Consider the following 144,179-nt stretch of genomic DNA (forward strand, 5'->3'; position numbering starts at 1 on the left):
CCATTTGAACCAGTGTTTGATAAAAAAAAAAAAAAATTAAAGCGGTAGTCACATATGTTACGCTATAGTTCGTTACACGACCACAGTGGCGCATCGTGTAGTGCCCTGTTCGATATGCCGGAGGAATACAACGTTGCGAATGGGGTTTCCGATTAAAAGTTATGAAATACAGGTCTGTCCTACCCTCGCAGCAAGGAGGTGGGGTCCAACGAGGCACTGCATATTCAAGGGCCATTGTGTAGCATGTCATAAATTACGATTGTGTACCCATTTCTATTCCTCCGATTACAGCGCCATCTGTGGCGAAACGAAGAAAATGTTTCAGATAAAGCGTATGTAGATTTTGCGGTAGAATCGTAATATGCAACAAAAAAAAAAAAAAAAACAACGGCGGTTCCCATTGAAGATTTCAAAGCTGCCCTCCACCACCCAGGTATGGGGTGGGGTGGCGGGTCGAGTGTGGTATCGTTGGATGTCCCCCTATGAGACAAACAAATTGCAATTATAACTTTTTTTCTCCGATGTGTAGTTTTCGAGACATTTCAGTATCTTCATTTAAAACAGACATTATGTATATTCTGTTGCATCTTTAATTTTGATACAGATATCATTGAGCTAAGATTTCGAGCTGTAGTCTTCATTTTTCGATAATTAGTAGTTTTTTGGAGAGTTACTGGACAATTTTTGTGTAATTTTCTCTTTAAAGAGATTCTGCACTTGTGAAGATTTGAGCTAAGTTGATCCCCCAAGATATAATCTTAAAATTGTTACTTAGTTATTAGTAGTATTACTACTCAGTGTATAATGGAGAAGCTGGAAGCTAATCAGAGAGCAGTTTTTGGGAAAAGTAAGGAGAGGTCTGAAGAATTTGAAGTTATGGAGCGTTTTGATTCAGATATTTTGTCAACTACTGCTACTCAATAAAGTGAAAGTGTATTTAATGGTGACTGAGTTATACCTGGCAGTCAAAGAGAGTGTGTTGCAACCATTGACGTTAATACAGAAATTCAGGAAACCAGTAGTGTTCTCATGATTAAGAGTGAAATTGTTACTGATACCGATCAGCCACCAGGGTCTGTTAGTAATTTTTGTGTGTCAGCAGATCTTTCTTCCGTTTCTACTGCTTGTCCAGGTCAGACTGAACATCAGAATAGCAATTCATTCCTACTTCTACTTTTGACCACAGTTTTGTCACTGCGCTGGTGGCATCTATGAGTGCAAAGATTGAGGCTAGTAACAGAACTCAACTCGAAAAGTTAGGGGCCAGTATGCCATGGGAAATTGGAGAATAGTATCGAGTAAGGATTTTTCTGAGAAAATAGGAATTCATGAAATGTATTCACACTTGTGTTTATGGACAACCATCAGCTGTATAAGGGAATGGGAGCAATGAAAATTTGTGCTGGGCCGGGACTCGAACCAGAATTTACCACCTTACTGAGTGGTCATCTTAACTGCTTTGGCTTTCAGTGCACGACTCACAGTCAGACCCAAAATTCCATACGTCGCAATTCCTGTGTCACAACCTGTACTCGTACACATATTATGTAATTCACGTACAGTGGAGAACAGTTTAATTGAAAGTCGCTCCCTGGTATCGGCGGATAAATATGGTATTACAGTGCCTGTGTTGCTATGAAAACTGTACAGGATGGGCGATTGGGAAGGCGATGGGCGTTATGGAATGAATAGGATAATATTTAGACAAATACCATTTATTGGCGAAAGCATGTTATAAAGGGGTCACATAGCCAGGCCTAGGGAGGCGAGGGTGAGCCAGAGTGTAGAGTTTGGCAAAACATACACTCCTGGAAATTGAAATAAGAACACCGTGAATTCATTGTCCCAGGAAGGGGAAACTTTATTGACACATTCCTGGGGTCAGATACATCACATGATCACACTGACAGAACCACAGGCACATAGACACAGACAACAGAGCATGCACAATGTCGGCACTAGTACAGTGTATATCCACCTTTCGCAGCAATGCAGGCTGCTATTCTCCCATGGAGACGATCGTAGAGATGCTGGATGTAGTCCTGTGGAACGGCTTGCCATGCCATTTGCACCTGGCGCCTCAGTTGGACCAGCGTTCGTGCTGGACGTGCAGACCGCGTGAGACGACGCTTCATCCAGTCCCAAACATGCTCAATGGGGGACAGATCCGGAGATCGTGCTGGCCAGGGTAGTTGACTTACACCTTCTAGAGCACGTTGGGTGGCACGGGATACATGCGGACGTGCATTGTCCTGTTGGAACAGCAAGTTCCCTTGCCGGTCTAGGAATGGTAGAACGATGGGTTCGATGACGGTTTGGATGTACCGTGCACTATTCAGTGTCCCCTCGACGATCACCAGTGGTGTACGGCCAGTGTAGGAGATCGCTCCCCACACCATGATGCCGGGTGTTGGCCCTGTGTGCCTCGGTCGTATGCAGTCCTGATTGTGGCGCTCACCTGCACGGCGCCAAACACGCATACGACCATCATTGGCACCAAGGCAGAAGCGACTCTCATCGCTGAAGACGACACGTCTCCATTCGTCCCTCCATTCACGCCTGTCGCGACACCACTGGAGGCGGGCTGCACGATGTTGGGGCGTGAGCGGAAGACGGCCTAACGGTGTGCGGGACCGTAGCCCAGCTTCATGGAGACGGTTGCGAATGGTCCTCGCCGATACCCCAGGATCAACAGTGTCCCTAATTTGCTGGGAAGTGGCGGTGCGGTCCCCTACGGCACTGCGTAGGATCCTACGGTCTTGGCGTGCATCCGTGCGTCGCTGCGGTCCGGTCCCAGGTCGACGGGCACGTGCACCTTCCGCCGACCACTGGCGACAACATCGATGTACTGTGGAGACCTCACGCCCCACGTGTTGAGCAATTCGGCGGTACGTCCACCCGGCCTCCCACATGCCCACTCTCCGCCCTCGCTCAAAGTCCGTCAGCTGCACATACGGTTCACGTCCACGCTGTCGCGGCATGCTACCAGTGTTAAAGACTGCGATGGAGCTCCGTATGCCACGGCAAACTGGCTGACACTGACGGCGGCGGTGCACAAATGCTGCGCAGCTAGCGCCATTCGACGGCCAACACCGCGGGTCCTGGTGTGTCCGCTGTGCCGTGCGTGTGATCATTGCTTGTACAGCCCTCTCGCAGTGTCCGGAGCAAGTATGGTGGGTCTGACACACCGGTGTCAATGTGTTCTTTTTTCCATTTCCAGGAGTGTAGTTCGCGAAGCTAACGAAAGTTGGCATCGGCCAGTCGGGCCTGTCCGAGCGGCATGCCGGCTGCAAAAGCTATGTCCCCTGCTCTTCAGCACTGGGGGAAGCGAGATGTTCACTGCTCCAGGGCTGCCATCCAAGAGAGCGAGCCCGGCGACGGGCGGCTGAGTATCTTCGACGCACCACACGGCTTCCTCCGCCCTGATTGGTCAGGACCGAGGAACCCGTGGGGGCGGCAATGAAACTTTCCAGAGCGTCACCTGCTCTGCATAGCGTACCCTCATCAGCACATGAGGTAGGCGCATGGTCAAAGTGCCCTTCCTCGGTGCTGACTTTCTGTTACTAGACCATGGGATGCAAGAATTTACAGGCAGCAACACTGCCGGCCGTGGCTTGGACATAATGGAAAAATGAAGTTCCCTCTGGGAGCTAATAAAATAAATTAAAATTTTCCCACCGACTGGCTCATCCTTTACAGAATGATGCAATTTTCCATCGGACATGCATCCATGCCCAAAGGAACAGTCATTGCGGTGACTACAGCTGTTGTGGATTTCATTAAATGTATCCGCAGTAGCGAATACAAGCAACCATCAACTGTATAAGGCAATGACGACAGTGAACATTTGTACCGCACCAGATACCCACTTCACGCGGTCGGTCGCCATGGCTATCCATGCGTGACTCACAGTCACACCCATACTACCATCCATCATCGTTCCTACGTCATAACCTGTATTTGTACACACATTACGTAATTCCTATGAGGGGAGGATATTTTAGGCAACGATTTCCAATTTAATGCAGTACTCCATGTTAGGTTTTGACAGTATTGGTATTCAACTTTATTATATGCTGTCACGGAATTATTATGTAATTCTGCTTTGAATGGTATTGCTTCTTGCCTCTGACTGCCATGCATTTCACAGTGGCTCGCAGAGCATGGATGTAAATGTAGATGAGTGTGCTTGGTCCCTCGCAAAAACTAGAACTGCGACAGAAGCTACGCAAATGTTTTCATACGTTACTACACTGAAGCGCCACAGAAACTGGCATAGGTATGTGTATTCAAATACATAGGTATGTAAACAGGCAGAATACGGCAACACCTGTATAAGGCAACAAGTGTCTGGCGCGGTTACTGCTGCTACAATGGTAGGTTATCAAGATTTAATTGGGTTTGAACGTAATGTTATAATCGGTGCACGAGCGATGGAACACAGCGTCTCCAAGGCAGCAAAGAAGTGGGGATTTTCCCGTACGACCATTTCACGAGTGTACCGTGATTTTCAGGACTCTGGTAAAATATCAAATCACCAACATCGTTGTGGCAGGGAAGACATCCTGCAAGAACGGGAACAACGACGACGGGAGAGAATCGTTCAACGTGACAGAAGTGCAATCCTTCCGCAAATTGCCGCAGATTTCAATACTGAGCCGTCGACAAGTGACAGCGTGAGAATCATTCAACGAAACATCATCGATATGAGCTTTCGGAGCCGAAGGTCGACTCATATACCCTTGACGACACAAAGCTTTACACCTCGCCTGGACCCGTCAACACCGACATTGGACTATTTATGACTGGAAACATGTTGCCTGGTCAGACGAGTCTCATTTCAAATTGTATCGAGTGGATGGACGTATACGGGTATGGAGACAACCTCATGAACCTATGGACCCTGCATGTCAACAGGGGACTGTTCAAGCTGGCGCAGGCTCTGTAATGGTATGGGGAGTGTGCAGTTGGAGTGATATGGAACCCACGATACGTCTAGATACGACTCTGACATGTGACACGTACGTAAGCATCTTGCCTGATCACCTGCATCCATTCATGTCCATTGTGTATTCCGAAGGACTTAGGCAATTCCAGCAGGGCAATGCGACTACCCACAAGTCCATAATTGCTATAGAGTAGCTCCAGGAACACTCTTCTGCGTTTAAACACTTCCGCTGGCCACCAAACTCCCAAGAAATGAAAATTATTGAGCATATCTGAGATGCCTTACAACGTGCTGTTGAGAAGAGATCTCCACCCCCTCGTATTCTTACGGATTTGTGTACATCCCTGCAAGATTCATGGTATCAGTTCTCTCCAGCACTACTTCAGACATTAGTCAAGTCCATGCCACGTCGTGTTGCGGCACTTGTGCGTAAGGCGTACCAATCTCTTTGGCTCTTCAGTGTAAAAAGTACTACAAACAATGCACTTTGCAGTTATATATATAAAGTCCTCATACTCTTCGTTCAGTTCCATTTAAAACAATTGGAACTTACAGTGAAATAATTCATGTGACATCAGAAATTTTACTGTTCATACCAACAATATTTTGACGTACTGCATACTTCCAAATTTAGCACAAAGTGTTTCTTTATGTACTGAAAAATGAATTCCACCTGTCGATCGTTGTAATTATTTGCTCTTTTGTTGTTAATTAAATCTTTAAATTATTTCTGTAATATCGTTTTCTAGCAAATTTGCAGTACCTGTCACTTAAGCGACTGTATAACATATATTCAGAATTCTCATCCTTTCTTCTCACATTCCTGTTAATTTTGGAGGGCTTGTGACGATAGATCGCTTGACTGCCTCTTTTCGTGCAAACATCATGTGGACCCGTTAGCGTCCTTCATGCCACCGACAAATAGCGAGGGGTAAACAGTGCTGACGGCACGACTGTGCCGAACTGAAGAACGTTGTGGCGACCGAAAAATGCCGCACCGCAATGCTAAATGAAATGTCGCATATCGCGCTGTTCCGAGGGAGGAACGAGCAAAAGCGATACAGGCGGAACCTTGGACCGTCCGTGGCGCGCACACATGGCCCGCGTGAAGTTCGGCACGCCGTGCATTTTGCCACGGTTCGCGCGGCTCCTCCCCCGCCCCCCTCCCCCCGTCGGAGGTCGGAGGCTCGAGTCCTCCCTCGGGCATGGGATGTGTGTTGTCCTTAGCGTTAGTTAGTTGAAGTTAGATTCAGTAGTGTGTAAGTCTAGGGACTAGGGACTGATGACCTGAGCAGTTTGGCCCCATAGGAACTTAGCACCACCACCACCATTGGCACGCCGTGGCCGGCCCTGCTGTACAGTGTCTGCAGGCAGTCGCTCGATTTTGTATACAACTGGGTACTTACCAAGGGGCCTGCTCAGGTTCAATATTTATTGTCAATACTAGTTTGTCAAATGTTCAATAACTTGAAGCAATCTCACGCCATCAATAATATTGACAAAAATTGTCAGTTAACAATGCGGTTTTATGAAGTTAAGAAGTCAAACACCCAAAAGAAAGGAACAGAAAACAATGGAAAGAAAGAAATGGTTCCAATAGTAGTTGAAAAAAAAAAGGACGCATCTACATCCATACTCTGCAAATCACCTTAATTGCATGGCAGTGGCTATATCCCATTGTACCATTTACTAGGATTTCTTCCTTTTCGATTCACATATGGAGTGCGGGAAGAATGATTGTTTGGATGCCTCCGTGCTTGCAGTAATTATTCTAATCATATCCCCACGATCCTTTGAGAGCAATACGTAGGGAGTTGTAGTATAATCATTTAAAGCCGGTTCTTGAAAATTTGTGAATAGACTTTGTCCAGATAGTATATATATGTCTTCAAGAGTCTGCTAGTTCAATTCCTTCAGCACCTCCGTGACACTCTCCTATGCATTTAACAAACCTGTCATCCACCATTCATGCTGCCCTTCTCTGTATACATTCAATATCCCCTCTTAGTTCTATCTGATAGCGTCCCACACACTTGAGCAATATTCTGCAACCGGTCACATGAGTGACCAATAAACTTATGTCTACCACCTGCTTCACCCACGACTGAACCTATGTGATCATTCCATTCCATATCCCTACAAAATGTTAGACACAGGTATTCGTATAAGTTGGCCGATTCTGTAAGATGGCAAGAACTATGCCCCTTACATGAAGTCATTAAAGATCACCTAACTCACGATGAGCAAACAGTAGGGCTGAACAAAAATGACTGACAAGGCACAATGCATCTTGTAGAGGGTATAGTATGGACGTATTGGAATAATTAATGTTGGGTGATGGTTTTAAAGTAATTCACACGACATGAAAACTTTGTGGAAATGCGTCGATTTACTGGAGGCTAGTTTACCCCAGGGAAGTACTCAGAATTGACCGTGGCCGCTGGGGGAGCGGCTAAGGGAAGTGACAATAGGCAGCTTAGGGCAGCTCAAGCTCTGAGAAAGCGGTAACGGTGCACGGCCTCCAGCCACCTTAAGATGAGTGACAGTGAGTGGGTGGTTGACCCCGACTCCATGCTGGTGTACCAGGAAACAGACGGAGAACTTGTACACCTGTTGATAAATGTCCGTCGTCTGTGAAACATGCGAGAAAGCCGCGCAAAGCTACGGTGGAGCGGTCAACAGAGGTCAAAATATGCATGTTCGTGACTATAGCAACTTCACGCTGAATTCACGGTCCGCAGAGTCTGAAGCAAATCAGGTGAAGAGCGACAGAATGAAATACGCTGGCCTCCGATGGGAACGTAGGACCAAGGAATTTGAAGTATTCTCCTGGGAGTCAGAATTCCGGAAAACTTGGTGTTGTGCAGACGCTAACATTGATGGGTGGCCTGGGAGGAGCTAAATAACAGAAGTTGAGAGGAAGGGAAACTTTGTGGGAATTGGTTCACTTCCCAGAGCAGGCATTGGTCGGTGTTGGGAAGTGACGCATAGTTAACGCGACTTGCACTGCAATTGGCGTAAGTGATTTTGCTGGAGGGGAAACCTAGGCGAAGAGCGGACTGTGAGAAGTCTCCGTAGAGTTTTTCCGCTCCCAGCTTGCCTAGAGTGCGGATGTGGCGTTCTTGACTCAACTTTCCTGAGAAAGAGTGAGCATATCTGCAGTTTAGGACTTAGCAAAGGGAACGATTGAGCTTGGAGATAGGAAGTTTTGGTTCAGCTACGTACTGAGCAAGATAGCTAGGAGTGAATAGACGAGCGCAGCCTTGCAGCACCACGAGGTCGGCCAACATCCACACAACGCCGCCACTCCGCCACGCTGTATTCGGTGATACTGCGCCCGCTCCGGCCACTGATTAATTTGTTGGATCACGTCGGCAAAGTTTCCAGGGGGGTTTCATGGGCCGTGTATTGTAGAATTCTTCTCGCACTTCGTATTACGCCTGGGTCAGTCGACAGGAATTACTTTTGAGTTATCACGCTTTACTCCACGCAAACGCAATTTATTACCACTGCCTGATAGGAGAGTCTTGTAATGTGATGATTGAAGGTCGGAAGTTAAAATAAATTTGTGCTAATCGACTGCATCTGTTTTCAATCAAGTAGTTGAAATCCCAAGTCACTTTCTTAATTAATTTTATGTTCAACATTTGCATCTGGTGTTCAATAGCTGAATATAACATCAATGTGCACCCCTTTTTAATTAAAAGTGATCAATTCTGAATAAATTAATGTCAACACTGCCACCGCAGTTCAATCAGGAGTCACAAGGCCATATTACTTTTTTGCGTTATCCGATATTGCGGCAGTTTTGCGCTCTCTGTTGATCTGTTAGTCAATTATTTGGGGTGAACACACGCCAAAACCAGCTAAGTGACGGGTGGGGTGTTACAATTCCAACAGTGACTCAGCGATATTATCGTCATACAATACAACATTTTTCCGTTTTGGAAAGTGCACAATTTTACATTTCTGAACATTTAGAGCAAGTTGCCAATCTCTGCACCACACTGTAGTCATTTCAAGAGCTGACCGAATATTTATGCATCTTCTCTCAGATAGTACTGTAAAGATTTTGATGGAGAACAAACAATGTATTTACCTTAATAGTGTTCAAAAGTCATTATATATATGACATCCAGTCTTACGAATTTCCTTTTTCTGATGGACACATGTCCAGATCGTCCGCTCTCACAACTCTGCCATCTCTCTCCCCACATCCACCACTGCTGGCGACTCACCTCCAACTGCACAACACTACGCACTGTTCACATCCAACTGCCCAGCACTACAATAGCGAATATTCCAACAATGCCAACCAGCCACTGACTGCACACAGCACGGTCAGTGATTTGCATACAGAGTGCTACATGGTGTTACCAACATAAAAACCTAAACAACCTACTTACAGTACTTCATTATAAATAACTGCGACCTCTGCAAAAGCCTGATTTTACTGTTAGGTCATTAATACACAACATGAACAGCAAGGGTCCCAACACACTTCCCCGGGACACACCCAAAGTTACTTCTACACCTGACGATGACCCTCCATCCAAGATAATATGTTGTGTCCTCCATACCAAAAGGTCCAGTCGTAAGTTTCACCTGATTCCCATGTAATCACACTTTTGGCAACAAGCATAGGTGCGGTACTGAGTTCAAATGCTTTTCGCAATTCGAGAAATACTGCATCTGCCCAGTGCCTTGATCCAAAACTTCCAGTATGACATGAGAGAAAAGTGCAAGTAGGGTTTCGCATGATCAATGTTTCCGAAATCTGTGATGGTTGGCATTGAGAAGGTCATTCTGTTCGAGATACCTCACTATGTTTGAGCTCAGAATGTGGTCTAAGATTCTACAACGAACTGATGTAAAGGATATTGGACGATAGTTTTGTTGATCACGTCTACTACCCTTCTTCTAGTCAGGTGTGACCTGTGCCTTTTTCCAAGAAATGGGCACGGTTTTTCGTCCTAGGAAGCTACAATAGATTAACGTTAGAAGAGGGGCTAACTCAGCCACAAATTCACCATGGAATCTGACAGGACCTTTGTTCAGTTTTAACGATTTCATCTGTTTCTCAACACCACTGACACTAATTCTTATTTCATCCATCTTTCCAGTGGTACAAGGATTAAACTGGGGCAGTTCTCCATGGTTTTCCTTTGTAAAGGAACATTTGAAAATGGAGTTAAGCATTTCACCTTTTGCTTTGCTATCCTCAATTTCAGTTCCTGTCTCATTCGCTAGGGACTGTACACTAACTCTGATGCCACTAACACTCTTTACATATGACCAGAATTTCTTTGGATTTTGTGAAATATCATTTGACAATATTCTGCTGCGGTAGTCATTGAAGACACCATGCATTGTTGTCTTGATGGCCGAACACGTTTCATTCAGCATCTCTCTATCTATAGCCCTACGTTTTGTTTTACATCTGTTATGCAGTAATCTCTGTTTCTTTAGAGTTCCTGTATACCACAGTGGTTCCTACCCATTATGGACTGTTCTACTGGGGACATATCTATCCAGTGCATGGTCAACTGTTCTTTTTAACTTGAGCCATAGTTCCTCTACATGCTCCCACCCAGTGCTGAAAGTTTCATGTTCCTTGTTGAGATATGACACTACTCACTTTTTATCTAGTTTATTGAACATATACATCTTTCTGCTTGGTTTAGATGTTCTTTGTACTTGTTAATCATTGTTGCATTAACGGCGTCATGGTCACTGATACCAGTTTTGATGTGGACATCCTCACAGAGGTCAGGTCTATTTGTTGCTATTAGATCCAATATCTTTCCATCAGAAGTGGGGTTCGTAACTATCTGCGCTAGGTAGTTTCCAGAGATGTCATTTAATACTGTTTCACAGGATGTCTTATCACAATCACTACTAACAAAACTGTAATTTACTCTATTCATTATTGGATGATTAAAGTCTCCACTAATGATTACAGTATGATTGGAGAATCTACGTACAAGTGAAAGCTCTCTGCAGTTTTTGGTTACATCAGAAGATGAGTCTGGTGGGCAATAGAAGAGTCCAATTATCATTTTACACACACCCCTGGTACTAAGTCTTGCCCAAATAGTCTCACAAGCAGCTTTACTTTCTATCTCGGTGGATTTGAGTTCCTTGTCTATTGTGACAAATACACCACGTCCATCATCTATTTGCCTATCTTTGGGATACACACTTAAATTTTCCCCAAAAATCTCACTGCTATCAATCTCAGGTTTCAACCAGCTTTCTGTATCGAGTATTATGTGAGCTTCACATCTTTTCATGAGTCCTTCAAAATCTGGCACTTTGTTGCAAATGCTTCATAAGTTCACCATTAGGATTTTAATACTTTCGCCTGTGGGAGGCATTTCTTTAGATCTTACTCAGATACCTCTGGGTTTCCTACAGCTGTCGTTATCTGGACTGGGTGGAGAGTCATCTAATCTAAAAAGAACCCTTGTGTGCACTGTGCCCACAGTCAGCTACCTGAGTAGCAGCCTCTGAGGTGTAGTGCACATCTGACCCATTTAAGGGGACCCTAAAATTCCCAACCCTATGGCGCAAGTCCAGGAAGTCACAATTTAGCCTGTCACAGACTCTTCGAAGTCTCTGGTTCAGTCCTTCCACTCGACTCAGAACCAAAGGGTCGCGATCAGTTCCAGGGACAATGCTGAAAATTGTGAGCTTTGTTGAAACTCCATGCGCAAGGTTGGTCTTCTCAACCTTCTCTGCCAGTCGCTGGAATGACGCAAGAGTGACCTCAGAGCCCAGGCGACAGGCATCATTTGTTCCACTGTGAGCCACAATCTGCAGTTGGTTGCATCCTGTTCCCTCAATGGCTGTCAAAATAGCATCTTCAACATGTTTAATCAAGCCCCCTGGCATACACTCTGAGTGCACCTGGCATCCTTTCCTGACCCTTGCTGCCATTTCCCCAAGGGGTACCATCATTCGCCGTACGTTTGAACTGTCAGCAAGTAACAGACCCCTACCATTTTGCGTTTGTCTCCTCCTGACACCAGACAAAACATGTTTCCCCAAAAAATATGAGTGAATCCCACTGGCTCTGTCTCAGTTAAAGACAGCTCCTCAAACTTGGTGGTTAGGGGGATCGGTACACCATCCTGAGTCCTCCCTGATCCCTGTCCAAGCTGTACAGGACACCTAGATCTACCATTGACATGGCCACAGTCAAATGGGTAATGACAGATCCTGTACTTTCTGAAGAGGAGACAGCATCCGCAGGTACACAACTTTCGTGAACTCTACCAACACACCGGTTTGCAGCAGCAGCCAGTCGTTTGACAGTAGTCAGGGCGATTTCCAGCTGCTTACAAACGTCAACCAACTCATCCCGTGTTTGAGAATAGATTTCACTGTGGGCCTGCAGTTTGGCTGGTGCAATGTATTACAAAACAGTGAACAAATAACTTTAAATTAAATCTACTGACTATCTTTTAATCTGTTGAGCTAAAAAGTTGCTAGTTCCCTATAAGAATTGAAGCAGATACACAAAACGATATTTCTATTAAGTCAACACAAAAGCCTCGAACGTTTTGATGTTAATTATAGTTATCAGCAAACTCGAAAACAGAATTAATTTACGATGAATGCAGATAATATACTGAAGAGCCTAAGAAACTTGTACGCCTGCCTAATATCGTGTAGGGCCCCCGTGAGCTCTCAGAAGTGCTGCAGCACGGCGTGCATGGACTCGACTAATATCTGAAGTAGTGCTGAAGGGAACTGACACCATGAATCCTGCAGGACTATCCATAAATCCGTTGTAGCAATAGTAATCGATCTAACAACTGCGCCAGACACTTGTGTAGGCGTTGCCGACCACAGCGCCATTTTCTGCCTGTTTACATATCTCTGTATTTGAAATACGCATACTTAAGGCCCGTCCACACGCAACGATCTGTCTGCGCAAATGTCTGCGCACATCACATCTGCGCAGACAGATCGTTGCGTGTGGACGGAAGATTTGCACCAACCTGAGGTGTGTGCAAACCTGGAAGTTGGAGTTGGAGGTTTGAGCGAAACCTCTCAAATCTGTGGGTTCAAACCACATCTGCGCAGACAAGTTGGAGCGTGTGGACAGGAGATCGCCGCAAATCTGGCGCGAAACAGCTGTTTGCTCAGTCTAATGTTTGTATTTGTGCGCATAGGGCATTAAAATGGCTGATACTCGTCAGTGTTCTCGAGAGTTTGTAAGTGAATTCATTGGATTATATATAGAAACCATCCATGTTTGTGGAAGATTAAAAGTAAAGAATATAGTGACCGAGACAAAAAGACAGCAGCATACAATGCTCTAATTGAAAAATTGCGGGCAGTTGACGCCTCGTCAAACAGAGAAACGATAAAAAAAAAAAAATCGTTGCGAACTGGCGAAATTATTTGCGGATGGATGTCGAAACTTATAATTATCTCTTAAAGCTTGTAACCCCTCATATTATGAGAAAAAATACTTGTATGAGAAGGGCAATTTCTCCTCATGAACGGATGGCGGTAACATTAAGATTCCTAGCAACAGGAAGGAGCTACAAGGATTTGGAATTTTCAACTGCAATATCGAAACAAGCGTTGAGTAAAATAATACCCAACACATGTGAAACTATTTACGCTGTCCTGAAGGATGAGTTCATGAAGGCAAGTCAAGTAAATTAAGTCTGTCAGCGAACTGTTTACCGAAAAGAGTAATCCAAAGTTCAGAAATCTAGAAGATCTGGTGTAAGAGTAGATCAAGTATACCAGCCAACGTTATGGTATTTTGATCTGCTTGGCTTTCTTAGTGATCAAGAAACGCCAAGACCAAAGAGGAGTACAATTGAAGATGAAATTGGAGTGTCAATGTGCCAGGAAATGGAACACGAGGTAATGTAAAACAAAACAGGTTCGCCCTGCAACTCTCGCAGTAAATGTACGTGAGAAAACTGCTTTCGCTTTAGCAACCACTGTCTACACCATTTTGACCGCCTTCTCTGTCTCTTGCGGTTGGTCTGAATGTTTTTTGCAACACAAGTTGCGAACACAGACCACAACAGAACTTCCTCCATTTCTATATTTCAAAATAACTGAATTAAATTTTTGACGTTTACGGGGAGCGTAGTCGCTTGCCACGGATATTTCTTATCTACACCGACAGATGGCGGGCGAGTAGTAGATTGGGGTTTGTGTCGTGTGAACACACCACATTTGCAGCGATCTTTTGCATGTACAGACATCTGCGCCAATGTCTGCGCAGACAGATCGTTGCGTGTGGACCGGGCTTTATACTAGTTCCTTTGGCGCTTCAGTGTATATACTATATATGGTTACTCCTCTTTACGGGAAAACTGGATGTGACACAATATGTTATAAAATCTGCTGCAGTAACTAAATCACAAAACACGAATTGTTACAGATTGTTCATAGATTATGGAAAGGACAACGGTAGATTCTGAGAATTCTCAAAAACGCACGTTTATTTGCGCTGATATACAATGAAATTCAAGGGTGATGTATGCTTTTGGCAGAACACTGGAACCGCTAACTTACGAAAATATAGTTTTGTAAGCATCCAAAAATTCTGAAACTAACCTATTTCTCATGTAATTGTCCAAAGTAATTAGAGAAAGAATGTTTAGAACGAAGATAGGTTTACTGTCCTCAAAAATTTTGAAAGAGCACAATTTAGTTTAAGCTTACAATTCACATTAATAGTACTAGATTGGCGCGGCACTCGCGAGTGTTCAAAATTTCACAATAATTCAGTACAAGCGGGTATTAATACAATCAATGAGAGATTATGCAGAAGAAGCGACGGGAACAGTAAAATATGCGAATCTAGAACTTGAAATCGGCGGCCTCACACAAGGTAAAATTCGCGAATTAGCTTTTATATATAAATAATCGTGCGTATTGCACGGATTTTTCACTTGGTTGATTCTGTGCACACTTCTACACTGGCATGCCCAAGAAGAACACTGCAGCGTAAGTTAATCTCGATCAAAATCGTTAAAATGTGCAGCACCAATAAAGCACGTCTTCTACCTTTACAGCTAACTGATCACACGCTAATTTACTGAGTGAAATCAAAACTACGGACCCGAAAGTTTTGATAAATTTGATTCCGATAAGTCCTGCAGCATATGATAAGAATAAAGAAGAGAAAGACGTTTACGAGAGAGGCAATCGCAGTCGACGAGGGATTAGGAGTACCGTAAATTTATTTCTGGCGGCAGACAGGTCATCCGAATGCTCGAAGTTTAGATCCGTAATATCAGTAAACACGATTAGTAAAATTCTATGGAACTGCCTGTTAAGAATACGTAAGGCAATTAACGTAAACATCTTTTACGATGTGTGATAATTTGGTGAAACTGACATGCATTTCGCAGATCTCTAACTACTCATTGCAGGTATATGATGTATATTTTTCGACGTGGAAGGATTTTTCTCGAACTGCTATGTAATTCACTAAGCTATACTTTCAAATTAATAAAGTAAGCAGTGTCATAGAAAATCCTCTGTAGACCATTTTAAAGTGACATAATACATTGCTTACCCCTGTATAGATTATTAAAATTGTTTTGTGTTAAAAGACTATTTTGAAAAATTCAATGTATGGTACGAAACGCCCCAAGGCGAATTTCGTTTACTTTCCCTGGGCGAGTTGAAAACGTAGACAAAGCACACTAACGCCGTTTGGCTGACTGTTGAATTTCTGTCAGCATATTGATGAATGATATTGACAAACCGTCAATGCTTCATGTCACACTTTCAGTATGTATTGACGATAATGAGCATATTAAACGGCCATCAATATTTTTGGTATTGACAATACGACCCCTCAGACGGTGAATATATTGACGGTTTGACAATTGTTATTGAACGTGTGAGGGCCTCTTAAATTGGGCCGTGCGTTTGTGGTATTCACGATGTTGTGTGGCTATTCGTCTGACGCCTGTTCTGATTGGCTGCTCAGTAGAAGCCAAGCAGTTGTTATTGTAGCTTGTAAGCTTTTAAATTTCATCCTCTAGGTAATAAATATGCGAGAAAAAGTAACAAACATGCATGAAGGGAATACGGACATAAATTCTGTGACAAAATAAATGGCATGCTTTCATTATTGTAATTGGTTGGGACTTACGAAGCAGTTCACCAACATCTTGTTATGATGATGTTCTTGTAACTTGTTTATGGCAGTGTTGCATTAATTTAATGTCATTTGCTGATACTTTAAAATGATTTAATTCTTTAGCGGAACGATTGAATCACAGTTGGCGGCTTTAATAATAATTTAGGATAACGGTGAATTATGTACGTAATGGTGTTAAGGTTAGTTTTCGAATTGCGAGGGGGAAGTAAGTAAGTAAGTTTTCCGTCTGTGTTTTGGTCTACTTTATGTGCGTATATTGTACATCAGTTACCGGTATGAAAAATACCATGTCCACCTGTATGTATATTATAAAGTGCTTACTAATTTCGCCCCGCCCGAGCGAATTTGTATTATATCTTCCGTGACACCGTGAAGGAAAAGGCTTGGTGGTGATGTATTACCTGTAGTTGATGCAGCAGTTTACGCTTTTATCCCCAGTGAGACTAGGGGCGATTGTTTAATGCTTTGTAATGACGATAAAAGGAGGACAGTGAAGTGCAAAGTGTCACTATTTGGTTATGTTGATTTGCTTACCCGTTGTGAAGCGGTAACTTTTCTAAAGGACGATAAGGGACAAGAAGAACGTTTGCTGTGATCTAAAGTATCGCTGCTCCAGATCGTATTCCTTAATACTCCCGATTCATGTTACCACATTTTAGGGAATGTTTATGTGGGCATGAAATAAAAGGCGGTAGAAAGTATTCACTCAGCTATGTGTATTCAGAATCGTGTGAGTATTCGTATACAGTAGTTCACTCAGCTGCGTAGACCTGCAAATTGTGTGTAAACAAATTTCTATGTAGTTTTGTGGCACAGCAGTGGGTGTGGATGTTATTAAATTCTTTTTTTAAAAAAGGTAATTTGCCCAGGATGTACTGCTAGGGTGAGTGTAATGACCACTGAAAACGAGTATTACATGACATTATGCATGCATTTAAGAAGGAGGCATTTCACTAAATTAGTTTTGTATGAAAGAAACGTGTAACAATTGTTTTTATGGCATTGCTGAGAGTGTGGGCTGTTGTGTTTCTGTGACATTGCAATGTGTGTGGACGGTTATATCTGTGTTTTGTTTTTGTTTTTTTTTTTTTAGTGAAAAGATTAAGATTCCAGTATGGCAGTGGCGTCTTGACACTGAATGTAGAACTATAAATGTGGTCAAGGAATGTCTCCACGAAATGGCTGCTAGTTGATCTTATAGCTTGTATGATTGTGTCCCATGAAACATTTCCATTCCTTGTCTTAGTTGCTGGCAAATGCGGCGAAAGCCTTTATTATATAATCTCAGAGAAACAGCTGTATGAACAACACATATTAAATTGTCTGATATAAATGTTCTTCACAAACTGTTGAACAGTCCACAGGGTTAAATGTTCATTTTGTTTTTAAAGTGCTGCATGTGTGGTTAGGAAGTTCAAATTCTTTTCTGTTATTATGTAAATTAATAAGAACATGATTGTAAACCTCTGTAGCATAATCCAAGATTCAGATTCAGATGTGAGCCTCTCAGTTTATAGTTTACACCAAGATATTCCCAAATTAAATCTATAAACACTAAACTTGCAAAAGATTGAAAGATCCTTTTTTATCCTTTTCCTCATCTGTAAAGTTGGGGTTGTCTGTGGTAAGTGGTTTTAATTGGCAAATTCACTTTACACATGTCAGTTGCATAGAAGTGGTGAAGTTAAGTTCTTGTAGAAAAATGAATATACAATTCTCATAATGGTCACAGTTGGATAGTGTAACATAAGCGTTTGCTAAAAAGAAACAGCAGTCTCTAATCATTTGTTTCCATTGCATCCAGTTTTGATTTTCTATAATTTTGAGATCACATGTTCTTTGTAACGTGGGAATTGTAAAACAGTTCATCATTGCTATGTGTGTTCCTCTGCTGGAGTTAGATTTATTTCTTGTGTTGGCATATATGCTGCAATCAGTAGTGTACTGAAAATACTACCTTTGAACTCTCTCACAGTAACAATGAAAATTGAATAAGACTGTTTTTATATGGTCACATGTTTTTCAGGGGCTTAGAACTGCAAAGATGGAGAGCAAAAAACGTGTTTGGATAAAAAAAGAGGAAACAAATGACATATCGAGTGTGGCAGCATCCGTGGTATGTAGTTTCCTTTTATTTATTACCATTTTTTTCAAAGAATGGGAAGTCCAGGATGGAATAACAATATGGAAAGGGTTAAGTGCTACTCTCACCATAGAGGAAGCATTGAGTCACAGTGAAAGAGTACTAGAAATATTTAAGCTCTTGGTTGGACAATGTCCTTCATAAGAAGTAGAAAATACACATGCCCCCCCCCCCCCCCCCCACACACACACACACTTCTCTCCATAGGACGACCACAACACATACCAGTAAAGAACAACTTTACTATCTGTGTATACATTTCATAAATGTTTTTATTTTGATAAATGTTTATGGACTGAAGATAAGGTTTATATCTCGAAACATGATGCTTCATTAAATCATTTAAGTCAACATAATTTTGTGACTGGTAGCAGTCTCTGAAAAACCAATTCATATTTTTGAAACAGTCATGATCGTTTCCTTCAGTATGGCTTTAAACTGAATTGGGGAGATGATACTGAGGTTCTGTAGGAATGTGGATAGGATGTCATTACCCTTAGTGCAGATTTAAAAGAAGGAATCTGAATGAGGTGATTTTTTAGGTTGGCTAGGAAGGTTTCGTCTCGATGGCCCGTGAATAGGCTGGCATAGTATGGTGCCTTGCAAGTGCCTATTCCCTCTGTGGGAGCGTGGTAACCACCCACAATGGGACATCCAGGGTGGTTGGTTTTATCAACTTTAGGAAACGTGGAGAAGGTGGGAGTGCTTGCAATGGTGAGTGTGAGGAGAGAGGTCATGTTGTATTTTTGGAAAGGTATCACTGTGGCAGGACTTGTAGGTGGATGCTTCTGCCAACTGGTGGAAGCCTTCCGCCAGGTACTCCCTGCGATTCATAGCACAGTGGTGGAACCTTTGTTGGGAGCTAGGATTATAAGGTCGGAATCAGTTTTTGGCTAGTGGGTTGTGATTCTTTCTGCAGATGTAAGGCTGGTTCCATGTTGAGGAATTAGGGGAATGATGGTGAGGCAAGGTTTGTGGTTAGGGGATTCTGGAAAGTTCACAGGGAATGATCAGGGATTGATACTTCTGTGGGACTTAGGTTTGTGGAGGACAGGTTCAGGATGTGTTGCAGGCGTGTTGATGTTTTGAATTCTGTAGAGTGGCGGGAAGGAGTATCAGAGGGCGTTGCAAAAACAGTATGGATATCTGATGAAGACTGTTGGGAGTGAGTAGTGGTCAAGGTGGCAGTATGAGGCGAATAGATTGGACAGTTTTTTGAAGTGGCATTATGTGTGTTGCTCTAGTTCCTGGAGGGCAAGTGTTTCCATCTGGGAGATGAGATGCAGGAATTTGGGATTGGAGAGCAGGAATGTTTTATAGATGGAGAAGAGAGAGTGTAAGGTGGCTTGGATCTGATGAATATGGTTTTGCGAGGCTAGGTTGTTGAGGGCTATGGACTGATAGGCTTTTAACACACAGATGTCACTATGGGAGGCGGGTTGTAGCCAAAGGTGGGTAATTGATAATCAGGCCATTTGGAGGGATTCCATGAGCTAGGCATTAACACAGAAACAGTATGTGGAACTAGGTACTGGCTAGGGGTAAGGCAGCTTTTCTGTATCGTTGCAGGTGAAAGAAGCAAGGGTCCCTAGTGGAGGATAAAGAAATACATGGCAGTATCTCTGAACTCTCAAAAAAGATTAAACCGGATGAAGTATAGTGGAAAAAGAGATTAAACCACAGGTAGTATAGTGGAGAATGAGATGGAAATGAAGTAATATTGATGTGAAAACAAGATGATATCAAATTGAAAATAAATATGAAAGTAAATAAAAGGATGATAATTGGGAGAGGTGCAGGCTTGTGAGTAGGATATGGATGCACAGAAGAGGCAGTAGGTGTAAACTGATTGGACTGTCAGCGAGGTATTTGCTTGAATGAGAAAGTTAAGGAGGGGTATTAAGTGTAATATGCGAGAACATGTGTGTGATACCAGTAGGACCACAGGGAAATACATGTGGATGAAGAGAGATTGTGGGATCTATTTGCAGGTCCGGGAATAAGTATATTGGTGGGGAGGATGTGGTTCACAGGGTGCTGCAAATAGCGTCTTTCGCAAGCATGTAGCCCTGTGTTGTGTGCAGACGAGACCAGTGGTATAACATTGCTTGGAAATCCGAGCTTCACTGGGGAGTGTGGTAAGTGGGTAGAAAGCATGTGTGTTTTGTAAGGCAACAAGGAAATGCAGGAAAATAGAGAAAGATAAGGATGGAAACTGAATAATGTAAGCAGTATAGAACAGTAACAAAGGGAAGCAGCACTGGGTTGTAGGATGGAAGAGAAGCCACTAGGCAAAATCAAGCAATGCAAAATTCAGGATGAAATAACAATAATATAAAAAAGATGTTTCGCTAATCACCACATAGAGGGGGTTTTGAGTGACAGACAGGAACATTGAGAAAAGACTGCTATATATTATTTAGCAGCCAGACTAAGTCAGTCCATACAAGTATACAAATGATTGTAAACACACAACTCAATCATATCTGAGTGTAAACTACTGACTGCTAAACGCAGATTGACTGCATGAACAGTACCGTACTTGATAATTACTTAGCACTAATGCATTTGGAATAGTGCTGACTGACAAAGAGCTTTACATGCTGAATATTGAGTACTGAGTGACTGACATCGCATTTTTTTCAGTGCTAGCCCCAGTCTGACTGACATCATGCAGAAAATGCATGGCAGTCATCTACACTGACCACTCAGCTACTAAGCTTTTTTGTCATCAGCCTACTGACTGGTTTGATGCGGCCCGCCACGAATTCCTTTCCTGTGCTAACCTCTTCATCTCAGAGTAGCACTTGCAACCTACGTCCTCAGTTATTTGCTTGACATATACCAATCTCTGTCTTCCTCTACGGTTTTTGCCTTCTACAGCTCCCTCTAGTACCATGGAAGTCATTCCCTCATGTCTTAGCAGATGTCCTATCATCCTGTCCCTTCTCCTTATCAGTGTTTTCCACATATTCCTTTCCTCTCCGATTCTGCGTAGAACCTTCTCATTCCTTACCTTATCAGTCTACCTAATTTTCAACATTCGTCTATAGCACCAGATCTCAAATGCTTCGATTCTCTTCTGTTCTGGTTTTCCCACAGTCCACGTTTCACTACCATACAATGCTGTACTCCAGACGTACATCCTCAGAAATTTCTTCCTCAAATTAAGGCCGGTATTTGATATTAGTAGACTTCTCTTGGCCAGAAATGCCTTTTTTGCCATAGCGAGTCTGCTTTTGATGTCCTCCTTGCTCCGTCCGTCATTGGTTATTTTACTGCGTAGGTAGCAGAATTCCTTAACTTCATTGACTTTGTGACCATCAATCCTGATGTTAACTTTCTCGCTGTTCTCATTTCTACTACTTCTCATTACCTTCGTCTTTCTCCGATTTACTCTCAAACCATACTGTGTACTCATTAGACTGTTCATTCCGTTCAGCAGATCATTTAATTCTTCTTCACTTCCACTCAGGATAGCAATGTCATCAGCGAATCGTATCATTGATATCGTTTCACCTTGTATTTTAATTCCACTCCTGAACCTTTCTTTTATTTCCATCATTGCTTCCTCGATGTACAGATTGAAGAGTAGGGGCGAAAGGCTACAGCCTTGTCTTACACCCTTCTTAATACGAGCACTTCGTTCTTGATCGTCCACTCTTATTATTCCCTCTTGGTTGTTGTACATATTGTATATGAGCCGTCTCTCCCTATAGCTTACCCCTACTTTTTTCATAATCTCGAACAGCTTGCACCATTTTATATTGTCGAACGCTTTTTCCGGGTCGACAAATCCTATGAAAGTGTCTTGATTTTTCTTTAGCCTTGCTTCCATTATTAGGCGTAATGTCAGAATTGCCTCTCTCGTCCCTTTACTTTTCCTAAAGCCAAACTGATCGTCACCTAGCGCATTCTCAATTTTCTTTTCCATTCTTCTGTATATTATTCTTGTAAGCAGCTTCGATGCATGAGTTGTTAAGCTGATTGTGCGATAATTCTCGCACTTGTCAGCTCTTGCCGTCTTCGGAATTGTGTGGATGATGCTTTTCCAAAAGTCAGATGGCATATCGCCAGACTCATATATTCTACACACCAACGTGAATAGTCGTTTTGTTGCCACTTCCCCCAATGATTTTAGAAATTCTGATGGAATGTTATCTATCCCTTCTGCCTTATTTGACCGTAAGTCCTCCAAAGCTCTTTTAAATTCCGATTCTAATACTGGATCCCCTATCTCTTCTAAATTGACTCCTGTTTCTTCTTCTATCACATCAGACAAATCTTCACCCTAATAGAGGCTTTCAATGTATTCTTTCCACCTATCTGCTCTCTCCTCTGCATTTAACAGTGGAATTCCCGTTGCACTCTTAATGTTACCACCATTGCTTTTAATGTCACCAAAGGTTGTTTTGACTTTCCTGTATGCTGAGTCTGTCCTTCCGACAATCATATCTTTTTTGATGTCTTCACATTTTTCCTGCAGCCATTTCGTCTTAGCTTCCCTGCAATTCCTATTTATTTCATTCCTCAGCGACTTGTATTTCTGTATTCCTGATTTTCCCGGAACATGTTTGTACTTTCTCCTTTCATCAATCAACTGAAGTATTTCTTCTGTTACCCATGGTTTCTTCGCGGCTACCGTCTTTGTACCTATGTTTTCCTTCCCAACTTCTGTGATGGCCTTTTTTTCGTCATTCCTTAGTACTTCCGTATCCCACTTCTTTGCGTATTGATTCTTCCTGACTAATGTCTTGAACTTCAGCCTACTCTTCATCACAACTATATTGTGATCTGAGTCTATATCTGCTCCTGGGTACACCTTACAATCCAGTATCTGATTTCGGAATCTCTGTCTGACCATGATGTAATCTAATTGAAATCTTCCCGTGTCTCCCGGCCTTTTCCAAGTATACCTCCTCCTCTTGTGATTCTTGAACAGGGTATTCGCTATTACTAGCTGAAACTTGTTACAGAACTCAATTAGTCTTTCTCCTCTTTCATTCCTTGTCCCAAGCCCATATTCTCCTGTAACCTTTTCTCCTTCTCCTTCTCCTACAACTGCATTCCAGTCGCCCATGACTATTAGATTTTCGTCCCCCTTTACATACTGCATTACCCTTTCAATATCCTCATACACTTTCTCTATCTGTTCATCTTCAGCTTGCGACGTCGGCATGTATACCTGAACTATCGTTGTCGGTGTTGGTCTGCTGTCGATTCTGATTAGAACAACCCGGTCACTGAACTGTTGACAGTAACACACCCTCTGCCCTACATTCCTATTCATAACGAATCCTACACCTGTTATACCATTTTCTGCTGCTGTTGATATTACCCGATACTCATCTGACCAGAAATCCTTGTCTTCCTTCCACTTCACTTCACTGACCCCTACTATATCTAGATTGAGCCTTTGCATTTCCCTTTTCAGATTTTCTAGTTTCCCTACCACGTTCAAGCTTCTGACATTCCACACCCCGACTCGTAGAACATTATCCTTCCGTTGATTATTCAATCTTTTTCTCATGGTAACCTCCCCCTTGGCAGTCCCCTCCCAGAGATCCGAATGGGGGACTATTCCGGAATCTTTTGCCAATGGAGAGATCATCATGGCACTTCTTCAATTACAGGCCACATGTCCTGTGGATACACGTTACGTGTCTTTAATACAGTGGTTTCCATTGCCTTCTGCATCCTCATGTCGTTGATCATTGCTGATTCTTCCGCCTTTAGGGGCAATTTCCCACCCCTGGGACAAGAGAGTGCCCTGAACCTCTATCCGCTCCTCCGCCCTCTTTAACAAGGCCATTGGCAGAATGAGGCTGACTTCTTATGCCGGAAGTCTTCGGCCGCCAATGCTGATTATTTATCAAAATTTAAGCAGTGGCGGGGATCGAACCCGGGACCGAAGATGTTTTGATTATGAATCAAAGACGCTACCCCTAGACCACAGGTTAGAACTGCTACTAAGCTAGCAACATAAAAGACAGAAAAAGTACATAATACAGATACACTTTAGCCAGAGACACTGTTTTGATTAAGAACTGGTTAAATATCCTCAAAAAGGTATAAATGGCAAATTATGTTTTGTATCGTGGAATTATGATTGTGCACTGAGATTTAAACAGCCTGTTAAAAATTTTCTAGATAGCAAAATTTTCAAAATCGAATATTTTATAGACTAACGTGTCATTCTAGTAAAATTATACATTTTTAGAATCGGTAGAAATAGATCTAGAAAACTGACACTGGATTTTTGAAAGGAATGCCTTTTAAGATATGAGCATTCCGGAAGTCAACAGGTTGCACAAGAGATAACTCTAAATCAACAATTCTCAGGAAAGACAAGATGTTCTTTAGAAATAAGAACATGGGGTCTTTCAAATGAGGTATGCCAATCCAAAAACAAATAATTATTAGGTGGGTTAAATTTTGAAGTGCATGTGGTTTTCACAAATCGCAAATTATTAATATTTCTTTAAATAAAATGTTTCTACATGAATTATTTACACTGTTGTTGTAAGCAGGGTGTAAACTGTACAGTGAATACCGGTAATACAGTTTGAAAAATATAGCTCAAGTAAGAATTGGTAGATTTTACTTATGCAGCATATGTGTAAACCACATGTACAAAGGAAAAAAAGTGTTATTAAAGCAATTTAGAACTACTGACAGCCTTGGGAGAGAGCCAGCCCTGACAAAACTCTACCATCTGGTGAGCAAGATGTATGAGACAGGCGAAATACCCCCAGATTTCAAGAGGAATATAATAATTCCAATCCCAAGCATGTGTTGACAGATGTGAAAATTACCGAACTATCAGTTTAATAAGTCACGGCTGCAAAATACTAACGCGGATTCTTTACAGACGAATGGAAAAACTGGTAGAAGCCGACCTCTGGGAAGATCAGTTTGGATTCTGTAGAAATGTTGGAGCACATGAGGCAATGCTGACCCTATGACTTAGATTAAGGAAAGGCAAACCTAAGTTTCTACCATTTGACAATGTTGACTGAAATACTCTCTTTCAAATTCTGAAGGCGGGACGGGTAAACTACAGGGAGCAAATGGCTATTTACAATTTGTACAGAAACCAGATGGCAGTTATAAGAATTGAGGGGCATGAAAGGGAAGCAGTTGTTGGGAAAGGAGTGAGACAGGGTTGTAGCCTATCCCCGGTGTTATTCAATCTGTATATTGAGCATGCAATAAAGGAAACAAAAGAAAAATTCGGAGTAGGTATTAAAATCCATGGAGAAGGAATAAAAACTTTGAGGTTTGTCGATGACATTGTAATTCTGTCAGAGACAACAAAGGACCTAGAAGAGCAGTTGAACGGATTGGACAGTGTCTTGAAAGGAGGATATAAGATGAACATCAACAAAAGCAAAATGAAGATAATGGAATGTAGTAAAATTAAATCGGGTGATGCTGAAGGAATTAGATTAGGAAATGAGACACTTAAAGTAATAGATGAGTTTTGCTATTTGAGGAGCAAAGTAACTGATGATGGTCAGTTATGGATGATATAAAATGTATACTGGCAATAACAAGGAAAGCGTTTCTGAAGAAGAGAAATTTGTCAACATCGAGTATAGATTTAAGCGTCAGGAAGTCGTTTCTGAAAGTGTTTGTATGGAGTGTGGCCATGTTTGGAAGTGAAACGTGGACGATAAATAGTTTTGACAAGAAGAGAATAGAAGCTTTCGAAACGTGGTGCTACAGAAGAATGCTGAAGATTGGATGGGTAGATCACATAACTAATGAGGAGGCATTGAATAGAATTGGGGAGAAGAGAAATTTGTGGCACAACTTGACTAGAAGAAGGGATCGGTTGGTAGGACATCTTGTGAGGCATCAAGGGATCACCAGTTTAGTATTGGAGGGCAGCGTGGAGGGAGACCAAGAATGAATACACTAAGCAGATTCAGAATGATGTAGGTTGTAGTAGGTACTGGGAGTTGAAGAAGGATGCGCAGGATAGAGTAGCATGGAGGGCTGCATCAAACCAGTCTCAGGAGTGAAGACAACAACAACAACAACAACAACACATGTTCTCCAGCTTGACAGAAACGTTCTTTTCAAAAAGCAAAAGAAGTGTTTGTCTTAGGAGTGGGGTTATAGCAAGTGCAGCTGTTACACCTTGCTTTGTTTCATCAGCTGCTCCTTATGCAGATTGGGTTATAGTAATCAATATTGAAAGTAGTTTGCTGGGTAATCCAGTCACTTGTCTGGCAGCATTCAGTGAATTAGTGCCAGTGACAGTCTCTGTAGTATCTTGCATCTGTGATTTTAAGCAGCTCAGTATTACAAATGGGTGTCCAAGAGACAATAGGGCTAATTTTTATTTATGGTTTTCATTCACATTTTAGTATTAAGAAGAATGGGATTTGTGCTTGTAGTGCGTGGCTGCAGGAGGAGTTGGAAATAGTTGACAAAAAGATGAAGACACTTCGGGCATGGTGTCTGCAAGTTGCTGCCTCAGGGTGTAGCAGCCATAGAAGAACTGTATTGTTGCATAGGTAACCTAAAGTGTTGCTTGTTTCACCAGTGAGCTTTTCTCCCAAGCCACATTCAATTGTAACAGACGATGGATGGGGACGGGGGAGAAGCTGAGCTCACCAGAGGCTGAGTGGCTGTCACCTCAGGGTGAGCAGCAAGTTGTAACCTGTTTGTGTTTCTCAAGGCACAGGGTGAATGTGGGGATAGGCCACCTCCGACTTTACCCGTGCACCCTATGAGTGGACAAGTGGATACTCCTTCAGTAGTGTCCACGCAGGCACACAGGGGAAGGGATTTTCTAGTTGTTGGGAGCTGCAATGTTAAGAGAATTATGGGGCACCTTAGGAAAAGAGATAGAAAGAAATCCAATGTACAATCAGTATGTCTGCCTGAGGGCCTCATCCTAGACTTGGAGGAGACCCTGTCTCCAGCTGTAAAAAATACATCTTCAAGTTGTAGCTCATGTCAGCACCATTCATGTCAGCATCAAAGGCTTCTGTCACATGGATTCCGAAGCCGTCTGCAGCTGCTGCAGGTGGCGGGCAGAAGTGGTGAAGACTGGTTGCCTAACTCGCAGGGTGCAGGCAGGTCTTACAGTTTGTGGTGTTGTACCTAGAATTTATTGGGGGTTCTTTGATTTGGAGCTGTGTGGAATGCCTCAGCCAGAGGGTCCATCAGTTCAGTGATGGTTGTGGAAGCCGATTTCTGTACCTGCATTACAGAATGGATTCCTTAATCTAGGAAATTGTGTGAAATCCTCTGATGAACACTCACCAGTAGCGTGCAGAGAATGACACATGCAAGAAGAGTAAAAGACTGGCTCACAAAAGCACAGACCCATATCCTTAACAATAGTATGCTGCAATTTCTTGAAAATATTCTAAGTGTGAATAAGCTTCTGTCCACAAATCAATACAGGTTTAGAAAATATCATTCTGTGAAACTCAGCGTGCCCTTTTCTTGCACAATATCCTGTGAACATGGATGAAGAGCAGCACACAGATCCCATTTTTGTAGATTTCCAGAAAGTGTTTGATACGGTGTCTCACTGCAACAGCAAATGTTCGAGCATACAAAATAGTTTCCCAGATATGAGAGGAACTCGAAGACTCATTGAGTAACTGAGCCCAGTACTTTGTGCTTGACATTGAGTGTTCTTCAGAAACAAGGGTATCATCAGGGGTGCACTAGAGAAGTGTGATAGTATTATTCTTGTTGTCTATATACATAAATTATCTGAGGAATATGGTTAACATCAATCTGCAGTTGTTTGCTGATCACATTGAAGTACATGGGAAAGTAACATTGTTGAGTAATTGTAGGCATATACAGGATGAATTAGACTGAATTTCTATTTGTTGTGATGAATGGCAACTTGATCTAACTGGAAAAAAAAAATGTAAGTTAATGTAGATGAGTAGGAAAAACAACCCCATATAGTTCAAATACAGTATTGATGGCAGTTGTTTGACATGGTCACATCAATTAAATGAGCTGCTCGGGGGAACACAATGGTAAGCGCCATCGCCGTGTATTTTGCGGTAGATGGCTAATGACACTACCTGTGGGATGCACAATGCAGTAAACTTACTAGTAGTTCCAAATTCACTCAACAAATGTCAGGGAGGAGCTTAATGGTAAGCGCCACTGTCCGTCTGTTGCGGAAACATAATGGTAAGTGACAGAGAGAATGGCGGCAAGTAAAAACATCTCTGAGATTATGGCAACAGTGAACATGGCAGAAGACGAGGAATATACTTTCAATGATACTAATATCTTCAAGAGGGATCCAGAATACGTTCCTAACGATTCAGATGACTCAGAGGTATGTTATTTTGTAAATATACTGTCTTCAGTACGTTTCACGAACATAATGGTAAGTGCATGTACATACCATTATGTTCCTGAAGTACAATTGAAAATTACATTCGCCGACAAGTACAAGATGCGTACAGTCCAGATCAGTGGTGCAAGATCATCAAGAAGTTGGCTTGTATACAATATGATAAGAGAGGATTTCTATCAAATACGACACTCTAAAGAAGTGTTTGTCTTCAGAAAGAAGACAGTTGATGATCGAGATGTCAACCTAAGGAAAATATGTAGGTGGAAGGTGATGTCCAAATATCCATCATCTTTATTCATCAGTGAGACATTTTTTCATGACATTTGGCATGAAATAAAACTTCAGGAAACGTGTAAGGCAAGGACCAGTTCCTACGCTTAGACTTAAATAGAATGGTCCAAGGCTTATTGAAAAGAAGAATGTTGCTGACGTCCTGTCGCTCCTAAATTACATACCTCATGTCCACAGTGGATTTTTCCTGTCACTAAAGCCAACAGTTTTAGATGAAAAAGACATTAGTAATGAGAGTGATGAATGACTTTGCAGTTTCAGTAAAGTGTTGAAGACTTACTGTAAAATTTAATATGTAATGTTCTATCACTTTGTGTTGTTAATGGTGTATGGTAATGTAATAATTTTTGTATATTTCATTTGTTTTAGTCAGTTCTGAGTTTCATTTATGTCTGTATAGTAGAAGATAGATGTTAGAATCACTACAGAATAAAAGGACTGTTCAAAAAAAATTATTCAGATTTGCAGATCAATTGAAACTTTAGATGCGCTGTATCTCGAAACTGTGATTTTGGCGCTTACCATTTTGTTCCCCCGAGCAGCTCAAATATCTAGGCATAACGTTGCAAAGTGGTAGGAAATGGAATGGGTACGTAAGGATGGTAGTAGGGAAGGTGAACAGATAACTTTGGTTTATTGGGAGAGCTTTAGGAAAGTGTAGCTAATCTACAAAGGAGACTGTATATAGAACACTTATGTGAGCCTTTCTTGAAATTTGTTTGAGTGTTAGTACTAGTAGTAGTAGTAGTAGTAGTAGTAAATGGTACCCCATATCATACACCATACAATAACTCACGGGAGTATGTATGTAGACAAAGTTGAACTCAAATTGGTTTCTACCAACTGCCCTGTTCTGCTGTAACAGTTTTACCTGTAGAATCATCCAAAGAATGATTATACTCAGCAGCGTGGAAGTACCCCAATCGTGCAGTGTTAGTTAGTGGTGACTTTAACCGAGAGTATTGACTGTAATGTCTTTGGATTCATAAAAGGTTATATGGACAGTATTGTGAAGTAGTATTGAATGCTTTTTTCTTGCAGTCTTGAACAACGGTGCCCCACTACAGACTGTTAGTGTAGGTTTGAGCATATGGAATAGATTCCTAGAAATGTGAGTTGCTCGAAGAATTTTTACATAACTGAACCCAGTACATTGTCCTCAATGGCGAGTGTTCATTAGAGACAAAGAAAGGTACCATCAGAAGTGTCCCAGAAGTGTGATACGATCACTTTTGTTGTCTACATGGGTAAACTATCTGTTGTATAGCATGAGCAGCAATCTATAACTGTTCACTGATGATGCTGTTGTGTATGGGAAAGTGTCATTGTTGAGTTACCACAGGATGATACAGAATGACATGGACAGAATTTCTGTTTGGTATGATGAATGGCATCTTGCTCTAAATGCAGAAAAATGCATGTTTATGTAGATGACCAATGTTGTAATGTTTGAATACAATATTAGTGATGTGCTGCTTGACACAGCCATGTCAATTAAATATCTAAGCATAACGTTGCAAAGTGATTTAAAATGAAATGAGCTTGTGCGCCATACATCCAAAAACTGAGACTGATTTAGTGAAGTCAGTGCAGTAACTACGGCAACAGCTTAAACTAACAGCTATTAACAACCTGTGCTTATTACCAGTAAGTTGTGAGCAAGCAATATTAAGCGGTGTGTGTGTGTGTGTGTGTGTGACCGTAGTGTTTCAGTGTTGTAGTTGTTGTCACAAATAACAGTGGAGCAACAACCTCAACAGCTCTAAATCAAGTGTTCAAGGCATTCTTCTTAAAGTTTTGAAGAAGAGAAAAGTGTGTGCAAAGTTTTTCCTGCTCATCTTGACTATTGAACAAAAATGACAATGCTTGGACTTCTGACACAATTTAACTGAAATGAAAAACATAGGAAATTCTGTTCTGGAAAAACCCATCAGGAATAACAAGATTTAGTCTTATCAATATTGACCTACCACAAAATAACAAAATTGTGGAATAGGACTCAGATGGTTCGCTAAGAGCGAGGAAGGTGCATGTGTGACCCACAAGTTGAACATCACACCAAAGAAAGCCTTTTTCTGACTGTTCTGCGTGGTTGTAAAAATGTTCTGTGCATTGCACTCCAGTTCGGACAGACTATGTAGAACACCTGAAACATTTTTTATTAATCTAGTCTTGAAACTTGTTGAATCAATGGGATAAGGTCACTTGTGGGGATGTCAAATGGTCAACTTCAGTTTATTAGGTGAATTCTGTGGAAAGTGTAGCCCATGTATAAAAGAGACCATGTGCAGAACGCTCATGCAACCCATTCTTGAGTATTGCTCAAGTGCTTGGGATTGCCTCCAGATCAGATTAAAGAAAGACATCATAGCAATTCAGTGGTGTGCTGCTAGATGTGTTACATAAGAATATTACAAAAATGCTTCATGGGGAAACCCTGGAAGGAAGATGATGCTCTTTTTTTGAAATGCTATTGAGAAAGTTTAGAGAACCAGCATTTGCAACAGACTGCAGAACGATTCTGCTGCAACCAGTGTACATCTTGCACGAGACCGCAAAGTTAAGAGAAAGCGGGACTTGCACTGGAATACATGGAGAGCCATTTGTGCGTGGAACAGGAAAGTGAATAACTAGCAGTGGTGCAAAGTACCCTCCACTAGCACTGTATGGTAGCTTTTGGAGTATTTTTCACTGTCTGGTAGCTTGATGAGTATTTGTGTGGATATAGGTGAATGAAGAAAACATCACAAAAACATGTAGTACAGTCAAAGCATAATAGTATGTATCACAAGTTATGAAGTATTCAGCAGTTTTAAAAAGTAAATCAAATCACAGCAATACGCCTTATACGCTTAAAAATTAAGTGATGTTAATCTGATATACATTACACATATTTTATAAATAAATGTTACAAATCTGTTCATGTTTTCCAACATAAGTTCATCTTTCATATTTGATAAAATTCAGTATTTTGTAACAAATAACTGCACACATCCCTGGGCACTCCCTGCCCCAACCTACACACACACACACACACACACACACACACACACACGAACTGGTGTGTTAACTGTGGCACGGTGCATCACTTTACCATTTACACTGTTCGGTTTTCATTGTACTTCATACACTTTCTGTTCTTGACATTTCTTAGCTTGACTCCGTCGTGAGTAATTTCTGGTACTGCTATCATAATTTAGTGTCCCATTACCTCAAAGTCACACATGGAAAAATAAACATAGGAAACCTACATTAGTAAATGCATACAGACCAACTATCAAGTTACTTTGTTCTTCAGCTTAGTAGTTGTATGCATATCTAAGAATAATATTTAATAAGTAATTTGGATATTATTTCAATAAAAAATCATATAACGACTCAATACGTATGTTTGAATAAGTGGGTGGAAGCTATAACGTGAGACATCAGTGGCCTCACGATGAAAACAGATGATAAATTTTGAAAATTCAGATATTTTTAAAGTGATGGAATCATTAGGACAAACATAATTTCATATTGACATTACGCAGGAGGTAAGGACAACACTACATTGAACAAATTCGTTGCAGTTTGAGCATTATATTACTGAAGTGTGTGGGACCCATACCAAATAAGAATAACAAGGGACATTGAACATCTACGGAGAAGGGCAGCGCGAATAGTCATAGATTTGTTTGATCCATGGGAGAGTATCACAGAAATACTGAAGGAACTGAACTGGCAGACTCTTGAAGACAGACTTAAACTATGCCAAGAAAGTGTATTAACTAAGTTTCAAGAACTGGCTTTAAATGATGATTCTAGGAATATTCTACAACTCCCTATGTATCTTTCACATAGGGATCATGAAGATAAGATTAGAATAATTGTTACATGCACAGAGGCCTTCAAACAATCATTCTTCCTCTGCTCCATGCATAAATGGAAGGGGAAGAAACCCTAATGACTGGTACAGTGGGACGTACCTTCTGTCATGCACCTCACGGTGCTTTGCAGAGTATAGATGTAGATGTGGACACATTTTTATCATTTTGCTTGCAGTTTAAGAGTTTCCTTCCACTACTAAACTTTTCATTGCAGATTTGAAAATAACCTGAACAAACCAAATGTTGCTTCAAAATACACACCTGTTCATTTACTTCATTCACATTTATTGAAAATTGTTATTTTGATGGTGTCTTTGCTACTTTCTTGTTTACATTACTGAAAATTTCCTTCCTGATGAAATGCTTCCACAAATCATTAGTTACTGTAGCGACAGTGTTCCCTACCATGTCGCCTAACAATCTCTGCCTCATGCAACCCACACTACTTCTCATCTTCATGTTCCATTTCTAGCTTTATTGGTACTTCATATAATTCATTACTATTTTGTTATTACCCGCTTACCCTATCATAATCGTCGTCAGTTCCCTACAACCTCATTACATCATTTTTAACCATCATGTCCCTACTTTATTCTTTAAAGCTTCACAGTTACAAACACAAATATGAGGGCTATCCACAAAGTACATTACATTTTGGAATTAAAAATAAATAAAGTATTGGAAATTTTTTTTATTATATACAGATGAAAGCCACACTTAAATACTACTTTTCTACAGAGTTGCCATTTAAATTAAGGCACTTATCGTAGCGATGGACGAGCTTGGAAATTCCTTCATCGTCAACCACGTAATGACTGTCTTTTGGGACAGAAAAGGTGTGATTTTTGTGGATTTCCTGGAAAGAGGCACTACAATAAACTCTAAAAGGTATTGCCAAACTCTGCACAACATCAGAAGAGCAATACAAAACAAGCGCAGGGGAAAGTTGGGGTCAAAGATCTTGCTGATTCACGACAACGCCCGGGCCCACATGGCAAATGCCACTCATGAAGTTCTCGAATCTTTTAAGTGAGAGTTGTTTCCCCATCCGCCGTACAGTCCCGACCTGGCACCGAGTGACTTCCACTTATTCCCAGCAATGAAGAAGTGGTTGGCTATGCAGCGTTTTGATGACGACGCACAGCTTCAAGAAGAGGTAACCACATGGTTGAAGGCGCAGGCGGCCGAATTTTACGACGAAGGAATTTCCAAGCTCGTCCATCGCTACGATAAGTGCCTTAATTTAAATGGCAACTATGTAGAAAAGTAGTATTTAAGTGTGGCTTTCATCTGTATATAATAAAAAAAATTTCCAATACTTTATTTATTTTTAATTCCAAAACGTAATGTACTTTGTGGATAGCCCCCGTAGCTAATACTGGTAAGCCATGACTCTTCTTTGCATTGTGGATAGTATAAAAGTTAAATGTAACATTTTAATCTTAGTATCTTATTTTGTGTTAGTTAAGTGTGAAGGGGTACACTATGACTGAAGACTGAATGACTGTTCCGTACCAATGGCACACATTTACTAGACTGCTAAACATATTTCACTTTATTTGAACACACAACTTTAGAAATATTGCAGTGTCTTCTAAACAACAATAATGTCCAAATCCAAAGACAAGATTGTCAGTGAAGTTCAATACTTAGTACTGAACGCACTTATATTACTAACATCAATTTATGGCCAGAACAGAACTGATCTGGACTAAGAGTGCAGTTATTTGCAAACATTAAATATTCCAGATTGCTAGTATTTATACAACCATTGAATGTTACAGATATACAACAATTATGAACATAAGACATGTCAAGAATCTTCCAGAACTGATAAATACAAAATACAAAATAATTGGTAGTGACCAGGTTCGAACAAGCAATCTGTAGTGTGCCCGCCAATGATACTAACCATTTCACCACACTGCATGCCCCAGAGCTTGCCTCATTGCTCCCTTTCCTGGAAAAACAGCAAACTGATGTTTCAGAAGCCATCATTTGAGCCATCCACAGCACCCTGGATGTCCTATGTATCCTGGATATCCTCTGTATGGGTAGCACTGGTAGGTCCTTGCATTATGGATGTTGTGTTACATCCCCTTCACTATGATGATCATCAAAGGCAACTCCCCCCATCAACGCTTCATGACCATTGAGTGAGTCTTCAGTTTCCTTGAACCTCCCATTGTCAATCTGTGCCCCTAGACTATAGTAGGGCTTCATATGGAGGACATTGACGACATCTCTGTGTACATCTGTCTGTCTGATGAAGGGTCATAATCCTAGACTTCATATGTGATCTCGGACAAGCGATAAAGGATGTGATGCAGATGCAAGTAGTGCTTAAATAATGTTTCCAATAGTTTCACTTTCCGCTCAGGTGTAAAAATCATATCAAGTCTCCCAGGTGAATCTCACTTTCTCCTGGGCATCCAGAGTCTGTATGCGAGTCAATTACCTCGCTTTTTTGGTCCTATTGATGTGTTTCACATAGTCGTTTTGTGTATTTTCTGGTTGAAATAGGAAAAGTGTATGCATTGTTGTTTTGACCTCATGTCTGTAGAGCAGAAAGAACAATGTGAAGCTCATAGTGTTTTGCTTTCCCATATTGTATGTGGATGTCATGATGGGTGGTACTGTATTCCAATCTTTCTCTTCAACATCAGTGTACATAGAGAGCATATCTGCCATTGTCCCTCTAAAACATTCTGTGAGCTCATTCATCTGTGGATGGTAGGCAGTTACCATCCTGTAGTTGATGTTTCAATGTAAAATTACCTCTGGTACTAGCCTCAACCAGTGAGCTTTACCATGATCAGAGATCAATACATGGGGTGCTCCATGCTTCAGGATGATGTCTTCTACAAGGAATGTTGAAATTTGCAGAGCTTCAGTAGTCAGCACAGCTTTGGCGGCAGCATTGCAGGTGAGGTAGTCAGTGCAGTCTCTTGTCCATCAATTCCCATTTGCTGACTTTGGGAACCTTCCCAAAAGGCAGATTCCAATTCAATGGAAACATGCTGTTGCGGGTGGGAGTGGTACCAAATGTCCCTTAGATAATTGAGCACATGCTGTCATCATTGGCATTCTTTACGATGTTAGTTTGCCAGATTAATACAAGTGGAACTTCTTGATGGCCCAGACAACTGCAAGGCACTCTTTCACAATTTGTGGAGTTGTTCTTCTCAGACTTTGAGAGTACTGTAGAAACATATGCTGTCACCTTTGTACTAGAACTGCCCACATCCTAAAACCACTAGTGTTGATGTGAAGTTCTATATCAGTATTCTCATCATACAATGTTAGAACTGGGGAAGATGTTAGCACCTCCTTAATGGCAAGGAAAGATCTTTCTTGCACCTCGTTTCAACTTTCCAGTTTCCCTGCAGTAGTTCTGGTGATGGATGTGCCTTGATTCAGCCCTGTATTAGTTGCCAGTAGTATGAGCGAATTCAGCTGAGGAGTCGAAAAATTTGTGATTGCTCATATCTGGACTGACTCCAACGTCATTCAGTAGGTGTCCCAAGATTTTTATTTCTTTGGTAATAAAAAGGCACTGTTTCAAATTCTGGCAGAGACCTGCAGTCTGAACACACTTCAGCACTGTTGTCACTCAACTGAGATGTTCTTCAAATGTCTTAAAAAATGACAGTGTTTTCTAGGTAACAAAGACACATAATCTGTTTAAGGTGTCAAAGCATGTCTGAAGGTAGCTGGTGCTTTAAAAAGTAAGGTGACATAACTTTGAATTCATAGAGGCCATCATGAGTTATGAGGGCAGTCTTTTCCTGATAAGCTTTGTCAACTTCATTTTTCCAGTAGCCATTCTGCATGTTCATACTTAAGAAATAATTTTCCCCTTTCAGGCAGTCCAGGGTCTCATCAGTGCATGGTGACGGATAGAAGCATTTCTTTGTAATTTTGTTCAGTTGTCAGTAGTTGATGCAGAAATGTCATGTGCTGTCCTTCTTCACAAGGACCACCAGAGAGGACCAGGAACATTCTAAAGATTCAATGTAACCATCCTGCAGCATATTCTCCACCTCCTTCACAATTATTCATTGTTCAGCTGTTGATACTCTTTATGAGTGGTGGCTAATTGGTGGATGATCCCCAGTGTTGGTACAGTGTTTTGTCATGGGCCACTTGGTCTGCCTTATCTCCGCAGCCCTCAGGGGCTCAGCATTTGTTTGCTGATTACGGGCTTGCCAACTTCGAGATTCCTGAGCTGGGGACTGGGAAGTGCTGCCAGTCCCCTGTCAACATAAGCTCTGGACATACTACAGTGACTGGTTTACAGCAGGGCAATAGAACATTGCATGTTACAGGGAATGGGGATCTTGGCTTGAGCATTCGGATCGCCATCATAACCAGCTCCACCGCCTGCCCCTGCGGGGTTCCCGCAGCCTCCTCCTCCTCCTCCTCCTCCTCCTCCTCCTCCTCCTCCTCTGCTACCTCCTGCGGGTACAGACATGGTCCTCGAGTTATCGTCACTGCCCCCAGTTGCTGCCTCCCTGTGAGCCTGCGCCGGCCTTTCCTGCCCCCGGGTGGATCGGCGACTCCCTCCGCTGCCCTGGTCTCTGGGCCGACTGTCATGGACACCTCGGACATCCCTTCCTACCCACCAACAGCGGTTGACGATCCCTGGTCTTCTCCCATCTGCCGGCCATATCGGTATCATGTGGGGCATTTCCACCCCTACACGCAAGTTTCAGTGGCGAGGGATCTGGTACCGCGGGTTTCGTATCCGAGCCAGATGGCATGGACCTCGATTGCGACTAGACAGGGTGTGTACGACCCAGTACAACCAGGAGATCCGGAAAAAACATGGGAATTTTTTCATCCAGGAGAAAACCGGGAAAAACCTGGGAATTTTTTAGAATTCTGGGAATTTTTCATTGTTTTAGTTTTCTGTTAAATTTTTGCAATTTTGACTGGTAAGAACTGATACTGTAACAAAGGATATTATTGTATCCCACTACTGCAGAATAACCCTTCAACAATAAAACATAAGCGAGAGAAAAAAACGAAAATAAATTGCAAAGGAAATGCGCCATGTACAACGATGACAGTGCTCATGCAAGTGTGTGCCAACAGCAAAATGTGTCAAAGTCTTTAGGAAGACTGTGCAATGCTTCATAACAACAAATTGCCTCCGATGAGCGTGAAGTCACAACTGTTTACATTAGATTCGTTTGAGCAGTTACGAGCGGGCTCATGCACACGCGCAGTTGAGTCACGTTTGAGTAGTAGATTCTCCTGCTTCTGACTACAGGAATGTGGCTGTTGGCAGTGCAAGCAGTCGCAGAAAGCAGCTAGATGCTACCGGGAAAAGGGGCACCAAATTCATATTCTTGAGGGAAAAAAACTTGTTTCACAAAGCGCCTAGCATCGATTGTTCATATGATTTTGAAACGCATTCCTGTTGGTTTTTGAACATTTTTGAAAACATTTTAAGTTGATTTCTGATGAATCATAAGTTGATTTTTGAATGCGTGCATAGTGTTCGTGATGTGTCTGTCAGGAGAATCCTCGTCTCGCATCTAGAAATAAACTTTCCACAGACAAAAGGCGACTGGGCTATACAAGCTGAGCGGAGTAAATCCGAATGGATGAACGCCAAGCGCCGTCTGATTATGTGGTTGATTGGGTTTGCAAATGATCAGCGTTGTTATAATTACTAGCGAAATCCATAGATTCAGACTATCAGAATGGAAATAAATGACTAACAGGAATAACAGGTGAGAAAGATTACGTACTATCTTCTCGGTGTACCCAGTAAATGAAATTTTGACAGAAAATTTTTGGCCATGTAACTACACTAGTAAGGACCAGTTGTACAGTCCCCGGCTAGCAGCTGCTTAAGTTCTATTCTGGAAGTAACGCGGAAAACATGTTGTACGAACATGTAACAACCCCTAACCAGAGAATAATCATGGGATAACTAAACCTGTGATTCTGGAAGGGTTAGTGAAGTTAATCGGCGAACAAATTTTGACAGTGGCAGGAATAGCTACAGAACTGGCGATGACAAAATTGTTTGTTAGAACGAAGAAGGAGGAGAAACAGGGACATCACACAAATTATGGGAGAATAAGACGATTCCAAATTTATATAAAAGTTTTGTAATCCTACTTTTTGATCTCATGCTTTAGAAACTGATGCGTATGAATGAAATGTGAAACTGTTTCCTAACGTAAAGCTTTTTGCTTCTAGTAGGCCTAATAGGCATTTGATATTGGTACTTCATGAGTTATATTCTGTCATGTTATAAAAATGACTATTTGTGCCAAAACAGTTTCATTTACTTGGTGTGTGTTACAAAATTGCTGCAATGTTAGAAAGGCCAATTTTGTTTTATCTAGCAGACAGTGACAAAATAGACGTAATCAGATCAAGAAACCACACCAGTCTTGGGTATTATTTGTATTAACAGCTTTGTCAGTATTAGATAGCGACATTTTGATTTTTCGTGTAGCAAAACGTTTGACGAACTTTGATGAGGTAATAGATTCTTTCACAGAAAGAAAAGCACACCGTGTAAAGCCTGAGCAAGATTAGAGAGAAAAAAAATGCTAGGAGCTAAGGATTGAAGAAATGGGTTCTTTCTTGCTTGTATTTTGTCTTTATTGGTTCTGTTATTAGCTAATAGGCAATAAAGAGTGCAAATTTTCTGAAGAGTTCTTGTTCTCCCAATTACAAATAATCCCATCCACTATTAATTCTGAGATTTTTTTTTTTGTTAAGAGGGGCAGGCTGTCAAACTGGCCAACTGAGAGCAGCAGAGGCACCCCAGGACATTTCAGTTTCCACTGTCCTGAATACAGTTTGATAGCATCCATTACAAAATAAGCACGTTTAAATTTCACGGAGCGAAATACAGTGACGTGCGACTGAAGAATGCTGTATGAAGAGGCATTGCACTGCACTTTGGCACACATAAGACAAAATATGAGGGTTGGAACTTAAATAGTGGCAACTATTTATTCACAACCGATACAAAAGAGTTTGCAGCTGTCCTGCAGACTAGTCACCAGCGTTGTGTAGAACCCATTGCCAGCGATGTGGAAGGCATAGTACACTATTAGCAGACCCTGTTCTGTTGATGGTGCAAATGGAGTGACCATTTGCCTGTCGAATCTCTGGAACAGTTCTGAAGCGAATGCCATGAAGCAGTTCCTTCATCTTCGGAATCAAATCAAAGTCACAAGCACTTAAGTTGTATTCCTGTTTGTTTTTGGAGCATCACCTGCAACCAACTTTGCAAAAGAAGTGGCGACACTTTCTGCACAACCCACGCATCATTTTACACAACTATGTGCGGGCGCATTGAGCGCAAGCTGTGGCTGCTCTGTTCGGTCGATGGGACTGGGAATTACTGTACCATCCATCATACTCCCCGGACTTAAGTCCTTGTGACTATGATTTGATTCCGAAGACGAAGGAACCACTACGTGGCATTCGCTTCAGAGCTGTTCCAGAGATTCGACAGGCAATAGACCACTCCATTCGCACCATCAACAGAACTGGCTCTGCTAACAGTGTACTCTGCCTACCATGTTGCTGGCAACGGGTTCTACACAAAACTGGTGACTACTTTGAAGGACAGTAACAGGTGCAAACACGTAATTCTTTTGCATCAGTTGTGAATAAATAGTTGCCACTATTTAAGTTCCAACCCTCGTAACATGTCTTACATTTCCTCGAACACGTATGTTTTATGTTTCAGACTTTTCAGAGAGATCTGTGCTACAAAATTAACATATTTTTGAATTTTTTTAGTATTGATCCGGTTCGCAAATATCGTAGATCCGGGGCTGATGTGCAGAGCAGTCTGAGTTATAGTGGGTAGTCTCCATGTGACCCGTGTTTACATTTAGTGATTTTACTATTTCCCCTTCGTTTACTCTCACGTCAAATGAAAACAAAATGGATATGTGTGGCAGGGAGCTATCTATTAAATTAAAATACATTCACATAATAATGGAAGGCTGAAATACGTTATTAGTTTCAGATTTTATTTCCACATTTCTGGCAGTCAAGCATTAATCGCCTTGCAGAACAATGAAGTTATTTTTGTCTGTTTGCTAAATAAATTTGACTTTTATTAACCTTTTCCACAGAGGCAGTCAATGTATTTGAAACGAAATGTTTAAATCCACAGTACTGGCTACTTTGAACTGTTCACTGCACGTCTAGTGCACGTTTTCATCTTTTAGCACATATGGTATTGGGATGCCATAATAAAGAACCAAACATGATATACATAAGTACTGGTGCTGCAAGAAAATTTACATTCTGAAAACCTTGCTGAAAAGCATAATATCAGATCAAGGCCTACTTCATTGGGACTCTGGACATACGAATGTGCACTTTAAGCTGAATTATGCATTTTAGTATGGTTTATGAAATTCCGATGCTCTTGCAGTATCCTCTGATGTCTTGTTTCTTTTATCACATAATGAATGATCTTTTAATGTTTTACACGTACGTACATGCGGGCTTCCTACGTCATGGTAGCTGCACAAGCGCAATGACACCTGTTACCTGTGCTCTCTGGCAAATGCTGAAACGAATTTGTTTCTAACAGGTCGCGGGAAAATATTGCGAATGGTGCTTTGAAAAGTGTTACTTTCAATATAATTTTCCTTTTACGTAAGTTGCACTATGTGCGAGAATGTACCATGAATTTCTTAAATCACAGAGCATTTGACTCTCATTTAAAAATCAACTCTTTGATGACGAGCTATTTAGAAGAATTTCGAACCCTGAAGATCAGACATTTATTTCATTATTAAAAATTTTACCGGGACTTTTGTGTGATCTATTTTAAAGTGTAACGCGCAAAAAAGATAAAACATTATATGCGAAAGCTTAGCTTCTCTTGCAGCTTATTAACTTTAGAAACAAATATTATATGTGAAAGTTTTGCTTTTGTTGTAGCAACACTATGTATGTTAATTTAAACTATTAACTTTCCCTGTTTGTGTGTTCATGCTATGAATATTGTGTGTTCATGCTCTGAATATTCACTGTCATTGGCTTGCGAGATCCCGTGACATGAGATATCACTGGTTTACATGAGCTATGACTGGCTTACAAAAGCACAACGCAATCTCGTTTTCAATTATTCAGAAAGTAGCACGCGGTGTTTGGTGGAATTCTAATGTATACTTTTGTAATACAAAAATATCCAGTGTACATGTTGCTGCACAGCAAAGATATTTCCAAAACGTGTTTTTCCCTGAGTTTCATTTTCTAAAGTGCCGGGAAATTCAGTGCCCGTGTATAAAACCATAACTATTCAAAGAATTGATAAGTTTTGTAGGGAAAATATACTGTCACTTAACATGGGAAAGGTGTGGTTTCACCTGGGAGAAAGTGTATTTTTAACTGGGAAATCCGGAAAAAACCCAGGATTTTTTTTTCCTTGTCCGTGTATATACCTTGTCCTCCTCCTCCTCCACTACTTCGTACGAGTACAGACGTGGTCCTTGAGTCGCCGTCACTGTCTCCAGTTGCTGCCTCACTGCGGGACTGCTGCCGGCCCTCCCCGCCCCCGAGTGGATCGGCAGCTCCCTCCGCTGCCCTGGCCTCTGGATCGACCATCATGGACACCTCGGACATCCCTTCCTCCCCACCAATGGCGGTTGAAGATCCCAGGTCTTCTCCCATCTGCCGCCCACATCAGCACCGTTCGGGGCATTTCCACTCCTACACGCAAGTTTCAGGGGGGAGGGATCTGGTACCGTGGGTTTCGTATCTGCGCCAGATGGCATGGACCTCAATTACCGCTAGAGGTCTCTGCAGCCGTCGCGCCGTAAGCCGTGGCTGTGCGCGCTCCTGGCCTGCATATAATGTGAGGGCACATGGTCCCAGCAACCAATAGCGATGTACCCTATCGTGTATTTAAGCGCCTGCCTCTTTCTCAGTGAAGCAATCTGATATTCGCATGAGTCTGTCGACACCTCGCCTACTACAGACAGCGTGTTTACTTTACTTTGTTTCCATGTACAAGTGGATGTTGTGGATTCATGAAGTTTTTGCTTGTGACCCCGTTGCTTCTTGAATGTTGTTGTTCGTAAGGTCTTGCTCGGTCGTCCGTCGTTGTTCGTGTCCGTCCTTTCCTGTTTGTTTGTTTGCGGGTGACTCCCGTTTGGTCCCACCACACTTCGTTCTCGACAACCCAGTGACCGTGCTAGTCGTGGTTACGATTTGGTGGTGGTGGTGGTGGTGGTGGTGGTGGTTGGTGCCGAGATATAATTTACATGAGCTGTCTTCTATGATTAATGAAAGCATCCAAGTGGTGCAACCAAAGTGTGTTTATTTTTCACAACAGAAATTTTTGATTTCATAATTTGTTTAACGTCAGTACATTGTATCATAGTTAAAACTCCCATAATTTTCACCATATCAGTGCCTTGACAGTGGTATATGTTAGATGTAGAATGTTTTCATGACGTGTGTGTGTGTGTGTGTGTGTGTGTGTGTGTGTGTGTGTTTTACAGGAATGAAATGGACATAGCATTAATAAATTGTTTCTGAATCAACTATTCACTGTAACAAGTCCCATTTGCAAAATTAAGGGCAACATATAGTCTCTGAGTCATATAGTGTCTGTTTTGTGTATACCACTTGCTGCTTGGTGAGAAGAAATGTATTCTCTTGATATTTGATAGAAGGTGTCTTCTCACTTGACAGGTTCCAGAGTAAATGAAACTTCGATATCAGATGCATGTATATTGTCTCCAGTTTTCCTGCTCTTTAGGGCTAATGTGTTAATTATAAGATCATTTGTCTGTCAGCTGTGTTATCTTTTATGTAAACTGTGTTTGAAAACATAAATATTTTCTCCCTCCACAAACCCTCTTGTGCGACAGGCAAGCAATTAGATAGAAAAGTATATGTGCAAGCTTTAAATCAGTAAATATTTTCTTTTGTCAGTTTCCTCAAGATCCATTATCAGTTCACAACCCCTGTCTTGATAAAAAGGAAGAACCAGAGCTACACTTCGATATGGATGACTCGGAGCATCATGTAAGTTTTCACATTATTGTTATATTATGCTTGAGGTGCAGTAGTTACATAATCAAAGCTAATGAGCCATTATAACGTTTATCAGCAATTCCCAGAATTTTTATAAAATTTCAGTGACTCTAGTTATCTTTTGTGTTATTTGTTGCTTGTTGTGGACAGTATTTGAACAACAAGTATTACACTATTTTCAATAACCCTTCTTGTATTATGTTTTTATTGTTATGCATGTGTGTAATGAAGTACTTTAATTTAAACTCCACAGAAATGTGCATTCTGTGTAGGAAGCTAGGCAGGAGGGACCTCTCCTCGGAATAACTGTTGATCTGCATCTGTACCTCAACCTCTTAGTATTATAATGGAAAATATATCATAAAGAGTATATATTTGAGTCTGTTTATTGTGACGTCAAAGTGAAGGTAAGTAGCACCCCTTACAGGTGCTGTCAGAGAACAGGACAGGGATAAAATATTCCGGGCTGTTATGCTGTGCTTGGATGGATATTCCATTAAAACCCAATGTTTTGTCCCCACCTGCAGAGGAAATTTTCAACGGGGATCATAGCTTCCTTGATAAGATTTCAGAGTGGTGCAAAGATTGGCAGCTTGCTTTAAAAATCCAAAAATGTAAATTTGAGCTTTTCATACAATATAAAAACATAATATCCTATGACTACAGTGTGAACAAGACACAATTGGAATTGGTCAACTTGTACAAATACATGGGTGTAACACTTTAGTAGGGATATTGCACGGAACAATCACATAGGATCAGTTGTAGGCAAATCAAACAGACCTTGGTTTATTGTTAGAATACTAGGGAAGTGCAATCGCTCCACAAAGGAAACTGCATACAAATCACTTGTACAGCCCAGCCTAGATTATAGCTCAAGTGCGTGGCAACTGTATCAAATAGGACGAAAGGGCAACACAAATTGTCACAAGTTTGTTCGACCCATGGCAAAGTGTGGCAGAGAAGATGAAGAAACTGAACTGGCAGACACTTGAAGAAAGAGACAAACTATCCCGAGAAAGTCTGCTAAAAAAGATTCAAGAAATATGAAACTTTCTGGCAAATTAAAACTGTGTGCCAGACTGAGACTCGAACTCAGGACCTTTGCCTTTTGCAGGCAAGTGCTCTACCAAATGAGCTACCCAATCACGACTCACAACCATACCTCCAGCTTTACTACTGCCAGTACCTCACCTCCTACCTTCCAAACTTCACAGAAGCTCACCTGTGAAACTTACAGAACTGTTCCATCCATTCTCCGTCTCTTGGGTGAGGACATCTTCCTGGGTGGGTTTTCCTCCATCCACTATGCAGTGTCCGTTTCTGCACTGACGGTGACCACGGACTTCTTTGCACCTCATATCCAGCACGGTAGCCAGTCCGTTGTGGTGGGGCCGCCATGTACCCAGTTGGTTGTAGCCCACTGACTACATAGGGATTGCTCTGCTGATGCGTGCGCTGTTAACTTTACACATGTGCCAAGGAGTAGATGCCCGTCACCCTGGGGCATTGGGACTCCAGGCAATGGCTGTCCTGTCAGGTGGCCTTTGCTGCGGGTTGGTGGTGCCGGTAGGGTGAGTCCCTGGTTGGAGTGGGTGGTATCAGGACAGATGACACTCCATGAACCGTACTATGTCATCTATTGCTGGTGGTCCAATGCCAGCATTCTCTAAGCAGTCGAGGTCTAACTACTATGTGAAGACATATGACCCCAAATCGTTCCCTTCCCTGACCACGTTATGGGAGGAATGCCAGGCTAAGTATGGCAGCAAATATTCGCTCCAGTACCTAATATGTACGAGAGCTGATGGGGCTTTCTTCACGTCGATGAAGCCTCAGTTTTTTGTGGGTCATTTAGAGGACGAGTTTGGGGAGGTGGAGGGATTGTCCAAAATGCGATCCAGGTCAGTCTTGATAGAAACAGCATCCACTGCCCAGTCACGGGCACTACTCACCTGTGACAAGCTGGGGGATGTTTGCTTCCATCACACCCCATAAAAGCTTAAATATGATCCAGGGTATTGTATTTCACAGGGATCTTCTTTTGCAGTCTGATGACGAGCTGCGTGCCAACTTTAAGAGTGATGGGGCACATACATAGGGGTCCAAAGGATAATCAGGTATGAAACTTCCTGGCAGATTAAAACTGTGTGCCGGACCGAGACTCAAACTCGGGACCTTTGCCTTTCGCGGGCAAGTGCTCTAGCAAATGAGCTACTCAAGCACTACTCATACCCCGTCCTCACAGCTTTACTTCTGCCAGTATCTCGTCTCCTACGGGGCGTGAGTCGTGATTGGGTAGCTCATTTGGTAGAGCACTTGCCCGCGAAAGGCAAAGGTCCTGAGTTCGAGTCTTGGTCCAGCACACAGTTTTAATCTGCCAGGAAGTTTCATATCAGTGCACACTCCGCTGCAGAGTGAAAATCTCATTCTGATAATCAGGTAGTCACCGGTGCTTTCATCTTGGCTTTAAGTGCTGTCTTCCTGCTGTATTTCCAGCATCATATGTCACGACTGTGGATGTCATCACATCCCAGTACTTCATGTGCCTTGCCTCCCATCTATGTCAACTGCAGAGAGCACCATTCATTCCCCTTGCTCACTGGACTGCAGGTGCTCCAGAAAGAATGGAAAGTCAATGAATACAAGACCATAGACTGACTGCCCTACATTGAGGCTAAGAGGAAATTTGAACACCTACTTCCTGTACCAACGACATCTTCTTACACCGCCGCTATGAGAACAGTTCTAGCCCCGTCAGTTCCACCAATTTCAGTCCGCTCTCAGAGCCGTAAGACTACACCTGCCCCCTTGATGGTGGGTGGCACTTCCCTCCCTGTTGCTCCCTCACGAGAGCAATGTGGCGGAAAATGAGATCCATTGTTCTTAAGGGTGCCCTCGGCGAAACACTGTACCTTGGTGGTCACCGGAAATTGCTGAGGCCATTAAAGAGCATAGGCGGACTCTGCAGTGACAGAAGTGGCACTTTCCCATGGTGCACCTAATAACTTTCAAACAGCTCTGTGCCTGCGTTCGCCAGCTTATAAAAAGACGGAAACAGGAGTGTTGGGAGATATGTCTTGATCATTGGCTGTCATACGTCATCTTCCCACGTCTGGGTGAAGATAAGACGAGTTTTTGGGTACCAGACCCCAACAGGTGTCCCTGGCATTAATATAAATGGCTTGTTATCTACCGATGGAAACGCGATTGCCGAGCACTTTGCTGAGCACTTTGCTGAGCACTATGCTCGAGCCTCTGCATCGGAGAATTACCCCCCAGCCTTTCGCACCCTCAAACGACAGATGGAAGGGAAGGTCCCCTCATTCACTACTCGCCACAGTGAACCCTATAACGGTCCGTTTACAGAGTGGGAGCTTCCCAGCGCCCTTGCACATTGCCCCGATACAGCTCTTGGGCCAGTTCAGATCCACAGTCAGATGATTTAACATCTGTCATCTGACTACAAGCGACATCTCCTCATCATCTTCAATTGGATCTGGTGGAATGATGCCTTTCCATCGCAACGGCGTGAGAGCACCATCATTCCAGTGCTCAAAGCTGGTAAAAATCCACTTGATGTGGATAGCTATCAGCCCATCAGCCTCACCAACATTCTTTGTAAGCTGTTAGAACATGTGGTAAGTTGGCGGTTGTACTGACTCCTGGAGTCACCGGGCCTACTGGATGCGAGGGCAGTTTCCACCAGGGTCATTCTACCACTGATGATCTTGTGTCCCTCGAGTCTGCCATCCGAACAGCTTTTTCCAGGTGCCAGCACCTGGTTGCTGTCTTTTTTGATTTACGGAAAGTGTATGACACAACCTGGCAACATCATATCCTTGCCACTTTATATGGGTGGGGTCTCCGGGGCCCCTCCCGATTTTTATCCAAAACTTCCTGTCACTCCATACTTTCCACGTCCAAGTTGGTGCCTCCCATAGTTCCCCCCATATCCAGGAGAATGGAGTCCCACGGGGCTCTCTATTGAGTGTCTCTCTCTCTGTTTAGTGGCCATTAACGGTCTAGCAGCAGCTGTAGGGCCATTTGTCTCACCCCCCCCCCCCCCCCCGCCCTCCCCCCAGGAGGTCCACAACTCTTTTGTGGAAACGTGCGTGGCGAGCATGGGGCCCCGAGCTATTACAGCCTTCTTTCTTTCCAGGGCTGCATTTCCTTCCCCTTCCCCTCCTTGCTCCTTTCCCCTTGCACTCTCCTCTCCCCCTCATGGTGTCCTTGCTTATGTTGGCATCTCAATCCTCCTGGTTCTGTTGGTTTTACAATTTGTCTTCGTTGCGTAATCATCTCCTCCTTTTGGCACTCCCTGGTCCCCCTCTGGGGTTTGACCTCCATTACTAAATTTCTCTTACGTAGTGTGAGCCATTTAGGGAAGAGCACCTTACCTAGTGTCTCCGACATGTGCCCTCCTAGTACATTCCACCTTTTCTTTCACGTTGTTGTCTGACGCTAGGGTGCATAGCCAGCACGGTAGCCAGCCCGTGTTGTGGGGTCGCTATGTACCCTTTTGGTTGAGCCCCCTGAACACACAGGGATCACACTTCTGATACCTGAGCTGTGACCTCCTCATGCAAGCCTTGGAGTGGTTGCTCGTCATCCTGGAGCATCGGAACTCCTGGCAATGGCCGCCGTGCCAGACGGCCCATGCTGTGGCTGGGTGGCGCCCGTGAGGAGAGCCCCTGATTGGAGTGGGTGGTATCAGGGCGGATGCTATGCAAATGAAACGCATATGGGTCCAGAACTCTGGACGTTCTTCTGCAGCCGTCTCTCTGCGTGGAACTGATTCTTCGAGTGCTGCTTCTCTTGCCCCTTCGGCCTTCCCTTCCATGGCTACCCCCTGGGAAGAGGGTCAGGCCCGTCGGCTAGGGGCGAAAACTTTCCCCCGTTATCTGATTTGCACCAGGACTGATGGGAATACTTTCACCAATACCAAACCTCTATTCTTTGTGGAACACATTGAAGACAAGTTTGGCGAAGTGGACTCCCTAAGCAAGATGCGGTCGGGTTCGTTGCTGATCAAAACTGCTTCAGCTGCCCAATCTGCAGCCCTTTGTGCCTGTACCCATCTTGGCACAATTCCTGTGTCCATTACCCCCCACCAGTCTCTAAATATGGTTCAAGGTGTGATTTTTCACAGGGACCTCATCCTTCAAACTGATGAGGAACTTTGGGGCAATCTTGGACGGGGGGGTGTTCACTTTGTTCGGCGTGTTCAGAAGTGTCCTAAGGACAGTCGCATTGATACTTGTGCCTTTATCCTGGCCTTTGAAGGGGATAGATACCCTCCCTGAGAAGGTAAAGATTATGGTTTATCGATGTGATGTGAAGCCGTGCATCCCACCTCCTATGAGGTGTTTTAAGTGCTTGCGTTTTGGACACATGTCTTTCCGCTGTTCACAGGCCCCTCTCTGTGGTGACTGTGGACGTCCACTCCATGAGGGGAGTCCCTGTGTTCCCCCTCCTGTGTGTGTTAATTGTCAGGGCAATCATTCTCCACATTCACCAGATTGCCCAGTATATAAGAAGAAAAAGAAGATACAGAAGTCCCTCGATCGTTTAACCTACACAGAGGCCCGTAAGAAGTATACACGTCTTCACTCTGTGTCCATAACATCTAGTTACGCTTTGGTTACATCTTCACCCCTTCCTTCCCCTTCCTTACCCCAATCCCGAACCCCTCTCCTCCCCCCCTCCCCTGCGGCTCCCAAACCTTCTCCTCTGGGCGCTGCTCCCCCTCCCCAGCCGGAGAAGTGTCCCACTCCTTCGGCGTCTGCCGGTCAAGGGCGCCTCTCCCGGGATGCCCCTTCCTGACACCTCCCAGGCCAAAGGTCTCCCGCCACGCGACGACCGCGAGAGCCGTGGTCTGTCAGCCCCCAGGTCACCTGGTCTCTTTCTGTTCCCGATCTTGCTGCAGCTGGCTCCTTTATGCCACACAACCCTCCTCGATCTCAGCCTGAAAAGAAGCAGAAGCATAAGTCCTCGGACAAAGAGCCTCTGGTGTCACTAGAGGTCCCATCCCCGGCTTCACAACCGGATTCTGACCTGTTGTTCATGGATGTCGCCCCCTCCTTCGTGACGGGTGGGGACCCGGCGGTATGACTGGCTTTAGCGTGTTCAGCCTCCATTTAAATCATTGTTCTGTGGTTATCCAATGGAATTTTAATGGATATTATCGCCACCTTCCGGAATTGAAATCCCTTATTTCGTCTTACTCTGCAGCTTGTGTGGTTCTACAGGAATCTCATTTTACTGATGCTCACTCACCGACCCTCCGTGGGTTCCGTGTATTCTGTCGAAATCGGGTCGGACCCTGCGGGCTTCTGGTGGCGTCTGTACGTTGGTCCGTACAGACATTGCTAGCACGTGGATTCCTCTTCAAACTACATTGGAAGCGGTTGCTGTTAGGGTCCACCTGGACTCTGATGTCACGGTTTGCAATCTTTATCTCCCTCCTGACAGGACTCTTACACCTGCTGCCTTAACTGCCCTTCTTCAGCAACTTCCTCCTCCCTTCCTCCTCCTTGGGGATTTTAATGCTCATCATCCCTTGTGGGGCAGTGCCTTTCCATCTAGACGAGGTCTTCTTATAGACCAGTTTATTGCAGACCACGACTTGTGCCTTCTTAATGATGGCTCCCCTACTCATTTCAGTGCCGGTTTTGGTATATTTTCTGCCATTGATCTTTCTCTTTCTTCTCCCTCTCTCTTCCCTTCATTACATTGGTCACCACACGACGACCTTTGTGATAGTGACCATATCCCGTTGATTCTCTCTCTCCCTTCCTGCTCCCCGATGGACAGGTTACCTCGTTGGTCTTTCCAACGCTCCGATTGGCCTCTATACACTGCACAGGTCGTGTTTTCTCCCTCTTTGTCGGGTTGTATTGATGACGTCCTACGTGACGTGTCTGATGCGATTGTTCGCGCTGCTAGCCTTGCTGTCCCGCGCTCATGGATCTCCGCCGAGGTCCGAAAGATTCCATCCCCCCGATGGTGTTCCATTCCTTTTTCTGCCAAATTTTATGGGAGTTTCGGGATGCTGTTGCTTTTTACACTAATGGCTCTAAATCTGCTGATTATGTGGGGTATGCCTTCACGTCCTCTGTTGGAACGGAAAATCATCTGCTGCCACCTACATGTGGGGTGTTTACTGCGGAATTGATGGCCATTTCCCAGGCCCTTATCTTTATTAAACAGTCCCAACACAACCACGTTTTGTTATGTACGGACTCAATGAGTGGCCTTCTGGCTATTGACCGGTGTTTTTTACGCGCCATCCCTTGGTCTCTGCCATCCATGACCATCTCGCTGATATTCACCGTGCTGCTTGTTCCATTGACTTCCTTTGGGTCCCTGGCCATGTGGGTATCCCGGGTAATGAGCTAGCTGATCGTTTGGCTGGGGGAGCAGTCACTTACCCCCCGTTTTCTTTAACCCCTCCTGCATCGGATTTACGGCTTCTCATCAAATCCCACTTCGCACAGTCATGGGCCAATTCTTGGGAGGCTACTCCCCTGTCTAATAAACTTCGTGCGATTAAGGTGTCACCAGGCCTGTGGCGTTCTTCCTTTCGTCTCTCCCGAAAGGACTCGACCACACTGTGTCGTCTCCGCATTGGCCATACCAGGCTGACCCATGGTTTTCTTTTGCGTGATGAGCCACCCCCACTTCGTTGTTGTGGAGCCTTCCAGTCAGTAGCCCCCTTCTTTTGGCTCTGCGTGCTAAGTAGAGGCTCCCCCGCACTTTACCTTTGATGTTGGCTAACGATTCCCAGATGGTCTCTCTGGTTCTCGGTCTCCTCCGGGAAAGTGGTTTTTATTCTCAGTTTTAAGGTTTTTAATCTCTCTCTGGTGTTGGGGCAGGCAGTGAGTGTTGGGGTATTTCCCACTGTAAGCCATCTTTGGAGATTCCCGACTCACCTCCCTGACCGAGATACTCTTTTCTTCCCCTTTTACTCTGTTTTTACCCCTTTTTTTTAAGGATTGGTTCGTCTCCTTTTCCCATATGTACTTCTACATTCTAGCGGTTGCACCTTTTAACTCGCAGGTGGTCTTGCCTCTGCTGCTTCAGAGGTGGGATATTTCCTGCCTCTATCATAGCGTTAGGTTCCCTCTCTTGCTGACTCACCTCATTTTGTTTTTACCATTGACAACATGACTGCCCTTTTACATTTTTAGTCTTTTCCCTTTTATTGTTCTGACTTTCCTGAGATGTCACACTAGCGGAATGGACCACATTTGAAACAAGGGACTGATGACCTTGCTGTTTGGTCCCTTAAACCCCAAACAACCAACCAACCAACCGCCTGTCTCACCATCTCTGTATGCAGACAACTTCTGCATTTTGTACTGCTGCTCCAGTACTGGTGTTGCTGAGCAGTGCCTACAGGGAGCCATCCACAAGGCGCAGTCATGGGCTCTAGCCCACGACTTCCAGTTTTCAGCCACGAAGTCGTGTGTCATGCACTTCTGCCGGCATTATACCATTCATCCAGAACCAGAACTTTACCTTAATGACGGATCCACTCACTGTAGTGAAAGCATATCAATTCTTAGGACTAGTTTCTGTCGCTCGATTGAATTGGCTTCCTCGCCTTCGTCAGCTTAAACGGAACTGTTGGCAGCACGTCAATGCCCTCTGCTGCCTGAGCAACACCAGCTAGGGTGCAGATCGTTCCATGCTGCTGCAGTTCTGCAGACGCCTTGTTCAATCCCTCCTTGAGTGTGGTTTATGGTTCGGCGGTGCCCTCAGCGTTGCATTTACTCAACTGCGGAGTTCGACTAGCGACAGGAGCTTTTAGGATGAGTTCGGTGACCAGTGTACTGGTGGAGGCTGGAGTCCCTCTATTGCAGGTCAGACGTGCTCGTCAGTTGCATGCTAATTACGCTCTCCTTTTCCCAACCACGGCGGTTCATCTCCCGCATCGGTGGCCCAGGTCTGGGCTTCCAATTGTGGTTCGCATCTGGTCCCTTCTGTCTGAACTGGAGTCCTTCCCTTTACCACCTCTACTCGATGTCCATTTATGTATACTTCCATGGTGTAAACCTATGCCGCAGCTTCACCTGGACCTAAGGACTCAGTTAACCCTGCGGCTCTCTGCTGTCACTTCCTCTCAATTCTTGACATGTACCGGGGCCATGAAGTGGTTTACACCAACGGCTCTATGGCTGATGGTCACGTTGGCTTCGCATATGTTCATGGGGGACATATTGAACAGTGCTCCTTGCCAGATGGCTGCAATGTTTTCACTGCAGAGCTGATGGCCATATCTCGTGCTCTTGAGCACATCCGCTAGTGCCCTGGCAAGTCATTTCTCCTGTGTACTGACTCACTGAGCAGCCTCCAAGCTATCGACCTGTGCTATCCTCACCGTCCTTTGGTAGCAACCGTCCAGGAGTCCATCTATGCCCTGGAACGGTTCAGTTGTGTGTGTCTGGACCCTAGGTCACGTCAGAATTCTAGAAAATGAACTTGCCGACAGGCTACATGGAAACTGCTTCTGGAGATCGGCACCCCTCGTAACTGACCTGCATTCGTTATAACGCCGCAAGGATTTTTAGCTTTGGGAGACGGAATGGCATAATCTCAGTGTGCACAACAAACTGCGAGCCATTAAGGAGACTACGAATGTGTGGAGGTTGTCAATGAGGGCCTCTCGCAGGGACTTAGTGATTCTCTGCTGGCTCTGCTTTGGCCACACATGGGCGACCCACAGCTACCTTCTGCACCTCAGTGTTGGTGCAGTGCCCGGTTGACAGTGGCCCATATTTTTCTGCACTGTCCTACTTTGGCTGCCCTGCGACATCACCGTCAGTTGCCGGACTTGCTATCCTCGATTTTAGCAGACAATGCCTCATCAGCAGATTTGGTTTTACGTTTTATGTGTGAGGGTGAGTTTTATCATTTGATCTAAGTTTTAGCACATGTCCTTGGTCCCTCTGTGTCGTCCACCCAAGTACTTTTAGGCTGGAGGTTTTAATGTGTTGCAGAGTCACTGGCTTCTCCTTTTTATTCTCGTGGTCAGCCAGCCGGATAATCTGCTTTCTTGTTTTAATCTCTTCTATCTGTTTCTTGGGTCTCTGTGGTTTTCTTGTCCTCTTTTGTCTATTATAGTGTTTGTTGCCCTAATGTCGTTTTGTGATTTTTTCTTCCTCCCTGTATGTGTCATGAGTGTCATTTTCTTTTTACTCTCACCCTTGTGGCATTGTTTTAATCGGAACAAGGGACTAATGACCTAGCAGTTTGCCTGCCCCCCCCCCCCCCTTCTTTTAACCCAACCACAACCAACCCACCAACCTTGCAGAACTAACACTCCTGGTAGGTAGGAGGCGAGGTACTGGCAAAAGTAAAGATGTGAGGGTGGGTCGTGAGTCATGCTTGGGTAGCTCAGTTGGTAGAGCACTTGCCCGCGAAAGGCAAAGGTCCAGAGTTCAAGTCTCGGTCTGACGCACAGTTTTAATCTGCTAGAAAGTTTCATATCAGAGGACATTCTGCTGTAGAGTGAAAATCTCATTCAAGAAATAGCTTTAAATAATTATCCTAGGGGTATGCTGCAACCCTTTTTGTATTGCTCCTTTAGAGATCATGAGGACAAGGTTAAATTAATTACAGCATAGGCAGAGGCATTTAAACAGGCATCCTTCCCATATTCCAGTTGTGGATGGAACAGGAAGAAGCCTCAATAGCAATTACTATGAAAAGCACCCTCTGCCTTGCACTTATTTGTAGTTTACATGATATGGATGTAGCTGTAGACAGAATGGTATGACACATTGCCAGATACATGAACCAGTTTGTATAAAGGAGTGTCAATCACTGTATGCGGCAGAACCTAGTGGCTCTGAAATCAGTACTGATGTTCTGACAGTAGCAGAAAATGCAAGTATGCTAATAAAGTTAGGAATACAAAAATAGATATGAGAACAATGATAAAGGAAACCTGCACAAATATCAGTTGGAAGATCTAAAAGGTGTGTTCAAGACGCCTTTTTTGCTTCTTGCACGTTTTAAGCACTGTGCCCATCAAAGTAATCCCCTCTACTGCCAATAATGTGATGTTTTGCTAGATAGCTCTGGATCAGGAGTGATGCGTGAGCTGGTGCTTTGTCATGAGGCAATATCCAGGTACAGTTTTCTCACAATTCAGGCCTCTTCCTGCACACAGCATCACTCATGCATGCTAGGATTCCATGTTAGACTTCCTTGTTTACCATCTGAGCACATGGTACAAATCTCCGGACAATGGCTTTGTAATAAAAAAACACAGCCTGCATCATAACTTTGACAGACTCATAGGTGCTTTTTTTGGACAAGAACCTTTGCCCACCCACTGAGACAACTGCACCTTTGTTTCAGTAAGCCTAAGTATATGCCCTCTGATGGTTGGCGTACTATTTGAAAAGTTCGGTTTCTTTTCAAACACACCTTGTATGTGTGATGATACATCAGAAATATTAAGCATTGTCTAGTTTGTTTTTTCAGATGGTTATCATGAAATATATTACTAACTAGGAACATTTCTATTTTCGTAGATATTGCAAGACTTTGTTAAACAATACCAGATGAATGAAATAAGTTACAAGCAGAATTTATAACTGGTTAGTGCACCAGATAATATTATAAAACACATGAAAAGCAATTATCTAGTGGCTGAGGGGATCTTGTGGCTTAGCATCAAACAGATATATGAAGACACTACACTGATCAGTACTGATTGTGAACTCCTTTCCTTTTTTACCCTGTAGAATTGACTAGGGAGCTACATTCATACACAAACAATCTGATCAGTATGCATAATAGAACAAATATTAATTTCTCCTAATGGTCAACTCAAGGAAAATGTGACTTTGCTGTGGATAAATAGAAAACTGAAATATTTTCATGACAGACAATATCTTGGGGTGAAGACTTATGCTGAATACTGCCATTATTTACATTTGTCTTGTTGCAAGTGGTAGGTGGAAACAAACAATTTTTTTTCTCATTTTTGGGTTACAAAGTGCGAAGGCCAGCATATGATTCCATTAACTATTCCGATAAACTGACTTGTTCCAACAATTGGCTACATCAAGTTAAACAGTTTATTGATATGAATACAATAGAAAGAAACATTCCACATGGGAAAATATATTAAAAAAAGATGCTGTGACTTACCAAACGGGAAAGTGCTGGTAGATAGACACAATAAAAAACACACAAATATCAAGCTTTCGCAACTCGTGGTTGCTTCATCAGGGAAGAGAGAAGGAGAGGGAAAGACGAAAGGATGTGGGTTTTAAGGGAGAGGGTAAGGAGTCATGCCAATCCCGGGAGCGGGACTTGCTGAGGTCTATCACTGCATTGCTGGCACCATCTCTGCACCATTTGCCTCGACATCACACCTGATCCATACACCTCAACAAGGCGGTTGTGAATTTCTGTGCCTGATACTCCACGTGCCCAATCATAGCGGATAACAGCTCTCACTTCCACCTTTGACCACGACTCCAAAATGCACCTTCTCTCCATAGCTCCACGAAAAGACCGAGCGGCTGGCCTCCGCTTTGCGTAGGCACTACGACAGCGCCATCTCCTTGATTGCGGTTGACCTCTACCCAATGGTGTATTGGTGTCTTGCACGTGCGCGTTCACCTGCCATGTCGTCTTTCTCCCGTATCACACAACTCTGCCTACAGTCAACAGGGGAACTTATTTTCCAACTCCCCCTCATATCTTCCTCACCATATTGCTTCCAGATTTAATGATTTACCTTTGATAGTAGATTACATCAATTTCTTATAGGCGTAAGAGAAGGTATCTATACATACACATGTTCTTGTCTATTATATGCTCAGACAGAAAAGTCTTAATTTTTTTAGCATTCTTGACTGGTGTGCTGTTGATGCTGTGTGTGATGGAGATTTGCATTGCAATATTGTTTTAAGTGTAACAAGTGTATTGTTAAATAATAATGCTTCTTAACTTGCTCCAATGATTAAAACTCGTTTTCACATTTGGAATGTTATTAGACAATATCATTTTTAGTGTAACATTTGCTATATGTTTACAAGACGTTTTCACAGACAACTTCTGCCAGTGTGTGTTTTCAGCATCAGATTGGAAGTCAACATAAACATGTATTACGCGTCTTTTGTAAACTGAAATTGATGAAACGAGTTACCGTATACAAACGCAAAACTAGGTAGATATACGTTCACATGATGATTTAAATCTCATTCATGTTGATTTGAACCTGTTTCACATATGTTGGTTTTTTCCTATCAACCTGCAGTTTGTTATCCCCCAGTCTGTAGTCTACCTGTAATTAAATGTTTTCATTTTTCGGAAAGCTTATTTTAGTCATTTGTAGTAAAACATCATTATTGTTGTGCATTAATGAAAGGGAGATAGGTAAGGTTAAAGGTCATAAGTTGTAATAATGATAATGAATAGGAACACTGTGTACTTCAACTGGTTTTCACCAGTGTGTGTGTGTGTGTGTGTGTGTGTGTGTGTGTGTGTGTGTGTTTGTGTATTTGGAAGTCGCCCAAATTTCAAGGCCTGTATTGAACCTATCCTTGATCAACCTGCTGCAGCTTATTGCAGTTAACGCTTTGACTGCTGCGTACATGTTAACTTGTCATGCCTCGCCGTTCTCCTGGTGCGCCTGACGTGTATACATGCAGCCTTGGGTCTTCCCTACAGTGCTAAGGACATGTTTACATGTCCCACGCCACCGGCCTTTCCACCGCTAGGAATGAGTTTAGGCGCGCTGAGTCACAGCTACCCGAGTGCTACAGATGTGTATACACGCAGAGCTGTCTTTCCACCCTGCTCTTCTAGTAGCTGTTCAATTGTCTGATTGTGTAGTTTGAGAGTGCATATATCTTTGTTGTTGTGTTTGCTCTTTGCAGAATTCTACTTAGATTCCTGTATTTTCATCAGTTTTCTTGTTTTCTACATGAGAAATGTCACGTCGCCGTGGTCGCACAGATAAAGAAATCCTGGATATGCTCACTAAGAGCGACAGTGAGTGTGAATTATCTGACGTTGCTAACAGTGATGAGTCTTCAACAGAATCTTGAAGCTGTAGTCCTCAGCCCTTTACATCAGAGGGGAGAGGAAGAATAACAGTCAGCAGTTCCTCTGAATCCGAGGAATCAGAAAGTGACAATGAAGCAGTTCAGAAAAGAGCGCGCTTAAGTGACAAATTTGACCGGAAAGAAACCAATTTCCAGCCGTTAAATCATCACTTCGATGACTTGAGTTCAGGACACAGATGTCAATTAGATACTGACCCAAGCATTCTTTCATTTTTTGTGATATTTATGTCTCAAGAACTGTTGCAATTTATTGCAGACGAAACAAATCATTTTTATGTTTACACCAGAGAAAATACTAGAGAATCTGTGAATTCTCGACTGTCAAAGCGGAAAGACACTGGATTTGAGGAAATGTATTGTGTTGTTGATGTATGCCTTCTAATGTCGCAAGTTAAGAAGTTAAAATTAAGTGATTATTGATCCAGAGATACACTTTTGAACACACTATTTTTCAGCGAAATTATGTCCCAAGACCATTTTTGTCTACTTCTGAGAATGTTACACTGCAGTGATAACTCTGCGAGTACTGGAGGAAACAGTCTATTTAAAATTAGGACGATTGTTGACAAAGTTCATAGGACGTTCCGTAATTCATTTTGCCCACATCACAAGCTTTGTATAGATGAAAGTCTGTTGATGTTCAAAGGACAACAATTTATTCCAACCAAGCAAAGTAGATATGGAATAAAAACATTTGTACTGTGTGACTGTCAGAGTGGGTATATTTCAGGTTTTATTGTATATACGGGCAAAACAACAGAAATTGGGTTCCACAATTTGGGAAAAAGTGGCGACGTAGTGGCAACTCCTATGGGACCATATTTGGAACAGAGTCATAGCCTATATGTTGATAACTGGTACTCCAGCCTGGACCTGTTTCTCTGGCTTCACAACCATGGAACAGGTGCAACATATCAAAACTGCAGAAGAAGTTAAAACAAGGAGAAACTGAGTTTAGATCCACAGACAAGGTCCGTGCTATCAAGTGGTGTGATAAGAGATAGGTGTACATGCTGACCACAAGTCACACAACACAAATGATTGAAACAGAGAAGACTGACAGAAATAGTGGCGAAAAAATAAAGAAACTGCAATGTATCGTAGATTACAATTAGAGTATGGGTGCAGTTGACCATTGTGATATGTTAGAGCTCAGTGGGATCAGTGCGTAAGACTGTGAAATATTTTTTTTTTACATTCTGGATTTGTGCATTCTAAATGCTCACCCCCAGTTGGTAACAGGTCGACAAATGGCACTCGCAGAGTTTCACCTTTCTCTCGTCAGGGAGATTGCAGAAAAATGTGCTACAGAACGGAGAAAAGCTGGTAGGGGAAGGCACTACGATGACGAGAATCCTCTGCGATTCACAGGGAGACATTTTCTGGCTGTTATTGTGAGTGAAAATTTGCAGAAAAGTACGCTAATGCACAGATGCATGGTTCGCACGAAACAGAAAGTGCGCCGGGAAACTAGATACCAATGCAATACTTGCAATGTTCCGTTATGTGTTGCACTGCGCTTTGAGACTTATCATACAAAGAAGCATTACTAATCATTGGGAAATAAATCTGAGAAAATTTATTGATGCTTCTGAATGAATTACTAAAAAAAAAGGCAAAGATGTAAAAAATATATAAATCTATTTTTAATTTTGCCAGTGCCGGTGCAAAGCTCGGATCGAAAGCAAGGATGGGAAATAGATGCAACAGGTGTAAAATTATTCAAACGAAGCGCGACTTCTTTATATGTAGCAGTTTACTGGCAAGTAAACGGGCTTGGTGATTGAGATGGTGCAATGTCTGTACTGTGGCAAATGTAATTACGCCAGTGTAACAAAACCCATACATTAATCTGTGTGCGATACCTTTAAATTATTAACACATAACATGGACAGTTATATTCTTTTATCCTTAGTAATACAAATGTAGATCACACTCGGTCTACGTGTACAAAACATGTTTTCCATAACTGATTTAAACTCCTCTGATCAACGAGAAACAACGTGCCAAAGTTAAAACTCTTTTCTCAGTGCGATTTTTCTTGCTACTTTGTCTCTGTTGTTAGCCAATACTGAAAATTAAACTCGTTCTGGGGAGGGTGGAGGGCTTAAAATTTGTTGTTCGGATGAGACTGGCTTTGAAACATTAATAGAAAACGGTATTTGAAAAAGAAGTATCGAATACACCCTGCTTTCATCTTTTCATAAAAATCAACATCTTTTCGACTAATTTGTAGATTATTGGAAAATAATAGGGGAATAAAAAATTTTATTCCTTATCATTGTGCAGTCAATCTAACACACTCTAAATTTCATTTTCATCATGCGTTCACACTACTAGACATGCTAACCCGAGCTTTACATTGTTTTCTGGCCTGATTTTTCGCACCCAACTTTCATAGAACAAAAATACCGCATTTTTGATGTTTTTACAAAATCTTCAATTTTGTGCTTAATTCATTCAGTACTGAAAAGTGGTATGAAAATGAAACTTTATATTTAAAAACATAGTGTTGTTAGGTTACTACATGGCAAGTTTCACTTTAGTCATAGCATTAGTTCAGGAGATGCAAGAAGCCAAACTTTGAAATTTTTTTGGCCAATTTACCAACAATTTTCTGGCTCAATATCGCTCGTAAAATTCTTTTCATTATTATTCTTAAGAGAACGCATAAAGTTGTAAAAGATGGCCAAATTTTATTTCTTACAAAAACTATTGCCCGAGATATTACAGCTCAGAGTCACCAAAAATTCATGCTGGCACTGCACAAGTCTATTGAGCCAAGAAATATTCAGCACAGGGCAGGTCGAGCAGCGCGGGCTGATTCGGTCCCAGCGGCTGCTCCGAGAGACAGGCATGCAGTGCAGGTAGACGGATTACGCCGCAGGCCGTGGTGCGCCTTCAGCAGTCAAAGGGTTAATGGTTTTGCACATATATTTTTAAGTGATATAGGACATTGTGCACTTCTTAAACATATGAAGGGGAAAAAAGGCAAACACAATTTGCTGTAAGTTAGAGAACATCATCCCAGATTGAAGATTTTTTTTTCCCCCAGCCAAAAAAAGTCCGTTGGTGCCCTGTCACTTACTATTGAGTCATACACTTCAGTATCATCTGCTTTAGAATAGAAAATATCTGTATAACCTTCAACAGCAAATTGTCCATGGGGACTTGGAGAATTTGTGTTAAAAGTTGATGTAATGACTGCAGAAACTGTCAGATGTGTTGAAACAGTAATGCCACCCAAATCCCTTCAGGAGGCTGTAAAGGTTGTTGCTGTTATCTCAAGAATGTGTGAAGATAGTGATATAGCTAACAGGATGCAACTTAAGTGAGATAAAATAGGTAATATTCTCATGTGGCTTTTTCAGTCAACAGTTGCTTGGTTGCTGATGAAAGCCAGTTATTTTGCTCTTGATTTTGATGAGTCATTGAATAAAGGTGTGGGATGCACACAGATGGATGTAAATACAAGATTTTGGAATGAAGGTAAAAAAAGAGGTAACAACAAGATACCCCATGTCCTCTTTTCTCTGTCACTCCAGAGCTGCCAACTTTTTATCTTCATTTATTGGTGTGACAAAAGAAATACCCTACGGTAAGATTCTCCAGATTTTAATGGACGAGCCAAAAGTTAATTATCTGTTTCTGAAAGAATATAAAATGTATTCAGCAGGGTTGAAACTGCTCGATATTGGTTGCTGTGGGCTTACATTCATAATGCTTTCAGAGATGCAATCAAGGTGATATATTGGGACATTGCATTATCAGATGACTGGAGAAGTCTTCAGTTGCTCAAAGAGCAGTCGATGTAACACCAAACACGAATAAATCCATCGATGGTATGGAAAAAGATAGACTGAACGAAAAAGTGAAAGTTTCGTGTTGGTGAGTAAGTTTGTTAATTATCCATTGTTGTGTCCCATACTGGATTTTTTCAAGTCATTAGCCTGTGATATTGAACCTTTCCAAATAGAGTTCCAGACAGATGCTCCATTAACCCTGCTTCTCTACATGACTTTGATATCTACAGTGATGACGGTATTAGAACATTTTGTGACTCTGGAAATATTAGAGAAAAACATGTTGATCAAGTTAGCTGATGCCAAGGAAGGAAAAAAATCTGCTGTTTGCAAAAAAACAATATTCTGGGGTTTGATACCCATAAGGAATGAGAGAAAACCAGTTCGGATTTAAAAACTACAGATGTTCTCAAGTTTTCACAAGAATGTATGATGGGATTTCAAACATTTATCATCAAACTTAGTAACAGGTCACCCTTAACCTACTCACTTACATTCACCATTACGTGTCTTGACCCAGATTTGAGCAAGTCAAACATCAGTTTGGCAAAATCACGTCTTGATAAGCTGCTTTGTATTCTTACAGAGTGTAATCACTTAAGGGGAACTGCAACAGATAATTAATGCATAAATTCAAGGACCTGACTTCTTTACCACATGTTATCCATTATTTTAAAGAATATAGTCATTCTGAAAAGGAGTTATAATTTGTAGCGTGATAGCATTAGTGAGAAACACCAAAATTTAGTGGTAGTTGTGAAATTAAGTTGCAATTGTAACACTGAAAGTGGCTTTTATAATAATGGTGATTGCCTCTTTGAAAACATGGGAGAGAAATCTGTTACAATATAGTCAGATAAATGATGCTGTCTCTGGTATCTGAGGCATTGACAGTTTTGATATTCCAGAGTCCCTTATTTGCAAGGAATGCACTTATGGTGTATAGAATACTGTAATTGACAAAGAATTAACAGCATGCATAGGAACAGAATATTTTAGAAAAATAGAAAACCCATGGAAGTGAAAGAGATGGGTGCAAACTTGTTTGAAAGGTTTGGAAAGTGCTACAAAAGAAGTGTTGTTGAAGAAGAACAAATAATTGCTTTAAAAATTAGATAATTGCTTTGAAAATTAGCTACTTCATTCTGGTCATCCCACAAGGCCCTTCTGTAATATAGTACATCCAGTCAGAGATCCTGTGGAACATTCACCATCATAAGCTGATAACAGGGGTACAGCTACTTGACATATCTACAGTTGGTGATCTGTTGGGCCAAAATATTCGAGGCCAGCTATTGAAAGTGTACTATCAGATATGTCAGAGGCATCTCTTGTCACGTCTGTCATCTGCACCACTGTCAATGGTAGATCTTTGAGAGCCGATGGAGGCTGATTTTCTAATTGACCACAGATTTGCACCAACACATCAAGCACCTCATCTATTCTACCTGGGTCCCTTGAGAGTGCACATGCTTTGGCATGGTTTGCTTGTAACAAAAACCAGTGTTTTATTCGTAATTACAAAATAACAGAGCCTATAACTGCAGCCATCATGCTTGTTCATTTGGGGATATAGTGGTCAGGTACAAAAATTTCCGGAAGTGGTTTGCGGTTTGTCATCAGTTCAAAAGTAGTGCCCAATAGGTAGTCATAGAAATTGTGAACACCGAAAATAATGTGCAATTCCTTCTCTGTGTACAAATAATTTGCATGAACTGTTGATAACTTTCTCAAAGCATATGTTGTTGGGTGTTCTGATCAACTTGGTGCTCAATGGGACAAGTTCATATCAATCCCACATTAGTATGTCGCATTTTTAAATTATTTGACATCCTTGTGTTTAGTGTGTCTGGTGGGGCATGTGTATTTGGCAATTTTTCAATTTTCTGAAAGCTTCATTCCCTTGTGCTGAAATTTGAAATGGGAATCTTATTTTATGAAGGTAATTACTGGATGCCCCCATAGTGTCTGCCTTGGGTATTAATCATCTGTGAAAGTTAAGTTTGCTCAGTACAGCATGCATGAGGGGCACTCAGTAAGTAATGGGACACATTTTTTTTCTGAAAGCAACTTTATTTTATTCCAGTACACCATATTATTCCCCACTCTTTTGGCTACAAAACCCTATTTTTCAACATCATCTCTGTTCAGTGTGATGGCTTTATGCCAGCTTACTGGGAGAGCCTGTATGCCCACATGGTACCACTCTACTGATGGATGTCGGAGCCAACATTCATCAGCAGCATCCCCATCATCCATTTACTGCTTCATAATGCCGCAGCTCGTGGTCTTGCGGTAGCATTCTCACTTCCCACGCACGGGGTCCTGGGTTTTGATTCCCGGCGGGGTCAGGGATTTTCCCTGCCTCGAGATGACTGGTTGCTGTGTCATCTTCAACATCATCATTCATCCCTATTATGGTCGGAGGAAGGCAATGACAAACTACCTCCGCTAGGACCTTGGCCAGTCAGCAGTGCGGGTCTCCTGCATCATCCCCTACGCTCCTCGGAGTATGGGACATCATCATCATCATCATCATCATCATCATCATCATCATCATCATCATCATCATTGCCTCATAGTGCGTAAACAGTTCTGCACAGATAGTCCTTCTTTGCTGTTTATGGCCTTCTGTTAGGTAGTGAAGAACCCAGCAGGCACACACCTTTGAATACTCCAATTAGTGGATGATTGTGTCAGCACTACCAAAGAGATGTCCAGTTGTGCTGCAAGTTGTTTGATTGTGATCTGTTGATCACATCAAATGAGAATGTCCTCTTGTTCCAAAATTGCAGGAGTCATACCTGTGTGCAGCTGGTTGGCACACAGGAGATTGGCCAAGTTTGCACTACCTTGTGGCAGTAATGACAGTTGCCTCACCTAATGACTTGGCATGATTTTGTTCACTTCCAGGTCTCCATAGACATTCTGCAAACACCTGTGAATATCTATGATGCTCTGGTTTTCCACCAAAAGAAATTCAGTGACAGCTCTGCTTGGGACACACTTCCATTACAGATACTATTTTGAAGGCTAAATATAGCACTGCCATCTGTCAGAACGTCATGAAACTCTAGAGGCTAAAGAGGGAAGATTCTATGATTTCCCACAACAAATTCTGCATTTTTGCAACTGATACTGGCTAAAAGAAAAGCTGTAGTGCATTATTTATTGGTGACCCCTCATAACTCCTAAAGATTTCTGGGTGCTGGAACATTTCAAATGGCTTGTAGTTTGGTCTCTGTTGTCACTCTCCATCCTTGTCCACTATATGCTACAAATAATCAACTTCTGGCTGAAAGCGAGAGCACTTTTTATTTTTGCGACCCAATCTGTCTGTGTATTCACAAGTACTTCTCCCAGGCTCTCTCTTGGACAGTATGACTGGTATCCATTTGCTTGGGTGATGGTGCTATTGTGGTTCTCCTATTTATGGTACAGCAGATGGGTGCAAGGTCACCTGACTGTCTGAAAGTTTTGCAAGTTGCTCGTTAATGGGGACACGCCTTGCAGGAGTTGTGGCAGAATCAGTTGGGTGGTAGGGAAGCTCCTGGTGATGCTTCAGAGATGAGCTAGCCTGTGGTGTTTGAAAAGAGCCCTGGGGATCTGTTGCTAGCACTGCCACGTCTGTGGTCTGAAACTGGGGTCTTACCCAGAGTTCCTGTTAGTTCAAAGACCTGTGTTATCTGTAGTACATCTTTTAAACTGGGGTCATATAGCTTCAGTGCTTCCACCCTAACTATGTCAGGAGCATCTTGTACTAGTCTGTCTCAAATGAGCACAATGGCATAAGATTTTCCACAGTTATCTGCTGTGCACTGAAATTTACAATGCTGACTGACACTTTGGAGTTAGTTGGATGTAGTTAAAATTTACTTTGCTGCGTGGTCTAGATGAAAATCTTCAGTCCTCCAGATATCATGTGCACTTGTTGCTCATAGAAACTTGTAAATGTGTGTGATAGCCCTTACAAGCCAAGTTTTGCAGATTCCTGTAGCAGGAAGTTTTCTGATGAATTCATGTACTTCCAGCCCACACAGTGCCAGGAAGTACTCACAGCATTAGTCTACATCATTGATGTTGCTCCCCTCAAAGTGATGGCACAGACTGGCTGCATACATACTTTAATCCTTGCACTTGCTGTCAAATATTGTAATTTGTGTCAGTGTGGCTGCATTGTGACCGATGATATTTACTCGCTAGGGAAGTGATGCTGTTCTTGTTTTCAGTTGCTGCTGATTTTGTTGGTTCTGCTGGAGTTGTAGAACTTCAAAAACTACTTGATCCATTACTTAATTGCCAACAGATTGCTATTCTAAATTGGGCATAAACTATGTTATACATCGCATCAAGATTGCTGTATTTACAGTAAGTAAAATTAAATTTGGTCTGTTAACAGAAAGTCAATTTTTACAACCCAACAAAACAAGTAAAAAAGTTGCTACTTAATTGAAATTGTATTGGCAACTTAGATGGAAATTCCTGCTCATATGATTTTGCATTACCTAGAATGTGGAGGATTGGAGCTCTGTGGTGTGTCGGTGGCCAGTGGCTTAGGCAGTATACTTGTGGCAATGACTGTAGAGTTTAGGGTGAGCTGGCTGGTTGGGATGCATCGTTGAAGCGTACTGAAATTGTGGAGCATTCTGAACTGCCTGTGGCTGAATGGCACGTCTGTTGGCACACTGCCAAGTTAATGCTGTTTTATGTGGCAGCAAGGTTGATTCGAAATACTTTCGTGCCCAGCTATAATGCTGCAAGGGATAGTTTCACTCACCTCAACAAGCTCCACATGTTATGCTGCATGGTGTACACACAATGTAACTCAGACAAGAAAAGCTGTTAACATCTGTGACTGCATTGCATGTGTTCCTTGACTGCATTATAATTTGAATTAGCTGAAAATCTGATTAACGTTAATTTTCGGTTTCAGGATTTCATTTTCAACTACTTGAAATAAGTGTTTTAAAGAATAAATTATGTACATTCTCAGAATAGCAAATTCACAAAACTGTTTCAAAGTCCATATGTCAATGTCAAATACAAATCTCTAGTGCATTATTGAAGACCTTCAGTTTAAAGTTGAGCTGTAATGTCTCGTACTGCACGCGCTAACAGTCAATAGTTGCATTGGACTCATGATATTGTGTCACTAAATCCTGTTACAGTCAGTTTATGAATAGTCTTAATTTTACCCAATGCTCAGTTTGTTGTTATGTTTGCCAAAAATACTTGCCAGACCATATTTAGATGACAAGTGACTGTTGCATGATATATCGTGTAGAGTTAAGACTTGTAGTAAGAAAAGGCATCTTTTAATTCATCAAACTGTCTCAAATGAACTTACATTAAAATTGGATATTATAAACAAATTTATCTACCTTTGACTCTCTGTGATCTTTTTATTCTCAACAAAATGCAGTTAAGCAAAATTTTCATAAAATCGTTTTAGTCCCTGCCTATGCAAACTTACACACTTGTGATTCGGTTATGATTCTCTGAGTGCAGCTTATGCAGTACATGTCCTTGCTCCACAACACAGGAGCACACACTTCTCTGATTAGCCAGTGAGACTAATCAACCTCTTAAATGGCATTTAAGTTAAATTGTCAGATATCTTGTGGATCATCATAAAGCTGTTTTCACATGGTTCATTTCACTGTTGCACAGTGTAATTTCAAACATTCGTTCTTAATTGCACACAAATTCAAGATTAATTCTTCACACACATTCCACAATCACACACACTCCACATGCATTTTAATTATATGTAAGCTGTAATTTGTCTTTAAGTATGGTACTGAAAATTTTGTTTTTCAAAGAAATTTATGTGATGAATTCTTAATTATATATTATTGCATATTACAAAGTTTCATTAATGTTGGACCATGTAAATGAATAAAAGTGGAATAACAGTCCAGTGTATGATTTAGCTTTTTGCTATATTTTCACACGCTGCAACATGAAAGATGATACACTGCATGCTGTGGGACCAGCCACTTGGTCTCCTCTCTGTATAGCAGAGGCTCAAAATTGCCATTAATTCTGAACTACATATTGCTCTACCACATGTGATGAGGTGGTTTTGAGTTCTGTAGATGGACAGGATTCTAAATAAAAGGTGAGAACTGGCAGATGTATCAGAAAAATTTAACAACCTGCACACAGGTAGAAGAATTTTACATAGCAGCACTCTAGGGCCTGGCGACCAGTTCTTGCGTAAAGCTTTCAAAGGATTGATGGGACGAAATTGTCAGATGTAAAAGTAACACGTCTGAAAACTACGACTTAAATCTGAATGTAAAAAATGAAGTTTTGATCAACTCACGGCTTCTTAATTCAGTATTAAAAAGACTGATTTTGCACATTATCTCCTAAATTCCTAAAATCAGGGCATGTAATACAGTTATGGTTTCAGTGGTAGTGGACAAAACTGAGAGCATGATTATGTCAAAGCCATATGATGAGAGCTGTTGCTTCATTAGCATAATATCTTGGTGAAGAGCATTGCTCCAATGCAAGATAATAATTTATGGAAAAGAAGGAAAAACCATGTACCAAGAAATGTCAGAATGGCATAATGGCATAACAACCTATTATTTCCCAGGAAGTGAAGACTATAAGACTTCAGTGGGAAGGACACTTGACATACATGCTGCACACATTAAAACCAATGCTTTGAAAATGAGAACGCCGAGGAAATTCACCTAGTTGAGGGATCCCAGAAGTAATGGGTTAATGAAATCTTTAAAGAAGGAATACTGTATGGAACATACACAACACTGTTGCTGGAGGCAAATTGTGAGTCAGCACATGAAGTTAAGTGTCTGTAAAAAGTATGAAGTACAGTACATAAGAGCGAGGCAATTTTCAGAAAAGACCCTTCAGTAGTATAGCACAAGGATGACATCATTCAAATATATGTAGGTAAAATAGGCAGTCAGAAAGTTTGCTTTATCAGATTTCCCTGTGAATAAGAGATGAGAATCATTGAAAAGTGTGTTAATGTTTACAAGAAAATAATGGCAGGCACACTATGTGTACAGAAGTGTATATACATCTAAAAACAAAGATATAAAAACAAAGATGATGTGACTTACCAAATGAAAGTGCTGGCAGGTCGACAGACACACAAACAAACACAAACGTACACACAAAATTCAAGCTTTCGCAACAAACTGTTGCCTCACAGGAAAGAGGGAAGGAGAGGGGAAGACGAAAGGATGTGGGTTTTAAGGGAGAGGGTAAGGAGTCATTCCAATCCCGGGAGCGGAAAGACTTACCTTAGGGGGAAAAAAGGACGGGTATACTCTTGCCACACACACACACACACACACACACACACACACACACACACACACACACACACACACACATATCCATCCACACATATACAGACACAAGCAGACATATTTAAAGACCAAGTGTATGTACAGTTTTAATTGAAAGATTTTATTTTACTTTTTCAGTATCTTGAAGATCCATCGGTAATCTCGAGGTCTACTGAATCTATCAAGGAGGATCCATCACTAAGTTTGGAAGCAGAAGAAACTGAGAATTCTGTAAGCATTTACTTTACAGGTGTATTGCATGTGGAGCAAAATTACCTTGATTGGCTAATTGTAGAATGTAAAAGATGTGTTTCAGTGAAATAAGTATGAATTAACTCTTAGCAGTTTTGTAGTATTTTTTATTATTCTTCAGTTTTTGCAGACAGTCAAGAGTAGAATCCAAATGGGCCTGTAATATATATTTAATTATATTTTCTCTGGCCTGTCGTGATATCAATCATTTTGTATAATGTATGTGTTTAATGGATACCTTGAATTCACATTTAGTATAATTTCACACTTTTGTAGTCCACTTAGGTTATGAAAGACTCTGGCCTTCAGTAAGTGTGATTAATGTACTGCAGAAGAATACATTGGGCTCTCTTATATTTTAAGTGACTCAGTTATTGTTGTGAATTCATCAGAAAAACTTTCAAGAGCACAAAAGTTATTAAACTTGATAATATTTACACAGGTGTAAGTGTACTGCCTTAAGGAAACGCAGTGACTATCTTATTTTTATCACTTCAGTGCAGATGCAAACCGAGCTTGAACTCTTATGAGAAGTGGCGATATGCTGTGGGTAATGAGGCTAATGAGCAGGGGACTACATAAGTAGTGTGTGGTATATAAGTTGAGAATGTGGGTGTGACAAGAGGCGTGCTAGGGTAGTCTGTGCGGTTGTGGTGACCACTGTGTCCGGATGAATCTGCTTGGTAAGCAGAAGACCCAGGTTCGAATCTTGGTCTGGCACAGATTTTCAACTTGCCCCATTGATATAAATCAGTGCCCACTGGCAGCGAACATCTTTAATTCCTTTTTGTGTAAATTACAAATGAAACTAACTTCTATACAAAACTGTACTGGGTTATTAATAAGTGCTTCTGGGGTTTCAGAAAACAACTGTGTGAAAAAAACTGCAAGAACGAAAGAAAATGGATACCCATCAGCAGGTAGACAATTTCACCAAGGTTTTAATTGGGTCATTCCATGTCAGTTCAACCAGGGGCTCCAGCTCATAGTCTCAGATTTGACTGAAATTCAGTACACTAATTCTACCATGTGTGGAACACTCGTGTGCAAAGTTTTAGTTTCCCCTGCCAGTTAGTTCCAGAATTATGACTTGTGAAAGAAGGTGGCGTGACCCAGAAATTACAACCCGCATCTGACAATCTTAATTTCAGACCCAACTTCAGGTCTTAATAACTTTGGAACTATTCCACACAGTCCAGTAAAATTTTTACAACCCAGTAACATCCATTTAGAAAGCACATTCCATAAATCAAAACACCAACAACTTATTTCTGAGGGAAAATAAAAAATTCCAAACTGTGATTAAAAAAAAGTAATACGTTAAAAGGTACATATTGTAGGTGCCCTCTATGCCAAATATAATTCACTGAAAAAGGGTATAAATTTTTTGTGGCCTAAAGACACACAGAACTCATCATGCCCATATCAGTCACACAAACAGATTTACATGCACATGAAAATACAAAAATTTGAAAAGTTACCTGGAAAATATGGATTTTCTAAGTGTGGTAGCACAAAAGCGACAAGTGATATCCAAGCCAAATTTCAAACACTGCATAAGCAACAACATATAGACAGATTAACACACCCTGTCATTAATGTTTACTGCACCTTAACTGCTAAAAACCAGTCGATTGTGCTTCAAACAGAAGTTCTCCCACACTTTAGCTACTGTACTGTGTACATTGAGTGGCAAATGTACTGCCTTCCTGACACAGTGGTAGGAACTGAACTGTCATAAGAATATGTTTAAAAGGAATCCAACACCTGTCCGCCAAATGTAGTCAATGAAATGATCTTGCTGGTGCCATGAAGTTCACAAATACATCGCCTTCTGCTTCACAGCACTCTGCAACACATCCTAAGTACCATTTGTCACCATAAACAGCAATAACATAGCAACCTGGTTGTATGTTGCTGCTTTTGCTTCCGAATCCTGTCAGACACACTGTGAAGACACATGTTGTGCATGAACCTATTGTTATAACTGGACAGTCTGCTCATCTGCACATTGTCAGAGTTCGCTGGAGAGAAGTGATGATGGCTCCTTGTGCCTGCAACAGTTTTAACGTGTTCTAGTCTGCTTTTTAGCAACTCTTCAACTGATTTCACCTCATCTTTCGAAACATAGAATGATTGTATGCCAGAGATATCTTTCTGTACCCAGGTAAATAATTGAAGAGGTGTTAGAATGTGACCTTCTGTAGGGTGCTGCAGACTAGCTTGTGATGCCGTGTGCTTAATGGTAGCACCAATACCATCACATACATTTTTGCCATGACTTGTTGCGAAAAAATTCCATTCTGCATGAATTGGAAAATCATGGTAATGCATGCATAAATTTTTGAGATTTTTACAGTTTTTGTAGTGACTAGCTGCCCCATCACTGAAGTATTTCACAAAATGTATGTGAGGCAGCTTGTTTTTCACATATGCCATGACAGTGCGAATGTGGGCATGAACTGCAATGGCATCATGAATTAAATAGTCACTAAAAATGCACAGGTTCATGACAGACACATCACCTGATTCACCTCTATAGTAAATCGCAAATGGCTGGAGAGTTGCTAGACTGTTGTCCCAATGATATCTTTGGATGGCATCTTGAACTATAAATGCATAATTTTCAGAAAAGTCCAGTATTAATACCATTTTATCTTGTTTCAAATTATCCTTACAAAACTGGAGATAAGCCGACTGTGCTGTTGCTGTGAAGCTGTGTGTGGTCAGTTTGTCCATTTTTTGACAACACATTTCAACAAAATCTTCAACTGTACTTTGCTTTGTTGCGATCCATGTGCGTCCATTGTTTATAAGAAACAAGCTCATCGTCATCCATAAGGAGTTCACCATACAGTTTGTTATTCATGTGTTCTGCTAGATTTGCCTTACCAGGACACTTTTCACACCTGTGTATCATGCACTGGTAGGAACTGATGTCACACACTAGCAGCTTCATTGCACCTTTGCAATCCAGACCAGAATCCCTTATAGCAGCAAACATCGGCTTAGCATTTTGATGGGTCTCACATACACAAACATTGTGTGTGCCCCTTGCACTTACAGGCACAACCCATTTTGGCCGAAGATTGAAAAAAGATGATAAACCTACTTTGGTATTGGGATACTTTTCCTTGAATTCTACATATAGTTCTGATATGTTGCAAAGCAACAGTCTTTTTTGCATCTGTACACGTACATTTCCCATTTTCACCGTTACATAGTCTTTTTTTCCAGGCATTATTCAGCTGTAGTCATTATTTTCATAAACCTCCGACACTAGCACCTTTATTTCTGAACTCAATTGCCTACTCTGATCCTGCGGACATTGTGGAAGCGCTCCTTGGGTTGCTTTTATTTTCCTAGCTTGCTTTACCATATATGTAGAAACATTTAATTCCTTTGCAGTGCAGTCAATAGACCAGCTGGAAGGTGCAAGGGTAAGAATAGCTACTTTTTTCTGGCGTGTGGATATGGCACATTTTTCTTTCAAATCATGCACAATTTTGTCCAAATCAGAGCATTTCTGGCATGATTTATGTTCATTTGGAGCAGATAGTGTGTCAGCTATTTTTGTGTGTCTTCATGGGAGACAAACCAAGAGCAGTCACTGAAGTATTTAATTGCTCATCCGCTGTGGTTGTAGGTGGCTGATACTCTTCATCACTGTCATGTAAATTATCAGAATATTCTTCATTTTTTAGCAGTGTACCACACCTGGAACACAACTTTTGCCCTGGCTTCATGTTAAGTCCCATGCACTGATTCACTTTCAATACTGATTTTATATCAATTTCTCTGAGGCTACACTTCACTGTCTTCTTATCAATCTGAAATGGATCAAAACAACTTCTTTGTAGGAAAGAATACTTATTCAGAAACACTTTCATATGATGATAACAAACACAAAAGTTTCCTGGAACTGTACTTCTTGTGCCCACAGGGTGTATCCCGGATCTCCATAGCAACAAATCTTGGTCCGATTCATCCAGATCATACAGTACAAAGCAAATGCCACATTTTGTTCCATATGTTGTTTTATGACATTCAGATGCTTGTGCTCTACCAATACTGCAACTTGTTTGAACAAAAGCACCACTAGTACACTCTTCTGCCTCCATACTGACTTTCCACAACAGTACTGACCAGTCTGAATTAGAATCTTAAAAACATGAGTAACCAGTAATTGTTGCTTGTTTCCTGTGTTGTTCCTGCCTAACAATGACTCATTCTGTCCCTGAAAACTACCATTCTTTAACTTTCTGTTGCCTAATGGTTCCCAACAATTGCTGCAGCTTTATCTGAAACAAGCTGTCTGCATCACCACTATTACTTGCTAAATCGTGTTAAAAGAAACGTAACCAAATACATCTCTGTCAACTGTTATTGTACACAAATGCCTTGCAATAACAAGTTGAAATTTTGCCACATATTATATTATGGTCTACTCATGCAGTGTTTAAAATTTGGCTTGGATATCACCTGTCCCTTTCGTGCTACCACACTTAGAAAATCCATGTTTTTCAGGTAATTTTTCAAATTTTTGTATTTTCATGTGCATGTAACTCTGTTTGTGTGATTGACATGGGCAAGACGAGTTCTGTGTGTGTTTATGCCACATTAAGCTTACCACAAAAAAAATTTATACCCTTTTTGAGTGAATTATATTTGGCATAGAGGGCACCTACAATAGGTACTTTCTAACGTATTACATTTTTGTAATCACACTTTGGAATTTTTTATTTTCCCTTGGAAATAAGTAGTTGGTGTTTTGATTCATAGTGTGTGTTCTCTAAGTGGATGTTACTGGGTTGTAAAAATTTCACTTGACTGTGCGGAATAGTTCCAAAGTTATTAAGACCTGAAGTTGGGTCTGAAGATAGATTGCCAGATGCGGGTTGCAATTTCCAGGTCACGCCACCTTCTTTCACAAGCCATAATTCTGGAGCTAATTGGCAGGGGAACTTAAAATTTTGTACATGAGTGTTCCACACTTGGTAGCATTGGTGTTCTAAATTTCAGCCAAATCCGAGACTATCAGCTGGAACATTTTCTCAAATTGGTTGAATTGACATGGAATGACCCAATTTACATTACAGGTACTCAATATGGACACTACGTGTTATGCAGCAAATGTTAATGCGTGCATGAAGTTCATTGAAGTCACTGACATGAACTGTGAGGGAAGGTGCAACAAAAGCCCAGTTTGAAAATCTGTTCATTGGTTTGCCTACCTACAGGGGCAAACCAATCCATTGCAACAATGTGGAGTGGATGATGGTCTACATGTTACAACGCGCCCATCCTCTTGTGCAACTATGCCACAGAGCGTATTATGACTCTTAAACAGAGAGATTCTGTATCCGCTGCTGTCTTGTAGACATCGTCTGAAATGCTGAAGGTACTTACGAATAACACTGAACACACCTGGCTATGTTACATAGAAACTCTTAAGCTGAACAGGCCCAGAGAGATGCTCACATTATAAATTCATCTGTACTGTTTTTGAAACTGAAGCCATACTCTTGACTACCTAACGGTATAAAGTTGGTAACTTTTAAACCACAAATAAAGCATCATAACATCCACAATATAAAAAAAATTAAGTGGGCATATTTCCATTCTGTGGTGCACAAATTACACAGTGTACACATGAATCAGATGAGTAGAATCATGAACTTTATATATTGAAACAAGTAGCTGAGATTAACAATTGTAAATTGAAGAACATCATTAACTTGCATAATAAATTAATTAAATCTGATTATGTAAGCTTACTAATATTTTCACCTATTTATTTAAAGTTTAATTCTAATTGCATATTACTCAAAATAACAATTATGTTGCAATGTTCAAGAAATACAGTAAGAAAAACATATTTTTACTTATCTTTTGTATCACTGGTTCACGGTAGGGTGCATATGGCTGTAAGGGCACTTGCAACATGAAATGTAACGAGGATGGGGTACTATAAGGGAGTCCTGGCACATCGGTAGCTACACCTCCGATGGCAGAGCGTGCAGCACAGGACATAAAAGTCCAGGAAAAAGAGGCATGTGGTTGGATTGTGGGATGAGGAAGTGTTTGACTGCTGAGGTCACTCAATGACATTGACAGTGAACATCAGGCACGAAAGCACCAACGACAATAGCTTATTGATGAGTGTCACCGGAAGGTCTCTATATCTGATGAAGTGCAGGTCTAAACCTGGGGCAGAAAGGTACCGTGCAGCCGACGCTGAACGGAAGAGGCAGACTGCGGCAGAGCACCTGGAGCCCGTGGACCACAGATGTGTTTTGGGGAAGGTGGCTGCAGTGATACCGGATATCATCTCCAACCACAGTGATTGTTGTACCTGCCACTGCACCTGCTGCATATGTGGGGAGCCATGTCAGTGACGAACTTACTGCAAAGAAAACCAGAAGTTAGCACACAGAAGTTGTGGAAACAGCAGAATAGTTCGCATCTAACTGGGGAGTAGCATGAAAGTTCAGAGCAAGTTCACAAAAATTTCATTGCTAATGGAAGTGGGATAAGACACTAGGAAGCCGTCACCACAGACAGGAGCAAAACTGTGAAATCCAAGAACCAATTGCCAACAGCAAACCGAAACTTGAAGGCTGTCACCAATTGACATTGAACGAAAAAATTTGAAGCCATCGCCAGGAATTAGCACAAAAGTGGAAGCAGTCACCATTGGTGGGACAAAAAATGTTCATCCTCATTATGAGCTGATGGCACAAGACACTGGAAGCCATCACCAAGGACTGGAACGAACTATAACAAATTTGTTTTATCATAGTTGCCAATTGTTAAGACCCATATCCAGTTACACAGAGGAAAAGATGAGGCACAGGCAAGACTGTGAGTAATAAGTTTATTTATGAAAATATGAAATCTTCTATTTCTTTGGTGCATAATTACGCAAACATAATAAAGAGTTCTTAATCAAATCTCTGTTTTTCAATGTATGCGAGCCAGTAAGTCCATTGTACTGTCAGTAACATAAGACTTAATCACAATTACTAAAGTCTCAGTTAATGTTTTATTCAGCGTACTAATTGCCTCTGATTGCCTGAACACTATGACACACTATAATATCGAAGTCTTGGCAATCTGTCATGCAGAGGCCAAGTATCTGTGTAACACAATGGCTGCTGGCAACTACACTTAGCGCCAGAAATGATTTGAGGTCAGTGAACTCACTGGCATCGTACAGCAGGCTGCTGGAGTTTTCAAGAGAGACTCTGATAGATGGAGCATGGCAGTGGTCATCATAAAGCCCAGAGACCATGTCTGTGGAGAGCTCAGTATGAACTGGTATTGTGTTGTTGTATGCTGGTTTAAATATGGTCATGGCACATGAATACAGTACAACCTACTTGCAGGAACACAACACATGTAGGTGAAATAGTGTCCGCAATAGCAGCACCTTGGTTGTGAATTTGCACTGTTGGCAGGCCTAGGACCTCTCGTGGTAGCTGCCAAATATTATACGGACAACGGAACAACTTATTTGGATGCTCTCTGGGATATTTACTAACACACAACGCAAGCATTGGTCAGTGACAGGCTTGCTGACTTACAAGATGGCTGCAGCAGATGATGCCAAGCACTTGGACACCCACAGGGGATGGGAGTGTGGCCGACTGCTATATTGCAGGTGCATAGCTTCAGACATGGCTAGGTTGACCACTATCATCTCCCTAAGTCCCTTCAAAAACACAGAGTGCTCATATAACAAACTCGGACAGCAAGATGGAGTTACCACAAATGTCCAAAATCTATCCATACTTGCGCCCACACTACTGATGGCGCTGCAGGCTGTGAGTGGCCGCTACAAGACAAATGCCAGAAAGGAGCCCCGCCCTCGAGATGATTGCTGTGTCACTTGGCAGAGTCCTGTGGCCGACCAGCTTGATACAAACAGGCCCTCTGCCAGGAACACAGCTCTCGTTGCTGCTCCATATGATCCACCCATTATGCCAGCTGCCTTGTGATGACAGATGTTGCCTCAGGCCTGGACTACTGTTGGACTGTATGATCCTGTACTTCTCGTTCATCATTTGTCTATCCACTGAATACAGAATCATGAGTGTTAGTACACATAAACTTCAACAGGTGCATAAAATCTTTGTTTCATAGTGGTAGTCTTGTTCTTCGACAAGTTTCGCATATTCTTGATATATTTTTTGTCTCCTGCTGGCCATACTTAAAAACAGTTTCATGAAGCACCTATTGAGTCCGAAGTGCCCACAGCTGAAGTATGTATAAAAGGCCTGGTTAAGTTTGGGTCAAGCCATTCCCCTCCAGCACCATCTTCCTTCTCCAACTATACTCATACGGCAATGTCACAGCCCAACCACAGCCTATGGTTCGCTTGTTTACCAGCTATCTCTTATTTTTAGACTGACTCGTCAAAGCATAGGCTCTTGCACATTCACTGGCTGTCCGTCATTGAAGAGGAATCTCTGTTTCCACTTGCTCTCTGTTTTTTGTTTAGATTCATTCTCATAAATATTGCGCTATTGTTTAGGTTGTCATCTCGGTTATTGCCATTGCTTTTATTCTGACTTTGATTGTGGTTATTACTGTAGCTGTCTTTCTATTACAGTTCTTAAGAATGTCGAAACGAAAGAACACTGAAAAATCGTGTTTTCAATTAATGGTATGAAGTACTTCTTCATACACAGTTCTGATGAAAAGCCCCATGTTTAATGTTTAAAAATGCTTAAGGTAGAACAAAGGTAGTAATCTTTCTTGGCATTTCTGTTTGCTCAGTGAAGCGACACACAGATATTATTCTCATGATGAATGATGCACATTAATGGATAAGTTGAAAAGACAGGTAATACAACAGTCTCCTAAATGATCAGGTCATAGAGAAAAGAATCTAACTGCATAGTATGTGTATGTGTGTGTTTAAAATTAGCAAATGCTCAAAGATATTTCAGCAATGTCATACTCATGAAGGAATGTGGAATAGAAATTGGAAAAGCATTTGATTACATTGATGCTATTGAGTGCTTTAAAACAGCTGCTTTGTCACATAACCCAGTAAAAAGTAGAATTCTTGATATGGGACATGGCAATAAAAAGAGACTAAACAATTGAGTTCCAAACCGTCGGTATTATTCTCTGTGTGCAGATGACAGTACTGGTTGGCCAGATCGTAGTCAACTACTAATTTTTATTCCTCTAATGGTGAAAGACTTTTCTGTACATGGAGATTTGCACACTTTAGTTCAATTACTTAGAACATCAGATTTGGATATTTTTAATGTTGCTAAAAAGTGTGTTCACAAAATTGGTCATTTTAAAAAATTCTCTGCAATTTTCACTGATGGTACACAGCTATGGACAGAGGTAAAAATGGCTCTGTTGGTCAGTTAAGAAAAAATTGAATAATTGTATAAGTGTTTGCTGCATTATACATCAGGAAGCACAGTGTGAAAAAGTGTCAGGATGAAAATTATGATAATAATAAGAGGAAATCGATCATTGTCTCACACAAAATTTAAACAATTTTTGGAAGAAGATGACGTCAAATATGGAGATAGACTTCGTCATTGCAAAGTTCATTGGATGATTTTAGGAAAATTCTTATCTCATTTTTTTCTCTCTGTAAAGAACTTTTCAAGCTCCTGAATGAAGAAGTAAAATAGAATACTACAGGATTTGAAAATAAGCCAAAGGATTCTTTTTTATCGGAACTAGCATTTCTATTAGATTTTATTAATCATTTAAATAATTTGTATTTGCAAGGAAAGGAACGCACTATTTGTGATATGCTTAGAGGTAGTAATGTATTCCGGCCTAAACTTATTATGTTGTTTATATTCCAACAAAATAAGGAAAATTTGTGTCATTTGCTGAGTTGCTGTGAAACAAAACAAGATTTACTTAACAGTCCAGTGATTTTTCCAGATGTAGTCTGCAGGTTACAAAATGATCTGTCCATGCTATCCAGAACAGAAAGAGGCAGCTATTTCTGAAATTGTGCCACAAGCTTGGTACCCAAAACTCGCAGATTTCGCTCTTCAAATAAACTCTTCTTTCAGATCAACACACATTTGAGAAAGTGCATTTTCTTCAATGAAGTACATTAAATCTGCTCAGCATACTGCAGTGATGAATGGGTTGTTGAAACATCAGCTTCATTTTCGTACAACACAAATTGAAATACAGGACTTACCAGGATTAGGTTAAATAAATCCAACCTAAGTATTAAACAGTGGAAACTCCAGGTACGATTAAAAGACACTCAGATGTAGCTTTCGACCACAGCCTTTGTTAGTAAACTGACACAAAAAAAAAAAAACACACACACACACACACACACACACACAAAAACCACCAACTCCAGCATCTCGGGCTGGCATATGACACCACGTGGCATGCAAGCAGCAATCTGGAGGGGGTGGGGGAAGGCGAAGGGATAGTAGTGTATGGGTGGGGCGAGAGATGAATGCTATCTAGTGGGATGTGCAGGGACTAGACTGCCAACAGATGCAGCATCCGGAGGTTGTGAGGCAGGGAGATGGAGAAAACAGGAGTAGTAGTGGGGAAAGATGGGCAAAGGGCTGCAACTAAACAGGCTGGGTGACAAGAATCGGGAGGAGGCGATTGCACAGAGGGGGTGGAAACAGTGGATTGGAAGGTGTGGGGACAGTATGTGACCATAGTTTGAGGCCGGGATAATTACAGAGGGGGGAATGTGTTTCAATGGTAACTCCCACCTGTGCAGTTCAGAAAAGCTGGTGATGGAGGCGAAGGATCCAGATGGCTCAGGTAGTGAAGCATCCATTGAAATCAAGCATGTTATGTTCGGCTGCATGTTGTGCCGCAGGGTGGTCTACCTTGCTCTTGGCCACCGTTCGGCAGTGGCCATACATACTGGTGGACAGCTGGTTGGTAGTCATACCAATATAAAAAGCTATGCAATGATTGCAGCAGAGCTGGTAAATGACATGACTGCTGTCAAAGATGGCCCGGCCTCTGATGGGGTAGGATAAACCTGTGGCAGGACTGGAATAGGAAGTGATGAGTGGGTGGATTTGCCAGGTTTTGCACCTGGGTCTTCCACAGGGATGTAATACTTGTGGCAAGGGTTTGGGATTAGGAGTGGCATAGGGATAGACTAGAATGTTGTGGAGGGTGGGTGGGTGACAAAACACCGCTTTAGGAGGGGTGGGAAGTATCTTGGGTAGGATGGCCCTCATTTCAGTGCATGAAGATAGGTAATAAAAGCCCTAGCAAAGGATGTGGTTCAGTTGTTCCAGTACAGGTTGGTACTGGGTGACAGAGAGGACACTCATTTGTGTCTGGTTTTGGGGGGCAATGGGAGGTTGTGGTTGTGAGTGGGAAATGGCATGGGAGATCTATTTGCGGACTAGGTAATGCCTGTCTGTGAAGGCCTAGACACTCAGTATACTGAGCAAGGGAGTTTTTGTCACAAAAATATTGAAATATCTCTTTAATATAAGTACAAGAATGTGAGACAACCAAAATAAAATCATAGTTTTAGGAGCCTATGTCTTAAGACTTTTTCGTATATGGGCTAGGTAGGTCTCATGACCCATACTAGCTGCAATTGGCTGGTGTGCCTTTGTTGGGGCCACAATGGCTCCGCTCAAGTCAAGATGAGAGGGACGTACTCGCCAGAGGAGAATGTCTCGCAAGCCACACTTTTTCAGGCCTGGCATATACCATAAGGGGTCGTCTATGGCATCGAGATTTCGTCTCCACATTGTCAGTATTCTTTGTTTGGTACAACACCCCTTCGTGCACTGGATAATATGTTCGGATTTTCTCTTTCGCACTGCACTCATAATTTCTTTTCACTAATGATAAGACATTCATCAGTGTTTCGTTTGTGACATAAATTTTTCAGTATTCTTTATGAGCCACATCTGCCTTCTGGTGTCAGTAGTGCTCCTGCTGGTCTTTCCAGGCTCATTGGTAAGCATGAAAGAGCATCAGGCACCAAATTGTGTTCTATTGGTACTACTGCACCTCAAAATAAAATTCTTGCAGTGTTAAGTTCCACCTTACCAACCTCCAGTGTTATAGTTTACGTGTTAACAAGAATGTCAAAGCCCAATGATTTGTTACCACTACAGGTATCCAATCGGCTAGATAATAGTGGAATTTTATGAATCTGAATAGCATTGCTAGTGCTTCCTTCTCTGTTACTGAATAATTTTGTTCACAGCTCGTCAACACTCTGCTTCTGAAAGCAATTGTCTTTATGTTGTCATGCTCCTCTTCTTCACCTGTTCAGTACATGTGCCATTGCACCATAATCACATCCCTCATAGGCTAAATAAAAGGTTTTGTCAAAATCTGAGTGGGACAATATCGGCACATTTATTAACGCCATTTCAACCAATCGGAATGCTTCCTCACAATCTTCCGTCCGTGACCACAAACTATTTTTCTTAAGTAATTTACAAGGATTTATTGTTAAGCACATTATTGTCTATGAAATGGCGATAAAATGTGCACAAGCCATAAAAGCTGGTAAGTTGCTTTTTACAACTAGGCATCAGGAAACTACATGTGAGTACCGCCTCCAGTTTCTCCTCATCTATTTAAGTATTTTGTTTATGCCTATAGAAGTCTGATTTTCAGAATTTCAGTTCTAATTCCTGAACAATTTCCTCTAGCACTGCCAGTTGCTCTCTCCATGTATTTCTCACTATGTGAATATCATCTACATACAAGGTAATGCTTGTCAGTAGATCTTCACAACTCTGTGCAGTGTTTGAATTAATGCAGATGTGCTTACATTTAGTCCAAGGAGAAGCATTCAATATTGGTAGCACTTCCCTGAAGTCAGTTCCAGGTTCATAAACACTTCAGAGCCATTAAATTTCTGCAGAAACTGTTTGATATTTCCTGGTCAATCTCTTTCAGGTTCAGAAACCTGGTTTACCTTCTCTAGCATAGTACAACTTGTGCTTCTCCACCCTTTGTATCTACAGTGAAAAACAGACTGCTGTATTGGTTATGACCACATTCTGTGATTACTGCTGCGAGCATCTCGTTCAGTTCCTTTTTCAGTGGCGCCTTCTTTTCCTTGTGGAAATGGATTTGGAGGCACAAAGTACAGTGTTTGTGGCTTTACTTTGTAATGCAGTCCTTTTATTGCTCCTGGAATTTGTGAAAACAATTGTTTACAATTTAATAATAAGCTGGTGAGCTCCAGTGCTGTGTCTTCTGATTATTCTTCTACTGATGCTATGTTCAATTTTATTTCGTCTTCTGACAGCTCTGCTGCTTCTTCCTCCTTTTGATTCTAAGTTAATCCCTGTTCGTTTTTGATCATTTCATTCCCCTCTTCATGTCCTTCAAATACTGCATACTGAATCCTCTTTCATTGGTGTCAGGTGCCTTCCCACAAAACTGTGCTCAGTTCATTTTGTGGTACTCTATCCACCTTATGTTCTGTTAACCAGTTAGATTCAATTATCAACTCTGTGTGCAAATTATGTATTACTACAGTATCCATCATAAACATTTCTTTGTCAATCTTTTTTTACTTTTAAAACCACTACAGAAAGGCTGTGTATTTTATATATACCTCTATAACACTTTGTATATATTCTTAGAAACGCCACATACTGAGACCCTTTGTCCATCAGCATTTTATTCCTTTTATTACATATCTCTGGTATGATGATAGAAGTCACTACCTGGCATCCACCATTGCCGTCTTCATTTATTAGTTCTTGATTTTCTTCTTTCAGTACATCCGCCCATATCACACTTTCTTCCTTGTCATGTCAGTTTCTGTTGGCCCTACGTTATTGGTTTCAGTCCAGGATTTTTCCAGAACTAAGTGGAGTTTTCAACGATGTTATTGCTATTTTGCCTTAATTCATTCCAATTTTTGGATTAAAATGTGCCCCTTTGACTCTGTCTGCCACATTTTACAGTGTCCCTTAAGCATACAGTTGACATAAATCGTGCCCTCTACGATAATCCCACATTGTTTTATGTCCCTGTCTGTGATTTTGTTATTATCTTGTGTGTGTTCATGGTTATAATTTTGTCATTTTATGCTTTCTCCAACGGGTATTCCTTTGTTTCCCTGTGTTTCTCCTCTCTTCATGTTTGTGCTAATATTTGTCATGCCTGGTCTACAGTTTCTATTGTAGTACCAGTCGGGTTACTACATACTTCACGTGGTAGGTGTTGCGACACCCAGCAAACAATGTGGTGTTCTTCCTTTCCAAAACTTCAGAGCATGTTCCATCACATTTCCAGTTGTATGGACAGTTGCAAATCAAATTTAAAGTCTCATCTTGCTTAATTGTACACTAGTATTTTGGCACAAACATCACCTCAAATTCTGAGTGCTACAAACTTTCCTCTTTTGGCCACATTCTGAATTACAGGCTTTGTTGTTCGTCTCATTCGCAATGTAAGCAATTCTGGTCATTTCATTCCACATTTCTTGCAGTAGACTTTGGAAAAGGTGTATGAAGACAACTGGGTGTAGTTTGCCGCTTGAACTGAACTTTTTTACTTCTTGTGAATCTCTTTTCGCCCTCATTTCAGCTTGATTTGTAACACGCCTCACTTTGTTCTATAGCTTCATGCTAATCATTTGCACAGCATAGCTATATTTACCATATTTACCTTTCTTGTCACATCTTCTGCCTGCAGAATTAATCCTTCTTCCCTCTTTGTATGTACGAGGTGCATTCAAGTTCTAAGGCCTCCGATTTTTTTTCTAATTAACTACTCACCCGAAATCGATTAAACTGGCGTTACTTCTCGACGTAATCGCCCTGCAGACGTACACATTTTTCACAACGCTGACGCCATGATTCCATGGCAGCGGCGAAGGCTTCTTTAGGAGTCTGTTTTGACCACTGGAAAATCGCTGAGGCAATAGCAGCACGGCTGGTGAATGTGCGGCCACGGAGAGTGTCTTTCATTGTTGGAAAAAGCCAAAAGTCACTAGGAGCCAGGTCAGGTGAGTAGGGAGCATGAGGACTCACTTCAAAGTTGTTATCACGAAGAAACTGTTGCGTAACGTTAGCTCGATGTGCGGTGCGTTGTCTTGGTGAAACAGCACACGCGCAGCGCTTCCCGGACGTTTTTGTTGCAGTGCAGGAAGGAATTTGTTCTTCAAAATATTTTCGTAGGATGGACCTGTTACCATAGTGCCCTTTGGAACGCAATGGGTAAGGATTACGGCCCCGCTGTCCCAGAACATGGACACCATCATTTTTTCAGCACTGGCAGTTACCCGAAATTTTTTTGGTGGCGGTGAATCTGTGTGCTTCCATTGAGCTGACTGGCACTTTGTTTCTAGATTGAAAAATGGCATCTACGTCTCATCCATTGTCACAACCGACAAAAAGAAAGTTCCATTTGTGCTGTCATTGCGCGTCAACATTGCTTGGCAACATGCCACACGGGCAGCCATGTTGTCGTCCGTCAGCATTCGTGGCACCCACCTGGATGACGCTTTTCGCATTTTCAGGTTGTCATGCAGGATTGTGTGCACAGAACCCACAGAATTGCCAACTCTGGAGGCGATCTGTTCAACAGTCATTCGGCGACCCCCAAAACAATTCTCTCCACTTTTTCGATAATGTCGTCAGACCGGCTTGTGCGAGCCCGAGGTTGTTTCGGTTTGTTGTCACACGATGCTCTGCCTTCATTAAACTGTCACACCCACGAACGCACTTTCGACACATCCTTAACTCCATCACCACATGTCTCCTTCAACTGTCGATAAATTTCAATTGGTTTCACACCACGCAAATTCAGAAAACGAATGATTGCACGCTGTTAAAGTAAGGAAAACGTCGCCATTTTAAGTATTTAAAACAGTTCTCATTCTCACCGCTGGTGGTAAAATTCCATCTGCTGTACGGTGCTGCCATCTCTGGGACGTATTGACAATGAACGCAGCCTCATTTTAAAACAATGCGCATGTTTCTATCTCTTTCCAGTCCGGAGAAAAAAAATCGGAGGCCTTAGAACTTGAATGCATCTCATATATCTCTCTTGGGTAGTTTTTTGTTGTCCTTACCCACATTTTGCTCTACATTACTTAAATGAGTATTATGGATTCCTTTGACCTCAGTGGCCTTTTCCCATATGACAGAGTTTTTCTTTTCTTTTTGCTGTTTGACATCCATGATTTAATTTCTCTTGTCTTTCTGTAAACAGTCCAAACTGTATCACAGTTTTTTCCTGACTCTCCTTTAATTACTTCAGTTTTCTCTTGACTTTTATTAAGGTCTTTTATCATATTCCGTAGCACCACTGTAATCAACTTTCTGATGTCTGGTAATGACTCCTGCTTGGGTTTACTAAGTAGGGTTCTATCTAGCTCTCTGCATTTTTGTTGGCTGGCTGGTTGGTTTGAGGATGGGGACCAAACTGCATTTTTGTATGTGTGGCATTGAGGTTTTACCCACATTTGAATTCTGTTGTCAGTTCCACTTCTATTGATTCTTTCTTATTCGCATGCTCAAAACCAAAATCTTTGAATCATGTAGTATTGCGTTCTCCTTCATTACCGAGATGAGCTCCCACAAATTATCTAAAGTTATTTCCACTTCGATCAATGACATTTGAATAACTGGAAATCGAAAGTACAGGACACAGTGCTAACCATCTTCCTACACACAGATTTCATCACACACCAAATGATTCAGAATTTTGCAATTTGGAATTTTTTTGACATTTACTTTTCTTGTTGTGACTGCTGATTTCTGTATAGTGATGTGGTTCTGAAATTGTGCTGCTCCCTGTCCATTGCCATGTTGATCATCTCGAACTGCTGTAATCTAAGATGCTGTAGATTGCCATCTTTTACACAATTTTTTGGCAATGGCACATTTTCTTACTGCTTCTGCACATGGACTCATCTTTGTATTGTTCATAACACTTCCTCATTATTGCATTCTGAAGTTCACTGATTTGACAGTTTTTCACCAAAAAGCAGGTGCTTTCACCATAAGCCAACTGTGACTCCCCCCCCCAGTGAAAGTTTTCTTTATAATGACTGGGCATGGGTAAGGAATGATTAACAGAGAAAATATGCTTGGGAAACGTGACTGTATCGCCTAAAACTAAAACATTCTTCTTTTCTTTGCGAACATTAAAGTTACTTAATTTTAAGTGAGAGAGGTTGCTTTGAAAAGATTGCAGTTAGTACCATTTACTTTCTGTATTGAGTTCACAACTAAGGGCCTCCACACACGTTCCGGTATACCTGTCAGGTAAACCTGTACAGGTCACCTGTACAGGTAAACCGGAGCGTGTGTGCCATTCGGTTCAGGCCAAACTGTACAGGCATAGCGACCTGCGCAGGCAACCGGAGAAGAATCAAAATCCAATTCTTTCTACCTGTGCAGGCGTGTAGACGTGAGCGTGTGTGTGTGTCACTCCGGCACGCCTGTACAGGTGTATGGTTAGCTGGGGCTAGCTCCTTGAGTAGAGAGCGCCCGTTTTCTTTGTATTTACGTGCACAACAGTGTTAACTAGTGACTACATGCATGATACTGCTCTACTCTTATACTCAACATGTCAAATCGGAAATGGAACCAAGTGATGGAAAAGTTTATTAAAATGTATCGGTTGGAGCCTTGTCTGTGCCAGGTGAAAAGTAAAGAGTACCACGACCGTGAAAAGAGAGATGCAGCCTATGAACGACTTGTTATTAAATTGAAGGAGTTAGAACCCGACGCTACAAAGCAATCTGTAGTGAAAAAATAAATAATTTAAGAAGTAATGTACGTAAAGAAAAGAAGAAACGTTATATGTCAATGAAATCTGGAGCTTCAACTGACAACATCTACACAACAAAATTGTGGTACTTAGATTTGTTCGATTTTATTGGCGATCAAGATACTCCTTGTGCGTCTATGTCAAACTTGGATGACGAGGATGGATGAGAGATCGATGAAGTAAGTACTCAAATTATTAATAATACTCATAGAATTTATTTAATTAAACTACATTTTGTATTTACAAATGGAAAGGTTATATTCAGAGTCCGCACTTTTTATTAATATTAATGGAAAATGTTTTTACTGTATGAATTAACAACATACTGCGGCCAAACTTCTTCTTTTAGTCTATTTTCTGTTTCGATGAACCCTATTGTCTTGCCATGGAACTTTGGCTTCATTCATGAAGTATGAAGTAAACCCATTTCTAAGCTGTGTAGCAGTAGGCGTTATGTTCCCGTGGTTCTGACGTTTCAGTGCGATCATATTTGTTTCCGAGGTATCCAAACCTGTAAACCTGTAATGGCAGTAGTTCCATCGTACGTCTCCTGATAGGTACTGTTTGGAGGAGCGTGTAGCAGTAGGCATTATGTTCCCGTGGTTCTGACGTTTCAGTGCGATCATATTTGTTTCTGAGGTATCCAAACCTGTAAATCTGTAATGGCAGTAGTTCCATCGTACATCTCCTGATAGGTACTATTTGGAGGAGCGTAAGTTGGATGTTGTTCCATCAAAAAATTATGCAATGCAGAAGTTGCCATCACCACTTTCATTATGTTCTCCGGTTCCAAATTGATTTGAGTATCGAATATACAAAATCTGGATGCAACTATTCCAAAACAATTTTCAACAATGTGTCTTGCTCTTGAAATGCGGTAGTTGTAAATTTCTTTACTAGCTGGATCTAGTTGCGCTTGTCGAAAAGGCTTCATAATATTAAGTGCAAGAGGAAAGGCGTCGTCAGCTACAAAAACATAAGGGACATTTTTGAAATTTTCTGTAACATTGCATGGTTCTGGAAGTTTGACCTCATTAGTCTCTAACTTTCCGTAAAATTTAGTATTCTGGAGAACACCTTCAGCAGAAACACGTCCATTAGTTCCAAAATTCACGAGAAGGAACCAATTGTTAGCATCCACTAGTGCAAGAAGTACCATACTGTGCCAGCCTTTGTAGTTGAAGTAAAAAGATCCGGAATTCGCTGGGGTAACTATGCCTATATGTTTACCGTCCATGGCACCCAGACAATGTGGGAAATTCCATCTGTCTTCAAATGTTTTAGCAATAACTTTCCATTTCTGAGCCGAGTCAGGAAACTGAAACAGCAAAAAATTAATATCTTTTTACAATGTGGATGTATAGCGGTGTTGATTGCAATAGGCTTTATAAATTTACTGTTATAAGCAAAATGAAAATAACATTTAAAATAACACAAAACCAATGCTTGTTTAAAAAGTTTGGTTATAAAGAAAATAAGAAACAGAATTTTAAAATACTACAGTGAAACTATCCGTTTAATAATTTTTTAAGAAGGTTTGTGTTGCTTTTATCTTATAGTTTTGTTTATTTTAAATTATATTCCCGATCTAAAAAATAAAACCAGAGTAAATGACTTTCAGGGTCTAACAATATGCTTCTTTCAGGATGGAATTGATGATGATGCTCCACAGACACCCAGCAGTGAAGAACCCTCAGAGGCAAACGAGAGTCCTCAAAATTCCAAAGAACTCCTGATATCACGACCAAATTTGGCAAAAAAGAGGAAAAATGTGGAACTGACCAATGACGTTCTACTATCAGTGAGAGATCATTTTAAAAAGCCTTCACCCCAAGATGACAGGTCTGATCTACTGGGAAAATCTATTGCAATGAGAATGAGGACATTGGAAAAATGCCAGTCTCTGATTGTTGAAAAAAGAATCAATGATCTCCTATATGAAGCTGAAATGGGAATGCTTAACGTGCCAACGAGTTCATACAGCTCCGAATATCTAACCAGTCCCAGCTCAAGTACCAGCTCACAAAGTCCTACCACAGCTACTTCATATGATCAGTTTATGCAACAAACAGCGCCTGCAGAATTCGTAACCAATCAAGAGCTTCCACTTCCACATTCATCAGCTACTTACTTACAGGGTGTTTCAAAAATGACCGGTATATTTGAAACGGCAATAAAAACTAAACGAGCAGCGATAGAAATACACCGTTTGTTGCAATATGCTTGGGACAACAGTACATTTTCAGGCGGACAAACTTTCGAAATTACAGTAGTTACAATTTTCAACAACAGATGGCGCTGCAAGTGTTGTGAAAGATACAGAAGACAACGCAGTCTGTGGGTGCGCCATTCTGTACGTCGTCTTTCTGCTGTAAGCGTGTGCTGTTCACAACATGCAAGTGTGCTGTAGACAACATGGTTTATTCCTTAGAACAGAGGATTTTTCTGGTGTTGGAATTCCACCGCCTAGAACACAGTGTTGTTGCAACAAGACGAAGTTTTCAACGGAGGTTTAATGTAACCAAAGGACCGAAAAGCGATACAATAAAGGATCTGTTTGAAAAATTTCAACGGACTGGGGACGTGACGGATGAACGTGCTGGAAAGGTAGGGCGACCGCGTACGGCAACCACAGAGGGCAACGCGCAGCTAGTGCAGCAGGTGATCCAACAGCGGTCTCGGGTTTCCGTTCGCCGTGTTGCAGCTGCGGTCCAAATGACGCCAACGTCCACGTATCGTCTCATGCACCAGAGTTTACACCTCTATCCATACAAAATTCAAACGCAGCAACCCCTCAGCGCCGCTAGCATTGCTGCACGAGAGACATTCGCTAACGATATAGTTCACAGGATTGATGACGGCGATATGCATGTGGGCAGCATTTGGTTTACTGACGAAGCTTATTTTTACCTGGACGGCTTCGTCAATAAACAGAACTGGCGCATATGGGGAACCGAAAAGCCCCATGTTGCAGTCCCATCGTCCCTGCATCCTCAAAAAGTACTGGTCTGGGCCGCCATTTCTTCCAAAGGAATCATTGGCCCATTTTTCAGATCCGAAACGATTACTGCATCACGCTATCTGGACATTCTTCGTGAATTTGTGGCGGTACAAACTGCCTTAGACGACACTGCGAACACCTCGTGGTTTATGCAAGATGGTGCCCGGCCACATCGCACGGCCGACGTCTTTAATTTCCTGAATGAATATTTCGATGATCGTGTGATTGCTTTGGGGTATCCGAAACATACAGGAGGCGGCGTGGATTGGCCTCCCTATTCACCAGACATGAACCCCTGTGACTTCTTTCTGTGGGGACACTTGAAAGACCAGGTGTACCGCCAGAATCCAGAAACAATTGAACAGCTGAAGCAGTACTTCTCATCTGCATGTGAAGCCATTCCGCCAGACACGTTGTCAAAGGTTTCGGGTAATTTCATTCAGAGACTACGCCATATGGTGGATATGTGGAAAATATCGTACTATATAGTTTCCCAGACCGCAGCGCCATCTGTTGTTGAAAATTGTAACTACTGTAATTTTGAAAGTTTGTCTGCCTGAAAATGTACTGTTGTCCCAAGCATATTGCAACAAACGGTGTATTTCTATCACTGCTCGTTTAGTTTTTATTGCCGTTTCAAATATACCGGTCATTTTTGAAACACCCTGTAGCTACCTATAATAATATTTGATTTTTTGGCATTTTAAATTTTTCTATGGTTTTAATTGATGAATAATACCAAATTTTCAATTATTTTCGAATTTCATGTATTATTCATTATTATGTTTCAGTTGAAATTTTGTCTTTTAATTGTAAAAAGAGTTACTAAGAATAAAAGAATTTAAAAAAAATGTGTGTATTTATTATACATACCTGAAGATACACTCCTTTCAGCACATTGTAGATGGCATCACATGTCTCTGGAATTATTTTGCCAAGAGCTTGGGGTGATATTATAGTAGAATATTTGAGACATTCATACGATCTACCCGTTGCAAGAAACTTCAGAGTAGCTGTCAGTCTTTAATGGGCATAAATAGAAGTTCTCATAACTGTATTTTTCCTTTGTGTTAAAGGAGTCACAAGCGACAATAGTTTTTGGTAGACATCTTCAGTCATCCACAAATAATCACGATAATCTGAAGGTTCTTAACATAACTCTTTTACTAATTTAGTATGAGTGTATTCATTTCTCTTTGTAAACAACTCTCTATACCAAGTTTTTCATTTTTGCTTCCTTTTACACTTCGTGGCCACTAACAGACCGACTAACGCGATCGCGTTGTCTTCTTGTCTGCTCGCCATTTCTCGACTGACTGAGTTAAAATCTTCCGGTTTACCGCAGCGCGTGTGCGCTCCAGCCTGCACAGGTATACCTTTCTGGTATACCTGTGCAGGTTTATTTGACAGGTGTACCAGAACATGTGTGGTGGGCTTAACACACGCCCTAACAAGGCCTAGACCCAACCATGCTCATACTAGCAGTTAAATTTAGCTTCAGTTTCATACTGAAGTTTTGCTTTTCCAAATTAAAGTGCCGGGCTATAACAGTTTGCAGGAACCCTAATAATTGTTCAACCAATAATATTGCCCTCCAGTGGATGTAACTGGTTAAGAAAGGCAATAACGATTTATCCGCTAATTTGTGTGTAATTATGGGTATTGGTACCCTAAATAAGTTAACCAATTAATTACTCAGTATTGCCCTACCATTCAAAGGAAACTTACCAAACTCAGTATTTTATCAGCATCTGCAGACTGTTCTTACAATTTCGGTAAGACTTGACTTCGTATGACTGTTTTACATAAAACCTGAACAACTGTCCCGTCACATAAAAACATGTAACAATTAGCACTTGGACAGTGCTGAATAAAACAGCAAGAGAATGCCTCATACTGGAAAAGGTCCACTCAGTCAGTGTCACCTAGAGAGAAGGCTAAGCAGTCCACGTACCAAGAGCAGTTGTACAAGTCTTGTCAACCCAAGAGCAGTTTCCACTGGCAGGCACTTCTAGAAACTTTTTCTGGCTAAATATTATATTTTTATGGCATACATCATTATTTTAACCAAATTGCTCTTATCTCAATTATTTTGTACACTAATACTCAAACTTATCTGTTTTACAGTAAGACACTCAAACTTATCTGTTTTGGCACTGAAAATCCGAAATTTATGCAGGGACTGATGGCTTCATTAGGCCTACACACATGTTTCTAACTACACACAAATTAACATGTTTAAAAATGTGAAATCAACCAAAAAAATTAAATTTCAACATTGATGATGTAGAATTTCGAAATTATTTATATTTTTATTCTAGCCATCATAATAATGAAAAACTCCAAATTAAATATATGTTTCTGTTTTCATTTTATAGTTTTTGACCTTAAAGTGACCAAAAACTGTGGCAGTTTTGGCATGCTTTGAAACCTTAAAGAGGCCACATCCCCAAAATTATTTGTTACAGACTGAAATTTGTACCACTTTATTTAGTTTCTTCCAAGGTTTAAAAATGTGTGCTACTTTACAAGATCCACAAAAATATAGAATTTTCCAAAACCAATTTTTTTAATTCTTAAAATTTTGAAAGTAGATTTTTTTGTTTTGGAAAAAAAAAGGTTATTTGTGCACTATCTGTAACGTGTGTGCTAAATCTCATGATGGTATTCCAGGAGGAATATACTGAAATAAATTGAATTTTACTGAAATTTCCTTTGCTAACTACATCAGAACTTTTGCAGACTGGTTCATAAAACTACAATCCATAAAACTAAAGTTAAAATGATATTAACAAATTAACTGTAGTGCAATTCTGCAGTGGTGGTGTATAAACTGCAGTAGTTTAAAAGAAAAATGTACTCTGCAAGCTGCGCATTAAGTATTTTTTATTTTACTTGTGCACCCAGAACCATTTAATCCAGTTTACAAGGTGTGTTCAGTGGATGTCAGATCAACTTGTAAAGCTGTTTGGCTTATGATTAATGAATTACAATTAACATATCAGAAAATAAATACTACCAATAAATAATAATCAAATGAAAACTTTAAATTTTACTCACAAAATGATGAACTTCAGTAGAGATCAATTCTTGAAAAAAAAATTACCAAAGCACTGAAAGGGGAAAGGGGAGCAGGTTTCTGCAACGCAACATATGATGCATTATTCAATTTTATTTGTAGCAATCTTTCTGAAATAGTAGTAGTGGCATTTTGCACAGAATGCAGTAAGATTCAGTACAGTCTGAGGATTCCAGCACTTAACTTCACTGGCATGCATTACTAGGTTTGTGTAATGGTGTTTCAAAAAAGTGTTGCTTTTTTTACTCTTAACAGGTAATGTGTTAATATTATTTAAATAAAAAAGATATTTACATTTTTATACTTCTTATAGCTTTCATCTTTTTGTTGCTTGTGATTTATCTTTCTTTGATTGCTTAATAAAACACACTATGGATAAAAAGTGGTACAAATCTTGTTGCAATCCCTTAAAAAGAAATTCACACTGGGCAAGTATAATGGGAATGCAACTTCTTGGATGATTGATCTGAACATGGGTACGGAAGAAAGAATGAAAATCTGCACTTCATGTAGAGAGAAATTATCTACTGATAACTGAAAGCAAAGAAACTTATGGAAAGATACGACTGAGTTGTAGCACATCTGAAGACCCTGAGTTTGTGGCTGAAAAAGGCTTGCATTTGTTGAACATCTCTTTGCCTTCAATAGATGCGAGGGTCACTCCAAAAGAAATGCACACTATCTTTTTAAAAATCCATCTTTTATTCTACATATTTGAAAGTTTTACAGTGTGTAGATACATCCTTTAGGGACAATATTTTCATTTCTCCGCATAATTTCCATCCCTCTCAACTGCCTTACGCCACCTGTATACCCGCACGGTAAAATTCTGGACCAACCTGTTGGAGCCACTGTTTGGCAGCCTGCACAAGGGAGTCATCAGCTTCAAACCTTTTTCCACGAAGAGAGTCTTTCAGTTTCCCAAAGAGATGATAGTCACATGGAGCCAGGTCAGGACTGTAAGGCGGGTGTTTCAGTGTTGTCCATCAGTTTTGTGATCGCTTCCATGGTTTTTTGACTGACATGTGGCTGTGCATTGTCATACAACAGCAAAACATCCTGCTTTTGCCAATGTGGTCGAACACACTCAGTCGATCTTGAAGTTTCTTCAGTGTCGTCACATATGCATCAGAATTTATGGTGGTTCCACTTGGCATGATGTCCATAAGCAAGAGTCCTTCGGAATTGAAAAACACCGTAGCCATAACTTTTCCAGCAGAAGGTTTGGTTTTGAATTTTTTTTTTCTTTTTTTTTTCTTGGGTGAATTTGCATGACGCCACTCCATTGATTGCCTCTTCATCTCTGGTGAAAAATGATGGGGCCATGTTTCAGCACCTGTCACAATTCTTGCAAGAAATTTGTCTTTACCATCCTCGTACTGTTCCAAAAGTTCGCTGCATACCATTTTTCTTGTTTCTTTGTGAGCCAGTGTCAACATCCTGGGAACCCAGCTGGCACAAACCTTTTTTAATGCCAACACTTCCAGTATTCTGCAAACACTTCATTCCCCTACCCCAACGTAACGTGACAATTCATTCACTGTGATGCGTCTGTCAGCAGTCATTAATTCGTTAACTCTCTGCGCATTGTCTGGAGTGTGTGCAGTATGAGGCCTGCCGCTGCGAGGACAATCCTCAATATTGCCGTGCCCACTTTCATCATGTAACCTGCTTGCCCACCGACTAACTGTATTGCGATCAACAACAACATCTCCATACACCTTTTTCAACCTCTTGTGGATGTTTCCCACTGCCTCATTTTCACAGCATAGGAATTCTATGACAGTACGTTGCTTCTGACAAACGTCAAGTGTAGCAGCCATCTTGAAGACATGCTGTGATGGCGCCACTCATGGGAACAGGTTGAACTAAGTTTGAAAACAAGCAGGAAGGTTGTATCTACACAGTGTAAGACTTTCACACATTTAGAATGAAAACTGTATTTTTACAAAAATAGTGTGCATCTCTTTTGGAGTGACTCTCGTATATCCCCAGTAATAAAGGATTGTATCAGCTCAAAGAAATGTTGCAAAATAAAGCCGACAAAATTACATTGAAATTAAGTGAAACATTCTTTCAGAGAGAAAGGGGTGATAATCAGAAAATATGTGTCCCTGTAATGATACACAAACACAAATGATTGACCGGTTTAAAGACAAGTTTCACATTTCTAGTAAAAGTGAAAAATTTTTGGTTTTAACTCCCCTAACCAAAGTTGCCTGTGCACTTATACAGAAAGAGTTTGGAGTAAGCAGCTACATGGCAAGGGGGAAAAATAGTGGAAGTAAACTACTCCTGACCTTAGGCCTGGACAGTCCTTGTCTGCTAAAACAGTTCTGTTAGCGAAAGAGTTTTATTGCAATAATAATATTAGCAGGTGAATGCCTGACAAACACTATTACATTTCTATGAGCAAAGATCGTGATGGCAAGCCAATGATTGTTCAAAACACATCAATTTTAGGAAACCTAGGAGAAGTGTACAAACTTTTCAAAAATCAAATTTTATTCTCAAAATTTGCTGTATTAAGGCCAGAAATTGTATTATAACTGGAGCTAGTTGGACTCACATTGTTTCCATTTATACAGCTCATCAAAATGTGAAAGTAATGCACGAACTACAGGATAGTAATGAGTAACAATATTGTTAGAACTTGTATGTATAGTATGTATTGCAAAAATGTTCCACCACAAAATTCTGCACAATGTATAAAATAAAAGCTCAGTTCAGGCTTCACTTACTTTTGTTAAATATGTTTTTCTTTCTAGGGATGGCATCCTTCAAAATGCTTTGATTTTTCTTTCTAGTGAAATTGTCAAGAAAAACATTTGCAGAAATCCATGTTACTTTTTTGCAAATATCTTGAGCACTGTGACTTCCATACGAGGTGCGGCTAGAAAAAAACCGGACTGATGCTGGAAAAAACATTTATTTACCATTATTTACAATTTCATGTTATCTCCTTCAATGTACTCTCCTCCTCGGTCTCTACACCGCTCCATACGAATTTTCCACTGTTCATAGCAATGCTGCAGATCATTTTCGGTAAGTCCATACATTACTTCCGTCGCTTTTTCTTTTACTGCTTCAACAGTCTCAAATCTAGTTCCTTTCAAAGCTGACTTGACTTTAGGGAAAAGAAAAAAGTCACAGGGGGCCAAATCAGGTGAGTAGGGTGGATGATCTAAGATGGGAATGTTGTGTTTTGCCAAAAACGTCTTCACTGACAACGCACTGTGAGCTGGGGCATTGTCTTGGTGAAGGATCCACGACTTTTTTCTCCACAAATCGTTCCATTTTCTCCGTACTCGCTCACATAGGGTAGCCAGGACGCTAATGTAGTAATGCTGATTCACTGTTTGTCCCTCTGGTACCCAATCAATGTGCACAATCCCTTTGATGTCAAAAAAAAACAATCATCATTGCCTTGAATTTCGATTCTGACATTCGTGCTTTTTTTTGTCGTGGAGAACCAGGAGTTTTCCAATGCATCGATTGGCGTTTAGTTTCGGGATCGTAAGTAAAAAACCACGATTCATCGCAAGTAATAACATTTTGTAAGAAGGTGGGATCACTTTCAATGTTTTCCAGGATGTCAGAACAAATTATTCTTTGGCGTTCCTTCTGTTCAATTGAGAGACACTTTGGAACCATTTTTGAACACACTTTGTTCATGTTGAAACTTTCATGAAGAATCTGCCTAACACTTTCCTTGTCAACTCCTGTTAACTCAGACACTACTCTGATTGTTAAACAGCGATCTTGTCGAACAAGTTTACCGATTTTTTCAATGTTTGCATCAGTTTTTGCTGACAATGGTCTGCCAGTGCGAGTGTCATCACTGGTGTCTTCGCGGCCATCTTTAAATCATTTAAACCACTCAAACACTTGTGTTCGCGATAAACAATCATCGCCGTACACTTGTTGTAACATTACAAACGTTTCACTTGCAGATTTTCCTAGTTTGAAACAAAATTTGATGTTAACACGCTGTTCTTTCTGTACACTCAACATTTTCCGACGCACAGACAAAACATCAACTACTTAAAACAGACGCCACGGACAGACTGAGTGCAGGAGGCAGATGAAACTCGAGCAGTAGGCGGAGCGAGAGTCACGTGACAGGCCACGTGACTTTCAGCCTTGTTGCATTCGTTTTATTGTTTCACCAGTACTAGTCCGGTTTTTTTCTAGCCACACCTCGTATTCTTTCCCAACGCAGGTCGTTCATTAAAACTGAATTCCAAGCCAGATTTGAAACCAGTTCTCTTTGGTTCGGTACTTTAATAAACTCATTTTCAAATTTGTCATGCAATTACGTAACTATCAGGCAAATAGTGACAACCACAAGTTGACGCACTGATCTCACAAGGCATTGAGATTATGAGTTACAGAAAACACCAGTGGCGGCGCTGATGTCCATTTCGTCACCCAATGATTGCAGCAGCTGCAGCATATGGCAATCAGACACCGGCTGGTAGGTGTAGAAGAAATGAGGGGGCGGATTGCTGCATATTCCTCCCACTCGTGAGAGATTGTGTGGCAGGACTGGGGATGACATCTCCCTAGCAAAGACCTTCTTTGTCAAGGTATCAGTTGGCACCGGATGACTCAGTGGGGCGTCAGAGATGACAGCTGCACAGGACCCAGCAACGGAGGTGGTAGCAGGGGCTGCGGCATCAGGGGCAGTGGAGACTGCACTCGCTATGAAAGTCGAGGAGTGGGGACAGAGGCAGGAACCCCAGACAGTGATCTGCCAGGCTGTGTAGTGCGAACTGGGCCTTCTGACACAGGACATCGGTGAGGGTGGGGCCAGGGGAAGCTGTGGGCACTCCGGAGTCGGCCCCACTGTGCAGTGCTGCAGGTTGTTGCAGGGACAGGACATCCACCCATCAGGATTGTGGACGACACACAAGTGACAGCCCTGGTGACGCTCAATGATGGTAGGAACCCAGTTCGGCCAGTGGCCAAAACCACGAGCCCAAACAGGTGCAGCCAGCTGGAACCATCACAGAGTCAGTGATGCCGAATGCAGCAGATAATGGAGGATCTGTAGGTGGTCCTCCCCCCCCCCCCCTCCTCCCCTCCCTCCCTGTCCCGTTCTGTCCCAGAGGTGAAACTATACAAACTCAAAAAAACTATCTAAAGCAGCTTCAGGGGACATGGCAGATACGTACTTTCAGTGTTTTAAACCTAAAAACCATGCTTTTGGCCTCACCATTAGATTGAACATGAAACAGGGAAGCTGAGAGATGGAGAACGCCACTAGCCTGACATAAAGATGCAAAAACTCTAGAAACAAACAGGGAGACTACAGAAGTCCCTCAATTGCAAAAATCTTAGACAGGGCCGAAATAGTTTCTGTCATGGACATGGATGAGCAAATTGCCACATGGGGAAACTTGGAATAGGTGTCCATTACAATGATCTGATACTGATTTAGGAAGGGCCCAGCAAAATCGACATGTAGACATTCTCACAGGTGCTGCGGCATTGGCCAGGGGGCAAAAAAAAAAAAGCCCACATGCACGAATAAGTGGCATAATGTCCTCATTTATGCCCAGCCAATACAAATGCCAACGGGCCAAAGATTTGGTGCGAGAGGTCCGGCAATGACCGACAAGGGAATTGGTAATCACATGCCAGGGAGCTGTGTCATCCATCACTAACAAAAGAACCCATGAAACACAGAAAGGTGGTGCTGGACAGCAAAACAATTATGCAAGGGATCCGAGATACGGCCCTGGGTTTTTCCAGCCAGTTGTGCGGCACAAAAGGGAGGATCCAACTAAGTATAGGATCCGTGGTAACAGGTGATGCTATCATGGCAATAGTAATGGGAAAACCATAGGCTGTGTTCTGTTTCTCAAAATCGAAATGGAAACAAAGCAACTCGTTCTGCTGGAAAGCTGGATCCGGCCCATCAAAATGCGAGTTAAGTCATCGGCGTTGGTGTGTTGTGATGTCAGCCGGTAATGAATATGTTAATTATAACGGGAGAGGAAAGAGAGCCCACTGCTCCAAATGGTGCACTGACTTGTGTGGCACAGCAACCAATGGCCTGTGATCCGTGACTAAATGGTACTTAGAACCATACAAGAAGACATGAAACTTCTTGAGGGCAAACACAATTGCTAAAGCCTCCTTTTCAGTCTGAGAATACCACAGCTGAGCTGGAGTTAGTCTTAGTTAGTCTTCAGATATGTCTGCGTATTTGTGCATCAAGACCATGTTGAGAGGCATCTGTAGCCAACCTGAGATGCTGACCTAGCTGAAAAGTGGCCAGACACAGGGCAGATTGAAGCTTAGATTTAAACAAATTGAAAGCTCGGTCACGAGCTGGATACCAGAAAAAGGCACATTTTTACGCAAAAGCATGTAAAGGGACTGAGCAACAGTGGATGCATCTGGTAAAAACTTATGGTAATACACAACTTTACCTAGAAATGCATGCAGTTCCTTGACAGAGGTCGGCTGTGGCAAAGCCACAATTGCGTCAACATGCTGTTGCAGCAGCTTGATTCCTGTGTGAGAAACCTCAAAATCTAGACACACAATTGATGGGTGAAAAAATTGAGATTTGGCAAGATTGCACTTGAGAACCACAGACTACAAAAAAGAAAACAACAGTCAGAGATTTCTAAGGTGGTCTTCAGTGGAAGAACCTTAAACAGCAATATCATCGAGGTAATTGATTCAGCCATGCACAGAGGCTGTCAACTGTTCTAAAAAGCACAGAAAAATTGCAGGTGCACTCGTGACACCAAAGGCAAGCGTTGATATTGATATAGGCTGAAAGGTGTATTGGCAGTGAGAAGGCGCCTAGTGACCTTATCCAAGGGGAGCTGGAGGTATCCTTCTGACAAATCAATCTTGGAAAAGTACTGGCCACATCATAATTTTACAAGCAGCTCATCAGGCCTGGGGAAAGGGTACATATCTGTCATGGACTGTGAAAGATGCATACACTGAAGCATCCACAGAGGTGAATCTTACCTATCGGCTTTGTAACGATGACCTTTGTTGTAGCCCATTCAGTTTAAGAAATAGGCCGAATGACACTTGAGTGGCGCCAAACAGCCTAATTCAGCCTTGACACAGTTGCACAATGCAACAGGCACCTGGTGCCCCCCCAAAGAAAGGAGAGCAAGTGGACTCCTTCATGGTAATGTGGGCCTAAAAGCCAGTAGCACAACCAAGCCCAGGGGAAAACAGAGATGAACTTGATCTGACACTAAATATACTTCATTGATAATAGAGAAACCAAAAATGTTAAATGCATTCAACCAACTCTTTCCCACCCCGCACTCCTCCTCTCTATTTCCATTCACACATACAAATTCACCTAACTAGTCACATCTGACAACTCTCCTTCTTCACCCTTATCCATCTACAACCTTCATTACAATTCTTTTTATTTATTTTTTCTTTGACCTCATTGTGTCTTCATGCCAGTTCCAGTTGGTTTTCATCTTTCGCTATTGCCCTACTCCCTCAGTAACAAGACTTGTGGCGCTCTAGCAGGCACAATGTGTGATCTTATGGATGAAATGTTGTGGTGGTTTGTGTACATAGTAATTTTAACTTGTGGCGATTTGTGTACATACATTCATTCATTCATTCATTTCATTGTTGCCCTTATGGACAGTGTTTGAACTCGAAAATCACATGATGACACAATTTTCACTTCTTTCCTCTCTTCCTCTTCTCTTCCCAAAATCTCTTCATCCTTTGGCTGTGCTCCTGTTTCCTTTGCTCTGTCCATAATGTTCCTGTCTTCTTTCTCTCCTTTACAATAAATTTTGCACTCCTAACTTTGTTTCTGAAGTATTTCCTGTCTCCTATCATTTGCCTGTTGATCCCTATCTGCCTTAAGTCTTCGTCTATTTCATGATACCAATTTGTTTTCTTGCTTGAGCTGTTTACTACATAGTGTACATAGTAATTTTAACTTTTACTTTTGATGTGCCAACACATTATTCATGTCGTAGGTTGTGCATGTGGAGATTTATTGGAAAGATTTTGTGTGCATCTGGCACAAGATGTTTACAATAATCTGTGCAAAGATCTGATGATGATAACATAAGTTTTACAGAAGCCAGTCATCCACAATACAATGTTTTTATAGCAATCTTGGCTAAGAAGTTTTTCTTCTCCTAAGACAGTGGATGCAGATCACCCCTTCCTACTCAGTATGAGTAAACTAGAACATATTTTATGAGAATGTTGACTGTAAATGCTGTTATATGTTATAATCAATCAGAATAACAACAATCAGAAGCATATTTTTAACATAGGAAAACACTCTATTTGAATATCTGGTGTAATGGAGACCCACAGTGAGGCTCCTTTCAAATTTTTTCAAGTACTAATTATGCTGTCTCTCATGAGTATGCAGTATTTTTGTGTCCTTCACAGTGATCACTTAACATCTGATGCTGTTCACATCCCTTATATATCCTGCCAGGTCTGGTGGCAAGTTTTAACATGAAAAACTCTAATGCACACTGGTTGCCATTCTACCTGTCACAGGGACCTGCAGCTCTAAAATCATTTGCATACCCATCATTGGTATGTACATGTAGCACATGTACGAAGTTACATTGACATCCAACCATGTCTTACATGTGCTTCACTCACTCTCTCTCTCTCCCTCCCCCTCACACTCTCTCTCTCTCTCTCTCTCTCTCTCTCTCTCTCTCTCTCTCTCTCTCTCTCTCTCTCTCAATGCACTGTATATTTTCTTCATCCACTATTACTCCTATAGTACTCCAATGTTCTGAATTCTGGTACATCTCCTGGCTTCTGCGTGGAGGATAACTTCTGCAGTTATTTTCTCTACCACACTGTGTAGTTCCTGTTTGGATGTCAACCTCTCAGATGTTAGTTCCCTGTTCCCTGAGGTTTGAAAATACTTAATGTATGTTTTAAGGTACTATCCAACTTTTCAAGATAGTAAAAAAAAAAAAAAAAAAAAGAAACTGCTCCCTTGAGTGATGAAATGTATTTACTGAATTCCACTGCAAGCTCTTGGGCAGATGTCTCCTCAGAGTGGCAATTTCGGTTAACATTCCAAGAGGCCTTTCAACATGTAGAAGCTTTTTTATCTGATTTTTGCAGAAATCTTTCATGCTACCTTTTCCTTGCTGATAAGGTGGTCCATTCAGAAAAGCATTCTGGATAGTAACCTCTTTGGAATCAGACCAGAAATTGCTAAGAAAACTGTTTCAAACTACTGGTAACTTAAATTTTGTAAGTTACTTTGATTTCCTCATGTCACAACATCTGGTTGTAAAAGTTTTTCAACAAATTTAATTTTCTGTGTGTCTGTCGTATGGGGTGTAAAATTATCTCTACAATAGTGAGTGAAGTGTACTGGATGGGATTTCCCATCCCCAGAAAAATATTCCACTTGTACACGCCCCTTACAACATTACTGTGAAAATGTCTTGAAAAACCAAATTCCTGCAAATTCTTTAATTTGACACAAAAATTTACCTGTTATTGGTTTGTTTAAGATTATATTATTTCTAATTTACTTATATTTTGCATTACAGAGCTACTCCTAAATGTAACTTCATTAAGTACTTCACCTATTTGTCCTTAGGTGCTGCCACTGACACACACTATGTGCATCTCTAAATTTGACTCAACTGTGGAGATTTCTGATTTTAAATTGTGGTCTTTGTCTCAATAAGACAGTGAACTCATTTGAATTTCTGTTCATTACTGAACTGTACAGAAGAGCATCGTTTTCTTATAGGACCACTGTCAGCTTTTAAACAAGTTTCCACGTCAGCCATCCTGTTCCTTTAATTTCTGCATTTCAGTTTCTAGTGTCACCATTCTCACAAAGCTCTGCCCTCAATGCAGCATTTGACGATACTATTCCCACTTTAACACAACCAATCTTTTCAATCATTTTGCTGTTCATCACATTTAATGTGTTTGACTAGCATTCATTATTAGCCTTCAGTTGACTGAGAGATGCCATAATCCAAATTAAAACATCAGAAAGGTTCTGATGTTATGAACAGCAGTACTTTGTTCACTTAACACCAATCTCATGTGGCTCACCATTACTCTCGGAGTTGTTTTTATGTCAATGTTAGCACTTGTCTTGGTTTTACACTGAATGTCTCATTCATTTTCAAAAGAAAAAATACAAAAAGTACTTATCTTGTGTCCATAGACAGACACACACCTCAAGCAGTTCGAGCTGGACCAGCTGGAGGGTGCCACGAAACTCGAAGAGGGTGTGGTTGTCGAGACACCGCCTTCGCAACTGAAGCACCCCCTGCTGTCGATGCTGCTGCTTCAGCCATCACCAACACGTCGCCAGCCGACGCCACCGGGTGAGGATGCACAATTACTGCACAGCCCAGGCCAGCGGCAAACCAGTGTGCTTCTCGAAGCAGTGCCACAGCACGATGCGGAACCAGGGTTGGTGGGGCTGCAAAACCCGGGCACGCAAGTCGACACACAGTCAGTGTGCATGTCACCCCCGCACGTCTCGGCCACTGCCACTGCAGCCTCGGCCACCGTGCTCTCTGGTGACGTGGAATGGTTCCCACAGTCAGCTATGCACTGTCTGGTGCCAGAGCAGCTGGACCTGCGACCCAACTGCACAGCGGACAATATGATTGAGCCACAGGACGTGCCTGTGCTGGCCTCTGCCAGTGGGATACTGGGGGCCACGTCCGCCTCCAGGCTAGACTGCTGCGGACTGCCGACTGATCGTGCACCACACAACCAGCACCGTGGCGAGGAGAAAGTGCCAGTGCGGCAGCTGTGTGATGGCTCCATCTCACCCACAGTACAACAATACCACAACCAGCACCACCATGAGCTGGTGTCGCTGCTGTCGCGGCAGAATCCCGCATCAGATGCCTCCTCCTCCAGGGACATCCTCAATGATGAGGCATTAATGTCACTGTCAGCGCTTGAGCTCAACAAGAAGCTGCACGGCTACCCACGTGAAGAAGTGGTCAGAATCAAGCAGAAGCGGCGCGCACTCAAGAACCGTAGCTACTCACAGAAATGCCGCAGCAAGTGGCTGCAGCAGCGCCAGGAGCTCAGGGGCACTAACCGCGCACTCATTGCTGAGCTCAGGCGCCTCAGGGGGGAGCTGCTGCGCATCACACAGCAGCGCGACCTGTACAAACAATACCTCGAACAGCAAATGCACGACACTGTCTCTGCACCACCTCCGTGCCATGACACTGCCTCCGCCACCTCGCCTACCGCTGCCAACGTAGACACGTGTGATGTTAGTGTGAGGTGTGAGCTGCCTGATCCTGAAGTGCCACCGCCATGACAGTACCATCCAACACGTCTCTCTGTTAGCAGTGCAGGACACAGTAAAACATGGACTCTGGAATATGGCACCTATCTCTCTGTAGCCTGCTCTGACATTCCCCCCTTATGGAAGGCATGAGTGGACACGATCAGGTCACCCCCTCATCTCTGCCACTTCCCTGTCTACTACCACACAATTCATGCACCAACCCTTGTAATGCGCCAACTGGTTGAAACTCGAGATCTAGCTGAAAACGCCAAGGGATCGTACTGTACCAATGTCGCGATGTATGGCTTTCTGCTGCTCAAAATTGCTTGAGCGAACCATTCGACCTATACAGCAAGAATTAGGTACAGTTTTTGTATTGACAGTTGGTATTATGACTGTGGATCACTATCTGATCACAGAAGATTCCAATAGTAGCCGAGCCCGTGGCAAACACTTGAAGCCTAGCTTATACAGTAGTTGCACTCTTAGACAACGAATTGAGGACAGATCAACCCTTTCATGATTAGCAACTGCAACGATAATAAACACTGATGAGACAGCTTACTCAAATGCTAGATAACAACAAATAGCATTTTCACTTTATGCAGAATTTGAGGTCATACAGCAATGCTACTACGCCACAAATAGATACCACCGAAATATCTAAATGACACTGACAGTCACTATCTACTAGCAATGATGAGACTAGCAGAATACAGCAACAACACCCGTTATCTCCATATCATGCAAAACAAGACACCACAATTATTTCAAAACATTACCTGCTTATATTATGTCAAGCTAAATTGTAAATCCAGCTTGCAATTGTCCTCAAAAGCAACAACTTCCTTCCAGTGCAGAACAAACTCTCTTTTAATAACTTTTAACGTTCATCTCGGGTATTAAGTGAGTGCAAAGGCTGATTCATATTAAACTCGTATTTGGACAATGTTTATACCGGTATAAAGATAACTGAAGTGATTATTCTATTTCTTTGTGTGTAGTCTATCATTGCTACATAAATAATGATACGTAACGTATCCCACAGATTAACCACCACACCTCTGTGAGTATGATTGCTGACTTTTCATAACAACTTCAGCTAACTTCAGTTCTGATTTGTACTCACTTAGAACTTTTCTTACTTAAATGTAATCTTGTTAGCTTTTATTAGTATCAGACTCTTGTGTAGTTTGCGTATACCAATGCAATTAAGTGATTTTCACTGAAACAAAAGCTTCCTAATACCAACTCGAGATTATGTTGCGCAGGAAGCTAGTAATATCTCTGAAACTTAAATCTTTGATTTCATCGGTATGCAAGAGTTTCTACTGATTCACCTTTACATAATAAAACTGTTTTCAGAAATCGTTCATCATTCAATTTCAAACAAAATAAGTTTCCCTTGGACTTTGAAATTAAATATCTTTCAAACACATCACTTTTAGATTGACACTTAAACTTGTAGTTACAACACAATGAATTAGATGCAACAGCCACTAAGGGCACAGCCACATAAAGATTTCTTTTGACCAAAGAAAAACTTGTCTTTATTTGGACCAGATATCTCAATACAAGTTCAATTCTCGTAAGTGAACAAGTGACAGCAAAGACTACACACCCTCCACAGAAACGGAAATTCAGGAACAAACAAAAATATAAACAGAAAACCTAGGTGCCACCACCTCTTTTGCCTTAACCTTGATTAACAATTCAAGTAAAACTGAGCCTCTTTTACATGACCTGCTGAAGTTCCCTAAATTAAATCAGGCCACTCATCACTTTTACTAACCAAGTTTTTTTGTTTAGTTACATGTTGCTTGTAAATGGTTTCTTGCTATTCCCGTCACTTACCAACTCAACCTACTGGTGCATTCTCTCATATCTAGATGAAACAATTCGAATATACACAAGCCAATTCTAGATCCGCTGTATGATAAGTGGGTTCGAGGCTTGCCCTTCTCAGTACACACCAGTCACTACCAAACCACTCCCAAAAACAGCTAGCAGCCCAATTACCTCTGGACAAGCCGGACAGAATATCGGGCTCTACCAATTGCCTAAAAGTCATCAAGTGCAAATCTCTCTCTCTCTCTAACACGGCTCACACTGTATCTACCACAGCAAAATAACCACTCCTTCCTCCCAAAGAGTCCACAGGACGACACTCAATTGGCCTCACAAAAACACAATTTCGCCAAACCAGTGTATAATCCACGACTACTTAAAAGTCCTGGAACGTACATATATTGTGTAGCTCGGCCTTGGGAGGAAAACTACAGTCGCAGCTACATCTATCAACAGGGGCCTAAATGACAAAGTTGCCACACTGTCTCCGTAAACTGCACAAAATACTAAACTGGCGTCACCAGCCCAACTCCTTCACCTCGCCCAAGTTTTAAACACCAATTGCAGTGCCTCTATACAACACACAGTGGGTCGGTACTACCCAGAGATTAACTTCATCGGTAAGAGATCTACTGGGCAACTATTTTCTGATGTCATACAATGGGAGCCATATACATGAACAAACACGCAATGCCACATGCGCCCAAGGTCATTTACTCACCGGGGCCCCCGGGTCAGCATGGCGGCGGTCCCTGTCCCGCTGAGATAATTTGTCCTTTTAGGACAATTATCTGAGCAAGCACCCACGCCAGCAAAAGGTTGGCACGTGTAAAAGTTTTCTTTTTGGAGTGACAGACATATGAGTATTGATAACTGAAGTTGGTTAGCAACCACTCCAGTATATAAGGGGCATGATATTGTCGTCTGTACATTATGTCCTCTGAATCGACTCCGAGAACTTCTGTTGTCGCTAACGAGCTGCCAGGAATAGTAAGTACACTTCTATTAACAATGGAAACTTTGTACAAACTTGCACGAATTGCTGTTTGTGGAAGACTGCAAAATGCGTTGGATGTTTTTCAATTAGATGTAATACAAACTATACAGGAAGATATTCTGTTGGAATTTAGTGTTTCGAAATTTAATTTCATGTTAAATTCCTATGGGTTGCCAGAATGTTACATATTTAATAAAAGTGAGAATGTTCCAATGATTTGTGAGATCGTTAATGATGCATTAGAAGCTTGTTGAAAAATAAGAGCAGGAATTCCAGTTCCATGGGAAACACTTGGTTTAATCACAATGACTTCTTTTGACATTTGCACATTCTGGCAAAGTAGATTCAAAATCAAAGTGTTTTTTTACGAAGTAACTTACAAGCATTTTGTATATACTGTTTGTGAAAACTGTTTATGTAAATTATCTAATTCATGGCAAAACGTGCTACTGCAACCACTTCTTATTGAAATGAAAATTAATATGGTAACTAAGACACAATCATTTTCATATGGGGTAACTTGTCCACCACATGTTAAACAATATAGTCTTTGGTGCATGTTTTGTGCAAATACGCCATTGTTCAGAAGTGTACGTTGTGGTGGCTCGTTAAGCAGTGTATCGGGTTCAGAGGAAGATGACGCTGATATAGCTGATTTGTTGTTTGCAGATTTGTAATGGAGAATCTGTTGGAAGCTGTCCAGACGATCTTCACTCTCCTGGAAGCAAAAATACCAACACCGTCCTTGAAGACAATGATATACTTAATGACGAGATTGAATTGCAAGCTGGCACAGGGAGATGGACTCTTAGGCGAATACATCTTTACCATTTTGAACTATTAGACTCAATTCGAAAGTTCTTCATTAGTCTCGTCCTTTGGTTTCCAGAGCTTCTCCGAATATCTGAGATCTCTGAAAGATGGTATTACACTGACGTTATTGTCCCCAGAGGAGAGGACGAAGTTGATGAATTCTGTAGATGAATTAATATCATTGCACAAACCTACCCTTGCCAGATTATCATGTGGAAACATGATGGAGACCACATCCACCTCATACACGACTGTATCTACTCATCAAGATGGGAGGACGACGGTTCAATCCTGTCTCCAGCCATCTTGATTTAGGTTTTCCGTGATTTCCCTAAATCGTTTCAGGCAAATGCCGGGATGGTTCCTTTGAAAGGGCACGGCCGATTTCCTTCCCAATCCTTCCCTAACCTGAGCTTGCACTCCGTCTCTAATGACCTCGTTGTCGACGGGACGTTAAACACTAACCACCACCACCACCACCACCACCACCACCACCAAGACGGTGCCGCTATAGGTTTCGAACTGACGGATTTATTGCCAGTCGAATTAAGAATACAACAAGACCCACTAGAGCAATCACAGCCATGTCAGACATCGACTGGCTCAATGTTCTTTTATATCTCTACTTGCAAAAATGGCCAAGTAGGGGACAAGTTCGGCTTAGAGGAACCGATAAGCGATTGCCTGGTGAGCTTGAAATTATACAATGGAACAGTTTCGTCGAGCAATCCCTCACAGTATTGGAGGGGCAAGACACTGGAAATGTTAATCAATGTGGAAGCGAACTCGCCAGTGATGCAGCATGTAAATGGCCTCATAGCAAGCGCCAGCCAATCGTTACAGGGAAAGGGTGCAATGCTGAAAAAACAGCGAAAAAGGTACTATCCCTTTTATTAAGTTATAATTGTATCCCTCCGGAAAATATAGTAAATGTAATACCATCTGCTCATCCATATTTTATTAATTTGATTGGCCCTAAATTCAAACGATTTTTTGATATGGGCTTAGAATTGTATAAAAAAACTATAAATGAATTGGATTTACATGGTATAGAAAATTTAATGTGCTCTGGTTCTGAAGATAATATTTTTTATTCTCATTCGACAAACATTTGGGAATATTATTATACTCTTCAAGATTCTCTTTCTTGGCTAAATAAAATTTTATTATTTCAATGTGAAGATGATACTGACGAGGCTACGAAATTTTTAACAAATCTTGTATCTCGGGTTAATAAGAAAGGATTGTATCAATGGCAAGAATTTGAAGGTAAAAATATATATGTACCAAATAAAAAGTTAAACACACTATGTATTATTGGTCCACCAAATAGTGGCAAAAATTGGTTTTTTGATTGTATAATTTCACTTGGTTTAAATGTTGGGCACATTGGGCGTTGCAATAATAGAACGAATCAGTTTGCATTGCAAGATGCTGTTAACAGACGTGTGATTGTTGGAAATGAAATTTCTTTAGAGGAGGGTGCAATTGAGGATTTCAACAAAGTGTGTGAAGGAATTGCATGTAACATCAGAGTGAAGTACAAAGGAGATGCTATATTAAGACGTACTCCATTATTGTTAATTTCAAATTCACAACCAGTTATTTGTTCTCACCCAGATTTTAAAGATATTCGTGTACGTACAATTAGGTGGAGAAAGTTTGATGAATTGAAAAATGCTTGTAAAAAGCCGTATCCTTTGGCTTTCTTTCAATTACTTCAAATGTATAATATTGATTATTGAAATGAAACACTGTTCCAATGTAATAATTCATTTATTTACAATTTTGTACAATACAAATGTTTTTTACAATAAATACAAGATATTATATTCAAGCTTGTTTAATTTCATATTGTCCCTTGTACACTGATGATTCCTGATTCCTTTTCACATTTGACATATAAATCATATCAGATACCTGAACATTTGGTACATTTGCTCTGGGATAATGTGTTTCCAAACCATCTGAATAAACAGAACATTCTGCAATAACTTCAAACAACATATGAGTATCAGTATATTTAACAATATCATTATTTAAACCTCCAGTGCTTAAAGCATATGTAGGGTTTATGCCTACGTGAAAGGAACACTTTCTGAGTTCGGTGCTAATTAGCTACTGTTCATATGCATAACGTTTCTGGCCTTCATGCATTTCATTCCAATTTGGGCGTTCCCAAGGAGACCAATCGTACTTCTGCTGCAGGCGAGAAACGTTATCATTAACATCGACGTATAATTTATAATCAATTATTGAATATTCATATGCACGTAAATATACATACCTTCTGGTTTGGCATCTGGTTTTACTGGATATAAAACTTTTCCAGTCTTCTGTTCAAAAACAATTTTAATTTCAGTCCGTATTTTCCTGCAAACGAATGCCAATTGTGTGTATGGCTCCAATCTATGGCAAAGTCTATAATAGCTTTAGCATCCAACTTTTGAACTCGTTCTCGGAATTCTTTTTCAGGGAATGCACGTTCTCTAGCTTCTTTTAACAGGCGATCGTACCCAACGTTGTGTTCCTTGGCAATTACATCTGCTGCACTTCGCGGTGCGTCTATATTTATAGGGTTTCCAGGCCCAACATAATCGCTACCTGGCAACATCAATCCTTTGTTATTTATTCGATCAACTAATTTTTTTGCGCCATACGCTACTCCAGCACCGGCCAAAGCAGTAACACCAGCAGCTCCAGCAATTTGCGCTGTTGATAACGTCGCAGCAGTTGCGGTACCAGTTCCAGATAAAACTGTGCTCAAGGTTGCGCCGTCCACTGCTGTTTCAGCCGTTCCAGATAAAAGTGGTGTATTTTCGTCTATATCTATTGCAGTGTGACCTTCCTCACCGTACTGATATGGATGACGCTGGCGCAGTCCAATATTAACTTCTTCTGATGGCATTGGCTCCAACTCAAATTCGACGACTTCTTCGTCTAAATCATCATGTGCTGGATTTTCTCCATACCTAATTTCATCTGCGGCATCTTGTCGAAACATTGTCCGTATATTATTATCTCTATTAATAAAGGTGTTTCCATGTTCAGCCATTTCAATATCGTCCAATGGTCCTGGATATAAAGTTCCTCTGTCGTACTGAATTGAAGTATGTGATCCTATGCTTAAATACTGATTTAACCATGACATTGTGCTGACTGAATAAAATGTAGAAGATTTTGCATTTATATACATATTCCACAGAAAGGGGGCACCGCATGACGCACAAAAAAGAAAACTTTTACATGTGCCAACATTTTGCTGGCGTGGGTGCTTGCTCAGATAATTGTCCTAAAAGGAGAAATTATCTCAGCGGGACAGGGACCGCCGCCATGCTGATCCCGGGTCCCCGGTGGGTAAATGACCTTGGGCACTCATGAAACGAAGACATGACGACTCTGACACAGAACATTACCAGGTATAGAAAAGTACACAGATTTTTTACGTATGGTCTAGCATATAAAGTACTCACGCATGAAATTGCTGAATTTATGATTACCCCATTGGCAGAAATTCCTGTTGATCAACCATTTTTGTATATGACCCCCTCTGAATTTGATTTATTACCACATGGTAGTAGAATTGTTCATTGCTCTGCACAAGTGATTGCACGTAATCCCAGGATTGCTTTCCCAACAAATTCAAGTGACTCTGAACTTGCAACTTTAAATCTAAATAAGAATATGATTACTTCCGTGGGTATTAATTTAAAAATACCTGGTGTTACTGCCTACTGCATTTGGCTCATCAGCTCCTATGGAAACAAGTAGTATAGATCATAAACGTAATTTTAATCCAATTTGGAAATCGTGGTATGGGTATAAGAATAATGAAGAATCGTTTTTAACTACAGTACCTGCCCATCAATTTGGACAACCCATTAATTTGAAATATTATTATGCCTGTGTGTCTAGTACAAAGGCAAAAGGGTTGCATAATTGGGGATGGAAATGTGTTCAATCGTGTGTTTCTGAGGTAGATGCAGATTCTCGTACTGGCAGTGTTATTGTTAACATTCCATTAGAACTACTGATGGCCTTGGGAGAACCAGTCATGACAAAACTCTACCATCTGGTGAGCAAGATGTATGAGACAGGCGAAATACCCACAGACTTCAAGAAGAATATAATAATTCCAATCCCAAAGAAAGCAGGTGTTGACAGATGTGAAAATTACCGAACTATCAGTTTAATAAGTCACAGCTGCAAAAAACTAACGCGAATTCTTTACAGACGAATGGAAAAACTGGTAGAAGCGGACCTCGGGGAAGATCAGTTTGGATTCCGTAGAAATGTTGGAACACGTGAGGCAATACTAACCTTACGACTTATCTTAGAAGAAAGATTAAGAAAAGGCAAACCTACGTTTCTAGCACTTGTAGACTTAGAGAAAGCTTTTGACAATGTTAACTGGAATACTCTCTTTCAAATTCTGAAGGTGGCAGGGGTAAAATACAGGGAGCGAAAGGCTATTTACAATTTGTACAGACACCAGATGGCAGTTATAAGAGTCGAGGGGCATGAAAGGGAAGCAGTGGTTGGGAAAGGAGTGAGACAGGGTTGTAGCCTCTCCCCAATGTTATTCAATCTATATATTGAGCAAGCAGTAAAGGAAACAAAAGAAAAATTCGGAGTAGGTATTAAAATTCATGGAGAAGAAGTAAAAACTTTGAGGTTTGCCGATGACATTGTAATTCTGTCAGAGACAGCAAAGGACTTGGAAGAGCAGTTGAACGGAATGGACAGTGTCTTGAAAGGAGGATATAAGATGAACATAAACAAAAGCAAAACGAGGATAATGGAATATAGTCAAATTAAATCGGGTGATGCTGAGGGAATTAGATTAGGAAATGAGACACTTAAAGTAGTAAAGGAGTTTTGCTATTTAGGTAGTAAAATAACTGATGATGGTCGAAGTAGAGAGGATATAAAATGTAGACTGGCAATGGGAAGGAAATCGTTTCTGAAGAAGAGAAATTTGTTAACATCGAGTATAGATTTAAGTGTCAGGAAGTCGTTTCTGAAAGTATTTGTATGGAGTGTAGCCATGTATGGAAGTGAAACATGGACGATAACCAGTTTGGACAAGAAGAGAATAGAAGCTTTCGAAATGTGGTGCTACAGAAGAATGCTGAAGATAAGGTGGGTAGATCATGTAACTAATGAGGAGGTATTGAATAGGATTGGGGAGAAGAGAGGTTTGTGGCACAACTTGACTAGAAGAAGGGATCGTTTGGTAGGACATGTTTTGAGGCATCAAGGGATCACAAATTTAGCATTGGAGGGTAAAAATCGTAGAGGGAGACCAAGAGATGAATACACTAAGCAGATTCAGAAGGATGTAGGTTGCAGTAGGTACTGGGAGATAAAGAAGCTTGCACAGAATAGAGTAGCATGGAGAGCTGCATCAAACCAGTCTCGGGACTGAGGACCACAACAACAACAACATGACTATAAACCAACATTAGGTTTTGTCAAAATACCAAAAGTTGCAAATGTTGATATATTCCCCATTACAGCTACTGCACAAGGAGTACCTCAACGGTATACAATTACTGGTGACAAGCACTGTAATCCGTTTATGGCATGTGTCAATTTTTCACAAACACCTTTGGAACCAGCTCAGATTCAGGAACAATTAGTACAAGCTATTACTCCAGTAACAAACGATGATTTCTCTGGATATGATAATTTAATAGAAAAGGCAGATATTGCTTCTGCTGGGTACAATATTAGACTCCATGATACAAATGTCCAACCTAGTCTTCACGTACGCATAAACCCTACATATGCTTTAAGCACTGGCGGTTTAAATAATGATATTGTTAAATATACTGATACTCATATGTTGTTTGAAGTTATTGCAGAATGTTCTGTTTATTCAGATGGTTTGGAAACACATTATCCCAGAGCAAATGTACCAAATGTTCAGGTATCTGATATGATTTATATGTCAAATGTGAAAAGGAATCAGGAATCATCAGTGTACAAGGGACAATATGAAATTAAACAAGCTTGAATATAATATCTTGTATTTATTGTAAAAAACATTTGTATTGTACAAAATTGTAAATAAATGAATTATTACATTGGAACAGTGTTTCATTTCAATAATCAATATTATACATTTGAAGTAATTGAAAGAAAGCCAAAGGATACGGCTTTTTACAAGCATTTTTCAATTCATCAAACTTTCTCCACCTAATTGTACGTACACGAATATCTTTAAAATCTGGGTGAGAACAAATAACTGGTTGTGAATTTGAAATTAACAATAATGGAGTACGTCTTAATATAGCATCTCCTTTGTACTTCACTCTGATGTTACATGCAATTCCTTCACACACTTTGTTAAAATCCTCAATTGCACCCTCCTCTAAAGAAATTTCATTTCCAACAATCACACGTCTGTTAACAGCATCTTGCAATGCAAACTGATTCGTTCTATTATTGCAACACCCAATGTGCCCAACATTTAAACCAAGTGAAATTATACAATCAAAAAACCAATTTTTGCCACTATTTGGTGGACCAATAATACATAGTGTGTTTAACTTTTTATTTGGTACATATATATTTTTACCTTCAAATTCTTGCCATTGATACAATCCTTTCTTATTAACCCGAGATACAAGATTTGTTAAAAATTTCGTAGCCTCGTCAGTATCATCTTCACATTGAAATAATAAAATTTTATTTAGCCAAGAAAGAGAATCTTGAAGAGTATAATAATATTCCCAAATGTTTGTCGAATGAGAATAAAAAATATTATCTTCAGAACCAGAGCACATTAAATTTTCTATACCATGTAAATCCAATTCATTTATAGTTTTTTTATACAATTCTAAGCCCATATCAAAAAATCGTTTGAATTTAGGGCCAATCAAATTAATAAAATATGGATGAGCAGATGGTATTACATTTACTATATTTTCCGGAGGGATACAATTATAACTTAATAAAAGGGATAGTACCTTTTTCGCTGTTTTTTCAGCATTGCACCCTTTCCCTGTAACGATTGGCTGGCGCTTGCTATGAGGCCATTTACATGCTGCATCACTGGCGAGTTCGCTTCCACATTGATTAACATTTCCAGTGTCTTGCCCCTCCAATACTGTGTGGGATTGCTCGACGAAACTGTTCCATTGTATAATTTCAAGCTCACCAGGCAATCGCTTATCGGTTCCTCTAAGCCGAACTTGTCCCCTACTTGGCCATTTTTGCAAGTAGAGATATAAAAGAACATTGAGCCAGTCGATGTCTGACATGGCTGTGATTGCTCTAGTGGGTCTTGTTGTATTCTTAATTCGACTGGCAATAAATCCGTCAGTTCGAAACCTATAGCGGCACCGTCTTGGTGGTGGTGGTGGTGGTGGTGGTGGTGGTGGTGGTTAGTGTTTAACGTCCCGTCGACAACGAGGTCATTAGAGACGGAGTGCAAGCTCAGGTTAGGGAAGGATTGGGAAGGAAATCGGCCGTGCCCTTTCAAAGGAACCATCCCGGCATTTGCCTGAAACGATTTAGGGAAATCACGGAAAACCTAAATCAAGATGGCTGGAGACAGGATTGAACCGTCGTCCTCCCATCTTGATGAGTAGATACAGTCGTGTATGAGGTGGATGTGGTCTCCATCATGTTTCCACATGATAATCTGGCAAGGGTAGGTTTGTGCAATGATATTAATTCATCTACAGAATTCATCAACTTCGTCCTCTCCTCTGGGGACAATAACGTCAGTGTAATACCATCTTTCAGAGATCTCAGATATTCGGAGAAGCTCTGGAAACCAAAGGACGAGACTAATGAAGAACTTTCGAATTGAGTCTAATAGTTCAAAATGGTAAAGATGTATTCGCCTAAGAGTCCATCTCCCTGTGCCAGCTTGCAATTCAATCTCGTCATTAAGTATATCATTGTCTTCAAGGACGGTGTTGGTATTTTTGCTTCCAGGAGAGTGAAGATCGTCTGGACAGCTTCCAACAGATTCTCCATTACAAATCTGCAAACAACAAATCAGCTATATCAGCGTCATCTTCCTCTGAACCCGATACACTGCTTAACGAGCCACCACAACGTACACTTCTGAACAATGGCGTATTTGCACAAAACATGCACCAAAGACTATATTGTTTAACATGTGGTGGACAAGTTACCCCATATGAAAATGATTGTGTCTTAGTTACCATATTAATTTTCATTTCAATAAGAAGTGGTTGCAGTAGCACGTTTTGCCATGAATTAGATAATTTACATAAACAGTTTTCACAAACAGTATATACAAAATGCTTGTAAGTTACTTCGTAAAAAAACACTTTGATTTTGAATCTACTTTGCCAGAATGTGCAAATGTCAAAAGAAGACATTGTGATTAAACCAAGTGTTTCCCATGGAACTGGAATTCCTGCTCTTATTTTTCAACAAGCTTCTAATGCATCATTAACGATCTCACAAATCATTGGAACATTCTCACTTTTATTAAATATGTAACATTCTGGCAACCCATAGGAATTTAACATGAAATTAAATTTCGAAACACTAAATTCCAACAGAATATCTTCCTGTATAGTTTGTATTACATCTAATTGAAAAACATCCAACGCATTTTGCAGTCTTCCACAAACAGCAATTCGTGCAAGTTTGTACAAAGTTTCCATTGTTAATAGAAGTGTACTTACTATTCCTGGCAGCTCGTTAGCGACAACAGAAGTTCTCGGAGTCGATTCAGAGGACATAATGTACAGACGACAATATCATGCCCCTTATATACTGGAGTGGTTGCTAACCAACTTCAGTTATCAATACTCATATGTCTGTCACTCCAAAAAGAAAACTTTTACACGTGCCAACCTTTTGCTGGCGTGGGTGCTTGCTCAGATAATTGTCCTAAAAGGACAAATTATCTCAGCGGGACAGGGACCGCCGCCATGCTGACCCGGGGGCCCCGGTGAGTAAATGACCTTGGGCGCTCGAAACATGAAGACGAGTCGTCATGTCTTCGTTTCATGATCTATACTACTTGTTTCCATAGGAGCTGATGAGCCAAATGCAGTAGGCGTAACATTAACTTCAGGTATTTTTAAATTAATACCCACAGAATTAATCATATTCTTGTTTAGATTTAAAGTTGCAAGTTCAGAGTCACTTGAATTTGTTGGGAATTCAATCCTGGGATTACGTGCAATCACTTGTGCAGAGCAATGAACAATTCTACCACCATGTGGTAATAAATCAAATTCAGAGGGGGTCATGTACAAAAATGGTCGATCAACAGGAATTTCTGCCAAAGGAGTAATCATAAATACATCACTTTCATGCGTGAGTACTTTATATGCTAGACCATACGTAAAAAATCTGTGTACTTTTCTACACCTGGTAATGTTACCCGTATCTAATATTGACGGTGCAGGTAATGGCACATCACGTGTGTTGGCGGAATCACCCATTCCATTACCTGAGGGAGCTGCTGTGCCAGGAAGGGTTTTTTTAGCCTTCTTTGAACCCTTTCCTTCTTGGGTCGATGCTGTATGTTTAGCTGTTTCTTCGTTCATAGCACTATTTTCTGTGTCAGAGTCAGAATAAGGAACTAATGGTCGAACGGGGTTTGGATCCTCTTCGTTGTCGTCAGAATCTTCTACGTCCTCTTCTGAGTCGATTTCAGGAACACTTTCTGAGCTCGGTGCTAATTATGTACCGCCAGATGTTGATGGATGTTTGTGATCTATGGGCAAACCACGACGTACACGTGACATTAGCCACTGTTCATATGCATAACGTTTCTGTCCTTCATGCATTTCATTCCAATTTGGGCGTTCCCAAGGAGGCCAATCGTACTTCTGCTGAAGGCGAGAAACATGAAGACTAAATTATTATTCCTTTTTGCCATCAGGTAACGTTGATAGCAGCTGTCTGCATCATGTTGCTGATGCAGCATCTCTGGAATCAGCAATGGGGAGTTGTTACATCACTGAAACTGCATGTGTTCACCACCTGTTTTCTCTGTGGTTCGCTTGTGTCGTCTAGAACATGTTTTATCACCTTTTAATACATCATACACATATGATTATTTTATTCACCATGTGTTATTGGCCATTTACTGGATCGGATGCACAGAAATTGTGATGGCAAATGAAATATGTGCTTTTGACGCAGCACACCCTCTCTGTCTATGTAAGCAATAGTTTTTCATCCCTCTAAAACTATAGTTTTGGTCAGCTATGACATCAAAGTGATTGATGAGAATCCCCTGGGGCTATTAATTAGTAGCCGCATGAGCTGAGGTCTGCATTTCTACACACAATGCTTCAGAATCAGACTTAGCCATCTTCTCAAGGTGACAGTCGTGTTAGAGTCCAGACAGCAAGAAAATGTGGCCAGTCCTTGCACCTCCCGATGAAGATAGCTAGTGCTGTTGTTGCAACACTGTATGCTGAACGTGGGGTTGTCAAATTGGATGAGTCTTAAAAAACATACCACCTACTTAATGATATGAATATAATAGAGAGAAACATTCCACGCAGGAAAAATATATCTAAAAACAACGATGATCTGACTTACCATACAAAAGCACTGGCAGGTCGATAGACACACAAACGAACACAATCATACACACAAAATTCTAGCTTTCGCAACCAACGGTTGCTTCATCAGGAAAGAGGGAACGAGAGGGAAAGACGAAGGAATGTGGGTTTTAAGGGAGAGGGTAAGGAGTCATTCCAATCCCGGGAGCAGAAAGACGTACCTTAGGGGGAAAAAAGGACAGGTATACACTCGCACATACACACACACATATCCATCCGCACGTACACAGACATTTGTAAAGGCCTTTACAAATGTGTGCTTGTGTCTGTGTACGTGCAGATGGATGTGTGTGTGTGTGTGTGTGTGTGTGTGTGCGTGCGTGCGTGCGTGCGTGCGAGTGTATACCTGGCCTTTTTTCCCCCTAAGGTAAGTCTTTCCGCTCCCGGGATTGGAATGACTCCTTACCCTCTCCCTTAAAACCCACATCCTTTAGTCTTTCCCTCTCGTTCCCTCTTTCCTGATAAAGCAACCGTTGGTTGCGAAAGCTAGAATTTTGTGTGTATGATTGTGTTTGTTTGTGTGTCTATCGACCTGCCAGCGCTTTCGTATGGTAAGTCACATCATCTTTGTTTTCAGATATATACCACCTACTTATTATGGTTCACAGTATCCATGAGCTGTAAACTCGTAATCTTTTTCTCAGGACCTCAGCTTGGCATGACTTCCTCTCTTCCCTCTCCTGATTGGTCTCGAACTTTGTTCTACTGTCATACGACACCTGCCATGACCATCCTGATGGCTGATGGTCTGTTCAACCCCAGAGGCCATGCAGTTGTACTCCATATATTGGAATAGGATGAAAATATTTTGAAACTTAATCTTTCATTTCAAATGCTTGCTTTGGATTCTCACTCTTGTGTAAAGTTATACTGTTACCACTCTACATCTGTATAAATGGTAATGATATGGATGGGTGTGGACAAGTGGTTGTCTGGTGAAGGTGGTGCAGAGATGCAGAAGATGTAGGCAGCCAATGCTTGATGAAACAATTTATTGATTTTGTAGGAAACGTGTAGAAACTATGTGCTCACTGACACACTAGTGTCAGCACTTCTCATCTACCGTGCGAGGTGGCGCAGTGGTTAGACACTGGACTCGCATTCGGGAGGACGACGGTTCAATCCCGCGTCCGGCCATTCTGATTTAGGTTTTCCGTGATTTCCCTAAATCACTCCAGGCAAATGCTGGGATGGTTCCTCTGACAGGGCACGGCCGACTTCCTTCACCATCCTTCCCTAATCCGATGAGACCGATGACCTCGCTGTCTGGTCTCCTTCCCCACACAACCCAACCCAACCCAACTTCTCATCTATGAGGCTTTGCTGTGGCTTTGCTAACAGTGTATTCCAAGCTGCCTCACACTGCTGAGTTGGGCATTGGCGCCTCAGCCACTGCGGCTGTGTGTGGAGCGATCCCACATTCAACATCAGTGATGGTCAGCAGTGTCACCCAGGATCAGACCCCTAACTGATGGAGGAGAGTGTTGACTGGCATCGGTGGACCCCAATGTCTCAGACCTTGGAGAACCTCAGTTCAACCCTCATACTGCCCAATTTGCCACTAGACCGATGGCCTGTGGTCTGCTCGAGATGGTGACAGGAAGTTGGCAGCCTGACCGCAGAAACCTATACACAGTGGTAGACAACTCAATGTTCTGACAATGTTTCAGTAATCTGCCTAGTTGGATTGGGCAAAATTCTGAAGGGCTCCTAGTGACAGTAACAGCTGGCTGGCAGTGGTGACTCAGTTGCATAGTGCAAAATCAGTAAGCTGTTACAAGTAGCCCGCTTACAGCATGATGGTTTGTCCTACTTCACCTGTGCCACTTCAGTCTCTCCTCCTTGGAAAAATCCAGACCACCAGACTCCCAAGTTGCACTTTTCATGTTCCCCACAAATCTGGTGTAAAAGCTCTAGGTTAGCTGCTGCCTGCCTGTACTCTTTATTTCCCTTTTCATATGTACAACATTTCACATTCCTGAAACTCACTATCTTGGTCCTTGGTTCCTGATTTTTATACCATTTCACTTCAACTTTTAAAGGCCATGCTGTTTCTTCATTCATTCTGAATGATTAATGTGGACCCACAGGCTGAAGGATGGTGAGGGGTAAAATCTGTGCAAGCCTACACTCCAGGTAGCAATAAACATGGCCTACAGTCACCAAGTTTATGAGTGTAACCAATGTGATAATTCATACTGCATTGAATTGGTGCCAATGTTAGGTACGGTATTTTTTCACATGAATAACAAGATGTTCCATTGATATACAGCCATTCTGAGCTACCAGCTTCTGGTCCAGGGAGGCTAGAAGGGTCGAGTCAAAGGTGTCATTTTCAATAGGTCAGTTTTTCCTTAGGCAAAATATCTTAAGGTATGTCCAATAAGTAAAGGAGAAAGTAGGTTCAGGGTTGTGGTTCTGGTGATAGTGATGGGTGACTGGAATATAGCTCCAGAAATATCACAACAGTGCTATTGATCAACAAACTTTATCTCTGCTGCTCTAAATGTTATGTGCTGCTTAAGTAAACTTCCCATATTGGTGACAATTATTGTATCTGCTACTGAAAAGAGCCAGTGCAACCCTACATTTTGAAAAAATTCAGTCTTTCTTACAATCACCTTCTTAGGACACACTTATGTAGACTCCTCAAGGTGGAACAAGCTGAGCTCGCATTACCTAGGTACCATACATATTAGCTTTGTGAGGTAGACTGACTCACTCAGCCCAGCACTGTGAATTGTGAATTGTGGTTTATTAGTCTCATAACATACATAATCTAAATCATTTGATTCAGGTACAGGAGACACGTCAAAATTTTGGTAAAGTTTTACCATATACATACAACACCTGATTTTAACAAATGGTACCATAACAATAATACAATATAAAAATACACATACAATAAAACAAACTAACAGTTAATTACAACAACTGATTTTAACAAATGGTATCATAATAATGATACAATTTTGTTACACATACAATAAAAGACTAACAATTAATTACCCCTTGCTCAAATTATCATGTCATCCTCTATGAATTATTCTACTGAACAGTAGCATTTCTCCCACAGAATCTGCTGTAGTCTTATTTTTAGACTCTCTGGCTTCATATTAAATATAATTTTGCCCATTAGCTTGTTATATATTGTCATCCCCATATACTGTGGAGTTCGTGCATATAATTTCAAATGGTGTGTGGGTAACATAAAATTATTTTTATTTCTTTTGTTGTATGTGTGGTTAAAATGATTTTCCTCAAATAATTTTTGTCTGCTGTGTACAAAGATTATAATTTCATAAATGTATATGGAGGGAATTGTTAGGATTTGCAGGTTCCGAAATAATGGGCGACAAGATTCTGTTTGTTGTGCACTACACATGTATCTTATAATTTTCTTTTGCAGTTTCAGTATTTGAGATACACTACTTCAGTTTCCCAGAAAATGATACCATACCTAATGACAGATTCAAAATAACTATGATATTCTATTTTGTGTGTACTCATGTCAGTAGAGTTTGGTAGTATTTGCATTGCAAATGCAAAGCTGCTTAGTTTATTTGATAGGAACTCAATATGTGTACTCCAGTTTAAGTTGTTGTCCACATTTAGTCCAAGGAATTTGACTGTGTTAACTTCTTCCATAGGATGACTGTGATAATGTATTTTAAGATCCACGCATTTCAAATGTTTGGTTTTGAAATGTACCGTATTGGTTTTTGCAATGTTCAGTTTCAAGCCATTTAACTGGAACCAGTTTTCTAGAGTACCCATTGTGCTCACAATGGAGCTCTGAATTTTTTCTGCATCATCTTCAATTAAAACAGAAGTATCATCCGCAAACAGAACTGACGGGGAATTTATATTTATGGGTAAGTCATTTACATAGAATAAGAACAGGACTGGCCCCAAAATGGAGCCTTGAGGCACACCTTGTGATACTGTACTCCATTTAGAATAATAATTCACTGCATTTGATGTGACACTTACCCTTAGCTTTCTGTTGTGCAAGTATGATGTGAGCCATTTCAGAGCTTTGTCCTCAATCCCATATTTGTTTAATTTGCAGATAAGCAAGTCATGGTTCACTGAGTCAAATGCTTTTGAAAGATCGCAGAAGATACCTGCGACTTTACTCCTCTGATCCAATGATTTGCATATCTTCTCAATAAAGTTATTTACTGCATCCAGTGTGTTTTTTCCTTGTTGGAATCCAAATTGGTTACTTACAATAATATCATTTTTTTACAATAAAATTTTTGATCTGATTTGCAGCTACTTTCTCTAACACTTTTGACAGGATTGGGAGAACAGAAATAGGGCGATAGTTTCCCATATCTTCGCTCGACCCTTTCTTGAACAGAGGTCTCACTTCGGCATATTTTAACACATCAGGAAAGCATCCCTGTTCAAAAGATTGGTTGATTATTTTAGCTAGTGGGGGTGCTATTATGTCATATACTGCTTTAATCACTTTACTTGGTGTCCCATCCCAACCAGCAGAATTTTTATTTTTTAATGACAATATAACATTTTTCACATCCTTTATTGTGACTTTTTTAAAATCTGTGAGATACTCAGCTTCTTCGTCGAGTCCAAAGGGATTTACTTTACTCTGATATCCTGCTACATCAACTTCTGACTTTGCTACATTTATGAAGAATTCATTTAAACACTCTGATATTTGATCTGGGTTTACAACAATATTATCATCTACTTTAATCTTAGTTCTTTCATTACTACTGACTTTAACACCTAACTCTGATTTGATAACAGACCACACTGCCTGTGTCTTACTATTATGTTGTAAAATAAACTTATTGTTTGCCATTTGTTTTGCTGCCTTTACAACTTTTTTGAATATGGCTTTATAATGTTTCACATACACAGCAAAATGTCTGTTTTTGTTATATTTCAGTTTATTATGCAGTTGCCTCTTTCTGGCACTAGAAATTTTTATACCCTGAGTTATCCATTTAATCTTCCTAGTCGTTTTGTTACATTTGGTTTTAAGTGGAAAAGTTTCATTAAATATTTCAAGAAAGCTACCAAGAAATTTGTTAAAGTTAGTACTACTTGAGATACAGCTGTCATAAGGCCATTCAACCTCTCTTAACTTACTGCTAAATATAGTTAGGTTTTTTTCATTGAAGTTCCTTTTCATGTGGCTTTTGTTACATGGAATTTCTTTATAGAGTTTTGGTAGTTCAATGAATAATGCGGAGTGGTCAGAGATTCCTAAATCTAAGCAAAATTTATTAACATCTTCAAACACATAATTTGTTAAAATATTATCAAAACAGGTCGCTGACTGTGCATTTATTCTAGTGGGTTGCATGAAGTTTGCTTTGAAGCCGAAGTTTTTGTAACTCCAAAGTGGGGGACTAGTGCATGGGGCTTCCTCAGATCCCACTACCATCTTAAACTGATGTGGCAAATGACCTACTTCAGAAAAGAATCTCTATCCTTAAAGCTGAACACCAAAGATTAACATACATGAGGGGTGAGCAGATGCAGACATCTAAGAAAGAGGACAAACTGTTTCAAAAAGGATGACAAAGTTAGGAAAAAAGAGTACACATGGAAATATACGTTCAAATTTAATAAATTAATTAAGTAATAGACATAACATACATTCCTTAACTTTTATTGGTGCTTCTCTGAAGATCTAATTTTCTGTAGAAGTGTAGGGTTGTTTAGCACATACTTGAAAAAGATACTTAAGGAAATTCTTTTAAATTATATTCAACCATAAACATACCTTTAACAGATTCAAATACTCCTCCTGCAGTTGCATTGTGCCTTGATATACTGAAAAAGTATTTGGCAAGTTATAAATATTGCGAATGACAATCAACAGACTTACTTTCACAGGAATATTTGGCCCATTTTTTACTACAAGATAACCCACTAAATTCAGGATCATTATTATTCTCTTTCAGAAATAGTCTAAAATTACAGAGTTGGTCAAAACATTTTACATCTTCAATTTCAAAAGCTTTACATTTATCTTGTTAATACAGAAGGCTTTTTTCAACATCACTGTAGTTAACATCTTTTTTAAGAGACATCCATTTCAAACAGGAAAATTTGTCAGACATACAGAGCCATAATTTTAAATATTCATGGCATGATTGATACAGCAACATAGCTTCCCCCATAGAAAGTTTAACTTCTTTATCAGTGCCTTCTTTTGTTGCAATTTTCAGCTCTTGTTCAACCTTTAGCAAATGAATTTTTCATTTAATCGGTACTCAAGTAGGATATTTCTAAAAAAGAACATCTGAGAATGTTCGCTTGTGTTTAGGCATTGCCAGATATGTTACAGAACTCACTGGGTTACTATAAACAGCAAATCACATGAGTACTGAGAACGTGACATGAAACCTGTAATGCGAAGCCAAGACAATGTGAATCTGGAGCTAAAAATTTTAAATAATCGGACTTGTAATTGCTTATGGACTGATCAGTAGTGAAAAATCTGTAAAATCAATGTGCCTGCTGTCACCTGTAGATAAGGTATTTATGAAAAGAGCAATAGAATGGGAATAATTCAAATATAATTTTATTATGGTCAACTTTGCAAAAAAGGAAGACAATGTAAAAATCCACCTAGACCCCAGACAGAGAGATAAAATGGAGGACATGCCAAGATTTATTCGGACATCTGGTCACCCTACATTTGTGTGTCTACACATTATCATTCAGTAGCAACCTACATGCTGTTACAAGCTTGCGCAACTACATTGGTGTCCAAAATAAAGAAACTGTGGTGTCACCGCCAGACACCACACTTGCTAAGTGGTAGCTTTAAATCGGCCGCGGTCCATTAGTACATGTCGGACCCGCGTGTCGCCACTGTCAGTGATCACAGACCGAGCGCCACCACACGGCAGGTCTCAAGAGACGGACTAGCACTCACCCCAGTTGTACGGACGACTTAGCTAGCGATGCACACTGACGAAGCCTCGCTCATTTGCAGAGCAGATAGTTAGAATAGCCTTCAGCTAAGTCAATGGCTACGACCTAGCAAGGCGCCATAGCAATTGATAGTTATCGTATGAAGCATGTCTCATCAAGAACGATGTATACAAATGATGGATTAAAGTTAAGTATTCCAGAAGCTATGTACTTTTCTTTATAGCATTCATTACGTATCCTGTTTCAGACCTCACGCCATCCTGCATGAGCTTATAGCGTGCATATCGGTCTCCTCAAACCACACTGTGTCGGCACTTCTGTTGACACATCAGAAACAAACTGCTGTTCCCCATCCTGTGTCTAATTCATGATATAATCATACAAACTGTCAACAAATGACCATACGATCATGTTCTGCACAGAAGATGGCATTCCAGTCAATGGACAACCACACCAATTGATGATGTCAAGGCACCTATCAAACAGGGTAATGTTTGGCAGGTAGTCCCACATCCACAGTTGATGTTTACACAGTCACAGACATACTCTGCAGTGGAGGGCCATAAGAAGAATGGAAGCAGGACATTCGCAAACTGATGTGGCCTCATCACTAAATGTGAAGTGGTCTGTTATTTCTCGGACATGGTGACAGTTTATTGAGACTGGAATCGTATCCCAAAGGCCAGGGCAGGGCTGACCATGTGTAACATCAGAAAGCGAGGTGTACCATCCCAAACGTGGGTTTTGCCTGGGATTGACCAACACAGTTTTTAAGAAGGGGCTTAGCTGGTTGACCATAGTGAGAGGGAGACTTTGATCTGACTAAGCTGCTGGAATACCCAGTGTGAAGGGAACAAGCTCTGCAGAACTGTTAGTAATTTGAAGTGTATTCAAATTTAGACAAGACAGCCTAGCTGCTGTAGCTGAGTGGCCAAGTCTGATATAGAGACAGTGACTAATGAACACTGTTCCGTCTGTTCTAATGAAAGCCTGTCATGACCCGTACCACAAATAGAGAGTCCCACAGTTACTGCCTAAAAGCCCATCAGCTCCTAGTGGTTCTCCAGAAGCCGAGTGGAGGGGTAGAGACGCCCCTCTTGATATGGTCACACACTGCGTCCTGTGCCCTTCATTGGTTTCTCGTGAAGTAGTTCTGTCCCCACTAGAAGGCCTTCTCACTTTCTCCCTCTCATTCCACACTCTCTCTCTAACCAGAAGTGCTGTATGCCTACTAGTTTCAATTCCAGTCCTTATCAAGAACTCCATCATCAGAAGTACACACAGCCATCTTTGTGTGTTTAGCTTATAGCTTTTAGCTTGTTATCAAGCACAGCTGCCCATGGCTGGTTGATGGGCACCATGCTTCCAAGACTGTAGCTCCTCTCGTCACGCTTAAAATCTTACTGTTGCCTCATTTCTTACTAACAGTTGCCCATTTGGTAAATAACAATTTATTTCAGACTTGGCTTTTCTCAGCCTCATCACTAAATGTGAGCTGGTCTGTTGTTTCTCAGATGTGGCAACAGTTTATTGAGACTGAAACTGTATCCCAAAAACCAGGGCTTGCACAACTCGGAGCATCTTGCTGGCGAGTTTTTTATCCTTTTCCCCTTCGACCCCGCCTGCTATTGCCATGATGTAATGTCGAGCGCTACTTGAGCACCTCATGTCAGAGTCCCGTCTCGTCTCCTGACTGCCCTAGACTGCTTGCTGCCTACTTTCTTCACCGCTTGCACAACTCGGAGCATCTTGCTGCCAAATTTTGTAATGCCACTTTCACTGATGGGGTAGGTGTTATCACCTACCCCGTCAGTGAAACTGGTGTTACTCTTCAGAGTAGCATCAATTATGAATCTTTTTATGTACATTTGACAAAATTATATTACAGAATTTCTTCATTTTCTTACATTCCTTTCTTACATTCCTATGGCATAATTGTGTGTGTGTCTTTTTTTTTTTTTTTACATTGACATGTATTTTATATATTAATTCATTGGCAATAATACACTTGACACTGTGCTGTGTCCCAAGCATGAGTTTTATTTGAGATTGAGCGACATGATTTGTAACTACAGATTAGCTGGTTGGCATTTGTGAGAGGGAAACTTTCACCTAGCTAAGAAGTTACGGTCTCTGGGGTGAGCGTAGAAAATGACTGGGAGGTAATTGAAGTACTCTCCAGAAACATTTAACTATCTGAAGTTTATTCAAAATCTACAGAAAGAATTCGTAACTGCTCTCGCTCAGACATTTCCAATGAGTGGCCAAGTCTAATACAGAGACGGTGTAAGACAACTGCCGTTCCGTCTTCTCTTGGAATGTGACCCACATGACTCAGAGTCCCACAGCTGCTGCCTATCTGAGCATCAGATCCTGCTAACTCTGCAACGAGCCCTGGCTCTCCCTGCAGCACCTCACGTCTGACCCACGTCTCATCTCCTGATGCTCTTGAATGCTTATTGCCAACTTTCTTCACCACTTGCACAACGCAGAGCGTCGTGCTGCCAAGTTTTGTATCCTTTTCCCATCAATCCCACCGGCTACCGCCATGACATAATGTTGGGGGCTACTTGCCTCTTTAATGGCTGTCAATGTGTGCTATTCTTAAGTGGTTTTTCAGAGGCTGGGTGGAGGAGCAGAGATGCCTTTCTTAATATGGTCACACTGCGTCCTAAGCCCTGTATTGGCTTCTGATGACATGGTGCTGTCCCCACAAGTAGGCCCTCTCTCTCTCTAACCAGAAGTGCGGTTTTCTTATTAACTCTAATTCCAAGCCTTATCATGGATCCCGTTGTCAAAAGTACACAGAGCCCTCTTTGTGTCTTACGGCTTATAACTCTTTGCTTATTATGAAGCACAACTGCCCATTTGACTGGCATTGGCCACTAAGCCCGCTCCCGGGCCTGTTGTTCCTCTCGCCATGCCAAAATACAGTACATTACTCTTGTCTCTTTTAGAGTTACCCCTTTTTGTTATAAAAATGCCTTAAAAATTCCCTGTTTGTTATGAATAATGCAATTCAGACTCAGCTTTACTCATGATGGATATAACACCTCCCCCGCCAGCAGAATTGGCGTTACTGCCCAGAGTAGCACCAGTTGTGAGATTTTTTTTTTACTCTTCATTGAACCCTCTGTCAGACACTTAATAGTGAATAGCAGAGTAATCACGTAGATGTCACATAGGTGTAGGTGACATACATTGCTTTTTTTTTTTTATCTGTACTTTGACATTGATTCATTTACATTAAAATATTGATAAAGCACAGTTATATTAAAACATTGATAAAACACAATTACATTAAAACATTTAATTTCGTAAGTTACACTTGTTTTACTTGGATACATTTATTTCATTAATTGTGATAACTTTTACCTTTGTTTTACAATTACATTTTACATAAATATTTTTACAAATTTCTTTAATTTAATGTCTGTTTATAAATGAAATTGCCTCATTTTTGTCTTTTGCACACCTTTTGTAAATCATTACATCTTCAGTCTCTTATTTGGTTGTCTCCTCGTCAAATGGGCTTCTGGATGTTGGTTCAAAATAGTATTTTTATACATACTTTTCCACAACAATCATTGTCTTCAAAATATTTCCATATACTTTTATAACAGTCTTTACAACATCTACATTGTTTGCAACAAAATGTTACTATAATTAGGATAATTACTGCTACAGTTATGTACATAATTATTGAATAGTGTGTAAGATACCGCTAGTATTTCAGTCCTTCCTCCTGTATCTCTGTCGTTCTCTGGACGTCATCCAGTCATTTTCCTGTGACTTTTAAATTGTCCAACTGTGTTACTACATGATCTAACAGTAAATCTAAAGTTAACACTGAAATGTTTCTTTTCTCTTCATTCACAACACAACAGTCAAATTGTAAATTTATCTGTGGTATTATATCCTTCTTTGTTATGTTACTGTCAATTACTCGGTCTGTCTGTATAAATACTCTTGTTCCATACCCTTTGCACTTGTTGTAAAAACTTATTTTACCCATAGTATTCATTATTAGGTCCTTAGGAGCTTCTCTCTCACATAAAACTGTTAGTCCTTCCTCTTTTGGAGCTACGTATAACCATTCATTAGGGGCGTCCAAATGCTCTGATTCAGCACGTCTATTCTTCGCACACAATCTTTCGAAATTACTCTCACCGGTTACAACGATTAGGCTTCACAATCTTTATAATCAAATGTTGACAATAATGCAGATAATTGTCTGCACAGTCACCTATTCTTACTGAATTCTATGCAGTTTAGCTGCTCCCCAGAAAGTTTTATGTATTGCCTTTTGGACTCACCTATTATCAAGAATTCCGTTTCTAGCGGGATTTCTTTCGGTAGTGGAAAAACTCTATACAAGTGTACATTATAGTTATCTATTAAGGGGATGTTAATTACATATCCTACTATACTGCCCAAAATGAAAACATCCAAATCAATTGAGGTGGTCTGTTCCAAAACTTGCCTTATCCATGATAAGAAATTTTACAGGAGACACAAAAAACTAAAAACTTCTTAATGCCGACAGAAACTGAACTCTTTTCCTGGTAGGAATGCATAATTTTAATAAATAAAGTCATGATTAATTGGGAATATAATTATTCCCATCGAGAAATTGGTTATGTTGCTTTATATCCAGGATTAGACAAGTTTTGTTGCAGCACACTGCATGTACTCAGGAATATACTTTTTCTGTGCATTTGTGATAGTGCTGATGCTTTCAGTTTATACTCATTTATTAGAATTTAAAAAACACAATTCATAGTAAACAGTAATGATTCTACATAATTATTCATAGAGCAGAATTCAAATAACTAAGTCTGTCAAATCCTTATGAGTTTCACAATGTTCGTCGATTGTCTCTTCAGGGGAGTAATTTGTTTCTCCAGTATTGGATGCTAACAAATTCTTGTAGAAAGCCAGTTCTTCATTCACCTTCCACTCCAATCCAAAATGTTTTTGTAGCAAACGCTCTACATCCTTAATCTTGGCTGGGTTCAAGGGCACTCCTGAGGACACAACTTTTGGAACATCCATATTCATCAAACGTTGACCTTTCTTCATTGCAGACCTTCCTGAAGCACAGTCTACATTGTAATTCGGTTCTCCTGGTACTGCCACGTTTCCTTCAGCCGTTTTACACAAAATGAACCACTTTGCTGAAGAAAATTTGAAATGCCAGCTACTTGGTTTCTTCATCATATTGTCAGCAGCATTCTTCCAGTCTCTCACTGTGCAATCCATACCCAATTTAGAAACCTGAGAACGCAATGCGAAAATATCTTAATACTTTTTTGAGTTGCAAATTACTGGCCTGGTCCTAATGTCCTTCTCTATTTGTCCAAATACTCTGTCCGATGGCAGAAAGGAGTGTCCTGGAATGGGAAATATCAATTCAATACGCTTCACATTTGGGGGACTCACTTTTGACAGAAAACAGCTGCACATCATTATCACTGTAGAGTTTCTATTCTGTCCTCCGCAGCCATCAGCACAAAGTCGCAAACTTGAGTAGTTCAATAAATCACATTTAGAAAGTCTGTCAAATATTGCAGAGGATATCTCATTTGATCCCTTTTTGTATTCATGTTCCATCCACGTATATGTGTAAACATTTTGTTCTGTCAATTCAGTATGTGCATGGTCCAGCACAACTGTAAAATTATAGGTGTATATCTGACGACTGTAGTAGGCAATTTGATCCGGTATTTTAGGATTAAGCAGATTTTTCTGACAGTCAAATGACATTGTGAGCATATCATCCCTTTTTTCTTGCAGCTTTACGTAAAAAGCTTTAGCTTTTAACTTAGGAATCCTAAACTGAATAATCATCGAATTTGTTTCTGACGTATCCTTTGCGTGCTCAATTTTCCCCTTAAGTTCAATGCACGTATAACATGCATCATTTACAGGTGAACCAAAACTGATGTTGTAACCTGTTGTGAAAATGTTGCGAAAGAACCATCGCTTCACTCTCATATCATGACAAACCTCTGCATTATACATCCTGTGTAAATTTGCAATGCTTAAGTTTCTGGGAAGAGATTTTCTTTGCAACAATTTTCCTCAACAATAATGACTTTCACAGCACTTCAAAGTTCAATAAAAGACTTTACAGATTGTCTCTTTGCATTGTACTGTGGCCTGTCTCTAGCACCACCTCTTTTCTCTTTGGCATTTCACCGGTTTGATAGTGATTTCTGGCAATTCTCTGAATTCTATCTTTACTGACATGTAAAATATTGAGAAATGTTTTTTGGCCCACTTTTACTTGAAATTTATCGGTATTAGCAAGTTTAACAAAATACTCAACAGCAACACTCTTCCTACTGCTACCTTCTTTTGCACGTCTGTCTGTTTTAGGCTTTTCTGCTCTCAGATATTTCAGTATAAAAGTGTCTTGCTCAATTTTATTGGGAGAGCTGTAGAAGTTCTTATGGAACTGTTGAATGTCTAACATCCCTAATTTCCTGCATTTGTATGTTGGTCCATTATGACTGCATTGTGGATATTGTGGTGGTTCCATTGGCCCATGCCTGTAACGATAAAAATAATGGCCTGAAAATAGCTCTTGATGTAAATGGGACATGAAGAGGACACTAATAATAAAAACCCAATGTGGTGTTTGATTAAATCAGAGGAATATAATATTGTTACATTCCCGTTTTGCAGTGGCAGTTGCTGTTTAATTGCACAAGAGCATGTGAATACCCAAAGTTTTTACTCCTTGTGGATGTAGTAGTTATTAAATTCTTTGAATACTGTTAAACGTAACACAGAGTTTACGTCAATGTCACTAGGTGGTAGCACATTACGACGGACGTTTGCAAGACGTATGTCCCCATTTGATTGACATAAATCCCGCTAGATGGTAGCACACTCCTCAAATAAGCCAATAATTATTTTTACTACCATTATTACTACTATTATTATTCTCAGTGGTTGTAGCTGTATAAATTTGTTCAGAGCGTCATCATAACTGTTACAGAAAATTCTACTCCACACTTTGAGGTTTATCTGAATCAAAAAATTTGTATGGAGTAAATGTTGGGACGATCTACTATAGATGATGAAGCCCTGAGAGATTTGAAACTGCTCGTCACCATAAAAATTTGTGAACACCTAAAATTTATTTTCAGCAGCCACCACTGCCGTTTTGTTAATCTTTATATGTTCACTGATCATTAACACCAGAGCCTAAACCAGTCGTGTAAACACACTGCACAAATTTGACGTCTTTCTTACCTTTTATATTTTTCCTTGGTTTTCTTCCATAAAGCAGGATCACTTTTACGGAATCTTGCTTTGCCTTTTGGAGCTGGAGTAATTCTTTTTTTCCATTGTAATCCTATTTTGTCACAAAACTGCTCACGTCTTCAGACTTTACTGACGACAGCTGTAAAAACGCGGGAAAAATACTGTGTGTTTCCTTTGACTGGAATATGAAGAATTTTATTGGCTGGTAGGATAAGGCGACTATTGCAACGACACTTGGAGTAAATAAGGCAAGTTTTGGAACGATGACCGATTTTTAGCTAATGATTTCTACAGTAAAGAACAACTTTTGAGTGAATATAGACTAATCAGTCAATGCGCCAGGTACTGAAGAAAATCGGAGTAGGCTTCACTCATTTCGTAAAAAAAATTTGATGAGACCAGTTTTGGAATGGACTGCCTCAATTATTCTTAGTAGCAGATAACCTGAAGATTCAGCTACAGGAACAGGAAACTTTACACCCTTTAGCTCATCACGTTTTAAACTTATTCACAATTTGGACAGGGTTGATAATGTGAGGCTGCTGTATTCCTTTTTATGCATTGACAATAGCATTGATCATCATCTCATATTCTTCCTCAATCTGGCCAAATTCTGCTGATAACTGTAATACCTATTCTGTTATTGTGGCAGAGTATGCTCCACGTTTAAATCCCATGTCAGATTCTTTCACATGCTCTTTCATAAAATGTTCTAATCTTTGGATGCCCGTCTTTAAAACATGCTCATTTGACTCTAATGTATAAACAGGCCTGTTCACTCCTGCCAATGTGCTCCTTACCACTGCCACTCGTTCTTTTGTCAACCTTGGTAACCTTTCTGTGTTTCTTTCCATAGCATCAATTCTTTCTTTGCAATATGTTGCATCTACTTCATCTAATGTTCCAAACAGTTATTTACTCACCTGGCCTCTGATAATAATAATAATAATAATTTTATTGTCATTCAGCCATTACAGCAATAGACTACGTCATATTCATAATAAAAATCAATTAATTGTTTGAAAGAAACAACAGGTTTGTTGTTAACATTATAGTATTATATTACAGTTGATAAATTCTCTTATCATAGAATGGGTAGAGAACTAGCCAGTCATGTATTGTTTGTTTGAATAATTGTTCAGGTAATTCTTGAACAGATTGAGGAAGATTATTAAATAATTTGTACCCCATAATTTCATAGCTGTTGAGTGACTTTGAAAATCTGTGGTAAGGAATATAGAGGCACCTATTCCTTCTTGTATTGTGGCTATGTACATTTTCTCTGGTTTTTGTTTCTGATAATTTCTTCTTCGTATAAATTAGGACATAGTATATGTACAAGTTTATAACAGTCATGATTTTTTGTTCACTGAACAATGGTTTACAGTGTGCCTTATATTCAGAACGAGTAATTATCCTAATAGTTTTTTTTTTTTTCTTCAGTATTAATATGTCATGTACACAGCTAGAGTTCCCCCACAAAATAATTCCATATGTTATTATACTTTGAAAGAATGAAAAATAGAATGTTCTAACATATTTTTCAGGAACACAATCCATAAATCGCCTTAACAGGTAAATAACTCTTGACAACTTACCACTAATATATTGTACATGTTGACCCCAAGATAATTTATCATCTATGTATACCCCCAAAAAATTCGACATAACTTGGATCATCTGACAGAAGCTTATCTCTAAGACTACAAACCATCTGCTGTGTTTTGTTTTCATTCAGCAGGAATCCATTTGCCTTGAACCAACAGGATGCTTGGTCAATTGTCTTTGCTGCACAAGTTTTAAGGCTATTGACATCATCACTAGCACGAAGAAATGTTGTATCATCTGCATACAATACAATGGTGGACTTGATAAATGATGGCAGATTATTTATCATTATTAGGAACAAAAAGAGGCCCAGTACAGATCCTTGTGGAACACCTACCTTGCCTTGTTCTATACTCGACATTTCTTTCCCTACACAAACAACTTGCTTATGATTCTGAAGATATGATTTTGTTAATTTAAGGCTGTTATGTCTAATGCCATAGAATTCCAGTTTTTCTAGGAGTGGCTTATGCTTTACACATTTGAAAGCTTTGCTTCGATCACAAAATGTGAGTTGAGCATAGCCCTTATCCTCAAACACTTGATGTAAGTATTTGACTACAAAGTCTATAGCATCTACAGTAGACAACTTTTTCCTAAAACCATATTGGGATTCACTAATTATTCCTAATTTTTCAAAATAAACAGATAGCTGTTGGTAAATTACACATTCCAGTATTTTAGAAAAAGCTGGGACTGTGGAGATTGGTCTGTAACTGGAAGGTGAGTCTATATCTCCCTTTTTATATATTGGAACTTCCCTAGCCACTTTGAGTCCTTCGGGAAAATATCCATCAGATGTACATTTATTTATACAGAATGTTAAGGGGTACACAATATAGTCTATTACTTTCTTTAGTATATTACAGGATATATCATATATATCTACACTGTCTGAAGATTTCAACCGTTTTACAATGCTTAGAACAACACTAGGTGAGACCTCGGAGAACATAAACGTGCCTGTGTCTGTTGGTGTTCTGCAAACATTTTTAGAAAGTAACTCTGATGAACTGATATCAGATTTGATTATAGTATTTCCTACATCTTCAACAGATTTAATAAAGAAATCATTGAATTTTTGAGGACTTATATTAATTTTTTTGCTTCTTACATCTTTAGCAACACCATTTATTAATTTCCATGCAGCTTTGCACTTATTTGTGGAATTATCAATGGTATTGAAATTATGTGCTTTTTTTGGCTTCCACAATGGCTTTTTTATACTCATTCCTGCATTTTATATAGGCTAATCTGGCATGTTCTGTTTTCTGATTGCTACATATATTGTGCAACACCATAACTTGGTTTTTCATATTTGATAATCGTTTAGTGTACCACGGATTTTGTCTGTTTGTAAAGCCTTTGTCAGTTAATTTGCATTTCTTTATGGGGATGTTGTCATTAAATTGCATCAGAAATGTTTTAAAAAACCTCTCAAATAATAGTTTCCCTGACAGATCAGCACTAAGACTATAACTTGTGACACCATGACATTGGTTGAACCAGTCTCTCTCAGCAAGGGACTTACAGAGCTGAACAATTTTGTCATCTGTGACGGGTCTGGTGATTATAACTTTTGGGAAAGGCTTAGGAATATTACTCTTATCAATACAGAACCTACTTGTATAGTTTAAAGATACGGAGACCTGATCTGAAAATGGAAACGCTATAATATCACATGATTCTTCTGTAGTTTTAAAGTTGACAAAAATATTGTCAAGACATGCTTTATCTCTTGTGGGCCTGGTATTGATTGAGTGCAAATTGCACTGTCTTAGAAGGTTTTTCAACTCAGTCACAGTATGTTTATGTGGTGTGATATCAAAATCTGCATTCAGATCTCCACCAATTACTATGTCATAATGCAACCATCTGGTCCCTCTTAGTACATCTAACAGCATGTCCAATTTTTCTAGAAATACATTGATGATACCCTTAGGTGACCTGTAAAGGGATACTATTACTAACTTAAAACTGTCCATAACTATACCAGTGGCTTCAAAGTTCTGTTCTTCACATAAATAATCTAGGTCCAACTTAACAATGGAGCAGCTGAATGACTGTTTAATGTATAGGCCTAGGCCCCTATTGCCACACCACCTCCTATATGCAATTTTCTACAGTAACTATTTGCTACATTATAGTTATCAAGTTTGACTGCACTCTCAGTAACCCAATGTTCACTCAGACAGAAAATATCAAATTTATTATCTAGTCCAAAACTGTTTACAATAAATTCTTTATCTATTAGTCCTTGAACATTCAGATAGCAAATTTTAATATCATAATTGTTGTTTATTTTAGATTGAAAGTTTTGGTGAGGTGTTATGAAATTTGTTACACTACTTATCTCGTGGGCTTCAGCATCTTGCTGCCTTCCACTAAAAAATCATTTAGATGGAGAGGATGTGCTGTTTTCCGTCTACCCGTAACACTTGTTGCTGCTTCTCCTGCTGCAGTTCTCTTTTCTCCTTTTAGAGTCACTGTAGTTGCTGTTGCTGGTGAAACTTCTGCTGTTACTGCTACTGTTACTTCCTTTTCTACTGCTGCTACTGATGATGCCACTGGTGACTGTGACGCTTTACATGTTTGCACAGATGTAATTTTTTCATCATAGAGTGTATCTGCAGATGTTTCTTCCTCATATGCTGTTGGTGCACTTTTCAGTTGTCATTGGCAGAAAACCTGTTGCAGGTATTGTTATTTTTCCATAGGCATCCACTCCTGCTGTCTTTATCACCTGGAGAATTTCTTTGGCCAGCATTTTCTTGCCTAGGTTGTTTCTGTGCAGTCCATGTCTAGTAAAATGCTCTCTTACTGAACTCGTTGCTTCAGTGAAAGTTGTGTGCGCAAAACCGCTACAAATCTTCCTGAATTTCTGTTTTGTTCCGATGATTTCTCTGTTTACACGCGAGTCTTCTGTTAAGTTGTGTCTGTAGGGAATGTTTACAACAAATGCCTTCACCTGTGAAATTTTTGCTTGCGATTCTTTCAGTGTTCTTACAGCAAGGCTGCTTTCGTTTTTATAGACACCATTTCCTCCTCCGATTATGACACAGTTGACGTCACTTTTCACGGCACCTTCACAGTTTTTCAGGACTTCCCGTAGAGGAGCACCAGGTTTCAAAATTCCAGTCACTTTATATTTGGACTGCATATCAGACATGATTGTAGCCAGTCCCTTACTATGACTCATCAATAATATGTATATTTCTTCCTTCTTCTTCACTGTTTACTTTTTTGTCTCGTATTCAGCTTTATTACAAGTTGCTCTCACATGATTTTTTCATTTAACAGAATTTGATGGTAATTGATTTCTCCTGGCACTTTTTTGTTCAACAGATCTTTCTGAGCAGTTACCTGTTACACTGAGATTTTTTTGTCCGTGATTCTGAACTGTCTGCATTTAGAACATCGTATTTATTCATTAGTGGAACACGAAAAACATTGCTCTTTAAGACAGGTCGAGAGATTTCTTAAGCCTAATATATACACACTCTCGTTTGCCTGTTTGCGTATCTGTGGGAAGGTCCATATAGTCGATCAAACTTTTCAGCATTTCTGCATATTGTCTAGCTTTACTTAAGTCACTTTGCAGTTCTTCCCTCACACTTATTTCCAGTCCAGCATTGCATATTTCAAATGCAGTTTCAAGACCGTTGCACTCAGTTCCACAGTCACATGTAGGCCTATGTTGACCGAGATTTGCTTCCACGAAACAACAAGAATGGTACCATTTATGTGCCACTACACATATTTTAACACCTTCTATCACTTTTTTTGCACATAGCATACAATTCACTGATGGTAATTTACCGATATTCACAGAGCGATTTGCCACTACATCCATCTGCGCCGCCATCTTGCAAAGGTTAAAGAGTCCTCTTTTCCTTCTGGTCTCATGTTTTGCCAGCTGTTGTACTAGTCACTGCAGACCTGCAATTTTCTCTGCTTGATTTGTTACCTGTTGATCTAGTTAACAATATTCTGGTAAGCCTACATTTAGTTGTTGTAGTGCGTCTCGGCGCCTTTACCCTATCTTTCTGCATTTTGAAATATTTCTGTTATTGCATCTAAATTTACACAAGTAACAATTCTCCAGGTAGCGCTTATATTTCTACTTGTCCTACATTGTCATAATACAATTTTGCAGAAAAACTGTATCACCTGAAAGCCATTCGGTGCATACTCTGGTGCAGTTGTGTTGTATGTTGCTATCTGTATGAAGAGTTGGACAGTTCTCCACTTGAGTGCCATACCTGAAATTTAAAAGAACTGTTTCAGTCTGTTTGCATGTACCTTTGTTTCTTTTAATCTTTATGACTATGTTTGGTGTATCCACTTTTATTACTTCATATGGCCCTCGCCATTGTGAATCTAGTTTCCTAGATCTACCCCGTCTTACTGATTCATCATGCAACAACACTTTATCTCCTGCCTTGAAATATTTTACATTTTGTTTCCTGTCATACTGTTTCTTACTAGCTTTCTTATGTCTCATTGTTGACTCTCTTGCTATTCTGTGAGCTTCTTGCATTTTTGCTTTTAGCCTGTTAACGTACAATTTGAAATCATAACTTACCTGCATTGATTCATGTTGTAGTACTCTTGGTACAGTTACTTTCCTTGCATACAGTAATTCAGATGGATTGTATCCTGCACTACTGTATGGTGTGATGTTAAATATGAAAATTGTGTATGGTACCCACCTGTCCCTGGACTTTGATCTCCTGTGACAAAGTGTCTTAGGTATACAGCAAGTGTTCTGTGACTTCATTCCAACACACCGTTCGATTCTGGGTGGTAAGCTGTAGTATGTATCTGTTTAATCCTGACCAATTTACACTCTATGTTAAACACATCACTTAAGAAATTTTATCCTTCATCAGTTAAAAGGAGGATGGAGTTCCAAATTTTTGTATTATATGTTCCGCAAATGCTTCAGCTACTGTTTTAGCATCTTGCCTTTCAATTGAAACTGCCAGTGTAAACTTACTTAAATCGTCCTGGAAGGTTAACAGGCACCTCTTACCCATACTTGATACATCTAGAGGACCTACAATGTACATAGAACATTTCTCAAATACTGTCTCCTCTGTGTTTGTAATTTCTAAAGGCACTCTTGTTTTCAGTTGCTTGTGTTGATTTTTCTGACATAACGGACACTTCCAAATGTAATTTTCAATGCCACGCTTCATCCTGCACCACTGCTTGTATGCCTTTATTCTTTCTAATGTCCTATGCATTCCCTGGTGCCCTCCCAAAGAGTTATCATGCATCTCCTTCAGTATGTTCTCCTTCTCCTCAGGACTGAGATCCTCTTTTCTATTTCCTTTTCTATTTTAGTCAACAATTGTGCTTGTCACACATTGATGGGATTTTGTTCCCCACTCTCTTTCGCTACAGAGGTTTTCTCTGTCTCCACACTCTGTTTTACATTTCTCTCTTCCCTCTCTTCGGGCCTTATTCTGCTCAGAGCATCTGCATTACTGTTTAACTCCTGGGTTATTACACTATATGATCAAAAGTATCCAGACACCCCCAGAAACATTTTTTTTTTTTTCATATTAGGTGCATTGTGCTGCCACCTACTGCCAGGTACTCCAAATCCACGACCTCAGTAGTCATTAGGCATCGTGAGAGAGCAAAATGGGGCACTCCACGGAACTCACGGACTTCGAACGTGGGCAGCTGATTGGGTGTAACTTGTGTCATATGTCTTTACCCGAGATTTCCACACTCTTAAACATCCCTAGGTCCCCTGTTTCCGATGTGATAGTGAAGTGGAAATGTGAAGGGTCACGTACAGCACAAAAGCGTACAGGCTGACCTCGTCTGTTGACTGACAGAGACCGCCAACAGTTGAAGAGGGTCGTAATATGTAATAGACAGACATCTATACACACCATCACACAGGAATTCCAAACTGCATCAGGATCCACTGCAAGTACTTTGACAGTTTGGCAGGAGGTGAGAACTTGGATTTCATGGTCGAGCGGCTGCCCATAAGCCACACATCACGCTGGTAAATGCCAAATGCCACCTCACTTGGTGTTTGGAGCGTAAACATTGGACGATTGAACAGTGGAAAAATGTTGTGTGGAGTGACGAATCATGGTACACAATGTGGTGATCCGATGCCAGGGTGTGGGTATGGCAGATGCCCGGTGAATGTCATCTGCCAGCATGTTTAGTGCCAACAGTAAAATTCAGAGGCGGTGGTGTTGTGGTGTGGTTGTGTTTTTCAGGGAGGGGCCCGCACCCCTTGTTGGTTTGTGTGGCATTATCACAACATGGGCCTACGGTGATGTTTTAAGCACCTTCTTGCTTCCCACCATTGAAGAGCAATTCAGGGATTGAGATTGCTTCTTTCAACACGATCGGGCACCTGTTCATAATGTACGGCCTGTGGCAGATTGGTTACACAAAAATAATATCCTTGTAATGTACTGGCCTGCGCAGAGTCGTGACCTGAATCCTATAGAATACCTTTGGGATGTTTTGGAACGCCAACTTTGTGACTGGCCTCACCAACCGACATCAATACCTCTCCTCAGTGCAGTACTCCATGAAGAATGGGCTGCCATTCCCCAAGAAACCTTCCAGCACCTGACTGAATGTATGCCTGCGAGAGTGGAAGCTGTTATCAAGGTTAAGGGTGGGCCAACACCATATTAAATTCCAGTGGGAGCAAATTGCAAAGGATTTTGAGGAGAAGTGAAACTGTTATAACACTATAGGAGCAATGGACGGAAAGCATATTAGTATTAAATGCCCACAAGCTAGTGGATCTCACTTTTTCAATTATAAATCCTTCAACGGTATCATTTTATTGGCCATGGTAGATGCTACCTACGAATTTTTGTATGTTGATGTAGGAACTAATGGACGCATTGGTGATGCAGGAGTGTTTTCAAGAAGGGAACTACGGGAGTGTATCATTGACCGATATATTCTGAACATTCCTGAAGGCAGGAAGCTTGGGAACACAAACATTACAACTCCAATGGTTGTATTGGCAGATGATGCTTTTCCTCTGAGTTAAAACTTTGTGAAGCCATACCCCTTAAAAGGAATCACTAAGGAGGAAAAGGTTTTCAATTACAGACTGTCACGAGGAAGAAGATTAGTCGAAATCAGCTTTGCCATTCTTGCCATTCGTTTCAGGATGTTCTTACTACCATTAATCTGCCACCAGAAAAAGGTACCACAATTACACTGGCTGCCTGCACACTGCACAACTTGTTAACTGAGAGAAGAAAACACATGTACACTCATCAGGAAACACTGTCTGCCATAGTAGGAGACTACACTTATCTTGAGTCTCAAAGCACTGAGGACTTACAGCGAATGGAACCAATAGCTTGCCAAACTGCTTCTGGACGTCCAGTACACAGGAGAGCAGTTAGAGAATGCTTTAAAACATTTTACAATGGTGCTGGGAAAAATCCCTGGCAAGACAATCACATATTGTAATGTAAAATGTAAACGAATGTACATACCTCAAACATTTCTTCGAACGTTGGAGTTACACATTCACTGCCACTTTTGTTACTCGCTTTCGTCCGCCTCTGTGGCCTGGTCTAGGAATTACAGCAAGTTAAACCAGTACACTTGTGGAGTATAAATTGCATGCACACTGGCTCCACTTTTGCTTCTAAGCATCGGCAATAATAGTAATGAAAATAATATAAACTGCTTGTTGGTTATGTAAACATTACTGTATGCTTCAAGTAGCTGCAGTGAACAAATTTATGCAAATCACTTGTATGTCATGTAAACTTTACTTGCATAAATAAAATGAAATAATTGCTTTCTCATGGGAGTAGCTTGAGCGGAGGCCATTAATTTTCTTCTTTATGTCTTCTGCCGTGCAACCAGGCCGTATCTCACAGCTAATGACCTCCGAAATATTTTTATAGCTCTCCAATCTTCTTAACCTATTTTTGTATTCAGGGTGCCTCACGTTGTAAAGTGCCTCATCAGCTTCATACAACTCTATTAATTTTGTAGTTGACAGTACACACCAATTGAATCTAGCAGCCATGTTTATAAACACACTACAGATGACAGAACGCTGCAGCGATGCTAGCGCTCCACATGGTAGCATGTCACATTGCAGTGAACAGAACATAAGTGACTTTTATGATCAAATCTGCAGCAAGGCCCTAGATTTTATCATATTTATTTGATGACAGACAGATTTGACAAAGTTCCCTATTACACCATCAAATTTCTTTGACATAAATATTTGACATATCAACTTTGACAAAGAAATTTGATATTCTAATACCACCCTAATGGTGGGCCAACATCACATTGAATTCCAGCACGAAGTTTTAAGTCATTTTCAGCCTGGTGTCCAGATACTTTTGATCACATAGTCTATATCACTTCATAATCGTGACCAAATGTTGACAAAAATGCAGATAACTGTCTGCACAGTCGCCTATTCGTACTGAATTCTATGCAGTTTACCTGCTCCCCAGAAAGTTTTATGTATTGCCTTTTGGACTCACCTTTTATCAAGAATTCTGTTTCTAGCTGTATGTACACATACTTCCCCTTCATTTCTGGGGTCCGCAGCTCGTGGTCGTGCGGTAGCATTCTCGCTTCCCATGCCCGGGTTCGATTCCTGGCGGGGTCAGGGATTTTCTCTGCCTCATGATGACTGGGTGTTGTGTGCTGTCCTTAGATTAGTTAGGTTTAAGTAGTTCTAAGTTCTAGGGGACTGATGACCATAGATGTTAAGTCCCATAGTGCTCAGAGCCATTAGAACCATTTTTTTTCATTTCTGGGATCTCTTTCAGTAGTGGAAAAACTCTATACAAGTGTACATTATAGTTATCTATTAAGGGGATGTTAACTACATATCCTAATATACTGCCCGAAATGAAAACATCCAAACCAATTATTCTTAGTAACAAAGAACTTGAAGATTCTGCAAGAGCAACAGGAAACTTTACCTCATCATGTACTAAACTTAAATACTTCACAATTTGAACAGGGTTGATAATGTGAGGCTGCAGTATTCCTTTTTGTGCATTTACAATAGCATTGACCATCTGCTCACATTCTTCCTCAATCTGGCCAAATTCTGCTGATAACTGTAATACCTGTTCAGTTATTGTGGCGAAGGATGCTACACGTTTAAATCCCATGTCAGTTTCTTTCACATACTCTTTCATAAACATTCTAATCTTTGCATGTCCATTTTAAAACATGCTCATTTGACTTATGTATAAACAGTCCTGTTCACCCCTTACCACTGCCCTTGTTCTTTTGTCAACCATGGTAGCCCTTTTGCATTTCTTTCCGTAGTGTCGATTCTTTCTGTGTAATATATTGCATCTACCTCATCTAATGTCCCAAACAGTATTTTACTCACCTGGCCTATGAAGTTAAAGACTCTTCTTTTCCTTCTGGTCTTGTGTTTCCTCAGCTGTTGCACTAGTCGCTGCAGACCTGCAATTTTCTCTACGTGATGTGTCACCTGTTGATCTAGTAAACAACGTTCTATTAAGCATATGTTTAGTTGTTGTTGTGTGTCTCGGCACCTTTTTACCGCTGCTTTACCATATTTTTCTGCCTTTTGAAATCTTTCTATTATTGTATCTAAATTAACACAAGTAACAATTCTTCAAGTAGTGCTTATATTTCTACTTGTCCTACATTGTCATAGTACAATCCTGAAGAACTCGGAAACTGTATCACCTGAAAGTAAT

At 40.8% G+C, this 144,179-nt stretch overlaps 1 protein-coding gene across 3 annotated transcripts; it reads left to right on the forward strand.

Moving 5' to 3' along the window:
* Positions 1-15,891: 15,891 nt before the first annotated feature.
* LOC126262406 (uncharacterized) lies at positions 15,892-105,611 on the forward strand. Of its 3 annotated transcripts, none has more exons than XM_049959030.1 (5): positions 15,892-15,984; positions 18,130-18,219; positions 43,699-43,791; positions 69,169-69,261; positions 103,315-105,611. In XM_049959030.1, exons 2-5 carry the CDS (start codon positions 18,148-18,150, stop codon positions 104,437-104,439), a joined length of 1,383 nt encoding a protein of 460 aa, XP_049814987.1. In that variant the 5' UTR covers positions 15,892-15,984; positions 18,130-18,147; the 3' UTR covers positions 104,440-105,611. The 3 variants fall into 3 exon arrangements, with proteins under 3 accessions (XP_049814987.1, XP_049814988.1, XP_049814985.1); XM_049959031.1 differs by lacking the exon at positions 15,892-15,984 and adding an exon at positions 16,287-16,312; XM_049959028.1 differs by lacking the exon at positions 15,892-15,984 and adding an exon at positions 16,450-16,833.
* Positions 105,612-144,179: the final 38,568 nt, after the last annotated feature.

This window comes from Schistocerca nitens, chromosome 6 (assembly GCF_023898315.1).
Source record: "Schistocerca nitens isolate TAMUIC-IGC-003100 chromosome 6, iqSchNite1.1, whole genome shotgun sequence".
NCBI classification, from domain to species: Eukaryota; Metazoa; Arthropoda; class Insecta; order Orthoptera; family Acrididae; genus Schistocerca; species Schistocerca nitens.

Coding starts and splice junctions, on each gene's coding strand:
- LOC126262406 (XM_049959028.1), top strand. Junction 43,792..69,168: donor TGGATGACTCGGAGCATCAT/GTAAGTTTTCAC, acceptor TTACTTTTTCAG/TATCTTGAAGATCCATCGGT. Junction 69,262..103,314: donor CAGAAGAAACTGAGAATTCT/GTAAGCATTTAC, acceptor TTGTGTCCATAG/ACAGACACACACCTCAAGCA.